We start from the raw sequence: 144,179 nt of genomic DNA on the forward strand, positions 1-144,179 counted from the left end.
ACTCCCTTAACCTCCGATGAAGCGTTTATGTATTAATTTCACATTCAGCAATGGATTCTCTTCATGTTGAAAATTTCTCATTGCTCTTTAAACAACCAGTTCAAGTCTGCTTAAAGGGATAGTTCAACATTTTGGCAAATTGGCCCATTGCCATAATCCCTATAGTCATAGCAGTAGGTTCGTTACCTTTAATTGTCGGTGCAAACTATTTTTAGAACGGCGGAGCAGAGCCGTGAGCTGCTCAGAGCTACGCTACGGAGGCTCATGGGATTTCTTGGTTCAAGTCAAGTTTTCCCAATCAGCAGCAAAAATAGACTATAGGATCTGTAAGACACCACTGGGAGTTAGTCCAAGTAGCGTGTAAGATCAAATTCTGCCAATGTTTACAGTATTACAACTTGGAGCTACAACTTAATATATATTTTTATTCATACAGTACCAGCCAAGGCTTCTCTCATTCAAGGGAATTGGAAGGCTACAGCCACACCAGTATGTTTTAGTTTTAAAATACATCACATTTGCTAAGGCTTTGCCTGTAATCTGCACTTGTTGCTTGCAGATGCTGGCACCATTTCACGTCGTTTATGTGTTGTGACCCCTGTGCACACCACTGATAGAGTGAAAGTGAATCAGTGGACCTTTATTTGAAGTTTATTTTGTTAAATGTCACCTTTGTCCTTTGGTCTCACAGTTTATTGGTTTGGTTGTTTTGGGGTCTTGTGAGTATATCTCTGTTTAGCTGTTGGACTTGTCTAACCTTGGTTCTTGGACCATTTTTGGATCCGATTGTTGGACTTGATTTTAGTTACTTCCTTTTTGAATTCTGTGGCATTTCCTGAGTGTTTATTGTTTCCTTGGACCAAGTGATACCTTTTTAACCTTTTTGGCCATTATTTTGCATGTGCTTTTGCTCCACGGTGCCTTATCTGGATTAAACCACCTTTTACTTGCTCCGCACTTGAGTCAAATCTCTTCCTGGATTTTCAAGCGTTTACCACTCCACTTCCTACCTGGAGTACAGGGCTCCCAGCCTGTGACGTGTCAGTTAAATATGTTTTTACTGCAGCTATAATACTTTTATTTAATGAATTATTCAAAAGTTAAAGTGATAAAATGCTCCTTTAATTGAGCTGCTAGCTGCATCGGCTCTCTTGTGTTTCTTTTTGAGGAGACATCAGTTCCAAGGTGAAACTACACAGTCATGGTGCTGACTGCTTATTTCACTTGTACTATATAAAAAGCATCATGGACGTGGTTAAACACTTGATTTTTCATCACAGTGTAAGTCAAACAAGGACCGGCTCGCCATAAGGATATTGAGTTTGCTGTGTGGCCTTCACTTGAGAACTCTTTATTTATTTATACCAACAACTCGCTCTGAATAACCTGCTTCATCACCTACAGCCTCGTTTGCTCCACACTCACCTGTTTTTCCTCAACAGCCGCGTTCCCAGGTGTCTGACTGTGCACTTCATATCAGGGAAAATGTCTGACCCCTTTTGACAAATACACAAAGAGCATGAAGATTTAAATAGTGTAGTATTCCCGTAAGAACCATCCCCACACCTTCATTAAGTATGCAGTTAGGAAAAAGGAAGAAAAAAACGCAGAAACCGTATGAATATTGAAATGAATAATGTATGGATTTTGCTTTCGGCTACAGCGAGATCTGAGTCGACGAGGCTTGCAAGTTTCAAGGAACTGCAAATGCCAGTTATATTTTCCTTTTTAGTTTAAAATGCACACTTTAACTGTACATTTTCCATATAGGTATAAACCTTTTTAACAACGGATCAAAAAATACCACTCAGGCAAAGACAAAGGCAGCTAAACCGCATTTCTTGATTTTGGGGGTCATGTAAGTAGCGTTTTGTTTTCCTCCAGGCTCTCGAGCCAATAATCAAGGCCTGACACATCAGACACTTACTCAATATTTTGTGCTCCCTCGAGCTTCCTGCACACACACACATACACAGCTGCGTCTCAGCAGTCAATGCAAACCACACACTTCAGGGCATTCATTCGTTTAATCTAATTTCGTCTTTAAGTACAATATATACAGTACATTTGAAATGATACATGTAAAAAAATATATGTCATCTTACAGTACAGTACCATTTAGAGAACGAAGGAAAGTAAAACGGACAACAGGAACAACATCTTAACACACTCGCTCCACTTGACAATATTACAGCACGTGTGAAACTCCGAACCTGTAAGTAAGGTAGTATTGGTAGGCTTCTATGTACGAACCCAAAAGTACGATTTCATTAGCAGAAGCTGAACAATAATTCATAGATCCTGATGTACAAAAGAAGGAGTCGTTTTATCCATTGAAAATGCTTTTTTTTTTGTTTTGTTCATGCACTTTGTACATGCTCCAACTAGAAGACAGCTCACATTTCAAAGAACTCAGGACCCACAGATCATATTCACATTTATAACTTGAACTTCGACCCTCACAAGCCAATAATATTAAACAAACTTTAGACATGTACCAGCCTTACGGTGATCTTTAAATCGTTGCCTCCTCCTCCTTGTGTTTGTTTCCCTCTCAGGGGCCTCTGCATGTCGATGCAGAGGGTTTTTAATTGTAGACAAATGGACAGCGTGGATGGCCGTAGGTAAAATGTAGACGTCAGCCTGTGCACACTGTTCACTCAATGTTGAGAATTTATGCAGCTGTTGTAGTACTTGTTGTTGTTATCCCCAAGATGTAAATCTGTCCATAAATCTGCAGCGTGCAGCTAGTTTTTGGCCGGCGTCTTATTTCAAATAAAGATCAGGCAGCGATTTTCTCCTCCAGAAATATCAGCCCGCCTCGCAAACACACAACAGTTGGCGTGTGGTGTATCAAAAGCCATCCATTACACTTGTAAAACAGCTAACTGCCCTGCGGTGACATCATGTGTTTATAGCTCATAAGCAGGTAATACTGGGGAGGAGGGGGGTGGGGCTGAATTGGCACCATTCATGCATGCGTCATAAAGAATACCACACACGCAGCACAATGCAGAATGTGTTTTCCAAAAGCATCATCCGTTGAAGGCAAAAAAAAAAGAAAAAAAAAAAGATCCCCCTCTCGGAGGAGCTGATCCACGCGGGTCACAGAATCATTCACCAAAATGAAAAGCTGCGTTCCAAGGGAAATGCTGAGGAAAAACAATAAGCCACATTGTGAGGGGTTGGTGGGCTTTCTAATTTCATTTCAGATAGCACGGGGGAGATTTGCTGAGGAAGGATTTCGCGGCGCTGCTACAAGCCAATCTGTGAAAGGTCTCGATCTGTGACACGAGACGAGACCTCGTCGCACGGTAGGGAAAAACAACATGGAACAGGTGGATAGCAACAAAGCTTTACAAAGCCGTCGCCACCGCATGCTTAATGACGACAAACTGTTTCCACCTCTTGTTCCTAAGGAACGTCAGCGTTATGTAAACATTTACCTCTTTATTGCATCATCTGTCGCCGAGGTCTGCTCGCTGACAGATTGTAATTACACAAACGTAACGTGGGGAGGGGGTGAGGGGGGGTGAAAGGTTTATTTTTTTCCCTCAAAGTGGGCGGGGTTTGGCTTGCTCTGAGCGACATAGCAATGGATAGCGTTTATTCCTGCAAATATTAGCCTTTAGCCTGTTAGCCGGCATCAGAGAGCGAGAGTTGAGCATCTGAAGAGGAGAGCCAAAGCACAGTTTCACCCCCCAAGAAAAGGGCAGCGGCATCAGCAGCAGCAGACTGTATGAAACGAGAGCAAAGATCACAAAGAGGCAACCATGTAGGAGCAGAAACATTGGAGTTGTGAGAGTGCAACACTAGGGGAAAGAACGAATTGAGATCCTATAGCTCCAGGGGAGATGTTGTTTTGCTGGTGTAGAGTGTGAGGCAAACACAGACCAATTTACTAGGGGAAAATTGTGCTGTGGTGGAGAGAGGAGAGAGGAAAAAAAAAAGAAGAGAGACCTAAGAGCAGACCTGGCCCCATTCTTCACTGTGCAATCTAATCTCAGCTCTTGGAGAAGATGGGTGAAAACAAACATTGTTCTCCTGTCAGCAGCCTGGACAGAACATACAGTGCTAGTAAAAGAGCTGCAGCCCACTCAAGACGCCCACCTCAGCCACAACGGAGAAGATAATTACACCGGAGAAGGAATATTTTGAAATGGAAAGAAAGTTGGGCGCAACATGACAAAATATCCAAGGCAACAATGTCCTCTAATTATTTCTAAAGGGGGGGGGGGGCGGGAGGGTGATAATTAAGGGGCCACATGGTGGGGACATTCTCTCTGAGGGCTTTAATACCAGTCATGAAAAGTTGCGTTTCGGACACAATAGCTTTAATTGGACGATCATTTCCAGGAGAACTACTTTCCTATAGAAGATTAAGCTACCCTTCCTAACAGCTATCCTTGTCTGTCCCCTCATTAAAGTGTAATTGGCGGTTTGAAATAATTTAATTGAACTGATTCAATTGTACTGAAATGAACTGTAATAAATCAGTGGTAGTAGTAGTTCGCTGTTTCTCTTTCCCCACCTTTCTGAAGAGCCTTCAAAAACATTCAGAAGTAATTGCATCTTCCTCTAATAATGACTTATATGTATAATGTGCCATCAAGTTAGGGCTGGGTGAATGGATTTCATGGTATTGACACTGATGTATTAATACTAATATTTCATGATGTAACAAATTGAGAGTAAAAAAAAAAAAATGAACGTGATGACTTCCCTCTATATAAGACCATCCTTAGGTTTAAATTACATTTCCCTTAGAACCAATGATGATTAATGCCGATTCTTTATGTATTTGTTACTGCCAACAAATTACAAAATACCAAAACCAAAATGTGTCATTGCTTGTGAAGACATCCATCTTTAAAAATAGGTCAACAAATATATAGTTGCTTTTTCTTTCCTTAAACCGCTTTTGCCCAGAACTTTCAGCATTACATTACCAAAGCCTGAGTAAACAGGACCCTTGCTGGGGACTATTTTCAGCGGTGGATTAACACACTATTTCGGTGTTCGAGTGAATATTTACTGCAGCAGGATGTTGTGACTCAAAATAACCTACAGAGTGTGTGTGTGTGTGTGTGGATATTCATAGCAATGAAGGAACATGTCACCCAGTGCAACAGTGGAGCTTTTGACCCAGAGGAATATGATATATATCAGACTTTGGCGACTCGGCAGTACTCGGTGGTGGGATCATGACATTGTTGGAGTTTGGTCTTTTCATAAGATTGGTTGACATTGACAGTAGAGAAGAAAGAAGAAGAAAAAGAAGAAGGCCTTATCCTGGACAGGAAAAGATCACACATCTCACCCAGCCCTATGTTAAGGATATACAGTATATCAAAAACTGGAAATAAATAAGGGCCTGTGGGAAATTGGAAGAAAAACGTACCGTCATGAAAACTCTGAGGTTATTTGAACAGTCCTTAAGGATGACTGGGACGATGCTCCACTTAAGGTTACAACAACTTGCAGGTATAAAAAACTATAGATTGATTTGGCAATCAAAATGAGTATCAATAAATACATACAAAATGAATAAATAAACCCGGAAATACACATATTAACAAATAATATTAATAATAATAATAAAAACTTTTGCGTCTATGACTTACTAAGAGTCTTTGTGTACAGTCCTCATTGGCTGGGAGGTTGTGTAGTCCATAGACTTATACTTCTAATTATGAGCCATTCTTTCTGACTGGCGGTCACCACGATGCGTACGCACTCGATATCAAAGGCAATCTTGTGGTCGACGTCTTGAACCTCAATGTTGCCGTTTTTAAACTCCCCTAACGTGATGTAGGACGAACACTGTTTTCCCTTCTTAGTCCCGACCAGTTTCTCTCCGACCTCCAGAGCTCCGTGGTGAAGAATGTCATTCTGTCGGTCGTCAGAACCAGTAGCAATCTTAATTTTGCTAATTTTGGTCGATTTGTTAAAGACTATGACAAAGAAATCTCCGGTGGCTGGAGGCTTCCCCCAAAAGTACTCGTCCACCGTGCTGTAAGCCTTGGTGGCGTCGTAGTTCTCAAAGACGTTGATGTTCGTGTAAAGGCTCGCCGGAGGGTTGTCGGGAATGTCTATGGAGTCTTCCTCAAAGTCGTCGTCCTTCAGTTTGTTCTCCGCTCCTTTGTACGAGGAGTAGTAGCCCATGTGTTGGAACAGCGAGGGCTTGAAGCGGATCACGTCCTTCTGGGCCAGCAGACCCCTGAAGTGGATGAGGAGCCAGTCACAGGGCATTTCCTGGTAGAACATGAGCAGGAAATGAGCCAGACGTGGCAGGTCTCTGGAGTGGTACAGCTTCCCGATGTAGCCCAGCTTCGAGAACTCCAGCATCACCCAATAGGAGCCCTCTCTGGAGGTGATCACCTTCTTCAGCGCCGTCAAGAAGTTCCTGGAGCAGCGCACGTCGTCCTCCAGCATCATGTAGAAGTGGGACAGGTTGGTGCAGAAGTTGAGGAGGAAAGCATAGTCAACGTTCTGCTTGGAGCGGAAACGGACCCGGTCCTCCGGGTCGTTGTAGTTCCTTTTCAACCCGTCCAGAGATGGGTAATACTCCTCTGGAGCCTGGATCACCAGGAGGCGTCCGGCTATGATGTGGTGAGCAAACTTCCTGGTGATCTCCTGCACCAGGTTCTCACACCAGACCAGGTCAAAGTCTGCCAGGTGGACCACCACCACGATCTCCTTCAGCTCCTCGTAGCTGGACTGATCAAAGATGGATTTGATGGTCTCCAGTAGGTAGTTCCCTCTTTTTCTTTTCACCGACGACAGTCCAATGGTAAGGTACTCTGTAAAGAAATTGTATATCATATTAACACATATGCAATGGAAATTCTCAACATTTCAAAGGTCCAATATCGCGTTTGACGATTTTGTCCTGAATTGGCCATTTTTCAAAAATGTCTCAGTGTTTCAGTGTTTTATTTCGAGATTTGATCCCTTAAAAGTTATATGTTTGTTGAGGAGCCCATTCAAGTACAGTATAGCAGATTTAATTTTAACATTCAGAGAAACCAGCTTTTGACATCACAAAGTGACAGGAAGTCCTGACGGCTGGTTTTAAGGCTCAGTCTCTGAATACAGACTGTGTGAATTTCTCTGTGGACTGAGGCTTTGATCCTTTCACAGCGTTAATGATTAATTAAAAGAACCTAGACCTGCTTTGAAATCAAGAAACACATGTTAATCTCACTTTATATGCTTGTTATATGTTGTACCAATTATAAAACTAAAGATTCAATGATGGATTAAAGACATTTCCTCAAGACTGTTCCCATGATGAAATATAATTACTTTAATCAAACATATTCTGTAATTGGAAAGTGTGAAAGTTCTCAACTTTGGACAAAATAATCTTAACATTTTGGCAAATTGGCCCATTGCCATAATCCCTATAATCATAGCAGTAGGTTCGTTACCTTTAATTGTCGGTGCAAGCTATTTTTAGAACGGTGGAGACAGAATTGTTTTTGAGGCAAATGCAGAGACATGCTTGCTGATAAACTGCCCCCAAAGGGCGAATTTACCTCTAAAACAACTCTGTTGGGTAACGTTCTGTTATTATCTCATAGCGTTGTGAATGTGCAGGTCACAACTTGTCCACCAGAGCGTTTTGGAGTTGTTGGATTGTGTATTTGATGAGTTTGATGAGGGAAACCAAGAAATCCCATTAGCCTCCGTAGCGTAGCTCTGAGCAGCTCGCGGCTCTGCTCCGCCGTTCTAAAAATAGCTTGCGCCAACAATTAAAGGTAACAAACCTATAAGACTATAGGGATTATTGCATAGGCCAATTTGCCAAAATGTTGAACTATCCCTTTAACTTTAAATAGACTCCATGGTCTGTTTTTTTTTTTATCTGCAGCTCTCCTCCCTTACATACAGCTTTCTGTTGGATGCCATGAGTTGTGGTTGAAAGCTCAGGGAGCAGCGAGAAAATACAGTTTTGATTATCATGTCAAACCACTCCTGAGAAATACAAATGATCAATTTATTTTCTTCAATGCATGTGTCTGTCAGAGCTGCAATAGAAACATTTAGTGAATAAAACATGGTGTAGTGGAGAGAGAGAGAGAGAGTTGTGTGTAGTGTTTAATTTTGAAGGAAAAAAAAAGAGGGTCTCTATGGAGCAGTTACATTTTATGGTCGTGCTTTAAATCCCAACATCACACATTTTAAATTTTACTTCTTATTCGTGCTCGTGTGACTTACTGTAACTCCCTGGAGCTCAAGAGAGAGACAGAGAAAAAAAAAATTGTCAATGTAAATTCCTCTTTAAAGAAACACTAAACTTACTCTTGCGGTTCAGCGGGGTTCCAGCGAGATAACGATACGTGACATTAATGGTTCCAGAGAAATTACTGAGGTCTCTGAAGGTGTGAACGTATCGCTCCGAGCTCGGAGGGTGGACTGATGTTTCCCTAAGCTGCCTTTTATCCTCCTCCTGGAAGACAACATGAGAAACACAGCGTTAACGCCACAGAGACGGAGAGAGGGTACAAGCTGTCATAAAAGTCCTCTTGGAAATTTCAATTTCTACTGTGAATAATTCACAAAAATTCCCACTTTTCTTTCCTTGAAGTCGTCATTAAAAACATCTTGTAAAAACGTGACAGTGTGTGTGTTTTGATGAAACCAGACAAAGGGAATCTCAACACCCTCCAGGCGGGTTTACACAGCCGAGTTAAATGGACTTGAGAAGAGCAACCGGAGAGCTGTGCAAATGTGAACTCCCCACACTCAATAATTAAAATAACAAACACAGATAATGTTCTGTGTTCACCAAGTTTTGATGCCGTCATGAATAAGAAATAAATCATCTGGATGATTTCAACTTGGGTCCACGTTATTAAAATTTAAACATGTTTCCTTTTTAAAAAACAAGCAATTATAAAAGGGACAACATGGGCGGAGTGAACAAACACAACAACACATTTGTTTTTTTGTTTTTTAAAAAACACATTTGCACTCATTTGCTTATCAAAATACAGAGTAAGTGCTTCATCTAAATTTCTAATGTTTGTTAATAATAACACTTAAGGATGCGAACACGACACAATCTGCACTGACCAGAACGTAGCCGTCCTCGATGTAGAGGTTGAGGAAGAGGAGGAAGGTGATGAGGAAGCCGAGGAAGGGGATGGTGGAGCGTTTCCTCAGACACCTCATCTTGTCCAGGGATTTCCACAGCAGCCTCATGCTGCTCGCCCTCTCGCTGCCGGGACCTGCACCCAAAGACACAGAGGAAGGAACGTGTGAGAAAGATGGTGTCGGCCTCAAAGTGCTGCGTTCACACACGTGTCATTTTTTTGTCTCTTCATCAGGATTAATTGGAGAGATCACACGACCATGTATGACGTGATTATTGTCTGGTAGGATCATCATTTATCTTCAACAGGTTTCTAATGGAGTGTGATGGAGATAGGGGGGGGGGTAATGAGCCTGGGAGGGAGGTGGAGGATGTGGACCAAATCCACTGATTGGCCAATTGCATGAGAGAAAAAAAACACACCTGAAGGTGCTGCAGGACATTAAGGATATTGATGCGCTCAACAATGGATTACTGATGTGAATCAAATATGTCTCTCTGCTAATAACAATGAAACTATAAATTTGGCGGCTGCTGGATTTGTCCAGTGCCCCCCCCCCTGCTGGTATTTTTAGCCCTCAGGTTGATCGCCAGCATCTCAGTACGCTCCTGTGCTTTGAATAATCACAGAGAGAGAGAGAGCTTCTACGCTCTTATCATCCACCTCACTCCTCTTTGTTGTTATAATGTGACTTTTTTTTCTGTTTGTAGATTAGAGGCCACTCTGACTCAAGGGAAGAGGAGTGAATTACATTTTCAGTTCAGTTCACTTTATTTCAGATTTATGGTCCATAGAAGAAAAAGAAAAGATAAGAGATTTATATAAAAAAAATAGACTCAATTGAGTATATGTGAATATTTACAACCTTTATAATAGTTTGTTGATTAAGTACAATTCAAAAAGTTCCCATTTACAAAGCCAAAGCACTTCAAGTATTAACTGATTGTCACAACTCAGTTAAACTGAATTCTATTAGTATTGAACCAAATCATGATATTTAATATCTCAAGGCTAGATCCTTACACCGTCACAATGAGAAAAGCACTTGGTGATAATGGAGGAGTAAACAAATAACTAAACTTATTAACAGGAAGAAACCTGAAATATTTTCTGTTCAATGGTGACAGAAGCTTGCAGGTGTTGATTGGAAACTGGTTCAATTTGCAGAACTTGAACTTGGAGACCTTTATTTCCACACTCACAAACCACTTTTCAGATCCTTAAAAAAAAAAAAAAAAATCAGTGCCTATATAAACCGATGTGAAGGATAGAGAGAGAACAGTAAAGCTGACATCGTACTTTTATTTTTATTTTTGATCACTTCAAAGCTGCTATACAAGTGCAGACCTCCGGCTAGGCCTCTGTCAAACAACAACAACATTAAAAAAAACATTCAAATTCACACTGAATTATCTGGATCTGAACCAAGAAAACTGAATGTGTCCGTCCCCGGCCCGTACGTGACCCGTCCATCTATCCCTCCCTCTGCCAGGTTCAGAGAAAATTGGCTCGGTCTTGTTTTTTTTTTTTCTCTCCCTAATCCTGCTGACAAATAAACAAACCAACAAACAGACACGGATGGAAATATAACCTCTTTTTGGGTGAAGGTAATAACAGAGGAGGAGAAGCAGACACAGTGACTGGACACAATAAATATGTGTGATCCATTCAAAACCAACAGCAAATATGACCTTTAAGAAAATCATATTCAGTTTTTTTGAGTGTCGGAGATGTGCCGACTGAGCTCTAATATAATGTTATAGACATTTTTTTTCCTAATGTTATAGGGATGAATTGGTAGATGTAGCCACACACACATTCAGCATCAAGACACACACATAGTGAAATCAACCTCCAGATTTGCAGGTCTAACTCGGGTTACGTTAGGATGTCAAAGTGTTAATTACATGTCACTTCCCACTTGCCGTCACGAGCTCAGGACAGAAAGTCACACAGTAAACCCATTCCCATTAATCTTATTAATAAATAAATGGTCTGTTCAGCTGTCCTCCATCCAAGATAAAACAAAAGAAATCACAGAGAGGCTTATTAGCAGCAACAAAAGCTGATGGAGCAGGTTTCACACCAGGATCGACGCCCTCCCCCCTCTTCGCATCTGTACACATCTGTACGACAGTGACTGACTGCAGGAGAAAAAGCCCACAAACAGCCAGCAGCAGCAGCAGCAGCAGCATCCATACAGATGTAACAATGCCATTGGTCTTTTCTTTGGCGGCAATTAGGCATCAGCATGTGCTTTTGTTCCACCGCTGCAAAGCCCCGGAGACGCCTAATAGAATACAAACTACCTCTAAGCTCAGTTCAATGACCACACACACATCGATCACTTGCACCGGGAGTCGGCCTCATCGGGGATTCAGAGTCAATACCTCTTTGTGCACACTTGAAAACTGGAATTAACATATCCATCCACCGTGGCCTTTTCTGTGCAATTTTCAACTCATTGTGGTTTAATGTGGAAGGCAATTATCAGCAATTTTGACATTTTGAGCTGTTTTTCCTCATTTAAACAGTGTAACAAGCCAAACAGGCTAAACGGCCCGGAGTGGATGAACAAATCAGCTTAAAGTTGAGAGATGGTTAATTGTTGCTTGTCAACTGTATGAACTCTACTTTTTTTTTGTATTTAAAGCATCTTGCCACTTCTTTCTGTTTGTGTTGGAGTTTTGGGAAGATGGAGAATCTGCTGCGAAGCTCCCAGTCAGCGTTTTTTTTTTCTTCTGCAGTATGAAAACTTTCAGCCATATCAGCCATCTGTCATATTAGATGCTAAACAAAGTGAGTCCAAGACTAGTGTTTGAGGTGGTAAATGAGACAAGTGGACTGCAGATGGTAGATCATAATGCAAGAGCAACCTCTGCTGAAAAAGATGGAAGTGCAAAAAAAAAACAAGTTGTTGGATTGTGTTTGATGAGGGAAACCAAGAAATCCCATTAGCCTCCGTAGTGTAGCTCTGAGCAGCTCGCGGCTCTGCTCTGCCGTTCTAAAAATAGCTTGCACCGACAATTAAAGGCAACGAACCTACTGCTATGACTATAGCGATTATGGCAATGGGCCAATTTGCCAAAATGTTGAACTATCCCTTTAATATAGACGATTCAATAGGTGCGTTTCCATTACCCCTTGAAATGCGCAAAACCTAAATATCGAAATTAAAAACTGGTAATGGAAACACCTACATTTCGAAAAAACTCTCAAATATCGCAAAAAAGTTTTTGCGCTCTCTTGAGGTGGTTTTTGAGACGTATCGATACAAACGTGTATCGCAAAAGTGTAATGGAAACACTTTTTTCGCTTTTCTACACGTCACCGGCGTCACCGGAGTTGTGTGTGTCCACGCTGTGTTGGTTTATGTAACTTGAGGGGACAAATGAACCACATGTTTACTGTCATGCATTGCTGACCTGGGCATTGTTTCTCAATAAATTAGAAAAACCTTTCCTATCGTTCCCCTTTTCCGTGCATGGTTGAAGGAGACTGGCTCGCATCCACGCTCCCACTCCCTGCTGCGCCGAAATGTCACCTTAAGTCACATAAACCAGTACGGCTGTGTGGACACAAACACCTATATTGTTGTCAGCGCGACAGTGCCTCATCATCGCTGGTGTTTAAAAGGCTCCGTTCTTTCTGCAGTCAGGTTAAAGCGCACATCCGCCGTGTTGGTAAACAAATAGTCCCTCTCTATATCAACGGAGGCAACCGTGCTTGATCAGCTTGGGTTGGAGGTGGTGTGAGTGCGGGCCAGCGGGGGACAGGAGAGGGGGCATTCGGGCTTCAGCACGGTACAACTGGCCCGTGTGAGTGCGCCCTTATTTGTGGCCGCTGCAGCGCCACACAGGCTTTGCCTTTCAGCAATCAAGCGCTGTTTTTGTCTTTGTTAAAAACAATAACAGCAACAGCTGTCGGCAGCTGAGATCGCTGTGCCGTCACCATAGAAACGCAAGACGCATTACGGCTCATTCGCAAAATACCTTTCAATGGAAACACCCGCAAATAGCAATTGCACTTTTTCGAAGTTTCAGAAATATCGCTTTTATTTTGCGAAAATCTGTAATGGAAACGCAGCTAATGACGCGTTTCAGGTGCAGTATTCATCAGTTGTTGTTGTTATGTGATGTTCAGCAGTGTGGCTCAAAGGTGGGACTATGACATCATCGTTTCATAAAAGATGCGTTTTGGTTTTGTACACGAAAACGCTGGGGTGGCGTTTTGAGATTTATTCACTCTGTGACCTGCTTTCAAAAAATACTGCATTAGGGCTGACAAAAAGCCGCTTCCATGTCGTCAAAATGCCAAAACGATTAAAAAAAAAATCTTTTGCGGATACTCCGAAACCTGTGGCGGTCGGAGACCGGCCCTTAAACAGCTCCACTTCCCTTCAAACACTTCAAATAAACATGACTTCTTCCCTTTGTGGCCACAGCAGAGGGCTGATTCTTTTTGTAGAATTTAAAACTATGCAGAAAAGTCTTAGCTAAGCACATGCCCCACATCTTTACTTTATTTTTGCATTAGCTGGGGTCAAGCACAGCTGAGTTGGCTCCTGCAGAGCAACCCAGAAACTTCAGAAAGGTCAAAGAGGCTACAGTGCATCCATCTACATCCAGTCTGTGGGTACAGCACCGGATGATAATGGAGAGACCTTATGGAAAAACATCTCCCAGTAAATTGGCAAGATACTGTATGATGATGATATGACGAACAGAGCGTCACAGTATATTTGCCAGTAATTCCCTGAATCCCATGTATATGCACTAGGCTGGAATAAACTTAATAGTAACTTTAACTTTTTTCTTTTTTTGCAGAAACTACTGCTGAAGCTGAATGTGTCACATTATTCCCCCTGCATGCGCGGCGTGTCTCCCCCGTAAACTGCAGTGTTCTGCTGGAGAAAGCTGAGCGCAGCATGATGATGAGAAGAATCATTAGAGCCACTCCGGAGGAATTGCAGTTGATGGCTACATCGAGCACAAGAGTCCTCCTGACGCCAGTGGCTCAGGTGGAGCTCTTAACTTCGCAGCCCTGCCTCCGCCGCCGTCTCTATTGTAAGAACTCAGCAGCAGCTTTTTTCCCCGTGTGCCCGCCCATAAGCCATGTTGAGACCGCTGACCTACAATTACCTTTTGCCCCGCAATTAAACAACTTTCTCTACTTCGTGTTGTGGGAGATGAAGTTGAACTCACTTCTCTCTTTCTCTCTCTGTCTCAGGTTGGAGTCACGGGTGTCTGCTGCAATGATACGAGACAAAGCGAGGCGCCTCTAGTGTTTCAATAATTCAGGATGGGCTCAGAGCAGGAGAAGAGGAAGAGGCAACAGGGAAACATGCTCGCTTCTGATACCCCAGATTTCACAGCGAAGAAGACGCACAGCAGCTAAAAAATCCCTCTACATAACCAAACCACCATATATTCCTAGATATATCTGATGCTGTGAATGTCCACTGATAAGAGGAAAGCATATGTGCATTGTTGTGCATTTTTTTGGGCATGAATCCAGGGCAGTGAAATGAACCTAAGTGTGTTTTAATGGGTGTGTCATTCTGGCAGTCACACACTCCCTCAGATGTCCCCAGCGCCATTTCAGGACACAGCACACTTCCAGCAGGCCGGGGCTGTTAAATATCCATTATGCACTGCGTGTGTGAACTGGACCAAATAAACCACAACGCCGCCTCTCCACTCGCTGCTTCTTCTTTTTTTTTTTTTCTTTTCTCTCCCCGGCTGCATGTTGTGCACTTAACTCACATCAACCGTCTTGTCCTGAACTCCTTTTGAAAAGCGTGCTCATGGTAAAAAGGTTAAAATCGCGTTAGATTGACAACAAGGAAGCTCGACAGCTACAAAGCTGTGACAAAAGCCGAGTGTGCTTCACCGCGAGGACCTCTCGAATTCAATCAGATTTTCATTGTTGTGGTTTAAACGTCCAATTTTGATCAAGATTTTTCAAGCCTGGCAATTTATTAATTCAATACGCTCTGCTATTTTGCTGTCATTTTCCACCGTTTTCGGCAATCACACCCTCCTAGATGCCATAAATTCCTTTTGATTGTTACCACAGTTGCTCTGTGGAGAGATAATAATAAAAAAACACAGAAAAATCCTCCAAGGAAATTATCACCTGGTTGTGTCACAGCGTGACAAGCTCCTTGGGGTTTGGAAATGGCTTTCAGCTGGAAGCCTTGTGCCCATCAGCTCCTGACGTCACCGCACGCTGAGGGTTATTATCTTGCTGTGCAGGAAGACGACAGCACGAGGGAGTGAAAACGAGAAACAAAGGAATTGGAAGATTACGTGAAGAGCTCTGTGTAAACTAGTCTCAAAATGAAGATGAAAAATTAATGCTCCCAGCGTTACCGCAAAGTGCCTCGTACAATTAAGAGCATCGCATTCAGTGCTCGAGGTGGAGTGAACTCATGTTACAACCGTCACCCAGACCCTGCAGCTGAAAACCTTTTAATACCCTCAAGGCTGCAAATAAAGATTTCTTTGAATATCAATTCATTTTGTGTTTAAAGGTCACATTTTGAATGGAGAGTATGGATTCAGATGGCTTGTGCTCAGTCCAGAGGGAAATACACACGGCCTGCTGGAGTTTAGAAAACTGAGCCTTAAAATGAGCCGTTGTGGCTTTTGCAACTTTGTGATGTCACAAATATGCATCATCACCCCAGCACGGCCCACCTCGATCCATCAATCCAAAGTTTCAGGATATCGTTTCTGTGAGTGCTTTACTTGAAATCTGTTGCACGTTTATCGAATAACTCAGGAAGCAATCAATCAATCAATCAATCAATCCATTTATTCTAACATTTATTTAAACTCGGAAATATATTGAGGAGCAACCTCATTTGCAATATAGCCGAGGCAAAACACAACACATTTGAGGACAAGACACAACACAAAATGTTTGAAGCATACAAGTGTAGCCGATGTTGGTCTGACCTTTGCTAACCGTTTCGCCAAGAGGTCAATGACCACTTGGCAGGTGGATTAGCATGTATTTTATGGGTGAGTGAGTTTAACTTCAGTACCGCTAACCGCCACACGCCGTCACTTCTCCTTACTGGTACCTCGTGACTGTGACTACACCCACGGACCTCTGTTACACAAGCATATCCGAATCAATCAATCAATCAATCAATCAGAAAAGACTGTCTGTCACCTTCTGATTGGCTGACACTGAGCTGTTGTTGCTAGAGGAAATGTAAAACTACACTAAGATTGTTTTTGGTTCTTCTTGAAAACACGAATATAGTTTCAGCACTTCAAATAAAACAGAGGAAAAAAAGTTTCAAATCTGAGACCTTTAATTATTTAGTCTGGGCATACAGTGAAAAATGACCATCACAACTTTACAGCCCCATAGCGGCGCCTTGTTATGTCTGTCCAACAGTGCAAAACCAAACCAAGAGAGTTTTTTGTTTTTTTCGGTCTTATTTTCACAACTCCCTCTGGTTCGATGAATAAATAAACGTCTCATTGTCTCAACTCTGGCTGAGTTACAGTATCTGTGAGGATGTAGGACCTAGTTTTTATACATATGTTCCTTTCTTTCTTTTTTTTTTTTGCAGTATCCCAGCTCCTCTGTGCTGTTCCAGGCAGAAAGCACCTTGGCAAGCTATCTCTGGATTCATCCTCAATGTCGTCCATGCCTCCTCTCTGGCAGCCCATACGAGATGACTGATCCAGGAATTGTCTTCCTTTTCCCCCAGCTACAACCACCCACCCCCCCTCTAATGGTGAAATCTGTCGGAGGCAGACTTGAAATGGAAAACAAGACGCTCCCCAGTGAGGAGAAGGCAATTATGGTCTGGCCTGATGTGCAACCTAATGCCAAGAATTCTATATCACACCAGAACAAAAAAAAAACAAAACAAAAACAAAAGGCCTTCCATTCCCTCTCCATTCGTAATGGCTTGATTGCTGCAGAGTGGAAGCGCTCCTCTAGCATGCCAACAATACCTCCTTTTTTCTGTGTGTGTGTGTGTGTGTGTGTGCGTCGGAGGCTGTGAAAGGGGAGTGAAGAGCATTGTAAATGGGGGGAAAGAAAGAAAAAAAGAGTATAGGATTGAGCAGAGTGGCAGTGACATGCCACAAACATGAGTCAAGCTCCACAGTAATTTCACATCCCATCTTTTCCAAGGTTGTTCCTTTAAAAAAAAAGTTGTTTCCAAAGTGAAACCAAGGTGTCAGGAGTCGGGACGTGTCTGTGTCTCAGGGTCGAAAACAGCTGTAAACCTGCCTCTGAAAAATATCCCAATATTGCTTTAAAATAAATAATATTTTGTGCTCTGTATCGGCATAATGAATTCATTCCTTTGAATGCCAGCAAGGAACTGAGAAAGGCGAGAATAATGAAGATGAGATTTGAAAATAAAATGCTCTCCTCTGGGGAGTTTCAGGTACACACTACACCGAGTCCCCTCCATGTGTTCAGAAATCAAAATAACCTCTTAACAAACACTTCTCTCACCGGCTTGAATCAACTCTCAACTTTCGATTTAGGCCACGCCGGTTTTTAAAATGTGAAGCTGCGTTTCCTGTAATGGGAAAACCTAGATGGAAGTGGGGGGGGACTCATTGTGAATAAGAAAAAGGGAGGAAAAAAAGAAAAAGATTAATAAAATGGGCAGCAGAAAGCAATTCTCCCACATTTCATCTTGTTATCTGTTTTACATTATTTCCCCTGGGTATCCTGCACCTTGCAGATATACAGCTCTGCACAAATAATCAATTAAGCCTGCAGATTTGCGGGGATTCAGCAGTTGCTTTGTGTCAGGCCTTCAGCCATTTTCAATGGATTTTCTTCCTCGATAAAAAGCCGAGAGTAACAGAGGCTTTTGTTGATAACAAAATTGTAGCGCTGGGCGGAATAATAAATCCCTTTATTATGAAATGGCTGTTTTGTTAATAATTCAAATTGGTCAAACAGTTTACTAATTACTACATTCTTACAGGCTGCCAGACAAAGGAATCTGTCATCTACAAAGACTTGGCTACCCTTGTTAGACATCCACGCCCTTTTACAGGAACACGGAAATGATCTTAATTATTGGGATGCAACAGGGAATTGTCAATGAGGGGGGGGGGGGGGGGCGCTATCAATGCACAGTGTGAAAGCTGGCTTACCGGCAGATCCGCCGTGTAATTCCTGTAAACCTGTACCCCCCCACCCCCTCTTCCACCACCCACTATGTGTCATAACAGCCAATCATGCCTGAGGTTGAGGACCTGTCATTTCCACAAAGGTAATCTTCCGCAGGGAGTCATCATGTTATTTGAGGCGACAACACAAACTCTTATTTTGCTGTTTTTCTGATCATAAAACGGTCGCAGACGTGGAGTGTGTGTCTGTGTGTGTTTCTGTGTGCTTAACCAACTCCTGCGTCAAGGACCCAAACAGATGTAGCACCATCGCCGCATCACAACCCCCCCACAACCCCCCCCACACACACACACCCTCCCTCCCTCCTGCGCCTCCCTGCACTGGGCCTGTCACTGCTGTCAGCAGCTTGAGCTCACTCACTCTAATGGTGGGAGGAGGTGTTGTGGGGACGGCGGTGCGGTGGAGGGGAGTGTATATGTGTGTGTGTGTGTGTGTTCTTGTACTTACTACGTTGTGAGGACCGGAAAGAGTTTTTAACCAACAGAGTGAGGACATTTTTGAGAAGTGAGGACATTCTGGCCGGTCCTCACTTTTTCCAAGGTGCTGTTTGAGGGTTAAGACTTTAGGTTATAATTAGGTTTCAGTTAGGTTAAGAGTAATGGTTAAGGTTAGGCATTCGTTTTGGATGGTTAAGGTTAGGATAAGGGGCTATAGGGAATACATTATGTCAATGAGTGTCCTCACAAAGATAGCGTTACAAGGATGTGTGTGTGTGTGTGTGTGTGTGTGTGTGTGTGCTGAATGTGATGCGCTCCCCACGGACACTCTGTCCAATGTGCTGCCCTCCCCACCACCACCACCACCACCAACCGCCACTGTGGCCCCTCCAGGGAGAAACAGGCACTCCAGTGACAACAGCTCGCTGTGGTCCCATAAGGAAACTGGTGCAGGAGACAACCCCCCTCCCTCCTCCCCCACCCTCTCTCGCTCCCCCCTCCCTTTCTTTCTCTCTCTCTCTTGCCGATACAAGAATATTTCCAAAAAGCTGCCAAACAGGCCCCTTCTCTGTTCCGGACCGTCCCGGCGTCATCGCTTTTTATGGGCTCACACGGCGCCTTGTTCTCGTTCCAGGATGTGTTGGAGACATCAACAAAGCGTTTTCAATTCATCAGCATTAAGGCTTGTTTGTTTGTTTTTTGTGTTTTTTTTTTTTTTTTTCTTTCCAAAGCTGCACTGGCACAGGTGGCGCAAGCTACTGGAGTACACTCTCATGAAATATTGAGCACATGCCACCCGTTGATGCTAGCTTCAGAGCAATCAAGCATCAAAACACTCAGAACAAACAGCTCTGGCCCTTTTCTCTCTACTGCGGGATAATCATCCAGATCATCCAGCGCTGGCCCGGCAATTGAAATGTGACGGTAAAGAGCTTCCTCAGATCAGTCCATATTTTCCACCCTATTTGATTTCTACTTATTTTGGCCGGAGAGGAGAAGGTCTCGTATCTATTATAGCCGTGGATGGAGCCGAGGCATCTCCGGACGGCCCATCTTTTAACTGCATGGCTGATATGAAAGGGAAACTGCATTTATCATGAAACACAAACTAAAGTGCAATCAACGCGCTGATGATGCAACGACGTGCACGACCCCACGGTTTCATCAGGGAGAACTGCTGTGGGCTCTCTGCTCTGCGCTGCATGATGCCCTCTCTTTGACAGACAGGGGGACGCGGTTGCTACGGGAGCTTCGTTATCAGGCGGTTTGGTTGTTATAGGATGTTGATGTTTAAGGTCATCAGAGAGAAACATGACAACCTTTTTTTTTTTGCCGTTCGGGAGCGTAATGAGGATGGGGAGGAGGCGTGAGAAATGATTCATATGTGAGCGAGCCTCTCCCAGGCCCTTCTGAGCAGTTAGTACTTTGACCCAGATTAACTCTCTGCCAGAGGTGCACTCGGGAGGGACGGCGATGGAGGACTGCGATACCCCCCCCCCCTCCCACACACACACACACACACACACACATACACACGCCCCTGCTGCTTATTTCCACTAGAAAACACACTCGACAGCAAACCAGTCTCCATATGGTCTTCATATCTTCCTCATCCCCCTGTGTGGAGGCGATGAAGATACAAATTATTACCTACATCTCAGACACAGGATGATTAGTATTTGAATATTGTGAAGTACTCTCCAGGGGCAAAAGATATTCAATTAGTTCTTTGTTATATCACATCCGGCTAATGGACTGTGCGTCTCTCTGACTCGGAGCTCCCCCGACTGCCCTCTGCGCCTGACGTCATGCGTCATAAACATATGCTGCTGCTCCCCAGAGGCCATTTTCTACATTAAAAGCACAGACCCACGTGAATTAGCAGACAACAGCCTGTCATCATGTCTACTCTCTGAAAAGAAGAAGAAAAAAAGCACACAGTGAGTGGACAGAGGCTGCGGGCACGAGAGAGGAAAGAAAGGAAAGCAGAAAAAATAAAAGAGAAAGGGGAAAAAGGCCATTGAAGAAAAAGCCGGAAAGAAATCCCCTTCTCCTTCTCACTCTCTCTCTCTCTGTCTCCATTTGTGAGACAGGAAAAAGGAAGAGGAGTCTTGGCTCTGCCTTAAAAGCACTTAAAAAGCCAAGGTCACCTCCTGGTCAAATCTGTGAAATGAGAAAATGGCTGAAGGGGCAATAGGCCGGTGGCAGATAACATGAGAATGCACTATCTCCTCCCTACACATTTAGTGCAGAGGAGGACGGGGGGGCTTTTTCAAAAGGCTCCGTGTTGAAGTGAGGACTGGAGAACACAATAAGATGGCCCAGTTTCACCCAGTATGACAGCGCATACATTGAAGTGCTCTTAGGGAATGAGCTTTTTGGTCAAGCCGAGCGGACGGCCAAAGAAAGTGACGGCGAGCTTACAGATCTGGGTTCTGCATTTAATCACATAAAAAGTACTCAGGTAGATTTAAAGGTGCAGCGTCCTACTTCTGCTCCAAATCGAGACATTTTCATGCCATTAGGAAAACCGCATCCCAACACACTGCTCCAGTCCCAATGATAGGACGTCAGTTTTTAGCACTATACGGTACAGTATATCCCTACGGTGCAAATCAAGCCGAATGATGAATGAATTGATGTCATCAGGTGGCAGCATTTGGAGGTGGTCCATCCACGCTGAATTATCGCTCACTCTGGGCTCATAGTTTGTTTTTTTTGTGTGTGTGAGATATATCCTTCTATTTAAATGATGGGCTTGCAGCTGTGACCCATAAAATGAGCCCATAACCTATAAGCCCTGCTCACACACACACACATACACACACACAGGAATAGCATCACCTGGGGTCCCACTGTGATTTGTAATAACTGCAGGTGTTGGACGTCTGTCGTGTGATGTGCCAGAGTCTGAGCTCTGCACTCGACCCAGATGTGAGTCAATTACAGCCATCAATCATGACTCTACACTCCCGTTTTCTATAACAGTGAATAACACATTAAAATCTAAACTTATAAAAATGAACCCGTGAACATCAGTGTCATAAGAAAACATTTATTTGATATGTGATTTAATATTTTACTTTGGGGCTGATCAGACATGTTTTGAGTTAATGTTTCGTAACAGTTATAGCCAATGCAACTTCAAGGGGTGATTACATGCTTGCTTGTTTCTTCTTCTAGAGGCCCCAGAAAACTGATTAATGTCACTTTTAATGATATGAATGTCCTAAGGTGAGAGTAGTGCTGTGCAGCAGCAGACCAATAGTTGCATCATTGATTACTGTCTGTGGAGAAGCTGCAGGAATAGTTTGTAGATGATGCTAATCACAGCAATTGTCTCTGATGTGCTGCTGAACCTCCGACCGTTTACTGGAAGGAAACTATTATTTTATTTGGTGTTTTGATAAAATTGTCCAACAGGGGGGAAAAAAAGAGAAGAAAATCTGAGCAAGAATCGTGTTTCTATTTTAAAAAGTAGATTCAATACAGTAACTTATGAGAGTCCTGGAGGCAAAACATTAACTAGAAAGCAAGATAAACCACTCAGCATCACTGAGTTTAAACCTTCGCAGTAGCACTCACAATTTAAATCAAGACATCCGTAATCTTTACAGGATTATACTTCAAAAGCAAAAAACCCCCACAATCCTAGAGATTACACATTATTTCCCTCTCCAATGCTGAAGAAAAGAAGCAACAAGCAGAAATTGAGATGTGCAGCACGATACCTCGGTGGAAAAGCCCATGATGTTGTTTCCTGCCGGCCTCCTCGCCACTCTTGAATAGCGTTGTTCTTCCGGAGGCGTCTCTCTCTCTCTCTCTTTCTCTCTCTGCTGAGACACTCGCTGCCCATCCCGACGCTAAACTGATGGGAGAATATCCTATATCCCTGCATCCTCTGCAATTCCTCTCCCAAGTCTCCAGCATGAATATTTGATGAGAGATGTGTGTGTGGGATGGCCAATCACTAAAAGACATTTATCTCCAATACCCCTGACTGGGCAGCCCTCTCACTGAGCCTCTCCTTTGGTAATCAAAAACAAACGTTTCATGGATGAAAAAGCCCTTTCAGGAGAATCATTGATACCACTATAATGTATGTTTGGAGGATTAGCCCTCTGCTGCACGCTGTGAATGCATTAGGCTTTTAAAAATCTGATACGTGACACCACACTCATTGTCTTTTTGTCTGAATCTTACATTTATTGTATTTCCTTCCGCCACCATCACCAGCAGCAGCAGCAGCAGAATGAAACCGTGCAGCCTGAGTAAGATCTGGCCTGCCTGTGCAGGCTTGTTGTGTCTGGCCTCCCCCGAGTCTCCACATGGTGTACATTAATTAGCTATTCTGGGACTCAAGTCTGTACTTATTCAACCTTAACGACCCTGTTCGTGCCACGGAGACGCTACAGTGTGTTCAGCAAATTTCAGTGGTCATTCTTCAGACCTTGAGGTTTTCCATCATTAGGCTATTATTTTATATAACCTTGAAAAAAACTGATGACAGAAAATGCGCTCTCATGCCCTAAAACCCCCCCAATTCTGATTCCCATTCCCTTTTATTGACGCTGCTACTGATAAATGTCTTCACTGTAGAGAAACCATACAGTAACTCCTCTTATGAAAGTGATAAAAGTGGTTAAAGTCTCCATATTTGATACTTTTCCAATGTTTTATTTAAAGTTTTCATATCCATAAGATTTCAATAGTTTTACATCCCATCTCTCAGCTTCTCTCTGGAGCTCTAACAACAACAGGTCAGTATCAGCCAATCAGAAGAGAGGAGGCCTCTCTGAGCCTCTCTTCTGATTGGATGGCTGTCTTCTGAGTGATACCAATAAAAATACAGCAAATTACACTCAGAGAAACCAAATCCTGTAAAGGTTGGATGGTGGTATTTGTTGTGACATCACAAAGTTACAGAAGTCTAGTGGCTCAGTTTCTATGCTGCTTTTTTATCTTTTTATCCTTTACCTTGAGAGAACGCCACACTGAATTTCATTGTACAGTGTGTATAATGACAATAAAGTTAATTCTAAAGCTGTAAAGGCATTCTCACTTCACACAACATGGGACCTTTAAATGTTGAAAGGTTGTTAGATTTTAGTTCCAGTGACTTTTAAAGGCTAGAGATGTAATCACCTGTCCCTGAGCATTAAAACAGTGAGTAATTATATCAATCAATATCTATATCTATCAACCCCTGCAGATGTATCATGGTCATTTAATGCTACAGGACCAGAGCAGTTAATGTAAGTGCACCTTTAATCTCTATCCCTCGGTGTGAAGCTGCTCAGAAGCAGAAACAGAACCGGGTTGTGGTTCTTGTGGGCCTCAACCTGGTTCCCTGTGTAATGTAATTTGATGCTGATCATTGCATTAGATGTGTAGTTACATAATAACACAAAGCTTTCACTCGGTGTCGTCAGTACATGGGTCTTCTCTGTCACTTCTACTGGAAGCCGTGGTGGCAGTTTATTGCTATAATCAGATAGAACTAAATGAGGCACCAAACCAACTGCAACACAATTACACTTTAATTAACGAGTGTTTTACTGTTCAGTGACATTTATGCTCAGAGCTAAACACTAAGGATGTCTCCACAAAAATGACACTGGCTAATTTCCCAGGTCTGATTCCTTCTTTTTTCGTCCTCCAGGAAATCAATTAGTCTCAGGCTGACGGCAAACGCGTCCTAAAGTCAAGAAAGGCTGCGGCACTCTGAATTATTTTCAAGTGTATCATATTAACACTGACTGTTACATGCTAGCATGTCAGCATGTTAATTAGCCCACTTTACTCACTCGACATGCACTTTAAAAAAAAAAAAAAACATCTACTGACGATTAACCCGGTTCAGGTTAATGAAGGATCTGTCTGTGTAGCACAGCTCAGTGAAATGATGTCTCTTGTTTTTGGATGTGTAGCCACAGGGACTGTTTCTTTTGAATAGCGGTTGTCTGCAATTACTCTTGAGGTGGATCTCTTGTTGTCAGTTTGAGATGCTGACAAAGGATGCCCTTTGCCTTTGAAGTGCTTCATCTTGCCTCAGGTAAAAGAGTCCGTAACTTGGGCAAAAAGGAAAACTTTTTGTTTGGTTCCCAGCCTCGGGCTGGCTTTCAAACCAAGTGAGCTCCTCTGATGTTGAAATATACACATTACACATACAAAATAGTATGTCAAAGAAAAAAAAGGGAGAATCTTCCCTACTCATTTCATTAAAGTGCAACTAGACCACTCTATCAAGAGAGTATGCTGCACATTTCCTCCTGCCTTTTGAAATAGCAAATCAGAATCCAGTAAAAGCTTGTCTGTGTGCATTATTAATACCACTAGAGTGAAAGAGGTAGCCAAGAATATGCCGTGCATCCAGATCTTTACCTGGCAGCATGGGAATCAAAAACACATACATCCTGCTCTTGGTTTTGAGTTTGGATAAAATCTAATGCGTTCCTAATGATAATTATCATTTAGATACATTTCAGATCTGATGCTAATTAGCCACAAATCTTCACTGAAGGTGAGAGACGTGTTTTTTTCAGCAGGTCTCCAAATGTATTCCACAGACGCTGCCGTTTGCTTTCACCTCCAGCGCAGAGGCTCTTGTGTTTATTATTCAGCCTAAGTCTGCACACCAGCCCGGCTCCACCTTTGGCTCATTTCCGAACAATTTTCAAGCTTCCTGTAAAATGAATATGCATTGCCTTTTGCACTGAATCCATTTGCAAGACAGAATGATAATGAAGAGAAAGTGCTTTAAAAAAAAAAAAACCCAATTAATCTCATGTAAAACGGCTGCTCAATGCTTCTAATGAGATGCCATTTTAATAAGCGGGTATGTTGTACAACAAAGCCATTTGGTAAACATTATTGTTTATTTGTTTGATGACATGCAGGCATTGGAACAGATTGGAATTTATGAAAAAAAACAAACATTTTTCAATGTTTGATGTAAAGAAAATGCACCTTCTCCCACTTATCATGTGCAACCGGGTTCTTGTTACACAGTGCACTCACATGTGTTTTGTTTTTCCAGGAGTTTATACAAAGCTGCATTAACATTAAGCAGCTTCTTATTGAAAATAACCTTGAGCACTGAGCAGTCTCAAGTGTCTGGCAATGAATATTACAGTAACTGAAAAGAAAATCAAGTTTGTCTCCATAGGAGGAAGCTGCTCTGAAATTGACACAAATTTAGATGGAAAATATTTATGGGCGGCTCATAAACAGAAGCTCAGTGCAGGCACAACCTAATTTCTTTTTTTTTATTATACGCTGTGAAATACACCTCTCCTGCTCGGACACGTTGAAAGCCGAGAGCAGAGTGTGTCTGTGTGTGTGTGTGTGTGTGTGTGGTCGGACTAAGAGCCAGGCGGTGTCAAAGCCTAAAGTAAAAACTGTTGAGAGATGGATCAAATTCGAGGGGTAATCGGTAGCTTGTAAACAACGCTGCTTTCAGAAGAAAACAAATCTACTTGTTATCGACTCAAAAGGCTGCAGACTGCATCTCTGCCTGCTTGAATGTGTTTACTTATTCATCAAGGTGGAGTGTGTGTGTGGTGGGGGGGCAGCTACTTTCTCAAACTCTGGGTCCCAGCAGTTATCCTCTTCCTGATGTCAGACAAGAGGGGCAGACCTGATTAAAGATGGATGGTGACCAGCGAGTGGAGCTTAAAGTTCTCCAGGCTTTGTGCCGCTCCTGTCAAATATTCATGACCTTCACTCTGTGTGTGTGCAGTCTCTGGCACATGCAAGTTAATGTAGCTATTTCCCAATGATGTGCAGTCTGTATGTGCATCTGTGTTTCGGCTAGTGTAGTATACTATGTATAGGCACTACATCCTCATCTGATATTCAGGTAGAAATGGAGGGTGAGGGGTTGGGGGGGTCGAGGAGGAAGACCCCATGTTGTGTCTGTCCGACCTGCAAACCGCTTGGTATTCAGGAAACTGCTCGCAGGATGAACGGTAATAAGAGTGTCTGCTTGGGGAAACTGCACCGGAATGAATACATGCAATCGAGCGCCATGCAACCACACAAATCACAGGGTTAAATCAGATTTTAAATGGGTTTGTGTTTCCAGCTGGTGTCAGAACCAGCTCCCTGTCGCTGCTTCCTCACAGCAGCTACTGTATAACAATGGGAGACTGACAGAGGTGGTCAGCGCCTGAAACTACACTAAACACGTCCTTGATGTCTTTACATTCTCAGACTCATTCACAATGACCATGCAGTCACTGATAGCTTCTAGCTGAATGGAAGCAGAATGCTTTTATAGAGCTACAGTACACATTGATGTTTTGCATTAACAACTACAAAGGAGCTGTACATGTGCGAAGCTTAGTACGTCTTTATAAAGTGTGTTGTAGGTCGTTTTGTTTAACTTTTTTTTTTTTACATTTTATAATTAAATTTGTTCACCACGCTTTTTCTAAATGAGCCGTCTGCCCTCTTATTGGCCCACACGTTGGGAAGGTTGGGATTTGCATATGTGCAACAGGTCCTCCAGCCTGAATGGTGTTGCCCTGGTTACAGTAATAAACATGTGTTTGATCCTAATTGAAACCTGACTGTGGGTCACGATTAGCTGCCGGCGCAGAATGACCTGTTGTTGTTGAAGTTGTTGTTTTTTTTACAGAGAGATGGGCCTCCATATGCATGGTGTCATTATAACACTCTCCATACATAAAACATTTATGTTCATTTACTTTGCATAAATCAGTTTTTTTTCTTTCTACTAAACTTTATTATTTTTTTCATGTGCTTAGCTGAGCTCTTTTTAAGAACTTCTTTTATTCTACTTTTTTATTCTTCTTTGCTCCTGCTTTTAACTCTATGTTTAATTTTTATGCTGTTTTATGCAGTTCTTTTTAAATGTTCTGTCTTCATGTAAAGCACATTGGGTTGCCTTGGTATGAAATGTGCTATATGAATAAATATGCCTTGCCTTTTATTTTTCCGGCTGCTTTTATCACAGTGAATTGAATCTTCAGTGACTTTCCGTGTTGGCTCCTTTGTAGCCTACTTGTTGAACTTGTGTAAAAGCTGCAGGATGAGCAATGATTGAATAAGTATCACATCTTTACTGTTGATTCTATAACAGACATATATGTGTCATGTTAGAGATTTTTTTTTTCTATTGAGGGCCTCTGTCCCATTCATTTCCACTCTGTGACTGATAGTCATAGAAACAGTGATTTATTCCTGGTCCTTTGCCATCATTGTGGTGTATTTATATTTGGTTTTAAGAGAGTCAAAGTGTTCCAGTCCAGCTAATAAGCCATCAAAGAGAGTCTAAAAATACCCAGTAAGCCTCTTCTCTCTGCGCCATTCACGACTCTAAAGGAAATATGACAAATGGCAGTCAAATCTCACTGTAACCGCTTTAAGTAGCTTCTACTCTGACACTTTATGCATCAACCTGCAGTCAAATGACTTCACTCCACCTCCGTGATCTCCTGACTCTGTGACCGCTTCCCTCTCCCCGACCACCACCACCATTTGTTTTTTTATTGCTGCTGGACCTAACTGCCCTTCACATGAAATATACATCTTTTCAAGATTCAAGAGGAGAAAAAAAAAAAAGTGGTGATTCTGAATGTGTTAGGCATGTCATTGAGCGTCCTTTCGCACTTTCTCCCCCTGCAGTGGTGCCGTGGTGCTCATTTTCTCACCTTGTTTTATTCTCAGCTCAGATTGGAGATGCATGGGCGATTATTGCCTTGTGTTCAGGAAGAGTGACAATGGGCGCTGAGCCATGGTCGGCTCGGTCTCTCCATTGTGTCTCACTGGCTGTGAAACGCAGGCCCCCGCCGTCCCACCCCCAAATGAACAAAAATGAGAGACAGCTCGGGTCGTGATGGATGTTTTCAATGTCCCCATAAGGCACCAATACGTTTTTTGGGGATGATTTATAACAACCTGGCAAAGATATGCAAACAAATTAAGTTTGCACACAATACAGTATAGTGAGAGCGTGGGGATGAAAGAAAATGGAGAACAATGATTTTAACAGTGTACTAAACATTGTCCTTTGCAGTTTCAGTTGACCTGCCAGGGCTGAAATGAGGCTTTACCTTAGTTTTCAAAAAAGCCATTTTCATTATTATGCCCCACTTATCAAACTGGGACAGAGTACCTCTCACACTGTACGGTCACCACTCCTGTGAAATCATAAAGCAGAAAATCACCATCCATCTGACATTTTTCGCTGGGGAAATAGTGGTGATAACTCCTGACTGAGTTGGCATTTGGAAGTTGGACGTTTGCGCCTCAGGGACAGGACAGGAGTTGTGGGTTGAGAGTCGAGAGGGAGCAAGGGAACAAGTTTTTTTTTTCTTTTTTTCCCTCTCCTCTTGTGGAGAGGATCCGCTTTATCAGTCACAGCTGCTGCGAGGCTGGCCCTGGTGGGCACAGACGTTTGGTATATAACTCCCCACCACCACCAGCCTTACATTTCACTCTACACACTGCACGGCATGGAGTGTCTCAAAATAGAAGACAATAATATGCATGGTGAGCTCTTCAAGGAGGAAAATGAAATACACCATATGGGGGCTGGGGCATGCAAAAATATTGAAACATTGCATTAGACACAGTCGTCTGATGCTGCTGATTCTCGACTCTGACAACCGCAGAGAAACGATTCCTTTGATTGCATCAGGTCTGGGTGTGCACATTAAGGGGCTGACCAAAGGTTTGATGCCGATACAGTATCTACTGATTTTAATCGAGAAAACCAATTATCTATATATCTGGAACCGATATGCTGACACAAACCTGAGGCTACACAAAGTCTTAGATGTCCAGGTGTTGCTATGAATCTGTCAACATCCAAAAACATTCAGTATTGGAGCTGATATTGAAACCCTGACTTCAATAACAATCTGTAACAACACTTTTTAAATGACAATTTAACCAAATGCAATTAAATTACAAACTTGGTATTCAATGCCAAGAGATTTTATGATCTTCCATATTATCAAACCAATATGTTTGGTCTTTAAAGGTATCAGAGTTCATTCCCTGTCATAGCCCTGCCTGTTTATGTCAATGACAGCACAACATTTCACAATCTTCAACAATTTTTATTAAAAGCTGAACACAAAGGGGGATTTATTAGAAGACTGTTGTATCAGACTGAGCGTATATTATCATGGAAACCGACTGCCTGGAAAGTAGTGGCTGCTTTCTCCTTTCACATGGCAACAATGTAAATGAACTGAAATACCAATGGTGGCCTGAAGATATTCTTTAATCTAATATTTAATTTATCATATTAATAATTCATTATATACATATTAATATTATTATCAGCCTATGATATATTTAGACCTTCCTCTTCCTCTTAAAAAAAAACCTATAACTTTTACTCCAAGTCCTATTGTATTTTTTTTTATTATCTTAGTATAGTTTTTTCTTTTTTTGTAGCTCTCTCTAAACCCAGTAAATGATGGTTTTCATGGTAAATGCACTTCACCCATTCACACACACACACACACACACACACACACACACACACACACACACACACACACACACACACACACACACACACATTCATACAGCACTTCATTCATCACAGAAACTAATTACCCACTGTACATTTAAGCTTACAGTAGTTCAGCTCAAACACTCATTGCTTTCTGCTCCTTTCAAACACTTTCCTGCTAATTAAACAGTTGTTTTCCAAGCTATTCAGATCTGCTAGCTACTTTAGCTCAGTTATTGATGGCTCCTCTCTCTCCTGCTCTTAGTTGCTCAGTGTGTGTTGGAGCAACAAATTAACTTGTTCACAAGGCTGTGGTGCTTTTTTGTAACTTCAGTCTGGCAGATTGTTAATGTTTATTGCAACTTGCAATATCTTCTGTCTTAACCTTAAACACACAGCTCAGCTAACCGCCTCGCCCCGTAGCTGCTCCCCCGTCTGTTTTTCCACAGCAGCCTTCAGTGTTCAAAGGTTATTACTCAAGATGTTTAGCCAATGAGAGCATGCTGTTTGAAAGATCTGGCCCCAGGTGACTGCAAATTGGGAATTCATTCATTTCTTCTGCTTTTAAAAAACAAAAGGCAACAACAATTCTGAATATCAGATCTGATTACATACACAGCTCTGTGAGGGATTAGACTCGATGACAGAAAATGATGCATCTTTTAGATCCCTCCATAATAAAACTATAAAATACAACTCATTTTTATTTCCCCAGACACACATCTGAATTTTCACAGCTTTAAAATAAATGCAATTCTTGTAAGAATCGCTCAGTCAATCAGCCTGATGTTCATCTGGTGATTTGAAAAGTGGGGGGAAGAAAATGTCTTGAAATAAATAACGACATAAAAAAGTGGGCTTCAGCGGATCAGTAGATGCAAGATTAAAACAGCAGCGCTGACGTTAAATGTGTTTGATGAGAAACGTAAAAAGGCCCGCTTGTTTGTTTTACCTCTAATCGATGGTAATTAAACAGAAATACAGTCTGTCACAGATATCTATTAACCATAATCCACTGCAGTGTAACGACTACGAATGAGATTCATTGGTCAAAGAACTAAAACCTGAACAGGGGTTGTAAATGTTGCCGTTTCATAAATTATCAGCAGAAACAGAAATAAGATGGATGTTAACACTCATACTTTTCTGTGTGTAACACTGTCTAATTGTGTTTCTTTGCCTTGTTGTTAGAAAATGGAGCAGATTGGCTTTACCAACATATGGACTGGGATCTCCTGAGAGGCTGCACTGCAGACCTGAGAGGTTGTGAGGCAATTAAATGAAAGACAGGGAGAGAAAAAAATCCTCTTTGGCTGTAAGTTAACCCAGAGACTAATGATACGAGACTGATGATATGTCACGAAGAGACTTTGGTTCAAAAGCTAGAATAAAGGGTGAACGTTTCCTTGTTAGTGACACATACGATATATATCACATTTTCTCTCTTATTACAAAAATAATAAGTTAAAGGACAAATATGTTACACATTTCCTGTATTCTCCTTCTAAAATAAGAAATATACAGTATTGCTTTTAAAAACAACAAACCATCAATTTAGTTTAACTTTAACACAGAAACAAAATCCAGCAGGGTTACATGATGGGAAAAGGTGGGCGGGGCTTAGGGCATGGCTTCGTTGTGACATCACAAAGTTACAGAAAGTCCCAACTGCTCGTTTTAAGGCTCAATTTTCTGATTTACAGGCCGTGTGTGTGTGTGTTTGAGCCTTTTGATACTTTCACAGTATTAATGTTTTAGAATGAGACATGGGAAATCTCACCTTTAATACACAATACCAATTTACATTGGTATTAACTAGGAGTGTCCCATTCCTTTCAGCCTAACCTCTGTGCTATTTATAGTCACAATCAAATAAATGTCATTCCACACTTGGATAACTGAATTATTTAGTCATGTTCTCCTTGACATCTTGTGTAATTCATTCTCTCTCTATTTTGTGCACCCTCTCCCCACAGACGTTGAATTAGATTAACATCTGAGCTTTGGGTAGTCTAAAGAAATGGACATTGATCCACTTAACCCTGTCCACAGTCCCCCTCCCACCGCCGCCACGACCCCTCCATTACCCGGCTCCCTCTCCCCTCCTCTGGATCGTCTCCTCCCTGTAAATTATCACGAACCGAACCTTGTGTTTGATGTGACTGAGGCTTGTCTCCACAAGAGAAATTAGCCGGCATACATCACAACCTCGGCGCACAGGCAGAAAAACAAGACAAGTGTTTTCCTTGGTGATATGTAGAAATTATAGTCTTGTCAACAGAAAGGCAGACTGTTCAATTAGTCGCCGAGCTCCCTCCTGCAGGCGAGCTGCACAGCAATGATCCAATCAGGAGGGGAGCTGGCTGGTTAATATGGCTCGTCACGTCTGAGCTCCCTTATCTCTGGGTAATGCCGCTCAATGCCAAAGGGGCCTCGCAGCCAACTCATTCCAATTGATTTAGTGAGCACTGAGAACCTGCCCTCTTTTACGAAAGGGAATACCGACCTGGTTGAAGCACTTGATGGCAGGGAGGTGGCTTTTATCCAGCCCACATGCTTTAAACTGCCGGCATCGCTTTGAGACACTAACCGCTGACATTTAACAAAGACAACAATGTGACCTCCGGGGCTCCATTCAGAGCAGAAAGGTCAAAAGCTGGACTTGGGCTCCCACAAGCTGGGAGAGAACAGCTCCAACTGCGAGGAGTATTTGTTAAATGTTGATGCTTGTTATGCAATTACAGCCTTTGTTCTCCTACTACCTCTGCAGAGCAGACACATGAGGGGGCGAAGGGGAAGCCAGAGATCAACAGGCGATCTTTTAGATGAAAGGTGGAAATGTAAAAAGCTCATAAATCACGCTGCCCACCCATGCTCTTGAATTCAACCTACAATTATTATGCTTTTAGACAGACCCATTGACATTTACATTTGCTTTTTTTTTCTTCATGACATGTTTACAAAGAGGCCATTTCACTTGAACTGTACCCGTGGCTCCGTCAGCCATGAATAAACCATCCGACGCTATCATGATGAAGTAGTCGGCATCTCCTACTCATCGGTACAAAGGGTCTGATGCTTCTGTCTGTTGAGCCAGTGTCCCGGCATTGACTGCCGGTTGTAATTCTCTCAAGAGATTGGAGCTGACAATCTTCGGCTTGCCAGACACAAAATCCTGTTTATCTGTCAAGACGAGCGGCTGTAGCCCACCAGTCTCTCCCAGCTCTGCCTGTAAGCTCTCTGGGCAGACAAAGTCTTAGACGACATGAAGACAGAAAAGACAGGCCCTGATAGCGAAAAAACGGGGCCGCGCCATCAACACTCCTGACACCGAGAGGTTCGATCAGTTGTGGCTTACTCACGACCGCGGAAGCTCAAACTCAGAAGACGAGATTTGACTTTCATGTTCTTTTTTTGAAAGAAGTGCTTGAGGTTAACTTAGACTTTCTTTGCCTATAATAAATTGAAGCGCTCCCAACTTATCAAACTGCATTCTGAGAAAGTTTTGGGTGGTTTCTCTCTATCTTTGCTAAAAAAAAAATAAAAAAAAAATCAGACAGATTTCTCATCTGCGTTGCCTTATCTGACCCCTGGAGGAGTATACACAGTGTTTAGATGCTGGAGAGAATCAAAGCGTGTTGACGAAAGGTCTTGAGACGTCTTGAGAGATCCGTGTTTTTCTGGCGGAGTGGCTTACACCCGGCTTGTTGGTGTAAGAAGGACTCAAGACAGAGGGATTACAGAACATAAAACATGGCCAAAGAGGACAAATGTGTAACTCGGAGAGAGATGGCAGCTGTGCCACGCTTGTGAGCCAAGGTGCCAGTGGAGAGTGAGAGAGGAGTGTTGATGGGGCTTGCCGGGTGGAAAAAGGAGTGATGTGAGGCTAAGGTCAGGCAGATGGTGGCCGATAATGAGGGTGTAGAGGTGTGTGTGTGGGGTGGGGGGGTGGAGGGGTAGTCGTGCTGTTCTCAGGCTATAGGGCTCGGCAGCAAAAGCCTCTGCACCGAGTCGAGGGGAGTGTGGGAGGTAGAGGGAAGAAGGAAGAACAGGGCCGTGTGATGAGGGGTGAGCCCGGTAGCTCTGCGCCACCTTTAACCTTTAACAAGCTCACCCACCATCCCATGATGTCTGCACTCCAAACGCGCCAGGCCGAGTCAATGTGGAAAATATTTCAGAGCTTTCTCTCTTTTCGGCTCCTCCTTTAGGCTACGCTCACTCCAGGTATCTTTTTTTTTTTTTCCAAAGTCTTGACCTTGCCTTCATTAGTGGGTTGACATTAGTGCATAATTAATGAGAAACAAATGAGCTTATGGTAATAAAGCAGCCAGAACGGTGACAAGGGGAGTGCAATTTTTTTTTTTTTTTTGGTGGGTCTCACTGGCTCGGGGGCAACATTTTCTCTGCCCCTGCCAGATAATTTGGGGACAAATAAATGTGAGTAGGAACCGAAAGCAAAGTGGTGAGAATGGAAGGTGTAGAGATAATGATGGTAGGAACATTAACAGGCGAGAGGAAACGGTCTTTTCCCCCTATAAGAATAATCAAAACACAGTCCCTAGAAGCAGAAGCACCACCGTCTAATCACTGCAGATCCAAAGCCTTTTAGCAAACTAGCCTAGAAAATATGAGCACAGGAAGAAAAAAAAAGAAGAAAAAAAAGGGAAGTCAGAAAATCAAATAAAGCAATGAAAGGATGTGTCCTAATCCAGCTGAGATGTCATAATTTGTGTTGGCAGAAAATGTGTGCCTTAGCAGTTTCACATTGTGTTGACAGCGCTCTATGCTAATTCTTTAAAAAATATGAGCATCAGAAGTTTTTTTTTTTTTTTTCTTTTTACACTCTGATTAGGCTTCATGTTTGAGGAGAGAGGAATCTGTGCTTTATTTTTCGTCTCCTCCTCCTCCCCATCCTCTCTTTCTGCCTCATTTGGTCATGATGACAGTTGACAAGCCCTACTGATTTTTTCATTAACGGCTCGTACCTTCACCAAAGCGTCGGCAGTATACACAGGAAATGAGCGCTCATATCAGTATTCCGGATGACATCTCGCACACAATGCATCTCAAGTAGTCGCCGACTCTTGCCACGTGGTCTCCCAAAGGGGGGTGAGCTATTGATCAGCCTGCATTATCATTATTGATCGACAAGGGAATCAGTGGGGGTGGAAGGGGGATCAAAACCAGCCACTACTTAACTTTATCTCTCTATAGTGAAAATCCAAGTTCCCCTTACTTTTGCGAGCGACGCCGCGAGCTGCCAAAGTCCATGATTATTAAGATTTGATATTTTCATCATCTGAGGCATTTCATCATCTCTTCTATGATCTCGCTGGAGAGTCGTCACATTGCCGTGGAAAAATCTAATTATGCGACTCATCAATACGACGCTTGATTTGGTTTTTCCTCTAGGTTAGTGTAAGGGAAAGTTAACAGGATTGTTGATCTTCATTTATGACAGAGCATCTGATATACAGGCGAGCACCTGGGGCGCCCGAGTCAATACCAGTATCAGTTTAAAACCTTTCATTAAGGTAGGTATAACACTTCACTGGCTACCTTATTTTCTCCTTTATCTTGGGAGGCTGGAAGGAGGAAATAAAGCACAAGCGAAAGCCTGGGCTCCATACAGGATAAAATCTATTCTCTATTATTGCACTGCCTTTGCTTGAGGGCTGTCAAGCTAAAGGTAATGGCATTGGCTTTGATAAATTTATGGCTGAGCTGCTTCATGTTCCATGAAGGATATAACGGGCTGGGAATGGTCCAGATTGTTGGAGTCACAACTAAAATGACAAATGACCCTCCGGTGACAAATCAACAACGTCATTTACGGCGTCATTCAAATGACTAAGTGCGCTCTAATGGCAATCAAGGCAGTATATATTTACACATAGCAGCGTGGACGGACAGGCGGCGTAGGGAGAGCTGTCAAACCTCCAGAAGGACTGTAAAGAATACAGGGGATGGTGGTGTGGGTTCGATGATTTGGGTCACTCCATGCGGGAAGCAACAGGCTGGCGCTATAGACAGGCCATGCCAACAGCTGGTTGACAGAACTAGCAGGTGAGCGGGGTCCTGAGGCCTCGCTGCAGGCGGCATGCGGACCATCTGAGGACGCCGGTCTGAACTCCGTTAATTATAAACCTCCTCCCGACTGCTCCGACACCCCCCCGACGTTTATCCTGCTCGGGCGAAATCCGCTTTTCTTCCATTTGTTCTCTCCTTCTCGCCAAACCCAGACAGTGAGACTGTTCAGTGCCAATTAATCAATACTTGCGGATGTAGCACGTTGGCAGTGTTTCAGCAGAGCTAAGCTAATAGGGCACTAAAATGGCCCCACATTTCCATCTTTTATAGGGCATAAGACCGTCTATTAAAACAGGACATGGCTCCTCTAGGACCTTACTTTTGTCATCACGTACTAAATAATAATTGGTTTACCAAAGGTTAATTGCTGAATAGATACTAGGCCATCGGAATTTAATTGTGCTGTTAAATGCCTCAGTTGTAGCCCGTGCCTTTGTAAGAGCTCGTTTAACTTAGATTGAATAGAAGCGCTGCTTGGTTCCCAGATGATCGCTAAAAGTTGCTAACTGTTGCAAAGAGTCTGTGTGGATTGGACACACTGTGTTTCTTTGGTTAATTCTCCGAAAAAGAGAATTTGAGTTCAGATGGAAACTCTTGAAGCAGAAACTATCTTTCATTTATTAATTAAGGACTTTCCACGATTTTGTTTTTTTTTCTTCTCTCTCTTTTTTTTTTTTTTTTAGCCCTGCAGTCTGAGCCTGAGTCTTTTCATCAAGTCTTAGCATTGGTAGATATACACCAGTCAGCAAGATCAGCTGCGTGTGGGAGCTGACTCTCCCTCAGCAGATAATGGGAACATTAAAATGCCAATCTGGGATTTTGTGAGTACATCAGTTATGCATATTAATTCTTACATTTTCTCAACAGCATAGGTTGGATGGGAGATATAAAAAAAAATATGTTCGCTGCAATCGTGGTTTTAATCCAAAGTGGTTTAATACACATTTACGGCAGCTAAATTTCTCCAATTCTGCCAGCAAGATGCAAATAAATCATCTAATATCTGAGTTGTATTAAAGATAAAGACTTCCAGCTTCCTGTGTCTGTGATTCATGAATCAGTCTAATTCACTTTGGGAGTGAAATATATCCTCCTCTTTCCCTCCACTAGCCTTCTGTTTTGTTGTACTTAGATTAAGTATCAGGTGTTTAACATTGAACCGTGCACAGCAATAAGAAAAAACAAAAAGGTATAGAGATGCAGTTACATATTTAGGTGCACTCGCGATTTGAGAAATATGGTTTGGACTGCTGGGGCAGGGCCAAGGGAACAATTTCAAGGCACATCCTGTCAAGAACACAACCTAATGGAGGCTTTATAAATTATGAGAACAACATCCAGTCCTGCTATCAGCTCAATTCAAAGTGAAGGCTGGCGAGGCAGAGCTGTATCAAATGAACCTGGAGCAGACGTCTCAATGCTGTTTATCAAACATCCCCTGGCAGGTCTGCTGGAATAGCAGACTATCAAGTCAACTAAAGCATAATTACTTTGTTTATGTTCTTCCTCTGCCCTGCCTCCAAGGGCAGATGTGACCCAATTACGACAACTGGGTGACAAGTGATGTGTTGACGTTTTGCTAGTACCTTCCATGCAGCACACCAGCTGAAAGTCTGTTGAGCAGTGTTAATGCATTACTGTAATAATGTTACTTTTCTCAGTAATGAGTAGTGTAATGAATTACTAATGAAAAATTCAGAAATAATATCACAGTTACCCTTCCAAAAACACAACAACCAAGCTATCTTAAAAGATTGACATGTTTTTGTCAAGTCAAATATCACAGCATACAGACAGCTCTATAGCTTGTTTATAGCCTATAATGGTTCATTTCCAGGACAAACAGGTCAGAATTGTTTTTTTTTTCAGGGCTAATGAGTAACAGGGATAATATAACGTAGTGTAACAAATCTCTTTTTCATTGAGCAATAAGTAAAGTAATTACTTTTGAAATGAATAACGAGTAATGAGTAATTTATTACCTTTTTGAGTAACAAGCCCAACGCTGATGTTAGGCCAGCTGACTTCAGCCAAACACTCGAGATGCGATGAGAAATATTGTAACATTAAATATTTTGCATAACATTTTTGAATCAATTGAAAAAAAATAATTTTTTTGTTGTAGTTTTGCACTGTCTAACCTTCATTTTGCTTATTGTATATTGGTATGTGACAAATAAAACTATATTATGTATCATAAAAACATAGAATTGTGTTTTATTACAAAACAATACAAACAAAACCATAAAAATCCCTATAATATTATAAATGCCATATTTTTGGTTCTGCCCAAACCACTTAGCTGGCTAATGTTAACTACTGTAAGAAATGATGAATATAAAATGTTATTGCCAATTTTGTGGAGTCTAGGCCCCAGTGGAGCTCGGCCTAAAGTAGTTATGACAAAACTTATGAGTTCTGTTAACTAATTACAGAACCAGCATATCATCCCATTAGAGCACATTCTCCAACTCCTAATGATTGTAAGTCCAATACTCTGCAGTGCCACAATAAGAAGCAATAAAGGTCTTTGGAGTTGGGTGATGATTCTTTCATTGCCATCACTTGATGAATCAATGGATGCAACAAACACTGATTGATGTTTATTTCAGTAACTAAAGAAATACAGAGAAGAATAATGTCACAAACCACAGGGATTCCAGGTATACAGCAGTGAGGTCTATAGCTGCCGCGATGATGGTAATTTTCTTAATGTTGCAGATGGATTCTGCTCTAAGTGACATGCGTCATGATTTCCCATCTCTGTTGTCTGTGCTGCGTTGCTCGTGGTGTTGCGATGATAAAAGTCATTTCCTCTGTGGTATCTACGCAGCCTGACATACAGGAGCGATACGAGCTGAATTTTTCATTTTGCTATACAGTACATCTCCTTGTGTTACTCTGAAGGTTCCTCCCGTAAAGAAAACCCCCACCCAGGTGCACAGCAAAGGCAACACTTCTGTCTACATACCCTCTAACATGTTTTCCAGGCAAAACATACCCCCCCCGAGGCCAAACACATGATTGGAGCTGGTGAAATTAGATTAACCGTCAACTTCCAACTGTGTTTGTTGTGAGAGATCCTGCTGCCAAACGTTTGACAAGAATGTCACAGGGAAAAAAAAAAATGCCGCCGCTCCAGCAGAGCTGCCAGCCCTGGCATCTGACCCCTCGGCGCGTCCGAGCAGCTACAAGTGCTTTCCATCTCCTCCGACTGCTCAACCTGTCAATCTGCCTATTCAAAGGTTTCCCCTTTCCCCAGGAAAAGCTCATTTTCCCTTCCCCTCGGCCCAGTCAGTAAGTGTCACTTCAGCTTAGACTTCACCGCCTCCCTGCAGCCCCGCACTAAGGCTCCTGTGGAGGGAGTTGTGTCTGCTGTTGTGGACCTGCTGTCCAATTAACACTATGGGGGCCAGGGGATTAAAAAAAACACTTTCCGTTGAGTACAGTTAGCTGTGCCAATGCCTCTGTCCTGTATCAACAACCTGCAGTAAGGCCGACTCCATGTTTAATGTGTATTTTAAGGCAAGACATGAGGTGAGTAGGGATATCACCACAAACCTTCCCTGGCTGGATATCTGCATTAAACACACAGCATGTAGCTGCTGCCACTAGGGGTCTCTCAATCAAAACAATAGAAAGATGAGTTGCTATTTGGTGATGGCGTGAAGTAGCATGGGATCAAGGGATTTGTCGTCCTCACCACCGCCACCACTGCTGTAAACCTTCGATTCCTTCAGTGCCAGTCGTTCAGGGGGCTTTTCTTTTTTTTTTTTTTTTTTACAAGGAGTTGAATTATCCTCAGAGGTCTCCTCCTCCCCAAAACAAACAGACCTGGTGATTATGAAGCTGTTACACATTAAAAGTCAGAGCCTCATCGATGCTGTGTGGCCGACTGGTTCGCTTGGCTTGTTTTTGTGATAACTTACGAACCAGATGTTCTTGGCACATGTATTTGCAGAAAATAAAATCAGCACCTCCCACATCTGTCAGGTTCACGCCACACATCCAGTGTGTTCCTGGACTAGTGTTTACTTGGCTTGTTAACCTTAGATCCAGACGCCTGATGAATAAAACCCCTCAACACAACAAGATGTGGAAGTCTATTGAACCACAGAATCACATATGACAATGATTTACAATTAGCTGAAAACAGTTGTTATAATATAAGTAAAGAGCTCAACAGAATATACGACATATGTCTCATTAGGTTTATGTGGGAAAGTTACATATTGTAGCTTTAAGATAGCATATGTCGACACATTAGATTTTTACAAGGGGATTTTTTGTATCTCCTTTTATCAGTCCTATCAATATGTCTGTCTGCCTCAACTTCCTGCTTTTGCAAATGGCTTCATTCAGCAACACATTGGCCCTCTTGACATATGGTTATATCGCACACACTTTTATTACTGAGAGCCATCTGATTCCACTATTTGGCAGCAGGAAAAATAAAGCAGAAAGCTCAGCATTGAAAAACATACATAGCTTCTCTGTGCAGCAGCAGCAGCAGCAGCAGCAGCAGCTACAAACCACAGGTTTCATTGTGTGTTCTTTTAACTGAATTTTTGTCCCTGAAATGTCCTTATTTCCATTCATACAAAAGACTTTGAAACATGACAGCTATTTTAAAGCAAGAAGTAATATCTTCTCGAGATCAACTGAATGCATGTGCCTGCATTATGTATGATGTATGTGTGAGAAAGAAAAAGAGAGACAGCGGAAAGAGGCGGGAGAGCTCCCTGGCTGAGCTTTTATCATCCTTAAATGTATCAAAATGAGTCTTGGGGAAAAGGAAGCCGTGTGGCTTTTGAAGAATTAATAAGCCTGTCTCATTTGGATGTGTCTAGCGTCTTGGACAGCCTGTGGAAGCCCCAGTTCCACACTTCCCTGACAGTGCCTTTGATGATCACTGATAATGTACAGCGACTCCCAGGGAGCGAGGCATCCAACAATGAGGGTAGAGTCAGTGGAGACCGGCTTCACTGATCCTGACTGAGCTTTATTATCTGGCCTCTCTCCAGCAAAGCAGTGCATTAGATATTCCTGAGACAAAGCATTTGGGACAGAGAGTGTGTCATTGGACCAGATTTTCTCGCCAGGAACGGGGACAATGGACAAAAGGTCACTGGTTTCGTCACCTGTGGGCACAGACTCATCTTTCCCCTCAACTGCTCTGCAATCCAAAAGAAATGTGATATAATTAATGTGGGGGGAGAGAAAAAAATGGGAATTTAATTTTATCACTGGATGATTTGGTGCCTGTGCGATGTATTTAGCATCACAATCTTAATTTGGAGTCTGCTATCTATGTTTCCAAACCACAATTCACATCCAATTTTAGGATTTCCCACCTGTCACATCGTCCCTCTTTACTGTTGCATTACTGTATCACAAGGAAGTGCGAGTGATTAGAGCTATTGTGGTAAAAAATCTGTTGAAACCCGGTGAGTCAGAGACTCAGAAATGGGCTCCATGCAGCAAACAATAATCAGACAGAGGTGATAGAGGCAGGTACATAACTATAAGCCTGCACCAGACTATTATCCATACTTGGATACCCATACCCATAACCTACAGGAAATGGCAAAGAAGGAAAGAGACAGGGGGAAAAAAAGCCTTGGCTGCCTTTGTTGAGGACAATTTAGTGATTATGGGGTTGATGGCGACACTATGCCGTTTGATAGCAGACACATCTGCCCCTTCAAGGGCTATGCTGGCCAGCTCCTGAAAGTGTGCCACATCCTTTCATCCTACGACTGTGGTGTACCAATTACCCATCTTTGTGTCTGGCTACCACTTATTTCCCCCAGACGACAAGGTGGTGTATTAGACTTGTTGAAAGTTGTGATTCCTTTGAACCTTCCAGGATCTAAGTGACATATTTGATATTGGACTAATGGGGTAACTGCATCGCTTCCGTGGGTTTAAATGGGTTTACATGTAACCAGACACTGAATTCAACTGAAGCCTCCTACACGTGACTGTTTGGATATTCAGGTTCATCCACCCACCTCCAATGCACAATGGACGACAACAATGCAATAACAAATGGAGGGACAAAGTATGAGCTGCAATTACTGTAATCAGTTGTGAAGAATCGTTCTTGCAGAAAGAAGTAATGAAACAAACTTAGGCTACTCTCTACTATACCTGCGTTTTCAAGTCCAATCAAAGTAGCTGCAGTTAATTAAGTGATGCAGCCATACTCTTAGCATCATCATTTCTAATTCTGGTGGGGAGATCCTCCGCATACATCTCACTCACTCTCACCTGAAACGTTCTTGTTACATCAAAACTAAAATTTGACAGCGAGCCCTGGGGAGAGCTAGCCCGCGACCCTGTTTTAATACGCCGCCTCGGGCAGTTTCTCTGCTGCAATAACGTGCTCTCGCTCAGTGACACTGCAAACCTGACAACATCATGCAAAAAAAAGAGAGAAAGCAACATGATGCAAGACAGGCAGGCGAACAGAGGCCTTAAGGGACAATCCTCAAGAACGAAAACTTTTTTAATTGTCTGTAAGATAAGCAGCAAACTGCTAGGTAAAGAGATTCCCACTCAGCTCTATTGTAGCCTCTAGATTGGTACACAGGAAGGCTATTGCTAAGTATAATTACATGCCGCCCCACGTCTTGAAAGCCACGGAGGTTGTTAGCAAGTTAACCAAAGTAACATTGGATGATGGGAAATTTCATTCGGGGCCAAGTAAAGCCTGAATGAAACAGAGCCATGAGCAGGATATCGACATTGAGAGTAAAATTAGAATTGATTTGCGGAGAAAAGAGGTGGTTGGCTGGGTGGGTTGGATGGCTGGGTGGGTGGGGGTTGCCGTCTTGCAGAGGCAAGGGGCTCCTGTGAATTCCTAATCCAGCAGTCTTTCAGGAAATCTCTGTGGCAGAACCAGTCTCTCATTACTCTCACAGACAGCCCTGCAATCTGAGGCAGATTGGGAGCTCGACAAGCATCAGGCTGTATTAAGATTCAAGCCTTCCGTGATGTTGGCAGACCACAGGCCTAACGGGATTTTTGTAAACAGGCATCTTGCCAGAGGACATCTGGGTATTGTGCATTTAAAACAGTGAGGGAAAAAAAATCGATTCAATCAACACACCATGAAAATCTGTCCACATGAATGATCAGAGATATTGCTCAGAGCTTTTTTTCTCTCTTTTCATTTTTTCTGCTTTGACAAAATGTTTTCAGAGTGTTTTTTCTGTATGTTTGATTAAAGGAGCCATTTGTAAGTTTCTCTGCTGCCTAACATGGTTTCTTACTGGGAGCAGGTGGTGGTGATTATTGTCTGACAAGAGCTTCAGCCATTATTGTGTTTATAATAATACAAGAGGTCCTGAGCGTTGCTTTGTCTTCAGGGCAGATTGGAGACTGCAAGTGCTAAGGGAGGGGGGGGGGGCAACTGCCATTCCGACATCCCACCAATCCAACATAGGCCTCTACAGTAACTGTCTAAATGGCAACACAAATTTTCTATCAAATGTCCCATCATTCTGACAATTCTTGCCTCATATGGTTGGAATGAAAGTATTTTTTTCTTTTTTTAAACATCCTGCCTTTCCGACAGTTCCTTATTATTCCCCCAAAAGGTTTTGCACTGGTTGGGCTTAGGCAATGATGAAAGGAGTTTTTAGTACAAAGACCATGTAGAGGCTAGACAGGCCAGTTAGATAGAGTTCAGAAGTAGAGAGTCCAGATAAGTAGGAGGGAGTCACCTGTTGAGTAACGCACATTTCCTTATATTGAAAGCCTTGTCGGAATGGCGGGACGATGGCATGTCGGAATAGCGGTATGTCGGAATGGTGGTATGTCTAAATGGTGGTATGTCGGAATGGTGGTATGTCTAAATGGTGGTATGTCGGAGTGGGGGGATGTCGGAATGGTGGGATGTCGGAATGACAGCATGTAACCCACTACAAGCTAAAGGCTAACTGGTTAGCATGTCAACATCATTATAAGAAAAAGTATGTTGGTGCTGTACAGGTGGCTGGTTAACATGTTAACCTCATTCTAAGAAAATACATTATAGAGATAAGAGTTAATGTTGATGTTGCTTTGTTTTCCACCTCTGGAAACAACTGTTGCTGAGTAGAGACAACGTTTAATGCTAAACTCTTAGTGTTTCTTCTACACTTGAGGGTAAACAGATGTTAGTGTTAACATTAGCTTAACAGCAGCATTTAAAAATAATTACAATTACTGCTATTTTGCCTCTGTAACCTCTTCTTTTAGTCTATAACATGTTTAGGTGTTTACTGTAGCGTGTTCCTTGATCATTCCTGGACACTTTATTCCTAAAAAAAAAAGAAAAGAAAAGTTTGCTCTCCAGCTGCAAATTTGAAATGTGAAGCCGACAATGTCGTTACCTCGGCAAAATGAAACAGCCAATTTTTCCCCAACTAACCTATGAGCCGTTTCACTAAAAGAAAATGGAATTGCAGACAATGAGAGCTGTTTTAATGGAAGGGAACAGAGGAGGACAAAGCCTTGAAATTCATTACAACTTTTTTTTCTCCCTGCACTTCCTCTCTATTGCTGCGCATTGGATTAAATGTGGAACATCAAAAGCTTTAATTATCTTAATTACTTCTACATTTGCAAGCAGGAAAGCTCCTTGAAACCAAAGGAAAATGCAACTGCTTCTGTAGCAAAACTACTTGTTAAAATGCACATAATTTGAATGTTATATGAGAACCTTAATTGGTGAATTCATGGTTATCAAGGGGCCTCCTTCATTACAATTCAAGAGGCTCCTTCGTGGTGGCCATATTTTCACATAATGAATGTGATTCCTTTCCTCCCTCAGTGCAATAACTAATTGCACAGACTGGCTGATTACCCCCGCCCCACCCACACAGCCAAAGTTCTTTGTTTACAACTGACAACCTGAATATGAGAAAACTCCCTTCACATGTGACACTGATAAAGTGGGTGTACAATGCTTTACCCCTCATTGATCACTGAATCCCTCCCTAATAAGAATTAATAATGTATGAATTTGATTTCAGTTGTTTTCCCTTCCACTAACTTGACCTGAATGTCCTCAAGAGAGTAAAGCAAAACTAGAACCAGGCTGGGTCGAAACTAATGAAAGCATGTGTTCAGTTAACTTAATAAACTTTTAATCATTTAAACAAAACAAGAAACAAGACCCTAACCTGGTTTACACCCATGAGCACATGCCATTTTCTTTTGGGGTGAGACAGATGGTATGTCCCAATTCTGGGGCTGGATTATTTGGAGGATGTAGCCTACGCAGTCTACAGAGGCTCCGGCTTCAGAGGCACCTGCACATCAACCGTTAAATGGTAAAGTAGATGGTCAATCCTTTGGGAGCATCCAAACGCAATCAACGTCCCAATGTTGGTGGCAGCTAAAGACTGTGCGTGATGTTTTAATTTTTCCTTTCATGTTGCAAGTGGATTTTAAAGTAGTCACGACTGCAGCACTGTGAAGAAACAAACAACTAGCAAATGAAAAAAAAAACTTTTCACTGTCAGCATTGGTGATTGTTATTGACACTATGTCAGCAAATATATATATATCCTGTAAAGGCCAAGTAAGTATAGGAGTTGATAAGAACATAGAAGAATGAGAATAATACTCGGCCGACAAGCAGCGTCTCGGTGCGCTTTCTAGTTCAGGGTTTCAAATCTGTTGTGCCTTTGACTGCAGGCTGCATCTGTGATAATTGTGATATTTTCAGTGGTGAATAAATGAGGACAATATATGTTCCACTTCTGTTCAGGATTTTCTATGTGCAGAGAGCACAGGTCAGCTGTGTGTAGCAGGATGTGTGTATAGAAAGCACACAAAAACACACACACACACACACAAAGGTTCAATCCATTTCAATATATGTGCATAATAATGCGCATTATGCTCAAATGTGGGTAAAGTGACAAAACATATTCACTTGCATAAAGGTGCTTTGTTTTGTGAGATGTCCTACAGGCCACTAATTAGACTAACCCTTAGTTTAAAATTTCACTTGGAGGTCAATCGCTACCTCAGGGTTGTTTCTTTACATTCATTTCACCTTGACATACATTTATTGATAATACTAGAAATATTGATGTTCTGTATACATATATTTCAAGACATCCAAGGACATTTGTTAAATATAAATGTGAAATTTGGTGGTGCATCTGCCTTTTTTCAAATATTAATTTTCATACCTCTTTTATACGAATATAATTTCAGTATAGAAATTGATTTAGAGTGTAGATACTTCAGCTGGCACACCTGAACCTCACCTTAAAGAGCTGTGCACAATTTCATTGGACTACATGATGGAGTTATTTGCATGTATTTACATTTCCATGGACGTTAAGTGCATCCAACTGCTGAAAGATCTCAGAGCAGCGTTAGCGAAGTGCCCTGCCCTCTTGTCTCAGGAGTGCGTTGGATAATGTGGTGGGTCTCACCCTGAGGTGCAGGGGATCTCACTACAGGGCCAGATGACACTCGCGCAGGTCGACTCTTTCGGGCACAAAGCCCAGTTGACTTGTTCAGCAGAGCTAAGCCAGCAGCGACTGCCAGGGGGTTAGAGGTTAGCATAAGCCGCTCTGGGCCACCGCAGCCCACTGACTCTGAACAACAGGGGTTAGCTGTGGGCTGCAGGTCCCCTCTGCAAGTTAAATCACTTGATGCTTGAAGAAAGACACATCAACATCGCAAACATGACAAAGGGATGAGAGCAGAAATAAATAAATAAAAAAATCCAGGAAAAAAAAAGAGTCTGGTTGCAGCATGGGATTTTAGAAATCACAGCTTAAAGGGCAGAATGTATAAAGTGAGATTTCCATGTTCTCTTTCATCATAAAGCAGGCCTGGGCTCTAGAGTATATTATGATTGTGCAAGTACCAAATATGCTGAGTCCAAATGAAAGTAAGCACAACTTGAGCTTTGAAATGAACCATCAGGACTTTTGTAACTTTGTGATGTCACAACAAAGCAGCCACACCTGTTCCAGTGTCTGGTTTCTCTGAGGCTTTTACCTGAAACCTGCTGTACTTCTATTTAACGACTCATAGAACAATCAGCCAATCAAAAGAGAGGAGAGTAGCCTATAATTTATGATTTTTGTTTCTTTAAACCACAAATATCTCTTCGTATGGATAACTGCTTTAAACATAAACAGGAAATGTGGAAAATATGAGACTTTTAAATATACAATTTGACAACATGTGGATTATGATTTGAACATTTAAAAAAAGACTATGTTGCATGGTGGAAACCAGGACCAATGATGTATAAACTATGAAAATCTGCAAACCCAATATGCTACCCTATGATATTACGATGTTATTCCTTATTCCAACACCATGTGAGTTGACCATTAACATACATATGTTCGGCACAGGCAACTGTCATCCTATTACCGCTGCAGCATGCATAGACACGGCCGACGTGCATGTCATTTCCATATCTGTGCAGTGACTGTAAAAATACATTATAAAATCTGGACCAAACACATGTTTGCCGACATATTAATGAAGCCTCCAGCCGGGAGGAAGAGAAAGAGAGAGAGATGCTGCTGCTGCTGCTGTTGCTATACCGATACATCTCTTTAGCCCCGAGCATACTAACAGTAGTGTCAATTTCTTCACTGAGTCCCTCAAGGCTGCAGGCACAAAAGATACTTCAGTTTGAGGAGAGGTGGTGGTGGTGGCGGCAGCAGCGGTGATGGGGGTTGTTGGAGGGCTCCTCCCTCAACGCCGCCTCTCCGCAGGAAAAGATAATTGTCTCCTCCTTACCCAGAGACATGGGTGTATTTCCATGACCTATACCAGGTACTCTCCCCCCCTCCTCCTCCTGCACAGCCTGAGATGTCACAGTGGTTTGCCATAATTACTTTTGCTGATAGAGGTGAAAGAGGACATTTGCATCAGATGAGGCACCCAGCGGTTTCGGGTCTCCCCACTCACCATATGCGGCTTTTAATGTCACCGTAATCTCTAAAGGTTAGCACTGGCAGCTCCACTGTATATCTTCACAACTCGCTGAATCAGTAGTTTGGAAATAGGTTTGACATTGGATTTGTGTAAACGAGAGAACGCGCACACACTCGCAACCTAACCAACCAAACACCTTGGAGGAGAGAGATGTTGTGCATCTTCACTCGGACTGATTTATTTATTTATTTCTCTCTATTTTTTTTTTTTTTGTGTTGCACTTGGGAGCGAGATTGGCAAGGTCAGGCCTCCTCTATTTACAGGCTCTGTGGGCTGCGGAGATAAACATACGAAGCGAGGACTCTTCACACCACTGTTGTCAGGCGAGGTTAATATCTGCCGCTGTCATTTGCCTAAAGATTCATGGGGTTTCCAGCACTGAGTGACACTAAACCTGTCCTCTTGTGAATGTAATACAAAGTTACAAAAATCAGCTTAAACTCTTATTATGATAATTCGAGCTGCGTTGCTAATAATGCTATTGTCTGCATTGACAGTGGAGCTGTGTGGGGTCAGCGCAGCTGCACCATCCAGTTTGACACAAGATGATATTTTCTATTAGAGTAATGAGGAAATGTTCATTTAAATGTATCTGACACAATATGCAAATATGTTTTCATTCACTTGCCATCAAAATCCTGGTGTAATTAACTTTTAATGGCTGTTTAGGTGCTGACAGAACGTGATTCATTTTAGGGAAAAGTTTTGGTCTTCATTAACATTTTCCTTATCTTTGTCACATGACACTTCTGAACCACCGCCTCAGGAAAGATCATGACGAACAATATAATTGAAAACGGCCGTACTTTCCAGACTATAAGCCGCTACTTTTTTCGCCCGCCCCGCTGTCCCAGCTCTCGTCTCTGCACACCGCAACACAAACACGCTCCGTAATCTTTTGTTTATGACGGTTAAGACTACACAAACACACACGCCGTAACATTGTATATGTTATGTAACGTCATCCACCGCTCCATGTATTGAAATGTCACTGGCTTCATTGTAAACAAATGCACATGGGCGAGAGGAGCTTAACCAAAACAGCAGAAAAGCGAGCGGACTTGCATAGTTCCCTACTGTCTTTCTGTGTAAATATCTCATGTTACAACATGAAAACCTGCTGCTTATATTCAAGTGCAGCCTATATACAGTATATCTACAAAATTTATTTTATTTTTAAATTCAGCTGTTGTGGCTTATATTCAGGTAACTTTCTGTTTTAATTTTCTAGTTTATGTCACTCACTCCCTGCCCTCCTGTGTTTCCTGTCTGTGTGATTTCACCCCCTTGAGTATACAGTCTCTATGTGTCTTTCCTCTGTTGTCAGTTTGTCTTTGTATCTTGTGTCAAGCATCCAGACCTTTGTAACTGTGTGTTTTTTCTAGTGTGCCTTCCAGTAAAAGGCTCAAGGTTAGTTTTAGTGTTGTTGCACTTCTGCCTGATCTTTGTGCTGATTCCAGTAAAGACCTTGACACTTCTGGCCGAAGTCTAGAGTCGAGCGTTTGAATCCACCGTTAGTTGCCTGGTCTGACAGCACCATCGCTTAGACTGGCCCGAGAACAAACTACTCAATATTTAATATTTGGTCTAATAATGAAATGCAGTACCAACTCTATAGACGCAATATCACTCTGGTTCAGGAGGTTCAAGCTCATTTAAAATGACACGCACACAATATTTTGCCCACAGTCGCGGTGAAGTACAATGAAACGATGCGTTTGGGCGCCGTAGCTCGTATCAGAAGTAGGAAGAATTTACAAAGCAAAGCACTTAACAAACCTCTGAAGGCTGTAATTTAGATTCGTCCTTGAACCCACTTAACAGTTGTACACTGATGCTGCAGAGGTGTACAGTCAAAAAAAAGCCTGCATCTCTCTCTCTCTGTCTTTTCTTCCTCCCAATCTCCCACTCTCAGAGAAAAACCATTCTGCTTTCCACCGTCTCTAAATCCCACACCTCCCTGAGCATGCACGTCTGTTCATCACACTTTCTCCATTCGCCACTTGTTTTTTTTTTTTTTTTTTCGTTGCTGGGATTTTGGTGACATTTTCAAAGTGCCAGATCCTTGCCTTGAGACAATGTGTGCGTGCCCACACCTCTCCGCCAACCCCCCCCCCCCCCCCCCTTTCTCCAAAAAACACACACACTCATACACACTGGCGGAGAGCAGATACACACACTCCTCGCCTAGAGCCAGGGCCCTCTGTGCTCGTCTACCTCAGAGAAGCTGGAGCTTGGCATAGAAAGGAGGCTCCAGTGGATTCTGTGCTCCGCCTGCCAATGCTGCTCTTTTGATCTGCAGCCAGCTGATGACAGATCTACATTAAGCTCATAGTCTTCTCTCTTTCGCTCCGCTTCTCTCCTCTCCTCTCTCCCTGACACTGGGGCAAAATGTTACTGTAAGTCCACCAGCGATGGTTGGGAATCGACATCCTCGTGGGGTTGGCGCCGTTGAGCCTCCTTCTTCTCCTCCACCAAAACTGAGAGAAATATAGAACGCTGAGTGGGTTTCCAGCGTGCAGAAAAACACCACGTGGGTGGAAGCCAAAGATAGTGCCATACAACTCAGGGGGGGAAGCTTTACACATATCTGATGTGCACATCCAGGTTTCGCAGGAGAAACGCACCCCTAAATAGTCCCAGAAACGGAGTTACTGTGAAACTTTAACAGCATTTAGTGACTAAAAGCTATAATTTTTTTTTTTTGTGTGTGTGTGTGCACTTGACGTGACTTATTTCTATTTCTGCCTTAGGTAGAAATGTTCTAAACTGGTCTTGCACAACCTTGAGGAAAAAGGCTTCTGTTGTTCTTGTGAGGTGAGAAAGTACAGAGTTGTGGTAACATGCCTGGTTGTTCAGATTTTCTGATACGCAACACGAGGCTGCTAGTGGTGCAAAAACACCGATTCATACACAGACTTAGGTGGTTTTCTTTCAGTGCGAGTGTGTGATGCGTGTGCGTGTGTACGTGTGTGGAGGAGTTCGGACAACAGCCTGACACAAAAAAATCTGATGAAATCTGACTGTGGATGGGTACCTTTCACAGACACACGGTACTTTTTTTGTGTATGTGTGGGAATAGAAGTTATTTTGTTTATACATTTTTTTTTAAACTTCATAAATTTTGAATATTTATTGTCACGGTTCAGTGTAAACAGCCGGCATAATGAATGGTCTTTCTAAACGGCAAAACTTCAGAGTGTGCAGGGAGAGGAGAGGCTGTTCATAGACAGTAGAGTTATCAACAGGCCTGAAAATTAAAACCCGACCTGCCGGTGTTGAAGCCCGGACCCGACACGGTCAGACTCACAAGCGTTAATTCTTGGCCCGAACTCAGCCAAAAAAGCTCTGTTGTCGTTGTGTTTGTGAGAGACAGAGATTGGGTCGAGGAGGAACAATGCGCTGCACACAGCTCTACAAGGAAATACGTTTTTACACATTTTCTGTTTGCGTCAGCCAGACAATGTGGTACCGTTTGATTTTACGCAAATTGATACTTGGGATTACTGTGGGAATTTAGTCGGTACCAATAAAATTTGGTAGTCATCCCTACTGATGACGGTATGAGCTGCGCTGCCAAATTTCCAGACACAAGAGAACAAACTATTACAATGCGTATGAGTGGATTGGAGGAAAAAGATTTTGGGGCAATTTCGGGGTATGTACTGTAATGATACGGCTAAACAGAGCTGCCACACACAGAACATGCTGCAGTTATAAGCGAGGCACCCCGCTGTTAGAATTTAAAATGAATCACAATGAAAGCCTCACACAGGCGTAGGGAGTTTTGATGAGTCTTGTTATTCTGTGAATGAGTTTCAGGAGGAAAAAAAAAACAATATGTAAGAATGAGCTCTATCAAGGTAACATCATTTCAAATGATGGGACAAAAAATATGCTGCTAGAATATAACCTTCACTGTGCAGCAGAAAAAAAATAAATAAATAGTCTGATCTGGCTGCATTCACGCTTCCTTCCATCTGACCAGTCCTCTTTAACTTGTGTGCAGAGCAGATGTGCAGGAAGCCGTTACTGGGCCACCTTAACACGCTCGTATTATGGTGCATTTATCCATAGGTGCAGGTGAGAAATGGTGCACTATAGCACAGAGTGATAGCAATTACACATTGGATGCATGGCTAACAGCTGCTGATGAACGAGGAGTGACGGGCAGTGATGGAGCCTCTCCATTAGAAAAACACGGCCAGCTGTTATTTCTAAAGGGGATCATCTGCTTATTACTGCACTATCCGGCAGGAATAGCTCGTTGTGGCGTTACTTTAGCATCGAAAGCAGCGGGGCCGGCTTTGAGAGAAGGAAAGAGAGAGAGAGAGAGGTGCTACTTTGTGTTGATATGTGAAAACAGTCCTTTTCGCTTCAGCCTCTGCTGCTTTCAATCACTTTCTCTCCCAGACACTGTGACTGAGAGCATAATTTTGAGGAGGAAGAGGGAAAAAAAACAACAAAAAAAACCCTGCAGATAGCATACGGTTGGAGCTCGCCGTATTGTTTGTGTTTGTTATTACAGAGCTGTCTTTTGATTCAGTGAGGCAATGCTTTTGTGTGGGCTGTAAATTGTCATTCAGCCTGTCACATTACCATTCAAATGGTCACTGTAGCGCTCCCATGAGGGGGGTCACGGCCCGTCTCAGCGGAGGAGAGAGACTGCTATTGTGCCACCCTCTTAAAGATTATTTACTCTACTTCTGTGTGGACCAGAGAATACAATGGTAGACAAAAGACACACGTGCCTCCATAATATCAGCTGTATTTGTGTGTTTAATCAGGATGCCCACACTTTTCAGTGACAGCAATCGCACCAATTTGCTCCTATCTGTGAAGTGCAGTCTCTATATAGTCGGCTGTATTTATCTATGAAATCATTTTTCAACATGCTTGATTAATTATGACATGACAAATTGATTTGCAAGAACTTTGTCTAATTATATTTACATTATTATTTAAATAAATCTTATTATTACCATCACTATTAATTCTTTTAACCTGATTCACTTTGTTTCTTATGAATTCTTATGAATTCCTTCCAGAATGACAATTTCTAAAATGGCCTGCCTGAGCACCAATAACATGAACAGGAGCCTAAAAAACAGTTTCCTAACTAACAGATGGTGCCTGAACTTCACACAGTTAAATGTATGGTTCAAAGTCAAATTAGCTTTAAAAAGGGTTTATCACACTGCTGCTGCTGCAGAAGTTAAACATTTCATGTGTGTTTTGGTCTTTTTACTTCAAGAACTCAAAGTAAAAGGAGCTCTTAGGATGTATTTAAAGGGGAACTATGCGGCCATGTGCATTTGTTTTCAATCAAGCTGGCGAGAAATCAATCCACAGTGGTGGATAACAGTATTTATTATAAGTTATTTATTGAACCATCACAATTACTCCATAGTTAAGGTAAAAATCTTGCATAGTTCCTCTTTAAACATGCAGTCTAGCTCTCGTTCTCTATATTGATGGTGACTTCTAATTTATTGCTATCCAACTCTGAGCAATGAACCAATACACATTCAAATCATTTGCTACTATAGGCAGAGTTAAACCATGAAATCTGCGTAATCAAAATGGGAATAAAATACAATTTTATGTTGGAAAAATGTTTCCTGGACAATACAATAATTCACATTTTCCACGGCATGGGAAGTGGCCACCTGTTTTCCAGAATGTATGAGAAAATGTGACAAAGGATGGTTTAAAAAAAACCAACTAAACAAAAAGACTGAGCAAATGTAAGAACGAACAAGAGAGTCAGAGTGCATGTGGGCATGAGAGAGCAAGTGGCTGACGGCAACGCGCCGGCTGTGAAAAGGTGCCTCATACCTGACGCACATGCACAACTCAGCCTCTGCATTCAGCGGCTGCACAGCTTGTCAGGAGCTGGCAAATATCATCGCTGCATCTATTGTTAAATATCCAACAAATGTCAGCCTGAGTGCATTTTTCTTTCAAGCCCGCTACGACTGTGGTGCTTCACGGGGAACAGTCATGCTTGTTTAGGTAAATGTCAAAGCAAAAGTGTTGTATGGAAATGACTGACTCCAAACCCATCAACTCATCCTGCTTCTGCTGATATGGTTACGGCTCCTCTGGCTTTGGATCAGACTTATTATGTATTAAGAAAGGGAGCTGCTTCTTCATGGCAAATTTGGGTTTTTACTAAAACTCAAAGGCAGTTTATTTTCTCGCCTACAGCTATTATTTGCACTTCTGATGGGAGTTTCAGGGACGCATTATCAGTTTCTGCGACGAGCATGTGTTCATTTCCTGCCCCTCGCACGACGGCGGGCCTGCGCTGCATGGCGATGTTCTTTTCAAACCCCCGGCTCCTTCAGGCCTCCCCTGATTTGAAATCGAAGCACCACAGCTCTCGCTCCGTGCCATGCTGTCCTGTAGAAGAAACAGCTGTTTGCATGAATCTTTAATGCAACGCCCACACTGGCACGCCGTCGGAGCAGATGAGAATGTGGAGGATCACATCAATGTCCCGATTTAAGCTGTTTAAAGTCCCCGCCATTCAGAATGTCAAACATCTCATTGACTCGAGTGAAACACTTAAAAATGTTATAGGTCAGGAAAACAGAGGCAGCCACAGCAGGTTAGCCTTTCTGAGCTCCTCAATCTACTAGACGACGTGCAGAAGCAGCTTCACTAAACGTAGCAACACTTTTTCATAGGGCTTGACAACAACAGCTGATTTACAGTTCATACATTGAAAGTTAACACCTGTCCTTAGATCACTACACTGGGTTCCTGTGACTCAAAGGTAGACTTACTGTTACTGTTGGTCAACAAAGCACAAAATGATCTTGGACCAAAATATATTCGAGATTTATTAAAGGTGAGTTACAAGTTTAATTCCTCCCGGCCAATAAGTGTCGCACTCACACTCGGGCGCTTTCGCTCCAAACTTCAATTGTAGGCTCCTGGTTGCTATAGGGAGCGGCTAGTAGCTAAAGCTAAGCTAACGCTAACCATATTTAACAAGCAGCAGCTCTGGTGTTGACAGCGGACTGGAAACACATCTGAATTATTTCACACTAACTCACCTGCAGACGAACCCGACAAACCCGCAGCATCACGCCTGCATCGGAAACGTTTCAGTTCCGGCTGACCGTTAGTTAGCATTAGCATTACCATTAGCACAATGCCATTTTCTCCACAGAGCGATCACGATCTGGCCCCCCCTGAGCTCCAAAATGCTGTTGGCGCAGAGATCATTTCATGCCGATGTTGCCAATGTAACCAGTTGTAGGAATATTCCTCAAAATGTATTAAACAATTATTTATATATAGCTACTATAAAAATTAACACTTTTATTCTGCACCCCTCTAGACGTTCTGTGGATGTATTATTTTATCAAGCAGCATGAAGTTATTATGCTCCTTATCGGTGGAACAGTCTCCCTGCACACCGGAGGTCTGGCAAACTGTCAATTTGTTTAGGAATCAGGGTTGAAAATGTTATTATTTGCTACAGACTGAATTCAATATAGCCTATCATTTTAATTATTTCAATCATTCGAATTGCAATTATTGTCTTTTACTGTCTTATTTCCGTACGTTTAACAAGGAAAACCATTTCTTAGCCTAAGTTTTCACACCTTTAACTCTTGATGTTGGTTTTGAATGTATTTCTATGCCTCGGTATAGCACTTTGAATTGCCTGGTGTATGAATTGTGCTATACAAATACATTTGCCTTGCCTGGCCTTATATTAGCAGCCGTGGCTCAAGAGGTGGAACAGATCGACCACTAATAAGAAGGTCTGTAGGAAACTGAGCAGTGTGAATGTGGCTGTGACTTCCATTATGCAGCCCTGCGAGTGGTCGACAAGTGGAAGTCTATAGAAGGCCCCTATAAGTGCAGTCCATTTACCATTAGCACCACTTTATGATTTATTCATGACTCACAAAGGTAGGCTATGTGAAATGTCACCTCCTAAAGCACTCACAACATGTCATCTGAATCCAAACACACATATATACAATGCTTTTAGCCCAGTGCTTCTCAAAGTGGCCAAAAGGGAGAACAACTCCATCCAGTGACAGAGTGTGTGTGTCTCTATTTTGGTCATTGGGTTTCAAACACTTTCCGTGATAAAATATTTAAAAGGAAAAGAAAAAAATCTTATCAGGTGAAGGCCTTCAGACCAAATCTTATCAAACCGAAAGTCTGAGGTCTTTGATGTGAAGAACTTTAAGATCGACTGGTTTTAGTGAAAATCAGATAGAGAAGAATAAAAACAGATCACTGTGAGACCAACCGCTGGTTTCATGACAGCCAATGACAAGAGACATGAGAGGCCTGGCTCGAGATAGAAGTGCAAAAGACGTGAATGTTCAACTAAAATCGACTTGAAATCGCTCAGATAACGTGTATTCAGACCCGATTCATGGGCTGAAACTATATGAGTGTTGCATTTTTCCTTTGGGGTCGTTTGTGTTCACATGAAAACGGTCCAAAGTTGTAAACAAATGCCATGTGTGAACCAACTGTTCTCTAATTGGTCAAAAATCTTACGCGGAAGGAGGAGGAGGAGTTTTCCCAGGAAAAACAAATACAATGGAATAGAAGTCTCAACGGGACTGAAAATTAAAACCTGGACCCGACCCGATCCAAGTCATTAATATATATATTTTCGGCAAAAAGCCCGAGCCAAACCTGGCCAAAAAAAAAACTCGACCTGAGTTATCTTATATATTTTAATCCTATATATTTTAAGGCCCGATCCATTGAGAACCATGCAATATCAGCAGTGTCGCCTGTTGTGTCGGTGTGCACGTTGTCACTGCAAACGAACCGCTCCAGGACTCCAATGGAAGCGAGCCGAGACTGGACCACACCTGGCGATCTCGGCCCGCTTCTTTCATCCCGCATCTGAGCGCCATTACTGTGTTCACATCTGCCCAAAACATACCCATCTTTGAGGTTAAACTCTCCCTGTTTCTTAACAACTGCTCCAAAAGAGCCAGTACACCACCCTAAGATTTAGGAAAAGTTGCAGGAAAAAGAGAAACAACACGGTCGTGATCACAAACACCAGATTTCTGCTCACTCCAAGATGTCAGAGTATTAAATTATTGTCACAAAAACTATTTATTTGTTTTTCCTCCAGAGTTGATTGACAAAGGCGACAATTATCTGTCACTTGTTTTTTGTTTTTTGCTTTCAGCAGCGAGTAAACACTAAGATAAGACATTGGTGGGTTGTTAATTGCAGCAACATAACGGAGGCTCCATGTAGAGCTGCTGTGGCCGTGGCCAATTTCTCCGAGCTGCCCTCTCATATTGAGGTGATGAACCGACTTGAACTGTGCGCTAACCGAGAATCCCAGCGGCTGTGCTGAGCGAGTCAAATGTTACAGCATATTGAAAAAAAAACAAAAAAAAACAGTCGCACGCACACATATACAAACATATACAACCCACACACATCCTGCTGCTCTGCTGTCAGCGTGTGTTGCAGTCTTAATTTACAGGGAAAATCTAGAAGCCCCTGTGGGTTTTGCATCTCACCTAAACAGTATAAGTATTTTTCTTTCTTCTTACCTTGTTCTGGCAGATTATATATATACATATATATTTATATATTATTTGTCTGCAGAAAACACTTCAGTGAAACGCGCTCAAAAAGTAAACACCATAAGCTGGATATGCTGCTCTGGACAGAGGAGCGATGCGGCTGTCAATATGGCTTCAGGTTTTACAATTGTTGTGCTTGGCGACTGCCGTCTGTATCACACAAGTGTGAAAAGCAATAACACCAGCAAAGTGCAACTGCTGGTGGTCAATATTTTCTCTTCCTGATAAACCCTCTGGGCAGGAGCGTTCCTTCATCTAGCCAACACAAACACAGCTTTGCAGTTTCAATCTGTCATAGAGTGTGAATATGGAGCCAGAGAGGAATATATATAAACCCTTGTCTTGCCACTGTGTTCTCAGTTTCACATCTAAATATGAATTAGGAGAGATTCACACTCCTCTTCAGCGTCAACAGGGTTAAAAATAAGAAGTCCCTGCTAAAAGCAAATTAATCTTTGTGGCTTGGCTTAGGTTTGGTTTACCTTTCCTAACGTCACTTCTCAACAGGAGAAGATTTTATGGGAAAGAAGCTGCTCTGAATGTGTAATCCAACACAAAACATGATATTTAGAAGCAAAAACTTAAAAAAAAAAAAAAAAAGAAGAAGAAGAAGAGAGAAAAAAGATTACCTTGTAAAATTCAGATGTGTGTGTGGGAGAGGGTCTGCAGGTCGACCTGGACGGGATACATGAACATGTCTGCCTCAGCTGTATCTAGGAAACCAAGAGACGGCGATGTCAGGGTTATTTCACAGCTGTGAGGCTTTTACAATGATCACACATCATTTACAGCATCTGACCAGACACACACACACACACACACACACACACACAAACACACACACAAACACAAGCATTCTGAGTGATCCACACAGGAGGTTTACAAAGTCGGCACATACGGCTGACTGACTAATCTTATTTTCATCGTCATCGCGATATGACTAAGTTTTGTTTACCGGCGCCGTGCCCTCACACTCAGCACACGGATTTGGCCAATCAGATGGTCAGCCCTGGTCACATGGGGCCATGCATATATATACAGTATATACCATCCCAGCCACACAACCCCCACCCAGCTCCCCTCAGGTTAATTGGTGCTCATTTAGTAGCAAGAGGAGTAGGAGAGGGTTAAATTCATGTTCTGTTATAAATAAGTGGTTAGTCATGTGTAATTAGTTCAATAAAAGTATGTTAAAAATTTAATTTTCATGTTTTAATTCAGTTGGAATAGGCTGTTCAGTGTCGCTGGTACCTATTAAAGCAGAAAGACACAGGTTGTATCTGGCACACCTAAAGATTTGCGTATTAATCGCAATATTGAGCAGTGTTATTGCACATTTTGCTCATATCGTCGTGCGGGCCTATTGGCACACATGCGTTACAAACTATGCACATTATGTAATCTAAATGTAATTGAGGATGAACTGCATTTTGTGTTTCATTGTCTGTTATATGACGAAGCCAGGCAGTTTTTGTTTCAGAAAATGCAAAATGTGAAGCCTGAGATGTTTTGGGCTGATGATGAGTTAAAGTTGTAATGGTTCTTCAGAAAAGAAGTCTTTACTATAGCTACTTTAATAAAAAAAAGTGCCTGGACACTAAGAAAAAGTGAATTATTTATATGAATTCCATGTGGTTTCGGTTTTGTCTGTACTCTGATGATTTTGTTTGGTGTCTAAATATGAAATGTGTCTTGTAAGCCCTTATAGGCTGGGCGCCTTAATTGGTGCATGACACTTAAATAAATATAAATTCACCCCCCCCCCCCCCACACACACACACATCAACAGATGCACACATGGACATTAACACACAGGTAAACAAGCCTATACAATTCCCACAGCAGCTGTAGATTCAGCAGACTCTTCCACTCAGTTGCTCATTTTTTTAAAGATGAATCTCCAGAGCCCACCCCCAGCTCCCCCACTGCACTTTCCCCGGAACGTCCAGGAACGTTAACTCTGTCGTCTCCGTCTCTCTCTCTCTTCTCCCCCCTATCACGCTGACGGCTTTCGAAGTGACGGGCTCGGCCGGCGCTCCCACACCGAGGCGGGGTAATTGGCTAGAGATGATGGGCCATAAACATACATCACAGGGGCGGCGAAGCAGCGAGCGGATAGGTAACCAAGGCTCTCCTCACACGTGGCGTGTGTGGCTCTTGTTTGCACCCATCATTGTCGCTCCTTCCCCTTGATATTCATGCTATTCGAACACGTGGAGCGGCCCACTGTTATTACAACAGCAGAGAGAGAGAGTGGAGCTCCGGCGGCGCTGCCTCCATTCAATCCATCACCCTAAAACCAAGACGCGCTTGCATATTCAACACAGACCTTTTTTTTTTAATTTCCTTGGCATCATGACCATAACCCAGAGGATGCTCCCTCCTGCCATTATCATCCAGTAATATATAATAGGCACTAGCCATTCAGAATGCATCATCACCATAACGGATAGGATGCCCTCTTTCTCACCATTACTACCAAGCCCACAGTGGTGGATAATAGGCTATCCGTTCCCGCGGTGCTATCGCCACGGTGCAGACTTTTGCTTCCATTACCATAACACTTCTGTCATAATAAGCAGGGAGAGCCTTCCAGTCATGACCACGGCTCTGCGAGAGGAGGTCAGTCGTGTCAGACTGTTTGCTCACACGCTGGTAATTGGGAGAAATAAGGCTGGGTTAGAGGAAGTACAGCGCCGGAGCTTCCCCCCACTCTTTCTTCTCAGTGGTTTTGCAGTACGAGGCAACGTTTCTTCTTTTCCTTCTTCGTCTTCTTCGTCTTCTGCTGCTGCTCTGATCCAGTGGTGCTGCTGAGCCATTTGACATGCCTCAAAAAAAAAAAAAAATGGAAAGGAAGGCAAAGACATAATAAGTGATATGGGAAACGGTGCCAATTAATTTGGCTCAAACAACTGCAGCTGTGTTGCAGCGGCTCATGATGACGCTCTATCATGACGGATATTTCCTCAGATACAGTACAGACCCCTCCTCTCTCTCTGCATCCTCTAATACCGTGACATGGGATGAGGATTTCATCAATAAAATCCACTTCATTCATCTAATCCTCTTTCTTTTTCTGGGTTTTCCAGATTTAGTTTGACAGGTCTTGCATGGTCACTTTTCTTGTCTTTTCTTTTTTTCCTCCTGCCAACCTAAAGACCCCTTCACTCTCTCAGCAGACTGGAACTTCAAGGGGAAGAGTAAAACCGATGGCAGGGAAGGAGTGGGTGGGTGGGAGGGAAGGAGGGACAAGTGGGTGGTGGTGGTGGTGGTGGTGGTGGGGGTTTCCAGGCAATGCGCTCATTATTCAGGAAGACACTCGAGGCCACAGGAAATAGCACACTTCATTTTTCTTGTCAAACTCCGGCTGACTTAATGGCGTGTTCACAGCGAGTGGTGAGACAAAGGGACGGCGCGGCCCGGGCCGAGACGTGGAGGGAGTGCCGATCAAGACGGAGGCCGTCGACCGCTGAGGCAGCCAACCCCCCCCCCAACACACACACACACACACACACCACACACACCCACCAACTCAAAAGGAAGACCACCTGAGCTGCTGAAGCTGCTGAATGCGTTTGAGTGGGGCAAATAATAAATACGTCCCATCTTTCAGGGTGGGAGACAGCGAGGATTGTTACGCGCCGGCATTTCAAAGAGGAAAATGAAATATGGTCTCAATTATACTCAAACTGTAGCGCGAGCACAGATGTTCCCATTGTTTCCTCCCATTCCACGTCCTCCTAAACCTTCCCTCATTACTGCCTTCATTACCGGTGCCATCGATACGGCGTGTGGCTGCCAGAAAGCCGGGATGTATCCACAACTCATCATCAAAACACCAATTAATCATCCGGCCCCCGGTTTATTACACAACACACACCTTCCGTTGACTCTCGAACACGACGACACTTTTTTTTTTTCTTCCCCCCGCTTTCTACTTCATTTATCCACCGGCAGAGAGGCTGCGGTGACCGAGGCTACGGCGAGCTGTGGGCCATGCAAAGCAATCTCCTCCTGCTCTATATATCCACTGGACTGGAACTGTGTTTTGATCAGAGAGATGATGGGGCAGGTGTTCTGGTATGGCTTCGTGTCAGTAAGAAACCTCATTCCACTGCACCCACCCCCCCTCCCCCCCATCTCCAGGCATGGCGACGGGCTGCGGTGTCACACGGCCTCCTTTGTTCGACTCCTAATTGGGGTAATTTATTGTCCTAACAGGCAGAGCAGCTGTGGCTTTACTGCGTAGCAACAATTAAATCCAGATGCTGGAATGAAAAGATGGGGGCTGAACGTGACTTGGGGACCAATCACTAAATATTAACTCAGATCTCGGAGAGGAGAGAGGAGATATGACAAGCTGTGATGAGAGATTCTCCTCAACGCATCGCTTTCCCGCTGATATATTGAAAATATGCAAGTTTTTGATGAGGATTCATGAAAAACAGTCATAACCAGATCTCAGACAGACGTTATGCATCATTTCTAATAATGGATGCAATTACCTACCAGATTAAACACTGAAGGAAAGATCTGTGGGGGGAACACCTGACAGCCTGGTGCCGGTGATGAAATTCACAGCCACAGACTCCTGGACTATGAATCTTGTTCCAGTTTCATAGGTTTTTTTTTTTCCCCCTCAACAAAATGGCTCTGACAGATCAGGAGGATCAGGTGAATATGAGCAGAAGATCTGGGGAATATGGAGAGAAAATGGAAAAAAAAAAAAATGAGGCCGTGTGGAAGATTTCTCCAGGGCAGGGCTCGCCCCGCCGTACTGCGCTTGGCCCGCCTGCCTCTTCAGTCCGGGCTCTTTAGACGAAGAGCCCCGGGGACAGACACAAATGTGAGTAACACAGAGGATTGAGGCGGCTCCGAGGTCACCGCCCTACGAGCTGCAGCTCGCAGACACACACACACACACACAGCCAGCGACTCCTCTGGCTCTGAATTCAATGAGACAACCCGTTTATTTTTTCGTTTCATTAGTCTTCTCTGTGAAGTTTTAATGAAGTGTTTGCCACTGTTTATTCTAAACGGAAGTTGTTTGTAAATGTAATGTGCGCGCACCGTGACAACATAAACATCTCAATGACATATATTGCTGTCTCTCTTCTTTTTCTCCCCCCCTCCCCATACTATGATGTGCAGCTTTGAATGTGGTGTCTATTTCATTTTAATTCACTAAGTGCTGTTAATGTGCAGCGGCTGAAAGCGCAGTAGTGAATACTAAAAGAGGACAGTTGACAGGGAGGCTGCTGCTCGAGGACAGAAATGAAAAGAATACCCTGAAAAAAAAGTGGTGAAAGACAGTGAATTAAATGACAAAGTTGGTGAGGTGGTGATAATGTTTTCTATTGTGTTGTTATAAAAACTAAATTAGCCAGTAAGGCCAGAGGTCAGAATCAGAAAGACTTCATCAATCCCCTGTGGAAAATTGGAAATTGTCACATTATATTACTAATAATATACCCTCTGATATACCCGGTCCATAATAAACAATATAAACACTTGATGTATGGTGGTATGGATCTGGTGAACTTGACGGAGACAGACTTTTCAGCAGCTTTTATGTAGCGGCATGTGCATCCTAAAATAACAACAACAATTTCCTGCCCTTCTCTGTCACATGACACTAGATCAACCAATAACAGGCCAGGAGGACCTAAGCTCAGGTAGGACAATTCCATACGTTGTGCTTACCGTATTGTAAGGTAAAAACATAATTATATAAAGTTATTAGCTGCTTCATTAAATGTTTTAATCATCAATATTATGAACACTGTCTACGACTTCATTCTAAAAACTGACTGAAGCAAAGTTCCTTATTTGTGTCAGAGTGAAGAACAACACTACATCATCTTGTTTACTTGTCATTTTGGTTTTGCTCTTTTACTGCCTTTACTCACTGATCTGTTCTCACTCACTGAGTAGATGTAGAGTTTATTATGTACACCAAGGTCTCCTACTGAACTGAAGCTTCGGTGACGTCTGAAATGCAAACATAGACATGAATCATTCCATAAATACTGCACATATTTGTGCATACATAAAAAATACAGTAACAGAAACCATCTACTCGCTCAGAGGGATTTCTGCAGCCAGATGATGATGAAGAGTGAATAAGTAATACAAATCAATCTAACTTATTCTAGCTGCTTAAATCTTCACCTTATGTCACAACTTCCTGTATCCTGTTGTTTCAGATTAAAAGCCCCTCTAACCATACCAGAAAATAAAATATTCCACTATTTACAAATATTAGCGTTATTAAGGCAGGTTTTGCAATCAACTACTGTATACAATAAGTAATATTTGAACCCCACTTGATGTCGAAAACTACCATTAAAAAGATAAATAGTCCTATTGGAGACGTGTGTAGTGCCACATTATGTAATAACGCTGCATGTAATAATGTAATACATTTCCACCTCATAATGTAATAACGCCTAACCCTAACTCTAATAAACATGTCTATGTAATAAACACTGCTGAATTTTGTAATAAACTGTTACACAATGCACCAAATTATTACATTTTCGCATTTTGTAATAACCGACGCAATATGTAACAACTTATTACAAAATGCCACAAAGTTGCCGCAAGACTTTTATTCAAAAAAATGTGGCAGATTATTACAAACTGCTGTGTTATTTCATAATGAGGTGGAAATGTATGACATCATAACATGATGCGGCATTATAACATAATGTGGTGCGACAGATGAGTTTTCCAGATAATGGATTTACCCTGTTTGCACATGTGACGCTGTGAATTCAAGGTGCAAACAGAGAAAGTGGAGCTAGACAACAACAATTCAAGAGAGAGTGTGGAGTATTATAGAATCATGACACTGTATACACCACAAGTGCTTATATGATACATTACCTGCCTCCACTCGGCTGACACGCGCTATTTATACAGTGTATTGAGGAGGTGAAGAAAGGTTGTGTGATGAGAGTTTGACACGACAGCAATGGGATCGTATTCACACTTGGCAGCGGTGAAGCACGCGGCGCCTTGCCTGAGCGACCTCCTCCTCCTCAGCAGATGAAAAATGGAGGAAGTTCATGGACTTGTACGTCTCTGTAGCGCCGTCCTCTATTAGGATTCACTCTCCTCTGAATCCCATTACTTCCCCTCGCCGTCGCGCACCTGGCTTCAAACTCGACTCGAGACAATATAAAATACCTGTTTGCTGTAGCCTTGACAACAGTGGTTCTTCCTCCCGTCTCCTGCTGAACCCCACCCCCTCCCCTCCTTCCCTCCCCCTCTTCCTCTTCTTCTTCCTCCTTCTCTCTCGGAAGGAGTTGAAACTGTTCGAGAGCAAAGTGCCGTAAGCGGTCCGACTGGATGGCAGGAAACCTTGGTGCTTCACGAGGATAAAGAGCTCTGACCCAATTAGCCGCCTTTGTTAAATAAAACTCCACTGGCCCTCATTTAAACCGCCTCATACCACCACCATCCCTCCTCTTCCTCCCCTGCTTGTGTTTTTACAGTACAAAGTGATTACAGATTTAATTAGCTGAGGACCTTGCTTCAGGGAGATTCCTAAATCCATATTGATATTTCTGTAGAGTTTGGAGATGCAGGCCTCGGCTCCGTGATAATGACTTATGAGAGAAGGCTGCAGAAAAAAAAAAACATAATGAAAAGATGATTTGCAACTTTTTTTTTTCACCCCCACCACCACCACTCCTGTTTGCTTTTCCTCCCGAGGATAATCATTCGGTTGCGGGGTGATGCAGAGAATTATGCAGCGAGCAAGGCGCTGATCAATGCCGTCTCACAGCAAGAGCCTTGGATTTAAACTGGCCTGCTGTCAAGAAAGCTGCTTTTTCTTTTGGCTTTGACATGTGAGGAGGTCCTGCTACTTAGCTGCTAAGATAAATTAACTGTGCTCATACTTTATTTATCCTTTTATTTCACCGGACCACATGGTGAGAATGGAGTTGAAGTTAAACTGTGTGGTAAGCACTAAGCAGTAATTTGTTTCTTGCATAAATGAGCAAAAACTGTCATAATCACATGTCAGCAGATTGTAATTCAAGAAGAAACAAGACGTCTGCACTTGAATATGTTTTCAGATTTAAGAACATCTAGACGGTGTCGGGAAACTTTAGCCAACCACGCGTATCTTGGCTGCTCTTCAGAGACAGATATGTCTGCACTTCCCTTTAAGTGGGTGTCTGACCTTGAAGAACATGGTCTGCTTCTTGACTTCATCTAACTAATCTAAATGTATTGTAGTGCAGTGTGGCCTCCTGTGAACCAGCTGCAGGACTTCCGCCCACCTAAGCTTTAAAGCTCAAAGTTCAAAGTTATCTTTATTGTCCCAGTTGGGAAATTGATTTGCAGCCAGGATGTCCAAAATACATAAAAACATACAATACCAATAAATACACATAAAACACACACACAGAGCAATCATAGCAATGTATGTTATTGTGTTTACATGTACACACAAGTATTATGGTTAAGAAACTACAACAGCTGGTAATATTTGGTTAAAGTTGCATGTTAATGTTCATCATTCATGTCTGGTTTGGACATGCTATAATGTCAAATTATCCATGGAAGTGAACTTTCCTAAGATTGTGAGATCATGATCTTTGTTCATTCAGAAAAGGAGAACAGATATTGTTTCATAATTGAATGCATTACACTTATGTAGTTTTAGGTCCTGCTTTTGTTCATTGGTTTTTCTTAAGGATTGTAGCAACCAGCTAAAGACAACATGATTTACTGACTGCTCTGCTCTGCACAGAGGAGGAGGAGGAGGAGGAGGAGGAGGAGGAGGAGGAGGAGGAGGAGGAGGAGGTGTGGAGCAGGAGAGTGGAGATCATTTCTGAAGTGTGGATTATTGAAGACTGAACTATTGGACTATTGATATGGAACACTACTGTATCCCCACTGCCTCTACTGAAGTTCCTTTAAGTTATTGATTAATTGAAATGTGCATGTACTGATTTCTTTGTGAGAAAAGACATGAAATACTAAAGAAACAAATGTATTACACTAATAGTGATCTGTTTAGCTTCTATCTTTTGAGTGACATAGAGTAGCAGGATTAACATCTAAGAATAGTCAGACCCTAATTAATTTGTCTGTCTGGCACCCAATAATATTTTAAGATATTGATATTGTCTTGAATCACGCTACAGGACACTTGACTGTTATTGCAGTGCACAGTTTCCATGAAGTTTGTCCCAAATACTGTTCTGGTCCAGTGTCAGAGGGGTCAAGGAGTTTTTTTTCCTAGAGCCACCATTATGAATCAATATTCAAAAAATCAACTGGGAGAAATCCACAGTCCAGGACACAGAAGTTTTTTCTTTTTTCTTTTTGTGGAAAGTCAGACTTTTAACTCTTGTTGATTCGGTTATTCTTCTTATAATAACATTCTCTTAAAAGAAAAATCATGGCAGGAACACGAAGTCCAGCTGACTTCTCCGAGGGACGCCGAAAGACATCCCGGTGAAATCATAGGGAGTCACGTACAGCACCCAAGGTTGAACTTTCCATTAATTTCAAATTCAGATTGCGAGTGTTCCCATTACGCCGGGGCAAGAGGAACCTTAAAGAGCAGACTGTAAAGTACCATTTTCAGCAGCCTTCAACAGAACAGTGATAAAAGCTCAAATGAATGAAAGCTTTTCAGCCATTATGTGCCCGTGGTTATGAATTGTTTCAATTTTTTTTTTTACATTACATGCTCTTAGGTATAAAAAATGTAAAAAAGCAGGGTGCTGTGGTTTTCTTTTCATCACGACTGTACTGAGCATACAGTGTGGGGCTGAACAGAGCAGCTGAGGGGCGGAAGGGAGGGAGGAGGATGGAGCTGTGAGGTAACGTACTGGATGGAGCCAGAGAGGAAATGAAAATGAGGGTGGAGAGTATGGAGGTGTCACAGCAGCTCGTCAAACTCCCGGCACGTACTATGAATATTTTATTACTGACACACAGCAGCTTCCCGACCCAAACTCAACAACTCTGGAGACAGGAGACCAAAAAAACTAGATAGATAGATAGATAGATAGATAGATAGATAGATAGATAGATAGATAGATAGATAGATAGATAGATAGATAGATAGATAGATAGATAGATAGATAGATAGATAGATAGATAGATAGATAGATAGATAGATAGATAGATAGATAGATAGACAGACTGCAAAAATTCTAAATCTTACCAAGAATATTTGTCTTATTTCTAGTCAAAATGGCATTTCTAGTCAAAATAAATGTAATTATACTTAACATAAGACCCATCACATTTCCAAAAGTAGCTTGTTTTTAGACACTTTTCAATTTTTTCAAGCAAATTTTCCACTTTACATAAACAAGTAGAAAAATCTGACAGTGGAGCAAGTTTTTCTTTCTTATTACAAGCACAAAAAACTTGCTTTCACTGGCAGATTTTTCTACTTATTTCAAGTGAAAATGTGTTTGAAACAAGTGGAAATGATCTAAAAACAAGGTAATTTTTAGGTGATGAGTCTTATTTTAAGTGGAAAGAGATTAGTTTGACTAAAATTGAGACATTTTGACAAGAAATGAGACAAATATCCTTGGAAAGATTTTGAGTTTTTGCAGTGTAGATAGATAGATAGATAGATAGATAGATAGATAGATAGATAGATAGATAGATAGATAGATAGATAGATAGATAGATAGATAGATAGATAGATAGATAGATAGATAGATAGATAGATAGATAGACTACACCCCACCCCACCCCCACCTCTCCAACTCCCACCTCCAGGTTCACAGCACATGGATACCTGTCTCTGTCTCAGCCCTTCATCTCCCAGCCCTAAATTTCACAAGGCACGGCTGACAGGCGGAGATCTCCACAGCTGACAGCGCTGCCTCTCAGCACCACCGGCTTCTGTCTGAGAGCTCACCCACATCACACCAGCAGGTAATGCCCAGGAGCGACTGCTCTTACACAGGCAACACGCACCTGCCCATGCAAATTAGCTGAACCTTATACGAGCCCCCCACACTTTGAGAGAGGGCCGGATACAAAACGTTTGCACTTTACATAGGTGGGTGGGTTTGTGGGTTTTTTTCTATTTAGTGCAACAGTTATTTTATTATAAATAAAGAAGATCATTCTGTACCTTCGACCCAGAACAAGATATATTTGTGTCTGTAAAAACAAAAGAATAATTCACTTTGTCTCCTTTCTCGAGCTTCTCTCTGGAGCTCTAGTAACGAAAGGTAAGTGAGCCAATCAGAGGAGAGAAGGCTCTGGGTCTCTCTTCTGATTGGCACTGCAAAAACTCAAATATCTTACCAATAATATTTGTCCTATTTCTAGTCAAAACAAATCTCATTATACTTAAAATAAGACTCATCACATTAAAAAGTAGCTTGTTTTTAAGACACTTTTTACTTCTTTCAAACATATTTTCACTTGAAATAAGAAGAAAAATCTGATAGTGGAGCAAGTTTTTCTTTCTTATTACAAGCACAAAAACCCTGCTTTCACTGGCAGATTTTTCTACTTATTTCAAGTGAAATCTTTTTTGAAACAAGTGAAAATTATCTAAAAACAAGTTAATTTTTAGGTGATGAGTCTTATTTTAAGTGGAAAGAGATTAGTTTTGACTAGAAATTAGACATTTTGACGAGAAATAAGACAAATATTCTTGGAAATATTTTGTTAGTTTTTGCAGTGTATGAGTGAGTGATTTAATTCAAAATAATATGGAGCAGAGTTCAGATGAAGCCAGACTCCCTGAGGTTGGACGGTGGGACCAGGTGGGCTGCTTCGTTGTGACATCACAAAGTTACAGAAATCCTGACGGCTCATTTTAAAGCTCGGTTTCTTCACACAGGCTGTGTGCATTATACCCTCTGTGAAATGAAGCTTTGATACTTTTTCAGAGTATTAATGAAGAGCCTAGACCTATTTTATAATCTAAATTTTAATTACCACCTCACGGTTGCCTGCCTCCGTCACACAGACTAGTTACAGATCACAACCCTCTTTATACAGAATCTGAAAATATTATGTGAGACCATTTATGTGAGATTTTGCCATCATTTTTGTATGGCGAAAAGAATTACTGCAGGACCTTCACCTTTGACTTTTGACCTAATCAATTCATCCATGTGTCCCAGTTGGAAACTTTTGCCACATGTAAATGCAATATCTTCAAATCCAAATGAATGTTTCTGGCAATTTTGAACACTTTACAAATCTGCTGTGTGCATATAAAGACGGATGGACAAGCCCAAAAACAGAATGTTTCTTTATGGTCAAAAGACATAAACAGACATGACAGCTACACTCTTCATAATATGGGGCCTTTAAATCATTCTGGGTTAAGCCTAAACGTCTGTGTTGATTTTCATAGGGATCCATCCAATAGTGTTTGAGATATTTCAGTCTGGATCAGAGACCGACAAACCCAGCAGACTAACATCATCCCCAGAGCTGGACCACTAGTCATCACCTCCTCTAAACTTTTTGTTGTGTACAGCTTTGTAAACGCTCGCCAGACAATGTGTTGGTCATCTGCCAAAGCTGCTGCTGCTGCTGCTGCTGCTGCTGCTGGAGTAGACAAAGTTATCCATCACACACGGAAAACTGCCCCATTTGACTGGGAGCTCGTGCTGATTCCCTATTCAGCTACCACACACACACACACACTGCACACACAATGTACACGGGTCCAAACCTCAATCTGCCTCCACCCTCCCCAACAACCGCTGAGCTAATCGCGCCGCAGTAATCGGATAACTCCACCTCTCCGGAGAGAATCAATCACAAAGCTAATACTGTACCTATTCACATGTTTAACTTTTCAAGCAGCAAACTAAAAAAAAAGAGACTTAACATTTTTTTTTACTTCTTTGAACAGACTGTGTCGGCATCACAAACACATTTTCAGAAACACGCCTCTGCTTCCCTCTGTTGTGAATGTGACGCTCCGATCACCACAGATTAACAGTTCATTTCTACCTTCAGACGGAGGAGCTCTGGGAATCCAATTTTCCTCTTGGGGAACTTTATTAATTCTAATTTTAAGACATATAATGAACTCTATATGTTCTCTTTGTCACCTCCAACCCTGCTGTGCTATAAAAACACGAGTCCTCGCCGTGCAGTCGAGTGTCAGAGCCATGTGTTGCAGCAAATATATGGTTTCATTTTGGCGGCATCGCGTTAAGCGCTGCATTGTGATTTAAAGATTACCATGTTGCGCTGATCAATACGTGCTACATGGGATGAGCTGAGGTTTTAGAGGGGGAGGGGGGTGGAGGGACGGAGGAGGAAGCACTAAAGCGGTAAATCTGACCAGAAGCACTTACTTCCACCACGTGTCCTATGGGCCATTATTGGTGGGTGTGCTCACACATCAAAGTGGCAGGGGTCTTCCAGGCTAAAAAGGAATAAGAAACAAAGGACCATTAAATCACAGCGAGAGTCTGTGCTTCGAGCAACACGCATGTGAACACACACACACACACACATACACACACACTTAAACACTGCAGTGGAAGGACTGACTGTGAAGAGAGTTTAGGACCCAAGGAGAGAGACGGAGAGAGGAGAGAGGAGAGAAAGGGAGCGCGACATTGATTTTTCCCCCCCTCTGAAGTGCCAGTTCATCATTCTGTGAGACACACTCTATCGATCCCACGCCTTTAGTTTGTTTGTAATTTTGGGGGCTCAAAACCGTTCACAAAGATAGATCCTCGTGCCTCCGAGATGAAGAATGGAGGGATCAAAGGATGTGTGGAGATGACCTCATTTTGCTAGGTGCTCCTATAAGTCAGTTGGTTTTTGTGGCCTTGTTTTAAAAAGGCAGCTTTGGCGCATGGGGATCAGCTGAGTGTTTATTATAACAATACAAAGAAAAGACGGCGTCTTGCCGCGAGTTACCTTTTCCTGCTCTTCAAAAACAATCTCAGCACGGTTCAGTCTCCTGCCTGCCTGCCTCTCTCCCTCTTCAGCGTCCTCTGGAACAAATCCTGATCCCAGACCAGCTGGGTTAGTCAACACCAGGGTGCTGCGTGCAGTTTACTAAAAGCACATTACATAACTTTTGGACACTGAAGTTCATCCTTTAAGCAATTACCTCCTGCTGTCATTTGGAGCCACAGCCGACGTGCTGAGATGCCAAATGCAGTTTTCACTCAAAGTCTCTAATACCCCCTCAAAAAGACCGTTACTGAGTCGTGTCTTGTTATTGGACTTTTTCAAGCAAATAATCTGTGGTGAAAGATGCATCTGGGAAAATCCAAAGAAAAAACAAAAGCTTCCTCAACAACCTGAAAGTCTGCCTCAGATTCTGCTTGTTGTATCTGCAACCTCTTTTTTTTTTTTTCAGCTTTGCACTGCAAGTGGAACTATATAAGATATTTTACCTTACCTCTTTGTACTGTATATGTCTTTATATATGTATATGCCTATATATCAGAGCGATAAAGATTAGTGATAATATATCAGAATAAATCCAGCTAGATAAACTTATTGTATAGATTATAATGACAAGGAAGCTTGATAGCTAATTTATGAATACGGGGTGGGAGTAAATAATTTTTACTTCTTCCCACTCCTTTTCGGATATGAAAAAAAAAAAAAATCTAATTATCTTCATTTTCATTTATTTCATTTTTTCATGTGTTGTCTTTGTAAAGTATTTATTTGTTATGTCTGTCCATTACTGTATCATTTCTTATTTCTTAACATGTCCGAAATAAACTGAAACTAACTAACTAAATAACTAACTAATCAATTAAACAGCTTCGGAGTAATTGTGAAGGTTAAATAAAATGTTACGGGGACAATGGAGGCTCTCTGTCTTCCACCTAGCGTCTCTTTGCCAAAAAAAACAACCTTGCTCTTGGCGGCGCCACACACCATAATCTGTAATCACTTGTTTATGACAGATAAGACTACACAAATATACACAATGTAAAACGTATATGATGTATAATGTTATCCACCACTCCATGGATTGTCTTCTCGCCAGCTTCGTTAAAAACAAATGCAAATGACCAGCAAAAAAGCGATCAGACTTGCATAGTTCCCCTTTAAAGCAGCATCATACTCATATTTCCCATGGTTCACACTTTTAAAGTCAGTATGGTGGGTAAGTTCTAACAGGTGAAATCAATATACGAGTGACCGGACTGACCCACAAGCAGTAATATCCGGGCTGCCAGACACTGACAGTCCCACATTTAGCTCTAGTGTCCAAATAGAGAATCCCAGACAGAAAAATGAAACCTCAGGCCCAGCATATACCCAGGTCCTCAGCCCAAGTCCAGCCAATATACTTCCATATCTTGGCCTCAGTCCGACTGTCACAGGGCTTTCTGTGTGTGCACCAGAATTGGTCGAGATGTGAAAATAGCATCTTGCAATCATGCAGAATGTGGGCAAAAGGAAATATGGATCTGGATCCTCTGTTTTCTGTCCTTTAACCCCCTCTTTTTTTGTTTTTTGACTTGTTCATCCAGTTTTTTTTTCATATTGTTGTCATATTGACAGGTCTCACTAAGGAAATATCTACTCTACATTACAAGTTACAGACTTGACACTTTCCCTGCTGCTGTAGAGGAACTATTTCAGGAGATGGATCTACGTTTCGTATGTCATGGTAAGGACAAACGATGTATATAGTCGTTGAAGATTGTTAGGATTGTTGGAAGGATTCAATATAAAAACTCTCCTGTACTGAGTATTTCAGTGCCAACACGATGTTGGTAGGTTGGTACGTTGGAGCAAATTCACCGCAACCCATTTTCCACTGTGACCTCCACAGCTCCGAGGAAAAATTCAAAGCCTGAGAGACAACCGCCCACACGCAGTCTTACCTTAACATCTCATCTGCACTGAACCGTCCCCCCACTCCCCACTCCCACTCCCCCTCATATCCACAGCAACGAGCTGCTATAACCTCAGAAAACCTCCATACGTGCCAAGAGAATACTTGAAGGTCATCGTACGTCAACACACCACACCGTGACTCCAGGAAAATGTCCTTTAACCGAGGTTCAATGAGAAAAAAAAACTACAGTAAAACAAACAAAGTGAAATCTACTCACTCACACTCACCACATATTTTTAAAGTGGTCCAAAATTAACAATTACTCTCACATCCTCATTTACTCTCTACATACTTTTCATGTTCAAAATCAAGCTGAGTTTTTGTGGTGACTTTGGTAATTAATTTGTAATCACCATGCCAACACACGCCCACTCTTTCCCACTTTCCTAGAGCTTAACTTCCTCCGGAGGAAAATAAAACAGGCTACATCAAACAGACCAGATCGCATTTGTTGAAGGAGAGACTTCAACATGATTTTTTTGATCACAACCTTGAATGTTTCCTTTAAAGAATCAAAAGCCCAGTTAAAAAAAACAGATATTAATATCTACTGTATCTCAGGTGATCTCATGTGGTCAGTGCTCTAACCCTTCCTTCAGGACACACCTGAGATCTGACCGACTGCTCTACTGACATCCAGTTTTCTCATGAACCGGGAATATTCTATCATTTAACACCAGTATTTGTCTGCACACTGATCAGTGTTTGTTAATAATCAAGTGTATGCATGTAAGCAAATAGCAGCACCCACACATTTTCCATGTGAACACAGTGTCAAATGTCTCCTGTATAAAAGGTGACTGTATCAGTGCTTCCTTTTTCAAGTTATTCAACAGATACTTTTATTAATGGTACAAAACTGAACGGGGAATATTGTGCTTTTATTCAACTGTTTATCATCTTAAAGGGACAACGAGGAGTTTTGGAAAGCAAGGTGTTTTCATACTACATTTACCATGAGCCTCCGCACGCACAGTGAAATTCTTGGACCGGCGCAAGACGGACGTCTTGCCAAGAATGTTTTCATTCATCAAGAATGAAAGTCAGAGGTTCGAAGACGTTCAGATACCGCTGTAGTTCCGACCATAAACGGCGATTCGCGGCGTTATTATCATGACCCGCCGAGCAGCGTCCGCGAAACCGAAAGTAAGGAAACGCTGGTCGGCTCGCCCAGCATTTCCACCACTAATTATAATAACAAAATAACAATAGAGACAAAACGATATATTTATCGAAAATGGAGCCATTAACAAGTGTGGGTAGCGTAGATTCATCCACATTAATGTGACACTTTTTTTATAACCAAATACTCCTCATTGTCCCTTTAAAGCTCCAGTTGGTAAGTTGACGAAAGTGAAAGTAAACTCCTCGACTTGGTCGGAAATTTCAAGACAATACACCGTCAGGTCCCTTTATGAATCTCTGCCAAGCGCCCCACGCACACACACAGGCACACACACACACAAATTAGCCAGAAACGCACCCACAGAAGACGTACCGTATCCATAGCAACCAAGACTCACACGGGGGGGGGGGGGGTTGACAGAAGTGAAAAGAGAAGGTGTATCGTCTTGAAATGTCCAACCAAGTCGTGGACTTTACTTTCACTTTCGTCAGCTTACTACGACATGTAGGAGCGGCGATTGGCTGCTCCTCCTGCTCCCTCCACCTGACTGGCGGAAAATTGTCGGTCGCGGTGGATTCTGGCAAATACGATTACAGGCTGTAGGTGGAGCCAGAGGAGTTGGATTTTGTCCTAAATTACCCATTTAATGTCCGACTATCAGAATATAGTGACAGTTCCAGCAAATATGACTGAAAAATTGTTACCAACTGAAGCTTTAAGTGGGGAAAAATAAACTATCAACACCAGATTCTGTTCCTATAAGCTCTTATTGTGGTTTTCTACCACAGACATCACAGCAGTTGATTTCATCTGTATCTACACACATTCGGCTGGAGAAGGTTGACTGATCAATCATGTTGCGTCGGGATCGGTCGCGCCATGAGCCTGCGGATTCCTGTGACTTAGTGACACATGTTTTGAGAGCTACTGTTCAAACAGAAGAAAAAACAAATCCATCTGCTTTCTAGTGAGCGGCATTTTCATTATCTGCTCTGGCTTTGTTTTCTCCATCCGACACATAGGTTAAGACTGAGTCAACATATCCTCACAAAGTCTGAGCTGCTGTCTTTTTTCTTTTTTTTCCCCCATTGCCTCGATCTCTCCCTAAAGCCCCAAAGATTCTGTTAAAATGGACTCATCAGAAAATCCAAGTTATATTAGTACATAAAAAGATTAACTGTCAAAGTTACAATTGTTCAGGGACCCGAGTTGCAGAGATCGCCCGTGAACTGAGAGCCCGATTCCTACAGATGCTCCTGCCATATTTTGTGGCCACAGGCAGTCTATCTGGGGTGCTTCTTCATTTCCTTACTCCCCAGGTTTTTAAAATGTCATTTATGTCTAATGGCCGTGCTCATTAGCTGCATCTGAAAAACACACTCTGGTCATTACCAGCTACATTTGCAGTCAGGCTTCATGCCGAATTTCTCTTGTTTGAGTCATCTGTCACAGCCCAGTTCCCTGGCAGTTGGCTCCACAAATGACGCAAAGCGCAAAATCTTCTAATTATCTCCAAGTATCTCTATCTGCCTACATTGCTAGCGAATGTGTTTTGACAAGGCTGCTTTATCAGTGTAGCGAGAAGCTCCGTCTGAAACAACATCCATCATGTTGCGGCTGCCAAGGCCACATGGGGCGACCGTGCAGGCAGCGGTGCGCTAAGGATTGCACTTTACCTTGGCGTGATCCTCTTGTGTACGGGCAAAGTGGGGGGAAGCAAAGGTTGTGCAGAACCAGGACTGCTATTGGAGACAGCTCACTCACTATTTACTTGAACCACTGTCACATATGTGGACATTTTTACAGGGACTCTTTGGTATGTTGGAAGAAGAAACCCCTTCAGAATCGAGAAGATCAAAAGTTCAAGTTGAGGAACCAATAGATCATTGTCACGTCTGCTCGGAAGCAGAAGAACAGCCGGCTATTTCTACCCTAATACTGCAAAAAATAAATAACAGCTTTGGAATCCGTGTGGCACACTTTTTTTCTAGATCTGCATATTTCTTTAGAGGAGTGTTGTGTGGGTGTGCAGCAGCTTGTCCAAGTAAGAAATAGAGAGCGAGAGGGAGAGTGGGTGGGGGAGAATGCTGGCTATCCTTTGTCAACTGCTCAGTGCCATTTAATGGCCTGTAAACCCCTTTGCTGGAGAAAGAACAGGCAATTAGCATACTGAGTGGATTACAAGATTGCTCTGACTCCTGGATTAATGTGTGCACTTAATCTTCTCTTTGCTAAGCGATTCTTGGATATACAGCTGTTCAAGGGGAACAAATTTCCCCCACCCTCCAAAACATGACAGGAAAAGGGATATACATATACCAGGGATGGCATCAAGTTTTTAGTATCAACTATTAGTTATATTGTCCTTTAATGAGCTGCTCCTGTGCTCAGTTTGGGGTTTATGTCACATCGGAGGGTTAAAAAAAAAGTCCCACCTACTGTATGTGTTCCCATCAGGTGGGCTACCAAACTTCTCTAAATATGATCCAATAACACCACTCGTGTTGACTGATCTTAGAGGGTGTGATATGTTGTTTTTAGACGTGTGACTGATCAAATATTCTGTGATTTTCACTGTAAGTGTTTTGTTTTTTAGTTTTTGTAGTTTTTAGATATTAAACCTGAGTCATTGGAGTGATCCTGAAACAGATTTAGACAGTTACCTCGATGATAGACCAAAGACCACGGTTTTAAAGATTCTAACAATGATGTAAACCTGCTAACCAGATGCTAATCAGCTCGTAAGGAAAAGATTCATTTGATGCAAGTCTGTCTCTCTGAAACGTTTCTTTCTCAGCCTTTGAAGCAGACTTGAAAACCATTGGAAACCTTTAACTTTTGGCTTGTATGATTGATCACTGCTTTTACCCCATTGTTTACTCAAAACCTAAACTTGGATTGGAGAACAATGTATAATGAAACGTTTGCAGAAATTGTTGTCGAACAATACTTTTCTAATGTTTTTTTAGGTGGTCTTTTAGGTCTTAGTGGTCTCGAAGGTAAAAAAACAAGCTCTTACTCTTCAAATGGAGGAGGTGGACTTTTCTTTTATCTTCTCTGCCCCTTCAAGAGGCTACAAACACCACTGTGTACCAGTGGGCGCTTTAGCCACCCATCAACTTACTTACAACCATCTATTTTGTGTCCTTGAGCCCAAAAGTCAAACATTTGCTGAGCCCCTGACGTACAACTATGCCCACACAGCACCCCACCTCCTTGATTGCTATCCTGCGACTCTCCGTGCTCTATATGATAAACTCGGGGCCGCACTCCGTATCTCCACCAACTCGCGGCTTCTCCCGCTATCTCTGCCATCGTTCCTGAATCGCTATACCCATTCGCTGGCTTTTGATATGATCTTTAATCCGCGGCTCCCCCAACTCACCTCACCTTCGAATCTTTCACCCGGAGTGTCAGCCCAGAAATGAAAAGAGCTGATAACTTTGCATGTCTATTGCTAAGAGCCAAGGCAGCGGTGGTGGAAAAAAAACGTCGACCTCAGCTAAATGCAGCCCACATTCAGGGACGCGTTCAAAACGTAGAAGTGCGCACCCTGTGGCAGATAAAATAGTGTCAAACTCGCTCACATCAGGCATTCGCCGCAGAAACTCTTTAACACTTCCAAATGCTGACGTTTACTTCTAATATCTTGCAGGTGGTACCCATATGCCAATGAACCATCATGTTGTAAACAATTTTCAAAAACAGCTTAGGACAGCTTGTTCTCCTCACAGAATCTGGGTGAAAATGGGCTCAGGAATGCATCGCTCCCCTCTTTTTTTAAATATCAACACAGATTACCATCTCACGCAGCAACACTCTGCTTCCATCCTCACGGATAAAAAGCCTTTTCAGGATACACTCCTTTAAAAAAGAGGAGGAAAAAAAAAGAATAAGAGCTGATTCACTTGATTTTGTCAAAAAGAAACAGATGGTTGAGGCAATTCCTCCGTTGTCCATCGAGATGAGTGCTCACTATTCCCACAGCTATAGGCCAGCCTGCCTGAGTTAAACTGGGGCTTTTGCCGTATATCAAGCTTCACTCCTGAGTCATTTGTGGCGGCTAAAAGCTGCAGAAACAGAGCGAGTGCAGGAACGGGGCAGGCAGGGAAAGCCTGGATCCCTGGACACATTAAGAATGCGTTTTCTGCTTGGAAATCGATAATGTCTCTTTGCCTTGAAGATCGCCAGGAATGCCATCGCTTTTAATTTATTCATCCATTCTTCTCAATGAACTCACTGTGGTTGATCCAGTGTTTTCCATCCCATCAGCGCTCCATCTTCCCTCCCCCCTTGGTTAAACCTCCTGGGAGGTTCTTTTAACGTGTTAAGGTCTCTCCTGCTGCTTTAACAACAGCATTTGTGTGAAATAAGTGTAGAGAGCGCAGCCCCGCAGCCTGAGACCCGGGAGCTGTCCGTGTTGCGTTGCATCAGCGGCAATGAGCTTAGACATGTTTATTTTTTCCTCATCAGGCCATGATTTGATATGCAGCACTGTGTGATTATTTTCTCCACACACCACACACACATATGCAGACACACCGGGCTGAGATGAGGAATCATATCAAACCACCCCTGCCCTCTTACTTCCTGTCACATCTACCTCCCAGGATGCCCCGCAGGGTTCAAAGCACCACCTACCGCACATCAGAGACTCGCTGCGTTACTATTCACTTCCTTTAATTATCAACAGTCGTCACGGACCGAGGGAGCGTACAGGTTCTCAGACAGCTGCCACCAGTCCCTGCATTTTTTTTTTTTTTTTTCCAAAGAGTGAATGGAGGACATGAAACATCTTCAGACATCACAGACGGCAGCGAACCCCCAACTGTGGGGTAAGCAGTCAAAAAAATTACAGACTGCAGAAGTAACCTTTGGGAATAAATGCTTGTTGCCAGATGTAATTTTCAAGAATTGGCTGCCTGTCTAATACAGCTTCTTTGGTCTGAGTCATATATTGGAAAGATCGCTCTAGCTCTATCTACTTGAACAGTTAAAGACCCCCCTCCAAAATAAAAGTTTTATATCGTGTTTACAAATCCATACAGTATTTCTTATATAATTCAAGACGTATCACGTTTCTTTCCAACTTGAAATTGCAGCAAATCAATGACAGTCTCATAAAAAATAGATTCAGACAGCCAGTGTTTCATACGCCGCTATTACCTAAGGAGCTAAACCCGTCAATTTGCAGGAATGGCAGCTGGAAAAATACACCAATACCTTGTCAGGACAGAGAGTGAGAGTTGTCAGTTTCAAGCAAACAAACATAAATAAAAAATGCTTATCCTCCTATGTTTCCCCAACTAACCATCTTGATCGCAATGCACACAACCCATAGTCATAAAATGAGTCTTAAAGTGAGCTGTTGGAATAACTGTAACTTCGTGATGTCACAAAAAAAGCAGCCATGCTTCAAGCCCCGCCCACTGTTTTTATTTTATTTTATTTATTTTTTTATAAAGCCACACTTTACATGAAAAGTATTGGACCTTTAATTTTCTCATCAATTTGATGTGACTTTCAGGATTTTTTAAATAACTTGATACATTACTTCAACCTTTTTGTGAGAGGGTGTAAACATGCTGGTACACAGTGAGCCTAAAGAATCATGTAAGAGTGTGGGTGCACCCTCGAATCACTTCTGCTGAGTGCAACAATAAAACATAGCTCAATGTGAAGCCCTCACTCAGCAACTTTAATGCTGGCACCGCGAACAAAGGGGTCAGAGCTTACAGTAATTTTTGTTCTCTGCACATCAATATACGGTGCTTCACTGGGGGCAATGAGAACCTGTCCGGACTTATAAAAGAGGATCTGTCCGTGTGAGGCGAGCGAGCGAGCGAGCGTGCTTGTCTGTGCACATCAGGCACCTTTCGACCCTTCCCAACAATGCAGGGCATGATACAGAGAGGCCTTAACGGTTCAATTCCTTCTTCCCTCACAAAAACCACTGAAGTCAGCTCCGGTTCATTACAGCTAATGCACCATCTGCCTCCCGGGGCGTCGACTCATTAAGTATGGCCAAGATAAATAACATATCTCACGTCTGCAGCGCTGAGCCGGTTGGTGGACAGTATGTTCGACATGATGACAAAATGCCTTGACATCCCAGAGAAGCTTGTCACAGTCCAAAACAAAATTCAACCAATCAGGAAAGAGGTTTCTCTTGTGTTAAAATGACAAAATTGAGAGATCTTGTAAAATCAAGTCAAGCCAAAAACTACAATCACATTTCAACATGCACATTATTGGATGTTTGTTTGGGAACAACTTGATCAGCCGACTTTTAATACAGTGTTTTCCCATAAAATGGTCTATATACTAATAACCCAATATCGGGCATCCAGAGAGCCTGAGGTAACACACTTACCACCTTCATAAACTTGCCAGTAATGCAAAGTAATCTCCTTTGTTTGTCTATTTCCTCAGACAATTAACTTCTCCATTACTGTCACCATGTATTACAAGCACATATGTGTGTGGGAGTGTACTGTAAATGTGTGAGTACAAATTCAACATAAACAACGACTCACAGGCTGTACTTTCGCATCACAACACCACACACTGTACGCTGTTCACTGTAAGATAAGCGGTGAAAGTGCTTTTGTCATAATTTAATTCTTAAAAAATACGATGGTTAAAAAAAAGCAGGCGCGGTTAATCATATTCCTCGACGCTGGCTCGTCTCTGTCGAAATGAGTGGATAAATAATTCAACAAGAACTGCCAGAGAAAACACATTAGTTTTAAATATACATTGGACTGCAGTGTTCTGGTTCTTCTGAAAGACGATAAATAAACATCTTTTAAGTTCAGTCCCTCAGCACAACCACTGTGGAGCAGAGGAACGCCTCTTTCATCTGCTTTTCAGGCTTGTGCAGGTGCTACTGCATGGCTGCAACTTTGTTTGCTCAACCGGCCTAGTCATTTGTTTAGTTTCTTTCAAAAACTATACTTTTTCAGAATGGGTCTGTGGTTATAATAAATCATGCAATTAGTCCATGTTTAAAGGATGTTGGCATGAACAGCTGTTACCTGTCCTGACTTCAGCCTTCACTGCATTTAGAGGTCAAGATACAGTACGTCCTCCAAGCAGGACTACTTCTTCAGACTTGAATGGAGCTAGCTGGTTAGCATGTTAACTTTAGTACAAAAAAGAAAAGAAGGTTTCTTTCACTCTTCAGTGCTGCACACAGCTCTTGGTGAGGCAAGGAATAAAAGTTTGATGGTGAATATTTCTTCTATACCGTTGGCTATGAAGCAAAACTTACAAATACCTCCTTTAATTTATTTATTTTTTAGCCACTGTGGAGGTAATTCAATTGCAAGAGACGAGTGATGCAACACAAGTTGTTTTCTCACTTGTAGAACAAAGGTTACAACGCGACAAAGAGCTTCTACTTTGTTCCGTCACATAAAAGCTGCAGGGATAAACTTAACATCCCCGAGCTGAGCGAACCGTGTTCATATACACACACCACATAAACGTGCAGAGATCCCGAGAGGTCCTTTTAGAGCAAGATGTTAGACATGATGCTGCAAGACTAAAACATTGGTGCAACATGTGAACAAGAGGTGAGCAGTGATAACCCTCAGGTGCCTGGAAGCTGAAGGATTTCCAGCTGCTAACTACAGACGGACTAGAGGGGATTTTATTTTCAAAGTGCCCTTACTGCTCAAATTCACAGTCTAGAATATATTTAACTTTTGCTACAAGTAGCGTTGTGTTTAGTGTGTTAAAAAAAATAATCAATTTTTAAAGCCCACTCATACAGCACTCAAACTTTTAGTAAGTGGACGCTCTCTGGTTGCATTAAGTTCTTCAGGAGCCTGGCTGTTCAACTTTAATCAGAACTACTGCAAGTGTTTTCCTATATAGTAATGAATGGGAAACACATTTCTGTGGAGTGCTCTCACTATTTAAACTGATAGACTGCTGTGTCAGGATGACCATAGCAGCTCCACCACTGACATGTTAGCAGTGCCTGGCTCCACCTAACTTTAGGCTAATCCAAAAATGCACTATGGAATACGTATGTGAGGTAAGACATTTTGAATACCAGCTTAAAAACACAAACTATAACTTAAAGTGACCAAATACCAAGCTATGCAGAACTGTAACCCTCAATAGAATCTAAAAGGGTGGGTCATAAAAAAATTCAGGTGCCTCCATTGGTGATTTGAGGAACTGCAGGTTTGGCAGCTCATCTTTCAACCCAAGAGATTGACAGTTTCTTAAAGGAGACATATTATGCCCCTTTCCCACAAATTAAAATAGTTCCAAGGTGTCTTCAAGACATGTCTCTGACATGCTTCGGTCAAAATACCAAAAGGATCAAACATCACAGCTCTTTTCATCCGCGCAAAATAGCTCTGTTCACAACGGCTGGTTTCAGTGCCTGTCCCTTTAAATGCTCACCCTGCCCCACCCCCTTTACCGGTACCGGTACTCACAGGTAGGGTTGGTATAATGCAAATTCGAAAACTAATGACATTATGTAATGACTTATGAGGGAACAGCTTGGAAAACCACATGGATTTCAACCTAGGGAGCCTGCAAATGACAGATTCTTTTTTTTGTCGATTCTCACATTTTGGGAGCTGGAAGGCAAGCCAAACACCCAAATATCAAGAGCCTTCAAGCCTTCAAGAGCCTTCAAAAAGTTATATTTCCATAATATGTTCCCTTTAAGGTAAAACCTTAACACCAAATGTACCCTGCACTTGATTTCTGAATTCAAAACTACAAGCAAAAAAAAGTTTTTGTCAAATTTAGTCCAAACAGAGTGCCCAATAGATGTTTAAGTTCTTTTGAGCAAAGCAGTTAAGGCAGATAATCTGTTGCTGGATGCCCTGCAGCCTGCCAGAGAAATTAGTTTTCAGACAAACTTCGCCAGTTAAATTCAGGGAGGAAAATTGCCTTCTATAATACACAAGAAAACTGTCGAGCCTCAGCATAAAACGGATGGGGAGTCCTTATTGTACTGAAAGGCTTGTCAGTCTATGGCGGTGCACTGTGCTGAGTTTCTATGTGCTCCATAGTACAGTGTAAAATCTAATTAATCAGTCAAAGTCAAAGCCACTTACAGCCCTGCACATTTCCAGCCAAAAAACAACAAAAAAAACAATGTTAATTCACTTCCACTGAGTTTTCTAAATCGCACAAAACATATAGGACAAGGGCAAATTCATGCAAAATGCAAACAATTTCGCACAAGAGGTCTACGATTCCTTTAGCCCCCATGACAAAGCTCTCATGTTTTCACACTGGAATCACATGTCACAACACACCCAAGACATTAGTGGATTCTGCTGAGCAGCTGTCAAAATGCTTCTTCTCTGCACTTTTCTCCGAGGCGTTTACTCTCTGCGGTGCCAAGGAGAACGCTGTGAGCTGAAAAGAGCTCCCTGGAGTTATACCCCCCCCTACCACTCCCACCCCCACAACCAACACCACTGGACACATTTTTTTTTTTTTTTTTTGCAGATGGACACATACTGTGCAGTCTCCTCGTGAAAACACCACAGGCTACATTTTTGGGGAAGGCACACAGTAGAGGCAGGAGGCTTTACTGAAGGGCTCAAACAGGCAAAGGCTGCTGAAGTCAGCTCCTGGCACGATAAGACAAAGCTGACAAGTCGTTATACACAGGGCTCTCACTGCCCATACCCTGCCACTATCTCTCCATATCTGCCTTTGTCTTGGGTGCTTTCATTCCTCAGTGACACAGCGGGCCGTATTTTATAGCTGTTTGCTTATGTAATGCCCTGGTGCAAAGACGGGGATTTCATGATGATTCCTTTATAGACTTATATACTTTTCTAGGGCTGGTCCCTGAAGGAAAATAGCCAACTTTTTTTCTTTTTTGGATGATGATGATGTGCCAACTTAATGTGTTATTGATTTATGATATAAGAAGTTGCGTGCTACTGTACCATCCTCCGGCGGCTTAGCTGCGACTTTCAAAACGCACTGTGCAACCGTGATGACCCTTTGGCCCTGCAACAGCTCCAGAGCTGGATGACCCTAATTACAGCGTTGGCTTTGCTGCCAAACCATCTCATTGGAAACCAGTCACAGCTCTGGCGACCCCGGCATACGAGCTGTTCCCAGTGGAAAGCAATTTAATGCTTGGCTGCTCAAAGAACAAAATATATGCAGCCCAAGAAATCCCTTAGATAAATTAGAGCAGGGCAAGCGGACTCTGAGAGAGCCTTATCTAAGGCCTGATGAGCCACCTGTCACTTCAGAGGTGACATGAAACCAGAATGTGGCAGGAAGCAGGTGAAGTCTGTCTCCAAGCAGCAGGTAGGGCGTCCTGTGGAGGGACACTATACACACCTGCAGACCACAGGTGCTACTGACACCCTCTTTGATCATTTGGGCAAGAAAATTCCCCCAATCCTATTCTGCTCTAAACAAACTACCATTCCTCCAGTGGCAATGTTTTATCTGAGAACACAAATGTTTGAGAATATAATATTTGATGAGCTCTATGTGTCCGTCGTGACTGCAGGAGCCAGACCTGAGCTGACCTCACCTGGTCCGGCCGTGGTGTCCAACCTAATGACTTCCAGCCAGTCTCTTTCTCTCTGTTTGGTTTGTCTTCAGATTCATTTCCATTTTAGTCGGGTAAAATACAAACAAACATTTTTTTTTTTTTTTTGTATTACTCATGCGTGACCTTCACTCCCTTGTCCAGTTGTTGTCAGAAAACAGAACAAGTATGAAAGACTGATTGAAACGCAGAAGACAAGTTAACGAGCAGCCATTACCACCAGGCCTTTTCCAAGATACAATCCTCTACTATAGCTGCAAAATCAACAGACACACACACCTCACATTGATGTCTATGGGACATAGAGAGGTGTAGCTGCAAAGGGAAAGCACGACTTCAGGAGGCAATAAAGTGGTCCAAAAAGATGCTTGTTTGAAAAAATAAATTAATTTAAAAAAAAATTGCTAACGGGGTCTGAAAAGTTCATTAATCCATAAAGTTCTGAGCCTGTTTTGGGCTGTTAATTGATTTTGCCTTTATATACCACATAAAAAAAGTTTACCCCTACCCATGTTTGGTATCTATTTTTTTCAGTACAACTTTAACATGAGTAGTATCAGCTGATTCTATCAGTTTTGCAAAATGACAAATATATAAAAACAAATACAACGCTTGCCCATCCCATCCTGCTTTTACACACAGATAAATGTTTTTTGTATGAAATTAAAACTATCATATCTTTGGTTTTACAAACAAAAACAGCGCTTTCACAGTGCTTTGAAAAGGTCACGTGTTTGGATCACACTGGGGTGATCATAGACCCTGGAGGGTTAATCTAATGTCAAAGGTGTCAAACTCATTTTGAGAAAGCTACAACTAAACTAGCCATACAGTGGTGTGACACTATGGTTCATGTTCAGGTTCAGGTTACTTTATTGATACCTCAGGGGGTAAACTAGTTCTATAACACAATTGGTCACCGATGTCCATGTCTATGAGGCTGGCCCCTGTCTAGACAAGAAGGATACATCTACATTGCCTCCAACAGCCCTTCTGCTGTCTATGTGTTGTTAATGCAGGTTCTCTACTAGTGATTTGTGGGGAAGCGCTAACAGAAAAATGTCCTTTTGAAGTACACCGCACAAGATGGTTGAGGAGCAAATCAGCCCGGGTTGAGAGGTTCTGGGCTGGAGCTGGGACCATGATGACCTTTAGATTGAAACAATGTCCTGGGGAGTCAAACCCATTAAGCACAGTAACTGTACTGGAGTGAGCCCCTGCACTGAGAATCCATCTCCCTAGATTAGCCGACAGCAAACAGGCCACCGACCGGAGTCTGCCTCGGTGGAGTGACGCCTGCGATGCCTCGAAGCAGCCTAGACAATGTAATCCCATTTGCCCTCCAAGGACTGGAGTTGTGCCTCCTTGGACTGCTTTTAAAACTCAAAAGTACACATGAAGAACACACACACACACACACATCTCCCCACCAGGCAATGGTGCAAAGACGCCATGGAGGAAATGGGAAAACACAAGACTGCACAAACAGTCACACAGCAGAAGGCTTTTTGCTCTTTATGCTGTGAACTAACGGCTGACATGTTGCTTTCATATCTGATTTGCAGATGAAGGCTTGAATAAATAAGAACCATTTTATAGTCATGACTGAAGTGGGTCCCTCTACAAGGACATCTGTCGGCTATAAATGACTATGATGTGAATCATGTGGAAAAGCAGTTACATAAAATGTCCGTACAGAAATATGAGAAAAAAAATGTTAAAGCAAACACAACACGGGCAAGGCTACAGGAATATTGACATGGATGAAAAATATATCTAATGTTGGATGTTGGGCTCAGACATACGAGAGAGTACAGGGCCAGCCCAAAAAAAAAAAAATCCGGCACAAGGAAAAAAAAAAAAAGTTAGGCACAAGAAAAAAAAAAGATCAGGCACAAGAAAAAAAAAAAAAAGTCAGGCAGGTTAATGGAGGTTAACGTTAGTTAGCTAGTTGGCTACTAGCGCTAAACATTAGCTCATACTCCTTCGTAGAATACACACTGCGCTACCTTGGGTGCAAAAACCACTATTCGATTTTGTAAATATATTGCTCCAATTAAGCCATCTCACACAAGTTTTAGAAGACTGGAGCTCATAAACAGACATTGCCCCTTCTGCCAAACTCTGCAGCGCTATATAAGTGAACAATAAAGCTGATTGGCTGGCCCTAATACTCCTTCATACAGACAAGACACGATGACAATGACTGTCAAAATAAGGTACTTTGTTATACTTGCCCTTTTACTTCCCATTTTCAGATCAGCAGATAAATAAAAATCTGTTCCTGTACCTTCTTGTATTCCTTTTGAACATAATCATAGCGTTGTTCTTTAAGCTTCTACGAGCTTAAGCTTCTACCAACTAGGATATCAGTGCTGCAAGATGTCTCTTTTGTGTCCTGATAAAGTGTTTGCTGCAGTGAGAAGAAGACATCGTTCACTGCAGTTTACAGTAAAGAAGGAGGGATTAACACAGCTCCATCTCCTCCACCGACAGGAAGAGAAACAAACGATGTCAGAGAAGAAACACCTGAGTCAGAGATGTCTGGTTGTTCTGTCCATTACAAGACATTAAAGACACTTGACTGTTGGTCAGCGCCAAGAATTCAGTGGTATAATGAGCAATAAATACGCCAGGGTTGGACGCTATGAAGGTTATCATTTCACATTATAATAATCAATACCAACTCAAAGATGATTGAACTCTGGCTGTGAGTTAGGTAACTCGCATGTAATTTTGAAGGTATAGTGCTTTTACTTTGTGTATTTTGGATTAGGGTTGTCATGAGTACCAGTACTTCAGTAGCAAGTTGATGCCAACACGCAGAAAAAATATGTTGATACCTGCTTTTTTTTTTATATCATGAGTCCTACACGATATACAAATTTACCCTCAGCGGAACTGAGGTGGGCAGTATAAGTACGCGAGTCCCAACCAAACAGGTGGTCTTGGTGCGGCTACAGTCGAACTCTAGTGCGGTAAGTTTGATTGAGTCATGGAAACAATACATGACGTACCGTGCGTCAGTTGCCATGGAAACGTGACACTCTGTCAGCGAACGTGAAGTGTACAAGTTGAAAAATGAATCAGGTGCACACCATTATGTGTGAAAACAGTCTAAAAGGGAATTAACGAGAACAACCGTTCTCTTGTTTAACTACTTTAAGAAGACTGTCATGACTTTCTGTTTGTGCTGAGCCATATTCACTGTTTCATATTGCTGCCTGTTCACCTGATGAAAGTGCCTGAGAGTGTTCCTCTGTACTTCGTTGGCCGTTGGGGTCCTCTCCTATGCCTCTAGAGGTGTGCATAAGTTTAAATTTTGTGCAATTTGATAAGTTGTTTAAACTCAGTGGAGCTTAAAGGGATAGTTCAGGTTAGGGGGCAAATTGGCCCATTGCCATAATCCCTATAATCATAGCAGTTCGTTACCTTTAATTGTCGGTGCAAGCTGTTTTAGAGTGGGGGAGCAGAGCTGTGAGCTGCTCAGAGCTACGCTACGGAGGCTCATGGGATTTGTTGGTTTCCCTCATCAAACTCATCAAATACACAATCCAACAACTCCAAAACGCTCTGGTGGACAAGTTGTGACCTGCACATTCACCACGCTATGAGATAATAACAGAACGTTACTAGACAGAGTTGTTTTAGAGGTAAATAAATTGTACTGAAATTTGGGTATGGTGATGAGCCTATTTTAGATATTAGACCTGTTTTTTCACTGGCTGTTTATTCTGGTGGTTCTGATTTTGCTCTCACTTGTTTAAATTTGGCAGTGATTTTGATGTCCACCCTCCTGTAAGAGCCAATAAACCGAACCGAAATCAAAGCCCGATTGAAGGCTGTGTTGTTTGAGATCATTTGAAACAGCTGCATGCATTTGACAGTGAAAGAATTCATCAGTGAAACCCAGCAGAGAGTTTCTTCTCCGCCCCAAAGTAATCGCACCGGCTGCAGCTCCTGCGTCTCCCCTTTGATGGCAGCGCTGGTGTCTGTAAAAGATACTAAGCAATACCCTCTGCCTCTGTTTGTTGTTGAGCAGTCGCGGCCCAGGTTTGTCTCTAAGTGCTGAGTATATTTACCCTCTATCCAGTGCCATGCTTTGTTGCACTCTGTGAAACAAGGTAGAATTCAATTACATGGTGGCCAAAGCCCTGACAAGAGCTCACTCTTGTTTCAATCACCCCCACAGGTGGAAGTGTGGATGAGGAGAAGTGGCGCTCCAGTCGCCACAGTGTGGACCACGAGAGGGCAATGAGGCGTGAGGAGGCACTCAGACAGCGGTGGTCAGCGGCACGGAGAGATGAGCCGGAGCAGAAGTCCTGTTCAAGAGCGTCCACCTATAAGTCAGTTGAAAGGAACTTTTATTTTGAAAATCTGGAGTCATAAAAGACGTGATGAGGCCCGGTGAGGGAGCGGTTGGCGGCGACTGAAAGGGAAAAATGAGTTGGAGCAATCTGCGTGTTTTGTTTTCTGTACAAAACTAAATATGATGTTTAAATGGTCTGCTGCACAAAAACCGAGTGAAAACAACATCTGTTCCTCAGCCTCTGTTCCAAGGTTTAATGATTTTTCATTTCTATTGCCTTGTTTGTTTGTTTTTTCTTGTCTTTTTCAAAAAAAAAAAAAAGAAAAGAGAAGAAAGAAAGAAAGAAAGAAGAAGAAAATGCTACAGTGCTTCCGGGAACTGTGAGTCACAGGATGTGTGCGCCACAGCCATCATCACAGTGATGGCCCTCCCCTCTCCAAGGACCCCGCTCATGCCCAGAGCAAATGAACAGAGTCTGATAAAACAAACACCATCAATCATCGTGATTGTCACACTTTTCATTGAGTTCATAATCTCCCTGTGAAAATGCGCGCGGACCGGCGGCTGCGGAGACAATTTAAAGCAGTAATCAACCATGTTATGAGTCCACATTGATAATTAATGGGTGAGGAGGGTGGAAGGAGGGTGTCGCGGGAGCCGTGTAAAAAAAAAAAAAAACCTTCTATGTATTTCACCTTATTCCTCTCAATAATGTGATATGTTTGTCTGTTGTCCTCGGGGCCGGACTGTCTTCAGTGATTGAATGCTGCCTTGTCCTGGGGGAGGCCAGATCATTTAACTGCTATTCTCTTCGGTCCCTATGGGAACTCTTATTTTGTGCGCGTGTATCTGTGTGTGTGTTTGTGTGTGTGTTCTGTCTGCCTCATTGTGTATACAGCTCGTAAATGATATTTATGGGTAAAGCCTACAGAGGGATGTTGTGATGATAACACAAACATACCACAGGCTGCATGGTGACAGCGAGAAATATGGCGAGGAATTAAATCAAGATTGCGGTGTTAAAAGGGTCATGTCTGCACAGGAGCTGAAGAGAAACTACACATCACCAGACCAACACCTTGGCCTTAACGCAACACAACCTACCTGTTTACAACTCATTACTAGACACCGACACCTGCAACTGTAACTATGATCAATATTGTGCGAGACACTATGTAATACACAGAAGAGCTAATTAGTGACGGTTCATCTTTCTCAGTCTGGTGTCAACGTACAGAAACACACATTTAAGTTGTGTAGTTTCTAGTTATTATGTTTATGAAAGACAGTGTTTTGTTGCATTACATTACTGGAGGTCATTTAGTCGATTAACAACAAACACTGTTGTATTAAATCTGTTCCAGACATGGTGCGAGTAATCCAGAGACTAAATGAATCCTTTTGTTCGTTATTTTATACATATTTTAAAGGGATAGTTCAACATTTTGGCAAATTGGCCCATTGCCATAATCCCTATAGTTTTAGGAGTAGGTTTGTTACCTTTAATTGTCTGTGCAAGCTATTTTTAGAACGGCAGAGCAGAGTCGTGAGCTGCTCAGAGCTACGCTACGGAGGCTCATGGGATTTCTTGGTTTCCCTCATCAAACTCATCTAATACACAATCCAACAACTCCAAAACGCTCTGGTGGACAAGTTGTGACCTGCACATTCACCACGCTATGAGATAATAACAGAACGTTACCAGACAGAGTTGTTTTAGAGGTAAATTCATGCAAAACCGCTGATGCACGTTGCCTTCAGGGGCAGTTTTTCAGCAAGCAGTCTCTGTATTTACCTCTAAAACAACTCTGTCTGGTAACATTCTGTTATTATCTCATAGCGTGGTGAATGTGCAGGTCACAACTTGTCCACCAGAGTGCTTTGGAGTTGTTGGATTGTGTATTTGATGAGTTTGATGAGGGAAACCAAGAAATCCCACGAGCCTCCGTAGCGTAGCTCTGAGCAGCTCACGGCTCTGCTCTGCCGTTCTAAAAATAGCTTGCACCGACAATTAAAGGTAACAAACCTACTGCTATGACTATGGGGACTATGGCAATGGGCCAATTTGCCAAAATGTTGAACTATCCCTTTAAGCTTTGTTTTGAGCTAACAGGAATCTGGTTTTGTACTGAGCTAACAGGTGTGTGACCAGGTGGTTAGCAAGTGGGAGGCTTAAGTTAACTGATGAAGAGCAGGTTAAATAGGTTAATAAATTTATTGTTGTCTATTTAGTTTTTTCAACATTATACACCATCTTTGTGGATTTCAACATAACAGTAGTACCAGATATATGACTTAAAATCACATTACATCATTAAAACACACCAAATGTTCAAATGTCAAAAACCAGTGAATTATGAAATACAAGTGCAACTTGAAATGTGGCCTCAGGCTCTGTCTGATACGTGTCGGTTACTTTAGATAATAGAGATTTATTGCTACTAGAAATAATCAATAATGGCAACCCCGTACTGTAGCCATGTATAGGAGAGACTGTCAACATGGAAGAGCTAAGAGAATTAAAACTAGCTCAGACGTTGTGGACCACACAGCATTCAAGCTGCAACACATGCATGAACAATGATCACATGTTGTGATCGTTCATATAACAGCAGTGACTGTTGCGAGTGTTGAGCCTTTAGGATGACACCGACTTATGTAACTTTTGCAGTCCATTACACACACATCTCCCTCCATGAAAACCTGGAAACTGAATTTTCAGCTCATCCAGCCTGAACAGATACAACAGGATTTCTGACTCACATGTTTTTTTTGTTTTTTTTTCCCTTTTGGACGGGCTTCAACCAACAGTTTTGGACATGAGCATTTCTCCCTGGATAAAAACACAACCAAGACTACACAATATGTGATGTCATCAGAGAGCACTGCAGCCTACAGCTCTACCATTGACTCCAGATTGGAGACCAAGCTTTTTTTGTTTGAGCTTTTAATCCCGAACGATGTGGGTATTTTTTTTGCTTTTTTTTTTCATTTTGCAAAAGGTTTTAAACTAAAAAAAAAAAAGACAAAAACTATCTGGGGTGTTATCAGAAAGCTATCTGAATGCAGGCAGCACCATCCAAAAAGCAGCCGTCTGCACCTAGCGAGCAGGCTCCATATCAATTCCTGCTTTGTTACCATAGAAAACCCATCCAAAATGTGGCACATTGACCTGAGGTGGAATTGAAAATACCAGTGGTGTAATCTGAAAACGCTTTGTGCATTGCCCTTGCCATTTTAGTTTTTCATAATGATTGCTGCATTCAGACTCAGCCCCCCCCCCCCCAAACCCCCAACCCAACCCCTCTTTAAAATCTTTTCATTCACCGTGGAGCTCTCTCAGGGAGCTCGCCTCCAATAATTCAATGGCAAATGCATTCTTGTTTTAGCACATAAACCAAACACCAACACCAACATCGTCCCCTGCACATTATGGACACACATCTCTACCCCCCCCCCTCTTCCAATCTCTTTCCTCCCCTTTTCTTTCTATTCATCTATCGGTGCTTGGCTCTGGTCACTGCATATCAGGTCTGGCCACAGGCTAATCGGGCGTCCCACAGGCTCAGCAGGACTCGAGCAATCTGAGGGCAGCGCATTACCCTAGACATACTTTAGTGTGGCACAGCAGCCTGAATGCCATGTCCGCAGAGAGAGAGAGAGAAAGAGAGAGGGAGAGAGAAACCACTGGCGTTTGGCCCATCGTCTGCTTTCAGCAGGTTTTTGGCTCTGTGAAATCATTTTGCACCACTAATGACGTCCTCTCACATGCCGCAATCCATCCAAGATCTTTTGGATAGCCATGGGGAGCGTGCACGGGTAGAGGTCATAAATAACGTGTATGTGCATGGCTGCTAAAAAAAATAAATAAAAAATATGTCCGTAATTTCCTTCTGGAGATGTGGTAAAGATTCCAGCGAGAGGCTTTATAGGTAACGCTTTCCATTCCGACATGAGTTTGCACTAAAAACACAAACGTGTAGAACCAGGACTGCATTAAAGTTTGATGAACTAGGTCATGAAATATGAAAACCCTGATAAAGTGGATGTTAATAGGTTGCCTATGGGTGGACCAAGTCTGTAAGTGAGGTGAAGCTCCCTCCTGCAGGAATGACTTATTAAAAACACAAGTGCTATGAGTGTGTGTGTGTATGTGCGTGCGTGCGTGCATGTGTGTGTGAAAATGCTGAAGCTGCTCATAATGACACAAAGCTGGATCTTTACAGTTTGCACTGTGCAACAGATGGATTATTAAACATTTACACTGCAATGAATAGTCATTATCCACTTACCTAATACACAGAATGTTTTTTAATTAAAGACTTTATATTCAATAAAAGTGCTCCAGATTCACATTACACTGCTCAAGAATGATGTCAAAGACACAAAGGCAATAACACACTATTATAATTGTGTGTTCACTTCTAAAATATCATCAATATATAACATGAAGGATCTTCTTGAAGTGTTTCCCTCTGGGTGCATCTGCTGTAAAATAAACTCAGATCATATTAAACGTCGAGTTCCTACCTTGAGCTCTGAAAGCTGTTGTTCACTCTCAGTAAGTATTTGTGTCAGGGACGTAATGAAGAATACATAAATATACAACACTCCTGCTAATGCCTTTCTCTTTTTGTTTTTTTTCTTAGCTGGACTAAAATGAATGTTTGAATATGAGCGGTTGGTTGATATGATGCTAATACGTGATCAAAGATGAAGCATAAATATTGTATCTGCTTATTTTATCTTAAATTAACCTTGAATAAAACAGGACAAGACATCTTGTTGGCCCCGTTGCAGCAAAAGTGTAATAACTAACCAACAGTGTTAACGCAGTAACACGTTATTTATTTTGATTAACATAAGTAATGTAATGTTAATGAGAGTAATGTAATGACTTTCTAAAATAGTAATTAGATTATTGTTACAAGCCCATAGGTAACTTACCAATGCCAGTCTCTTTGCTCCTCTCTCGTCCTGGGATACACGGTGTCAGCTCCACCTGACCTGCTAGAGGTTGGTTTTATTTTGGTTTGTTTGTATTTTTGAGGGAATGGAGTAACTAGTGAGGTAACTAGTAAAGTCACTAATTACTAATAATCAGTAATCAGTCATTTAATTACTTTTCCAGAGTAACTTGCCCACTAACCAAAGAATCACTGTAAGGTCCAGCATCATAGAGCTGCCATACACTCACTTACACTACACACGTGACCCCAGGATGTGAGCCAGATCCAATAAATGTTAATATTTCCATGCGTCGTCCCATCAGTCGAACCCACAGATTCAGAGCAGGTCAACTAACCTACAGTATAAGCACTCAGAGGACACGTTCATGGACACGAGGGGAGATCATGCAACCTCCACAAGAGGAAGAACCACCACCGCCCAGTGAGCCAGGTTCAATTGTCAATTTCACCTCTGATGCCCATACTTTAGTTCTTTTAGTTTTGTTTTTTTTTGCAAGGAAGCACGACATTTGTAATCCTGTTAGAAGCTTATGTTCCCACCATTTCAAGAAATCAATTCTGTTATTCTAGCACCAACATCTTTTTTTTCCCAACAACACTTAAACTGATTTAATCAATAGTCTTACGGCCACTTGAACAAGGAATTAAAATCTAATAGCATTAGCGTCAGTCTGACTACAAAATAAAAAATAAAAAAATAAATAAAATGCGTTGTTCTGAGTAATATTCTAACCCAATTTGAGTGTGGAGATGGTGAGAGATGAATAACATGTTTGTGATGCTCTTTTGAGAGTGACAAGAGAAAGGCGGAACTTGAAAAGAGGCTGGGAGTGCTAATGAGCCTTATTTTAAGAACACAACGCCGCCATGAATATTTAACAGCTTGTCTCCTTTATGATCCACCAAAATATAAAGTCGGATGAATTCACCGCGGCGCTGACTGAAAAATGCTCCGTGCCAAAAAGGGGGTGGGGGGGGGGGGCTGCCTTTCCCAGGATGTACGGCACTCTGCACAATATTATTCTGTACAGTCGTTACAGTCGCTATAGAACAAAACCTCTACATTAATATTGCAAGATAAGAGTGATTTTCAACATAACCGCATACACACATACATACTCTGACATGCTGAGTGACTCATGCTGCACGTTAGTAGGAGTCAATGAGCTCCTTTATGGACAATGACACTTCATTCATTCATGAATAACAACGGTGACTCGTATATATATTTCCTGTATGTCTAAAAAGAAGGGCAACTTTCAAGGTAGTCCAAAAGAGATCCTGCTCAAGTGCCCATGGACTCACTTTGTTGCTAGGCAACAGCAAGGGCACCGATACCCCCCCTTTTTTTTTTCCAGGAGAACAACTTCACTGTCCAAAATAAATAAAGATAGAAGGAACACACCGTGAACCTCTTGAGCGGGGTTAAGTCGCTGGGAATAACACTCGGCAAACATCAAGTGGCGCGGCGGCAAAAGGCCACGGAGTTGTTTATGTTTGGTAATTAGACTCTTTGCTCTCAGGACACCCGAGGAAAAATGTTCGACATAGCTGCAACTCTCCAAAAAGGTTTACACAGGGGAGGGTACTGTAGGCTGGATCCAGCTTTGATGATACTTACTCAAGACAAGATTGAGAATAGGTTGGTAAAAGCTTTGTATGTGTGTGTGTGTGTGTGTGTCTGTGAATGGGAATTGTTTTTTTTCTGAAATAATTACACGTCATATTTTTAGAAATGCATGGAGGTGCTTTGTCCTTCGTTTTCATAAAGAAACACCCTCAGATCAAAAGGCTACTGGGCTACTAACAAAAGTAACTAGGACTCCTTATCAAAGAAGCCTGGCTTTATCTCATTAAAGCAGACACGAACGGGGGGGAGGGAGGGAAAAGCTCCAGCTCCTCCAAAGGGAAATGAAACAGTTTTGCCTGTATTTGCTTTGTTACTTAGCTGGAACAGCTCAAATTAATTACTCTCATCTTCCTCACTCTATTCATTATTCTAGCTGTAAACACATTAGTCAAATGAAATGTCGACGAGCACACCTGGCTTTTCTTATCGTTGGCGGTGCGCTTGCTGCGGACGCCAGGGTGGGTTTTCTGGCTTTCCGACGTGCTGCAAGCAGAGTATTAAAGAAACCCAGTGCCATTTATGGGATATGGTACCTGCCACCTCTTCTGCCGATAGCTGCCTCCCAGGAAGCCTTAATGTATGAGATTTGTCAGTGTCAATTTCCCAGCTAATCTCTCTGGTCCACCTCGCCGCCGCCTCTGCCTCTGCTGCTGCTCGGCATTCATTCTCGCTGCTCTGTCTCTATACCTGCTCACACCGGCCCACGTAGCCAACACAAAGGCAGCGGGAGGCCGAGGGAGGCAGAGAGAGACAGAAAACACATCCGTGGAGGCCGGCGCTGCAGTGTGACCCGCACTTGTACAAACCAGAGGAGTTGATACGCGTCCAAAGAAAACTCTGACTTCGTTAGTCTGAGCTTTTTAACTCATTACATAACCCTGAATATAAAAATCAGCTTTGACAAGTCAGATAACAAGTAACAGCTCCGACTGATACACAGATTTTACTTTTAAAAATACTAAATTTAACTATGTTCTCCAGAAAAACAAGCCTCATGTTTGTTTATGACGTGAAGCAACTTGAGTGTGACACATTTCTAACTGAAGAACATCCAGATTGTTTGTTTGAAAGTAGCAGGTTTGTTTTTTTACAGAAGACACTGCACAAACACGCACACGTCCAGTTCACTGGGAAATAACAAGCCAGATTAGCTGAAAATATATTCTGCATGTCCTCTGAAATAATAACTAACATAACTTATATGTATATATGAATATATAACGGCCTATTTTCGTGGCCTAAAAGAGGTTTTACCTAAAAAAAAATACACAGTTCCATTGTTCGCTATAATATAATTTTTTCCAGCCCCTCAAAGTGCAGGAAAAACGCAGTTTACTAACCAACTGTTGATCGGCGGGCGCTAACCCTGGGCAGAGGGATACGTGAGGTCCAAATAAAAACTGTGTTTTTCCTGCACTTTGAAGGGCTGGAAAAAATTATATTATAGCGAACAATGGAACTGTGTATTTTTTTTCAGGTAAAACCTCTTTTAGGCCGTGAAAATAGGCTTATAGGTTTCTTTGGGTCCATTCACAACACTGTATGTTGTAAATCTCTGGGCAGGGCTATGGGCTGGCGTTGCTAACGGGAGGAGTGCAGAGAGTCTTCTACTGCAATTAAAGTACTTAGGGGCTATTTGGAGATCATACAACCCCACTTTTAAAAAATGCTACTGTCCCTTTAAGTTACATGTTTTGCAGGTAGATAATAATAATAATTCATTTAATTTGTATAGCGCTTTTCAATAACCCAAAGACGCTTACAGAGAAAAAGGAAAGGTTAGTGACAGACAAAGGGGACAAGCAGACAATACAAACAGGTACAACAACGGTTACAGGGGATGCGGAGGGTTGGGAGGAGAGTATGGAGGGAAAAGGGGTGAGGTGAGGTGGTTAGGGATAGGGGAGGTTGTAGGCTTGTGAGAAGATGGATGGAAAGTGACAGATAGATACACTGCAGCTCGGCCCCAACACCAGGCTGCTGCAGTTCACCCGGTTCAGTCACAGTGACGCTCACACACTGGCTTAAACACAAATGAAATGATAAACTGCTGATCAATAGAGAGAAAATGGCCTTTTTGTTAGAAATGTACGACTTGTGAATCGCTGGCGTTCATTGTTATGTTAACGGTGTCATGACTCAAGAAGAGAAGCAGCATTTTTTCCATCACCAGAACCAGAATCTGGCAGAGAGAGAGGTGTAATTTGCCTTAAGTTCTGCAGTGAGCAAAATACAAATTTAGGCTACATCTCTGCTCATTACTGTTCTGTACTCTGGCACAGTGGAAAGCCTCTTGGCCAATAACATTACAACATCACTTAATTAAAATAATTCTGCACAAACCCAAATGAAGACTTTGACTTGCATTAGTTTCAGACATCAGAGGATGACATTCAAACTTTAGCAATGTGAAATGAAAAAGTTGGAACATCCTCTGCACTGCGGCTGTTTCTGATTCAGGGTTATTTTCAGACAGGAAGTTTTTGCTTCATTTTTTTTTTTTTGCATGTTTAGTGTTGATCACAGACTCTCGTGTTTGGTTTGTTTCCTGCTGTGTTGTGTCCTATCAGAGGAGGCCAAGAACCTGCTTTTGTTGCTTCACTTTGACAGGAAGTCGTGTTCGACTTGTGGGAACTCTCGTATTTAAATATGAAAAAAATCAACAATGATCGTTTCTGCACTTGAAACTTCCACAAACAAGTTCTTCAGTCAGCACTTTGATGTGGCGTTTTTTTTTCTGTCAATATAAAGGACACAATGTTTTTGTTTGCAGACTTCTGACGGTGCATTTAATGATTTATCAAACTGCGGGACATATGGAATAGTGAGTTTCCATCTGTGGTGGCACAGCCAATTCCAATGTTTCAGCTATCAAACAGGGAGTCGCTCTGACTCGACCGCAAATTCTGCAAACTCGCCCAAACTTTATCCATCTGAGGATTAGAGTCCTGCTGTACCGTCTCATATGCATTTGTATTCATGGCGCTCCCTTGTGACAACAGGAAATATCATAATTAAAATAGGTCGACCAAAGCCATCTAAAAATAAATGAGACTTTAATCTCATCTGAGATGGAGTTTTGGTGTATTCACCTCTGACTTCCAAGAGCCGTGACCAACCAACATAGATGATCAAAATGCAGCTGTACACAGCTGGACAGACCTCAGACCAATCAGAGCAACAATCCAGATGAGATGATGTATGAAGAGCGATGAAAATGTTTCAATAGATGTGGTTGTTGTAGTTTTGCATGAGCGATAGCGTCAAAGGATTTCTGCAGGTTTTGCAAAGACAATATTCAACAATGATGGTTTACGACAGCTGCTCTTTGGTGGCCTCCATGTTGAATATAAACAAATCTACTAGATGTTGCTTTTGTGTCATTATAGGGTGGAGTCTGTCTATGTAAAAAAAGAAAAAAAACCTGTTTGTGATTGGTTCTCAAGTTTTCAGAGAGTCTCAGGTTATTTGGAAGTTCTTCTGATCCGCAAAGCGAAATCGTCTGGGTTCACTCACGCTACAACTTTTTTTCGGAAGAGTGTGTAAATCATGTGTTTGTGCTGGTTTGGTGACTTTTGTAAAGAAAACATTGTTGTAACTCAAACATGTATTCAACCTCAAATTTTACCTGTTTAAAGGGGAACTATGCAAGTCCAGGTGCCTTTTTTCTCTCGCTGTTTTGGTTGCTTTTTTTCTCTACAGAGCTCCTCCTACAGTGCAAATTTTCACTATCGTAAAAACTGGGTAGTGGGTAATGTTAACAAGAGATTACGGTTTTACTAGGCTGTTTGTGTCGTAGTGTCGTAAAGCAGTCCATGTTTCTCGCAAGGCAAGATCATGGACACCGGGTCGGAGGCTCTGATCTTACAAAGTTGGTTTTTGGCCAAGAGATGCTAGGTGGAAGACAGAGAGCCTCCATTCTCCCCGTAACCATCACAATTACTCCAAAGCTGTTTAATTAAGGTCAAAATCTTGCATAGTTCCTCTTTAAAGATGGTCCCACACTGAATTGAAGATACCTGCCTAGTAACAAGACATCATAGTCATAGCAACACCTACTACTGTAAACACAGGAAGTAACGCTCGAGTGACAAGTGTCCATATGAAAGTGTCTTGTCTGCACTTCACATGCATGTTTGTCGCATATTGTCTCGTTCCTCACACTAGACATTCATAGTCTCCGATTCATAGTCTGTGTGTGTGTGTGTGTGTGTGTGTGTGTTGTATTCTCTCTCTCTCTCACCTTGTCGTTAATAATTTATCTGGCTGCATTCCATCAAGATGTGTAGGGTGTTCGGCTTCCTCTGCCCAGGCTCACTGCAGTATGTCAGCTGCAACAACACAAAAGAAGACAGCAAGTCAGAAAACATGAAAAATTCAACAATGATCCAATAAAACATGTTGATATGTTGCTATTACATTAACAGTTTTTTACGAGAGTCTCCACGTTACAGCTTTAAACCCACTGTAGTACAAACCTCTGCTATAATTAAATACTGCTCTGCTGTTTTTGGCAATTAGTGGACTTTTATTGTGATGAACTTATTAATACTGTGTGACAACTAAGTTTCCAATGAAACCGTTATTAAAACCTGTAAAATGAGTCATTGAAGACCTTGTGAGTGGGTTTCGTCTTGTGCAGGAGAAGAGCAGTGGGTTTTCCTGAATTGGGAATTTACTTCCTTATTACAAATAAAGATGTTGGAATCATTTGTGACATTGTGATGAGTACAGATACAGGATAAATAATGTGTTTGATAGCGCGATGTCAGTGAAATGACTTCACCGTGGCTTTTCCATTAACCACCTGACATTTTTTTTTTACACCTGCAGGATTCAAAGGATAAAAGACGGTGCTCCACTCTGCTCTCTATAGCTCATGTCTTTTTTCACTGCCTGTTTGAATGTCAGGGGTCACGCTTTACAATAAAATACGGCGCCACGTCTGAGCTTGATTGCCTTACGCCGCGTGCTGAAATGAGACTTTGATGGCCGTTTTTTCCTTATCTTCATATGGGTTATTAAAGCCCAGCGCTGTGCATAATATCTGACCTGTCAATCTGATTCCTTCAAGCTGAGGACAAATTATGATTAAAGCAACTTCCATTCATCAGCCACTCATCACAAATGTACAGTAATGTCCTTTTAGAGACGCACGGCTGTAATGTGTCCAAAAATATCTAAAAATCCTTGAAGATAAGTGACTTCTGGCAGCCCTGTTCTGTGCTGTAATTTTTTTAAATCTCACTCTGTATGGCACATTGATTTATTCCCCACTAAGCATTAAACCATCAATTCGCCGCATGTGACATTATGGCTCGTTCGAGGCTGTCTGGGGAGAAATTATCATGCTCGATGATGTCGATGAGTTAAACCCATAGAACAGATGCACGCCTGATGTTGAATTCAAAGCACAATGAAACATTTTTGCTTCAAAAGTGTGGCGGATTCTCTCCGGAGATGAGCTAAAAGTGCGGAGACGCGTGCTGCAGAAATCCTGGAAGCCCTCTATAATCTGCGGGAATCAATTAAGGAGGGATTTTTAATTATATATTGTCCAAGCTGTGCAGATGATCATTATGCGTGACTGAAAAATCTCCAGCATTCAAGTGACATAAGTGGTCCTGAAGAAGAAAAAAAAGAAGAAACCTATTCATTATCTCATGTTTAACGTGTTTTCAATTCAATTGAATGGTTTAAAAAAAAGAAACTCTTCCAGTTGGTCTTTCAGACTTCACTGCGTAAACTCAAATATATCAGCTGCTTCTCTTGGCTCCAGAAAAGTTAATTTCATTTTGTCAATTTCTCACCCAGTAATATGTAAAACAGCCAAAAGAGAAGTTTTTTTTCTTTCTTTCTTTCTTTATTCCTGCTTTTTAAAAAGTCAAATATAAAATGTGGAACAGGTTCGAGCACAAATTTGCATTTCAGAGAGTGATTATTAAAAATGATGGATCTCCAAGTGCATATGTTACACCATTATGTTTTCCCTCATTGTTAAGATGGCCATAAACCCGCTGCAGCTTTATGCCGTACATTACCACATAATAATGCCACTAAACGTCTGCAACGTGGGATTTATCATTTCTAATCAGCTAAACAACGACAATAAAGTCCCGTCCAGAAAAAAGAAACTATAGTGAACAACAGGACTGGAGCAAGCAGCAAACAAACTGTGGCTGTTTCTTGGTGCAACAGCGTCACAGTGACAGTGACAGCGGAAACCGTTGTAGCAACACAACTTTCAGCATAATGACTCTGAGGAAACAACATGAAAAACTTAAAACGCGTGAAAAGCCACAAACTGCAGACAAAACACTCGGATCACTTCAGCCGACCGCAGCCCAGGTCGTGTTCACGCTGTGTATGAATTAACATTTAGCTCAGAAAAGGTCAATTTTGTGTTGCTTCTTTTTCAAGCTGCAGCGTGTGTTTTCTTTTTCCCTCTTCCCATAAGAAGATGTGTTTAACACCCACGAAGGTGTGTGGGGAAACATTTGATTGAAACTTCTTTCAGGGCGCTTTATTTCTTTGCTGACAATACGTTACACATGCATATGACAATTCCATACATAGCTAACAGACTGTAAACCTGTCAGGTATTAGCATGATAAAGGAGACGGGTGTGTGTGTGTGGAGGGGGCATTAACGCGGCACGCTTGGCTCTCATGCCTAATTCCTGCTCGGCCTAAAATGGGAGAAAATATTATCAGTGTTGTCGTAAACACAAGTACAAATCCCTGCTGTTATGGCAGTCACACTGAGAGACTTGTGATGTTTCGCAGTCATTTCCATTCCACAGCCACAGCATTTGCATTTGTTTGATTTCCAGCAGCAGTGTGCAGTTGCCTCTTTGTGCAACAATAGAGACACAAATAAATTAAGATCCATCCTTCCTGGCAGAGATTATTTATCTCCCTCCTCAAGCTCAGTCTGAACTTCGAAAAACACAGCGTCAAGTTATTCACTGCTATTCCCCAAACCCGTCGCCCACTGCTTCTACAGTAGCTACAGCCCACAGTCTGCAGCCTGGCTTGCTTAATATCAGATTCAAACAACAAGTTCATTTTGGCTGAATTCAGATGCCAGGTGAGTCTTGTGCTGATGCACGTCGATAGCCACACCCTAACAACACGAGAGGAACACAACTCTTAAAGGAGAATTATACAAGTCTTTTCTGCTGTTTTGCTAACCCTCCTCCCCTTCTGGTCATGTGCATTTGTTTTCAACGAAGCCTGCGAGACACAATCCATGGAGCGGTGGATAACGTTATATATCATATAAGCGTTGCAATGTGCATATTTGTGTAGTCTTATCTGTCATAAACCAGAGATTATGGGTTACGGGGCGTGTTTGTGTCGTGTTGCTGCCACGACAAGATCTGGGAGACTCTGGTCTTGCAAGGTTGGGCCTCCATTCTCCCTGTAACAAGTCATTTAAAGCAGAAGTAAGCAGAATGTTTAACAGTTTCTGTATCCTGGGGGATACAGACATTTGGCAGGCTGTGGGGGGGAGGGGCATTAAGTATCTGAACTTAATATCATGAGAAAGTCTTAAGGGGGGATGGGTCAAGTACCCAGGTCATGTGACTTTATGGCAGCATTCAAAACTAAATTGATACTTTTATGTCAAACTCCAAAATGGCCAACTACGTGGACAGAGACACTAGGCATAAGTAAAGTGTTTTGGTTTTTCTTGTTAATTACATTATGGGGGGATTTGTTTTTGAAATGATTGCTCTTTAAGGATAATTTTATGTATTCTTGTTGAAAAATAATGAATACCATTAACACAACTTTGATAAACAGGCATTGAATGTCTGTATCCTGGGGGATACGTTGTCCAGATAGGGGTATATAAACTGGCATAATCACTCTCAGATATACTTATGTTTGGAAGCCTAAACTCTACAGATAATCAATAATATAAAGGTGTTAAAGGTTGAAAATGGAATATTACTAGAATACCACCATCTATTGATCAAGACAGGCAACAAATAATTAGAAAAGGGCGCGAACGACAGTAAAAGAGGGAGGATGTTCAGGTCATGATTAGAGTAGTATAGTGAATTCTTATGTAAAAGATCCAGTGATAGATACAGCATCTGTCTGCAACAAAACATGATGTGTTGTTGAGCGGTGTTTAGCTCAGTGTTGAGGCTATAGTCCTAATTGCAGGCGACCCTGGTTTGAATCCCGCACCAAGTGGTCCTATCCTCCACACATACACTTGCACACACACAGAGCCACAGAGACTGGCTAATTAATTGCTTATAATATGTTTTAAAAGTTCATAAATGAAATATTTGATAAATTGGTAAATGGCAAATTTATACCCTAAATGGGCAATGTATCTTGGGAGATACAAACTCTAAAATGAAAAATAAAGGTCATATTTTGAAAAAAATCATAAAATTGTGTTATTCTACCCCAGAAACATTAGAATATAACATTTTTTTATTTTTCCAAAATTTTTATATATGCTTGCCCATTTAAGGGTTAATATGAGTCTTAAATAGTTCTATCTTCCGACAGCAATCACTTATATGGAGTGTTTGGTCTGAAACACGGGTCTGTCAGTCACTCTGCTCTGCTGTAAGCCGAGGAGAAAACTTTCCTTGTATCCTACAACCTTTATCCAATGAGGAGAGAGAACGGCATAAAGGGGCGGTCCTCTCTGTGTGTTCGGGCCAAGGTATGCCCCTGAATGTGGTGACGTAGGGACGAGGGCGGGGACTGCTAACTTCATCTGCTGACAGGAAGTTAGCCAAAACGACCGGATCGCTTACTTCTGCTTTAACCATCACAATTACTCTGAAGCTGTTTAATGAAGGTAAAAGTCTTGCATAGCTCCTCTTTAAAGGGCAACTGAAATGTACACGTTTTATAAAGGTCCATAGATTTGGAATGAGGTTGACAGAACTATAAAAGAGTCAGCATCTCTGTCTATTTTTTTAAAGACAAGAGCAGTTGTTTAATCCTAAACTCCTCATACAGCTGAGGGTTCATACTGTATTATGAAAATTTTCACTTGAATGTATGCATCCTTGACTCCTTTGTGCTTATATATTCTTGTTCTTTTTGTGCTCTTAAGGCCCTTACATACCAGGGATGTGATGCATAAAAGACACTTAAATGGATTTGCTAGCAAATATTTCTCATCAAAACCATTCATACCAGCGCCGATGCAAAATACGACAATTATAAACCAAAGTTCTGCTTCTTTCCCTCCACATCGTGCGTTACAACACACACCTACTCATTGATAATCCCTGACGTATTCAGCGGTGTGTTTACGTTACCTGCTGTTCCACTGTCTTGTTACCTCTACTACCTCCAACTCAGCAGCTCACTGTCTGATCACTATCTTGACTGGCGAGGCTTCACCACACTTTGTCCTTCATTTTGTTGTCTTCGTAATGTTTGTGTCCCTTGTCAAACAAGACAGGGTGGTGAGGGTGAGAGACACAGGTTGTTGACATCGTTGTCATGGTGTTGTGACGTACCTCCTTACCATGCAACATGATTGGTTGATGCATTTAGTTGCTGTGCAAAAGCTAAGAAAAATCAACCTCACTCCCAAAAAAATCAGTCGCATATCTGCAGAGTAACATTGTGAAAGGATCATGATGAAAACCAAACCAAAAAATATTGACATATGAATTACCTGCATGAAAAATATGTTGGTGTGTAGGTGTAGCCGATGTTATCTGGCCCTCTGCGTTGTGTTTGGTGTGGACTACGGGCGACGATGTAAACTGTTTTGCCAAGAGGTCAATGACCGCTTGGCAGTCTGGTTTGCACGTCCTTTAGATGTGAGTGAGTGCACCGCGGACCTTCTGTTACATAAGGAAGGGCCTTTAGTATCTATATATTAGGTTAGAATAAGGTAGAAATAGGATATTGTCTTCATAATTTATGCATAGGGTTGGGGGTAAGGGAGTCCCATTTTACAAAAATGTTTCTTGCTGGAGATCATGAATTGTATTTTAAGTTATTTGTAACTGAATTGAACTGATACCAGTGGAACCAGTCGGCGCAGTCGTCACCATCAAGTGTGGAGTCTGGTGTGCAATCAGTGACAGACAGTCGGTGGCAGGATGAGGACATGCCATTTCATTCTCATCATCAGCCTCTTGAAAGAGACAAACATTATATAATTAGGATGATTAAGATGAGCAGAGGCTAAAGGCCAACAGTGTTAACATAACTGGAGATAATAAAGGGATTAGGGGTGATTCACTTAGAGAAGCTAATGACATTTTAAAACAGAAGACAGGAATTCATTAGCAAATGTGAGTGACAGCTGGATATCGCCGGGTGATGGATAAATTAACTAAACAACGGGTGGAGTTGAGATAACAGCAGAAAAGTCACTTATGGTGTCGGAGTCAGGTGCGGCGGTGGAGAAAGAAAAAGAGAAAGAAAGAAAGAAAGAAAGAAAAGCACCTTTAGGAAAAGAGAGAGCAGATCTGCAGCCAGCAGATGAGCACTGACCCAATCTGACCCACTTCTCCCTGATTTATGGTTTATGGTCCCTCAGCAGACACAGCTTTGTTCTGGGGGGTCATAAATCTCCCGCACCTCAGAGCCGATCAGCTGACCCTCCAATCCTGGCAGCCAGCCCCCCCCCTCTCTTCTCTTCAGCACAGAGTCCCGTCCGCCCCGGCTGCTGCCGAGCTCGCAACACACAAAGCAGAAATCACCCGAGCCGCGAGCACGGGGGCAGTTAATCACCGTGGGCAGACAATGGTATGAAATAGAGCCAAGCGGTGTGTGTGTGAGGGGGGTGGGGGGGCTCGGGCAGGCGATTCATTGCAATTGCGAAAAGCGCTCAAACGGGACAGCTGAGGTTTACCTGCTCGGTAACCTCTGCTCCCGGCGCTGGGAGTTGTTTTCCTAAAAAGTGAAATGAAGTTCTCACTGTGTGAAATAAGCCGATGGGAGTAGGAGTCGGAGTAGTGGGGGGGAGATAAGAGCTGCGAAGGAAGTGGGAACACCTCGCTGGAGCGCAAAAAATGACACAACGACATGGTTTAGTATTTATGCCTGCTGCCATTTTTCCTTTAAAGGGGCTATACAACATGTCAGACTAATGATGAGACACACTGATTGGTGTGAGGAACAGAGCGGCGGCTGGTGAGGCTGAAAGAAGTTGGAACATCAAAGAGGTAAACAGAGCAGACTGCAGCCGGGTGCTCAGCAGGTTAACCGCTGCAGGATGATGGGAGAGCAGCGTGCGCCTCAAACCACTTAGTTTGGTCGTGGATCAGACGCTGCTGCAACATGTTCTCACAAAAGAGCAGAGGTGGAAGAAGAGGACAGCACGCGATAGGGACAGGTAGAGGGGAGGAGGAGAGGAGGAGAGGAGGAGAGAAGCAGCATGCTGCCGGAGAGAGAGGAGTCAGATATTTTTTCTCCAGGAAGAGGAAGAAGAAAACAAAAAAATCCACACACGGAGAAGCAGCGTGCAGCGAGAACGAATGGAGGTGCTGGGATGTGGAGGCAGAAAGCGTCACCTCGCTCAGCAGCAGCAGCAGCAGCAGCAGCAGCAGCAACACTGTCGTGAGGAGGGAGAGGAGAGAGAAAAAAAAAAAAAAAACAGAAATCAGCACACTCACCTGCCTGGAGCACGTAAACGCATCTCTGAGCTCAGTCCTTTCACCGTGCGGCGCGCATCGTGAGGCAGCTCTGCCGCCGCTCGGCCGGATCCACCGGACTAAATGATCTCCATGACTCATGCAGGAGCAGATAATTGGCTCTCAGAAAAGTGGGATAAACAGTCATTGTAAAGGCAGTGAGTAGCCTGGTGATGACAGTGTGTGCGCGTCTGTGTGTGTGTGTGTGTGTGTCTTCCCACTCCCGCGCATGGATGTTGTTCCTCCTCTCTCTCTCTGTCTCTCTCTCTCCTCGTCCTTTTCACTCTTTCTCGTTCTTTCGCCCACTCTCTTAAGAGCACACACACACACACACACACACACACACACACACACACACACACACACACACACACACACACACCCTCTTAAAAAATAAAAACCCAACACACCCCTCTGTGCCTCCTAATGCACAACTCTCTCAGTTGCTGGAAACCTCGCTTTCTCATTGGTGCCTTCCAGCCTGCTCTCCTCCACTTTACAGTTTTTCGTATCTTAAAGGAGCAACGCACACACACACACACACACACACACACACACACACACACACACACACACACACACACACACCGCAGACACACACAACTTCCTGCAGCTCACAAAGTGTATCATGACGAAAGGTGTTGGGCAAAACTAATTACGTTTTAGGGTCGCAGCAGTGGGACAGACTTCCATAATTCATGAGCTCAGTTTAAGGGGCCGATGGCAGATGTGGACCTGGAGAAACAGAAGCTGCAGAATTAGATTCTCCTGCCGCTGTGCGTGTGTCTACACCGGTGTGTCCGGGGGGGGAAACATGGTATAACATGGTATTAAGTGACTGTGATGCACTGCACGTGTTTGTCTGTCTGATACGACGACATCAACAGGTGGGTGGACTCAAACAGGTCTTGATGCCCGATTCCTATTTGTTGCCAGTTCCCAATTTTCTTGACAGTCTGTTTCCATGTTCTGTTAGAAATTACCCATATCTGATAAATGCATTAGGGAGACACCAATCCACTTTTTTCAGTCCTGATCCGATACCCGGGCTTAGCATATCAGCCGATACCCGATACCGATCCGATGCCAGTGTTGAATAAATAAAACTGTTCACCAGGGTGCCCCAGTGAGTTTGAATTGTTCTTCTAAGCACCCCGGCAGGCTAACACCCTTTTACATCTGTGACTCAAGTATCTACAGCACCCGTAGAGGCTCAACATAAAGGAAAGCAACGAGGGAGCAGATGTGTGGGATATATTCTGATATTCACTACTGCAAAAGGCAATTATTAATAACACTATAGCAAGAGGCACACATATGCATGACATCAACACCATTAGTGCAGATTTTTAAACCCATCTGCAAAATGTTCACAAATACAGAGAGAGTGAGAGAGCGTCGGCATGGTCCGCTAAAATAAAACAAAACAACTCAGAATTGAAGTGAATAGATCGGCTCATGGATCGGCCTCATTTATCCGATATCCGATCCAGCTAATCAGTCAATGTCGGAGCCGATATCCGATCCTAATATCTGATCGGTGCATCCCTACTATGCATGTATACACCTTGAACAGATGCAGTGTGGCGATGCCCTGGTTAACAGACACGTAGCAGACAAACATTCACTGTCATTAAGAGTCGGGACGATGAACGTGTGTCTTTACCTCGTGTAGTGTGACATAAACGAACATCAGCAACCTGGTGTCTGTGACGCTTCACGACCACGACACAGAAAGTCTGGCATGTCCGAATGTTTTCTACATTTTTCACCCAGTGTGACATATCCTTCGACGTGCAACAGCGAGCATCACACACACTGCCTCTGTAGCCATGATCCACAACCACTTGTTCTGTTCCCCGACGACCTCTGAACACACGATGACTAGTCATATGACTATAATGTAGAGTAAAAAACACAGAATACACCAACATTGCCAAAATGACGTTGGTTATTGTCGTAAATTTCAGTATTGTAAATTTTCGGTTTATTGCCCAGGCCTACTATTATGAACGACAAAAAAAAATAGTGTAGTGTTACCACGGCACACAGTGGAAGAGGAAATAAGCCGGTGAGCTACGCAGGTAAACAACACGGACGCTGACAAAATGGACATAATATGTCGAGTGATTTTTTTTCTAAGGCAATTTTATAGGTGCACAGGATATTGGTTAAATTTTAAGGCAGAGGAGAAAGAAGAGAGGTCTTATTAAGGCCTGGGTGTATGCAGCCAAACGTGTGAGCATGGGACTTATTATTAATATCATTGATTATGTATGACTGCCAGGAAATATCCAATCTGTCTGTTTAGATTCCAGACGTTTTGGCAGATATCTGATTCCTATCCAGTTTATTTCCACAAATGAAGAAGGCCTTAGTGTTTTTTTTTAATCTGACCCCTGCTCTTCTCTACCATAAGCCACAAATTCCTGAACGTTACACCCCCCAAAAACACTAAAAGTATTCCAGTGTTGGTGACTGACGTCCCACAACACACAACACCAGTCATTCTCTCAACCTCAGCTCAGAGAGTTGAGAGCGCGGCGCACGGAGCAGAGCCTCACCGCAGGCACGCAGCACGATTCATAATAAATGAGACAAAAGTGCTAAAACATATTCAAACTGTTTCCAATGTGAGCGGTTCAAATGTAACATCTTCTCATGGAGCTCGACGCATCATGACTCCTGCTGCTTCTGGCTGCACATCATCTCACTGAGAATTATTATGAGCCAGAGTTTGTTCGATAGGGAGACATATTTACATTTCTGTGCAGCTGGTGCAGAGTCGCTGTGCACACCCTTAAGTGCAAGTACCACTATTAGAGCTGGGTATCAATTACAAAATGATAATTACTGGTATTTACCATTTACTGCCATATGCAATCATAAGTATGTGCATTAAATGATGCTTAACGATTAGGATTCTTGGGTTCCGATGGTAAGCACTTGGATTTCTGTCCTACATTTCACTGGACAAAGACATTTCGAGACACTTTCCACCACACCTGCACCTCAGACATTGGGATGAGGGAATATCTGCAGGGAGAGAGCGACTCAGGGCCATCACACACTGTCTATGTATATGTGTATACTGTCTGAGCACCTGTGCTGCCTGAATATCCGGTGATAAATTAGTGGCGACAATGAGCCGCTCCAGTCGCAGGTGCATCAACTGTGCTGTTTGAATTTCCTTCCCAAGGCGCCTCGCACAAAATGCTGACTTCTGGAGTTTGCACTTTTGTCAATCCGACTTTTCAGTGAGTAAAAAATTTAAAAAGGCTCGTTGGGAACTGTTAACGGTGGGACAGTGGAGGAGTAAATATCGGCTCAGGCGGCCTCATCCTGGGCCGTTTATTGGTAATCCTGGTGACTCCATCAGAGGAACAATTGGAGGCAATTATTCATGAAGGTTTCATTGTTTACTGGAGTCTATTAAGAGTTTGATGTACTGCTTTTGTACAACGCTCTGCTCCTCTACGTTCAGCACCTGCAAACTCTGCTGGGACTCGTATACAATTCATGTGATCAGATTATTGGGACAGAAACCTTTCTGGACGGCCGTAACTACTAAATCGGATCTGGTAAAGCTACCGTTTGAAGACAAAAGCACGGATATAACTTTTAAATTGTTGACTTCTCTCCAGTTCCCAAAGAGCAGCTTGAAGAAATCAAACTCCTTTGTGAAAATAGAGAAATAAATAAATAAATGAATCAAGCAGGCAGGCAGGCAGGCAGTCTCAGTCGCCTTCAGGTCCTCATCTGTAATGTCAACCTTCGCGCACCTCCTCTTGGTGATCAAAGCTGCCTCGTACTTTCATCAACAGCTGGTGTGAATATAAAAAAAGGGAATAGCAATATGGCATGGTTATGCAACCTATTTCAACCAGCCCTCCACCCCATTCTCCAAACAAGCACAGCTTGCCTTTAGTCTTCATTTCACTGTCGTTGATGCATATTTCATAAGGGAATTCACTCTTCCTTTGATTCTTTGGCACTTTGGTGCTGCTGTCTAGCAATCCATTAGCACCCATTATCATCTCTACAGCCCTAATTACAGACAACAAGAAGACTCTTACAACTCTAATGTACTGGATGTAATGGCCCGGCCCTCCTACCATATAGAATTTTTCTCAGGTGTAAAAAAAAAAGTACAATTAAGAGTCTGAGCGAGCAAGCGATTAATCCTTTAGCCTATAAATGTCAGAAGATGGTGGAAAATGCCACAATGCCCATTGTGATGTCAGGATATCGGCTGTTTTGTCTGACCTACAGAGCCGAGCTCCAAACCTGTTCATGCTCCTCTTCACAAAAAAAAAAAAAAAAGAACCCTGGCCTTGAATTTCTGCTGTGCAACAATACAGCTTCTTGAATATGACAGTGGGGGAAAAAAAAGAACGCTGAAGAAAAACATCTCTAATTTTCTCACCCCAGGTTCCTGCAGCATCTTCCCATTCACACTGACTTTAGCTTTATGTACCAAGATTTGTGGCATTCTCCTCTGAATCTTCTGTCTCCACGCCAATACAATGGAGATGAAAGGAATTTCATTGCTGCTCTTCAAAACTAATAAAAAAAGAGAGAAAAAAAATGACATTTTAAAAACCGACTGTCAAACACTTTTATAACCACTACTGCGGTTCCAAATGAAAGCTGTCACCGTCGTCTCCATTGTGTTGGGCTGGATGTAGAAACCTCAGAGGCCTGTTTCTAAAAAACCTCAGCACATGCGCAACAAAAAAACCCCCCAAAAAACAATCTGCACCATGATTGGTAGAAAATAGGGCTGTCACTTTTTATTCGATATTCGAATATTCGTTCAAACGTGGGGTGAAAAGTTCATATTTGAGTGGTAATGACCTGCTTGAAATGTACGCCGGGGACACACCGGACAGGGAAGCGCCATGAATAGCCGAAAAGCGCCAAGAAGCGGAGCCAGTTTCCTTTCGGCACCCATATTAACCGCTGGTGTCGTGTCGCGGCGTGCACCTCCGCGACCAGCTCGCGCCCTGCAGCATTCGTTTCGGCGTCTGGTCTATTTTGTGCACAAGCCGCGAGTGATCGCGTCAAGTTGGGCAGGTCAAACATGAAACGAGAGAATCCAGTCAATTTTCAAAATTAAAACAATTTTCAAAATAAAACACAGCGATTATGTGTGGCGGTGGTGGCGGTGGGGGGATGGGGAGGCTGGGTATTTGAATTTATCCGAACGAATTACGGGTCATTTGATATTCGTTCGAACCTAATTTTTCTAAAAAGTGACAGCCCTGGTAGAAAACTGTATTTTCGGCAAACTGCCCCTTTAACTCAGAGAGTTATTGGGTCACGTTATTGATTTATTAATGTATTCCATGCAGCGTGATAAAACCTTAAGATCTGAGGTGTGTTTTTTTGGAGGGGGGCTGTGAGCTCGGCACTTGGCTGTTCCCATCGTGGCTCCTAATGGGCAGAAAGTCACATTATACTAAATGGACAGAGGAGGGGGGGAGGAGGGACGGAGGACGAGGAAGCCGAAGCACACTTCTGAGAGTGCAAGATCATTTCCACTTCAAAACACAAGGAGACCTAATGTTGCTATATGAGCAACTTCTTCCCCGTAATGGACGGCAGGTTTTGCTAAGCAGACTGTTCTTGTTTGAACCCAGTCCTTCTCTCCTTCCTCCTCTTCACTGTGATGTGTAAAGCGTCGAGCAGCTGTCACCTGTTTCCACCTGAGCCGTCTTCTAATGAGAGGTGGGGAAAGTCACATTCAACATTTTCAGCGTATTTTACTCGATATACATCATTTAAACTTGAGGTACTTGTACATGAGTATTTGCATTTGCAGCTTTACGAATGACTTTTTCCATTACTGGTAGATCTGCCAACCAGTGGGCATACGTTGACACTGTCTGACTGGTAGTCAACAAGCAAAAACTGTTTCATTAAGAAGAATAGAAGATTGTTGCATCTGAGTACATAATGTATATATCTATAACTGTAGCCTATATCTATATTTCTGTATGATACTACCAACCAAAAAACAGATGATTATGCTTACACATTTACAATCATGTTACTGCTGATCACTAAAACATTGAGAAAACATTGGCTGGTAAGTCTTTACTTTTTAATTATTCATCTATTTGTTGCTTTTACAGATGAATGCAGGACTTTTCACATGAAATAACTAATAACTTCAGTTATCTGATTACTTAATGAATGGGAAAACTGTAGTTTAAATCACTGGATGACTAAAAAGAAAGCAACTCACCAGCAGATGAATGAACTCTAAGTAGTTTACAAACTGTACAGAAAACCCAACCAGGCTTTTTCAGTTACAGGTAAAATATTCATGAATGATCGATTTTTTTAAAACTCAACTACAAATTTACATTTTAGGTACTGTTACAATTTGAAAAAAAAAAAAAGTATGTATAAAAAAGCCTCTTGGTGTCTGTGAGGAACATCAGGACTGTGAGGAACAAGCTGATGATAAAATAGACTCTGACACTAGTTTTTCAATCCAAAAGAACTGTGAATGTGTGAAATAACTTTTTTCTTCCTCTAGTCAGCAAAACTTGTAAAAAAAGAAAAAAAAAATTCTCCTTTTAAACCCTGTTGGGTTCAGTGCAGCAGAGTTCAAGTCTTTTGTGAGACATTTTCAGAAAGTGCTTCACCTTCGTAAAACCTCAGCTAAGGGCATCAAGACTTGTTACATCTAGGGCGCTGCTGTTTAGTCGTTTGTTTTACAGCCTAATTGGGATCACTTTGTCTCAAAACTGCAATTTCTTTTAAATCCTTCAGTCAATCAGCCAAGGTAAAACCACTCTAAAGTGGCAAAACAGTGACCTAAACTCATTATGACAACAACTCTTTGTATGTTGTTGCCTTATTTATTTATTTTCCTCCTGCCATGGTGTAGATGAACCATTGTACCAATGTCCTAGTGTTCTCTATGACAGCTGCGAAAATAAAAAACAAAATAAACCTCCACAACACACACACACACACACACACACACACACACACACACACACACACACACACACACACACACACACACACATACACACACACACACACACGACTTACATGTCTAAGCTCCTCTCTTTGAGTGTTTCCTACAAAGAACTGTCCTCTAATGTCACTTTTGTGAACCCCTCTCAAACGAAATGAAAATGGGGAGTCAAATCAAACATTGGGGCTAAAAGGGAATTATTGTCACATCGACTGATGATGACAGGAAGCAGAACTGCAGCTAATTAATGGGCAAAAACGACTATGTACGGGTGGTACAAGTAAATACTTCACCACACTATGGTACAGCTATAGCACTTTATGGTGGCAGCACCTGAGAGAGATGTTTTTCATTTGACAAAAAGAAGCAAATGTATAAAATGTCTGCACACCAGCAGGGAAGATCTTTCCCTGAATGAATTTCAGTCTAAACTTAAAGACCCACTCCCGTGAAAATCGTGTTTTCTGAGCTTTTCACATGTTCCTGTGGCATTTTTCTTGTGTTAGAGCACTTATCAGCAGAGAAGGAAGTGCAAAATTGCATTTCAGAGTTTTTCTGCCTTCAAACTGCTGTGAACCAATGGCAGACGCGAACTGGCAGTTTCAGGAAGACTGGAGTTGAGGGTGTCACAGCTCCAGGGGAGGGCACTAGTGCTACAAGCTCCCGCCCCGCTCTGCATCTGGCTCAGAGGTGAAAGCCTTCACAGCTCGGTGTAGCTGTCTAGGTATAATAGGTATAGCTCACCTGGTAGAGCAGCTTGCACTGTGAGCAAGGACTATGTTCCAGTCTGGGATCGAATCCCAGTGTGGAGTTTTACGCTAAACGCGCTGAATCTGTAATTGTACAATGTCCAGCTGTCAGCAAGCGGGGGGTGGGGTGCGAGGAGGTGGCTGGGCGGGTGCAGAGCAGCGCAGTCTCCGCCCACCCCCCAGAGGTGCATTGCTAATGTGCATGGCTAATGAGCTGGTTTTAAAATGGCCGAAAAGGGTCGCGGGAGTGGGACTTTAAGGTCAATGAAAGCACAAACCTGCCTGACACCAAGAGGAGAAGAATATCAGCAGAGATTGGGGGGTCAGCTTTGAATACTTGACTTTTCAACACCCTGCTCTGATTTCATCTCTGTCTGGACCATAATTGCGCTGAGGTTTGATCCCTAGCTCTACAGTAGTAATTTCACATCACAACACTGATGGAGAAACCACAACGTACAGCGCCCCGGACGGTGCTGACATGACATGTACTATGTGCTGTGATGTTTATTGCATAAGAATTTAATTACGGCGCCAAATGATGATTGTAAACAAGGAGATGTGAGAGGATGCGCATGACACACGCGTGTTTACATCTCAGGCTGATGCCCACAGCTCTCAGTGGATGGATCATTTCATATCACATCATGACTCACTCTGCTTCAGTCAATATTAGTTTTCTATTTTACAAGTGTGATGATTTAAATGTGGTTATTAAACTTCGAAATGTTCCTCACTGTATGTGGTATTTACTTCATGACAATGCATTTTCTAAGTTGTATTTTGTACATTGTTATGAGACAAATGGAGCTTTGAACAGCTGTTTAGTGGCATCTAACATAAAATACAATATGTGTTTTTTTAAGCAAAAAATACAAGAATATAATTGTATTATAAATACCCAATTCTCTTAAAAAAAGATAATAAGAGAGAGATAAGAGTTGATGGTTTTGTCTTTCCTCATTTTTACCTTTTTATGAACGAGCTGTCCATCATTTAAAAGTCCCCCCACCATGCTACATTAAGTGTAGAAAGCCTCATCATCAGTTTAATATATTACAAAGAACAGGAGCAACTTTTCAGTCTAGAGACTGTGAGTTAAAGCTCCTTGCTGTCCATCAGCAGCAGAATGAATACATCTGCCGGTGCTGTACACACAGTTGACTGCAGCATATACTGTATGTCACGTACAGTTACGCACCTTCAATTGTGAAACGCTTAAGTGGAAATGGATGTTAAATTGGAGGAAAATGGACCTACAGCAGAATCTATAAATTTAATTAGCTTCAGCTGAGGAGAAGAGGATAAAAAAAAAAAAAAAAAGAAAAAGTTCAGGTCACGAGAATAACTCCACAAACTTCAACAACAGATGCTGCCAGTCAAGGTAAACTCAATTAAAACACGATAGGTGCTTCACGCCAAACTGATTCTGTGGAGCTGTAGTTGGAGGAAACCTTATGTTGAGCATATGGGGCTGAATATGATACACCCAGAGCTGCGAGACCCCTCCCCTTCTCCGCTCTTAATAAACATGATATTCAAGCTTTTGCTCATGCTGCTCACTGAACCAGCTAAGCACTTGACAGCAACATCAATGCATCTTTGACTGTATGAATATACAGTCTGGATTCATGCCTGGAGTGTTTTCAGCTCTCTTTTTTTCCCCGGCTAATCTTGGCATCGCTGCTAAGCATGCTGTAAGTACGGTCCATTCTTTCAGTCATTCAGCCAAGGCAGGAAGTCAGTCACTAACTCGAGTCATTCACCCACCGCTGGCATTAAGATTTCTCTTCACAGCGGCTGAACATAGATCCCGAGCTCAGATCCACTATCGCCGGAGCGGGGGCCTTCATTCTCCCGACGCTCACGCCTCACATACTTCGTTCTTCGTGTCGCGGCGAAAGCTCAATAGATCCCAGCTGCCCGAGATGCTCATGACCCGCACCACCTCAGATAATCAACATGGTAACACACTGGGGGGAGGAGGACGGGGGAAAGAGCACGGTCAAGAGGCAGACCAACACTTATTTGTGGCATTTGTCTAACCTTTCACGGAGAAATCAAGTGAGTGGCCGCCCAGACTACCTGAGTGGATGATGTTGCAATCATCAGTGTCTCCAGGCAAGTTGGAAGCATCTCTCACTGCGAGCTAGGTAATTCAAGTGGAATCCTAATTTTGGGGGCAGATATCACCTTCAGCATTTATATATGCAGCTAATATCATAAAGTTAATAACTGTGCCTGGATGGAGTCAGTGTGAACTTATGAAGCCCTGCTAATGAGTAGAGATGGATAATTCAGAGTAAACTAGAAGAACAGAAGAATAATGAAGACTCTGAGATGTGATTAGTGTGTCTGCTGCAGAAATCACTCTAACAGGGGTCTTCAACGTTCTTCAGGCCAAGGACCCCCAAACTGATGGTAACATGGAGCAGGGACCCCTACTATATTGTATAAAATGTTTTATATTAAACTGGACCTAGTGCCACATATAAACATACCTTGTTATTGTTCATGCAATATAAAGCTATTAAAACAATACACAGGTTCATATATTCATGTTTTTTCTATACGTGTACAGGTAGGGTGGCCATGCCACTGCCATTAAAAAACATACTTTGTTAAAGGGATATTCAACATAATCCCTACAGTCATAGCAGTAGGTTCGTTACCTTTAATTGTCGGTGCAAGCTATTTTTAGAACGGCGGAGCAGAGCCGTGAGCTGCTCAGAGCTACGCTACAGAGGCTCATGGGATTTCTTGGTTTCCCTCATCAAACTCATCAAATACACAATCCAACAACTCCACAACGCTCTGGTGGACAAGTTGTGACCTGCACATTCACCACGCTATGAGATAATAACAGAACGTTACCAGACAGAGTTGTTTTCGAGGTAAATTCATGCAAAACCGCTGATGCACGTTCCTGTCAGGAGCAGGTTTTCATCAAGCAGTCTCTGCATTTACCTCTAAAACAACTCTGTCTTGTAACGTCCCGTTATTATCTCATAGCGTGGTGAATGTGCAGGTCACAACTTGTCCACCAGAGAGTTTTGGAGTTGTTGGATTGTGTATTTGATGAGTTTGATGAGGGAAACCAAGAAATCCCATGAGCCTCCGTAGCGTAGCTCTGAGCAGCAGAGCGACAAATAAAGATAACGAACCTACTGCTATGACTATAGGGATTATGGCAATGGGCCAATTTGCCAAAATATTGAACTATCCCTTTAACTGATACCAATGCTGATATCTGTCAACTGCATGAAACATAAATGCGTAAACTAAAACATATAAAACATTGCAGCACCTCCGCTGACCCCCTGTTGAAGATCTCTGCTCTATAACAAGGATAAAAAAAAAGGTCTTCTTCCTGGGATAGACATTTCCATCTTGTCTACATAAACTGTCTGTGCTAAGTGTGGCGAGGCAACAGAAATAAGCCTGCATGTAATTCCATTCAAAAAAGTCTGAAGGATTAGAGCTTTTTAGGTTTATGTTCTGCCTGAGCACACAGGGTCAATGGGAGCATCTCCTGCCTTTAAAAGGAAAATGACTTGTACAGTTATGAATGGATGTGGAAATATGACTCATTTGATTTAAGAGTCTAGTCACTATTTAGCCGAGGAAGACAGCAGCACGCAGGTTACAAACCTACTGCTGCTTCATAACATCCACCACTGGAATCTAGTACCAGGAGAGCAAAGTGTAAACGCTCCATGTCAGACTGTGCACTCGCTGCACTTCACCGTCTCAGACGACTTCAACATCTTCATGCAACTAGTCTGCAACTTGCAGAACTGAATCTCTTCTCTGAAGTCTGGATTGTATTTGTGAAGATATGTAAATCTAATTTATTCACAAGCGTTATTAAATAGACAAGAGTCAGTTAAATATAGCCAGGTTATTTGCTAAGCCGCACAGATCAAGATGTCACAACAATAGAAGTGGAAGTCATGTATGAAATGAAAACATAGTTTATCCATTTGAACTTGTATCTTTCTCACTATGAAAACAACCCTTCTGACAAAGGGATATAAACTGTTGCCCATTAAGTCGGAATATATATTTTTTTATCTCCTCTCATGAGATGACTATGACAATGTGATTTATTCTTGATAGATAAAGTGTAAACCTTCTCAAAACTCTATTGATCAATCTCTTCTAAAACTGTGAAAATTAAACTACAATTAACCTTTATAAGAGGAATAAAAAAGAGCAATGTGTCTGAATACAAAATTATTCCAACTTTATGTAAGTATATGATCAAAATCGCAATATAGGCTGAGTAAAATATCAAAAACCAGCATGCACTGTTAGCATCATTAGCATTGGGGTGCTACAAAGATGACCCTTAAGAAACATGTTTGTTTGCCACAAGAACTCCACAAAAATCACATCATCAACATTTTAAGAGTTGTTTTCAGAGTAAAATATGAAATTGAATCTTGTAAACACAACATCTGTCTGAAATATCCCACAATTATTGTTAACATTGATAATATTTTGGGACATCATGCAGCCCTAGTGCTGACCATGCTGCAGATGGGAAGCCAGTGAGGGATCATTTCTGGGGTTTTTTAAAGCTCAAAGAGACTTCAGCGCTCACTGAAGCCACTAATCCAGTTTGGTGGATAAACAAAACTTGTCTCAACTAGGTCTGAACATTATGCAGTAATAAATAAAATAAAATCATCATGTGATTATTTTGGAAGACATTATGATTGACATGTGAGTCATGATTTCAGTTGGAACAACCATTTTTACATTTCATTTTCACAGATAAAATATAAAAACAATGATGATGTGATTTTTTTTTTTTGCTTGTACCAAACAAACAAACAAACCAACATGTTCCTTCGCATCTGGAGAATATGATTTGTAGCCCAAGGGCGACTCTGTAGCAACACAATGCGTCATTTATAGTACAGCTGTGACACATTTTTTTTTCTTTACCTTTAAAGCAACTGAAACTATTTAATGTATGAACACATCGCAGCTATTGATAGAAAAAAAAATCCCCTAACAAATACTGCTGCCAATCCTGCAAGTGATTTACCAAACAAAGAGCTGACCACTGGTGTTTATTCTGAGAAAATATATTTTCCTGGAAACGACTGACTGGACTGTAGCACGGAGACATGTGATGACAGGATGCTTGTGCCTATTCCTGTGATGAATTGCAATATTACACATCGTGTAGTCATGAATCTCTTTAAGTCAAACCGTGCAGATCAGAGGAAGCCGGCAGCAGCAGCATCCACTGTTTTTAATGACACTGATGGGGTGATTCACTTTCCTTTCTATTTCTATTTCCTGTTGTGGGGCTCAAACCCATTATTTTTTTGTACAAAATATAATGTTCCCACTAAAATAATAAAAAAATAAAAAGTAACATCATCAGCACAACTGTGAGTTTTTTTCCCCCCCACAGCACCGACTCACGTACGTCTTTTCAATCTGTCAGTGGAAATAAATTCATTCCAATTAACAGTGGTTTCACAGAGTGCTCTGGTAACAAGCTGGGGCTCATAGTGGGAGACTCGCCCCTCGGTGACCCCTAATGAGCCAGCAGCCTCCTGCCAGAGGAAGCCCGGGCTGCTGCTATACTTGTAATGAGCTGCTGTTTTGCTACAGGCCCTTCACATGAGCCATGGAGCTGTCATTCGCACCGCAGGACACGAGAGAGAGAGAGAGAGACACACACACACACGGCTCCGGCAAGATGATGCAATTCTACGCCGACTTTTTTAAGGACAATGCGCGCCTTCGGTGATGCGTTACTGTTACAGTTTTAGCCTTCATGAAGAGAACTCATGTCACACATCCTCATATATTTCTCTCTCTTATTGCTGCATGAGATCTCTATTCGGGAAAGAAGAAGCTGCACTGAGTCAGAGAGGAGCTGAAAGCTGCTGTTGCTGCTGCTGCTGCTGCTGCTGCTGCTTACAAGTGTTGCTCTTTTCTTTTACTGCACTTGTGATGTTCAGAGCACTGGGGGTCACTCAGCAGAACACAGAGGAAAAATGTGATATTTTTTGCAGCTAATTAAAGGATATGTTCCCATAACCTATCAAATGTTTCTTAAGTTGAACAGAAACTTTTCTTGCTTTGCCTTTAAAACATGAAAAATATATTTTAAATGCCTGATTTTGTTAAGCCAACAATCAGTTTTGGGTTCATAACAAAGGGAAGCGGCAAATTCTCCTTATATTTACATTTTCTTTGCATGGTCTAGTTAGTCCATTAACTTTTAGTTCCTGCACCTCTACAATAAAAACATAAGCCATGTTGTTTTGCCTATGAGGTGTGGGTATAGTATCTTGTCTGTAGTCTTCACATGGCTCCATCATATTGGCTGTGATCCATTAGGCATATGTCTCGTTTAGATAAACAATGCCTCCTGCTGTTTTTGCCTCTTCACTGAATCTATAATGTGTTTTAAAGACGCTGCTGGTGAGAGATCTTTCCACCAACGCTTTCATTCTGCCTGGTTGCAGGGGTTGCACAGAAAATTGGATGCATTGCTCGAGTCTGACTTATTGCATTTGTGATGTTATCAGACACGCAGCCCCACATGCTGTGACGCCTGAGCGCTGAGGGAGGGAGGCTGGAATGTGCAGAAAGTTATGACAGCAGCGGCTGCACGTCGCTGACACACCGCAGAGCCACATTTAGAGGAGGGAAGACGAAGAGGAAGAAAGAAAAAAAAAACAAGACAGTTGTTGCTACAGTTATCAGTCTGACCACGTGGCTAAGGCTTTACCTGTGAGTCCTTCAGGCAACCATCACATCAACTCGTTGGCAAATCAGCCACACAAGCACACACACACACAACACACTGGCACTCACCTCCACATCAGCAGATGCAGCTCGGGTCCAAAACACTGGGAGGTGGGGGTGCGTGGAGAAGTGGACTTCTCTCCTTCTCTCTCTTTCTCTCTCTCCTTCTGGTCTTCCGACCGTTAGATGGACTCGGACTCCGGCTCCCGACGCGCTTCACGATCCCGACCGACAGCCTCGGCAGGCGGGCAGCACCGCTGGAAATTTCTGCAGCGGCACCTCCGCGCTATGTCTTTACTCTCTCTCTCTCTCTGCCTCTCTGCCTCTCTCCCTCTCTCTCTCTGTCTCTCTCTCTCCTTCCCTCCCTCCCTCGCGCGTGTTGCTTTGTTCTTCGCCTTCAGCTCTCACAGAAGACAAACTCTGAGGATTTCATTGGGCATTTTTGGAGCTGTCCAAATTGCTGCCACACATCCCCCACGGTACCGTGACTCTTGATGCCGCCGCGGCGCTCTCTCCTCTCCTCTCCTCTCCTCTCCTCCTCTTTGCTCCTCCCGGCAGCAGGCAGCAGGCGGACAGGAGGGCGGTGCGACTGGATTCGTGCGCTCCAGCAGCGGTGCATGCGTGGCACGGTCGGTCAGATCCCTGGATTCACCTGTCATCACAAGACAAAGTGCATCCTATTTAAAATACAGTGGGAGATGAGACTGGCTCAAAGGCTGTAACCCTCGCACCCAGGGGCGGTCTGAAGATTTTAGGGTGGGTGGGGGGGAGGGTGGGGGGTGGCACATCTTCTGCAGGAGGGGAGGTGAATATTAGTCCAGGGCCCCTTGTCTGAGAGGAGATTAAGAGTAAAAAAATAAAAAAGCAATTAGTTTGGAAAGCCTGTAGATGTTTTAGGATGCTCAGGGTTAGGGGGGTGGAAGTCTCTGATGAATTTTTATAGTTAGAGAATAGCTTTTCAAACTTTTTTGTCAAAAATCAATCCAGGCTTAATGGAGGCTTCGTCCCATGGGTGGTGATGCAAAAGGGCGTTTGTTGCTTTCGTCGAACGGGAAATAGAGAAATTGAACCGACCTTCATCCTGACGGGGGAGAAAACTCGTTGAGAACCTGGAGCCACACCCTCAGCTGCTTTAGTCGTTTCTGTCTTTGTTTCAGTCTGTGGGAAAGGAGATGAGATGGTTCTGCATGGTAGATAAGAAACAAAATAACAAAAGGAGATATAAAATCAATGATACTCTTCACTTATATTCACCTGTTTTCAATCTTGTGCTACTTTATGTTCCACTAAATTCCAGTGTCAAGCGCTAATCATTTTATTGTGCACATTTGTAAGATGTTACACAAAATCCTGGGTATGTTACCCCCAATTCCCACCTACTCCGACTCTGTTGCGGTTTAGCTCCAACTGACAGATCAAACCCTCGCCCACTGCATGAGTAACCAGCACCTCCAATCCGTCTCCGGAGCCCAGAGCAGCTGGAGACCTGATATCATGGAGGAACTCCAAACTATTGTGATAACAGCCGTGTATAAAGTGAGATTAAAAGGTCACTTTGCCGCTCTCAGGTTGATTTGCTGTTCAACATTACACCGTTACACCGTGAGACTAATGTTAAAAAGTCATGATTTATGAATGAAAAAGGATATCCAAGGCACTCTAGTGTCAGTCACCCTGATGAAGGCAGTCCATGCCACAACGCGTAGGTGTGTTTTTTGTTTTTTTTTAACTTTGCTATTAACCCTATAGCAAAGACTTTTTAATTGACACTCGAGTGCCTTGGATATCCTTTTACATTCTACAATATGCTCTTTTTCCAATGGGCACCTAGTATTTTTTTACTCTATTCTCTAATGCGCTCCACTATATTGTTTTTTCCAGTGATGATTTATGATCGGAAGTTTGTCCTTTGTTGTGTTTTATTTTGAAATTTACCAGATACTCCGCTAATCGACATGGAATGGATTGATACGGGATGGCTGCGTGATCCAGCAAAAATAAACCTGCTGTGAAATTTCTGTTGGACTGCCACAGCTAAGACAGATGGGAGACACATTGGAGATGGACCATAGCGCACGCTGTGGATTTGCTATTGACTTGAATGGGAGCGAACAGCTCTGACATTCGCAACGAAGTCGGCATGGAGTGTAGACAGAGTATGTGGAGATTTGGGGTTACAGGACATGATGCAAAGAACAATCAACTCTGCCTTGATTTAAATATTGATCCAATAATGCATATAATGCACATTGAAGGGGTAATTAAAGGAGTTTTTATGCAAATGTTATTTCTAAGGGTCCCATGCTTAACACTTTTCTAGTGTTTTATTTGATGTGACATTCATATAGGAAGATATGTTTATCTTCTCTCTCTCTCAGGCTCCTCTCTGGAGCTCTACAACAGGTCAGTGTCAGCCAATCAGAGGAGAGACTAGGAGCCTCCTGTGTACAACACGCTCATGCACATTTACGTACATATATAAGCACATACTATGATGCCTAATGTGTGTAGTCATAGAATCGAGCCTCCAGAAACATGAGCTGTTAGAGAGTACACTCAAAACATTAATCAGCGGAGAAAGATACAGAAAGAAAAAATATCAGTGTCTGTTTCACCAGCATCCATGGTGGGCCTATTAAGACAAGCTTATTGGAAAATATCAGTGAAAAATGACTTCACACCAATGAGCACAGTCACAGAGAGGGGGAGAGAGAGAGTGAACAGAGCTGTGAACACCAGCTCATGCTTCAGTTGAGGTCATATTTGGGCTAAGCTGTTTATATGCATATTCATATCCTAATCACAAATACCCCAGCATACATAATTAAGCTGAATACTTTGGATATTATTATTGAAGGAGAACTTAGTGTGACCACAAAAAATAACATTAAGTGGGATATCTTAGGTAATGTGAGCCTATAATCATGATGGGAACTTGCACCAGATGGGAAATGGGTGTTTTCATATCCCCAATGGAAATGCTATGAGCCTCCTGATGTTTATGTGCATAAAAAATATACCATCATTATAACTGTTAGCAGTGCATCATTGTTGAGGTAAGCATTTATTTTGGGGGCACACTGACATACTGTAACAGAAAGCAACCCAGGCACAGGTTTGTCACTATAATGTAGTTTCAGGACGATGTGGAGAAGTTGTGGAGGTTTGAAGAAATGATGGTTTGGTTTGATAAGAGTACAGCCTTAATATTTAGACTTTTGGAGACAGTTCATTCATATATTCATAATCCTGCTCTCTCCCAGTGGAGCTCTGGTGGGAAGATGGCGTACATTTACTCTAAAATTGCACTTCAGTACTACAGTTTGGGGAAAAACACTCTTGAGCAAGTCTATTTTCATTTCGCTATAGACTATATAATTTTTACCCCGTCGTATATCAGCGGGGGATCGGGCACTTTTATATGCATCTGTTGACTGCAGTTTCTAGTTGTAAAGGGAAGGTTTAGGATAAGATGAGATAAGATGGACTTTACTGATCCAACGCAACGAAATGAAAGTGTCACAGTGGGAAAGATGAAGCACAAAGCAGACACATTAGAGAAGGAAAACTAGTGTATAAAAGCATCCATTACATGAAGCATGGAATAGAAAGAAGTGTTTTTTTTTACACCATACATATAATGTGCGAGTGTATTTTATTGTTCATATGTAAAATATATGACGTGATACATCTCCTCACAGGCAAATCAATAATCAAACACTCTTAATTTGCATTATTCAAATATAAATCCATTCAATTCATTGGGAAATATCCTCACACTTTAAGAAGGCTTTAAGGACAAGACACATGCAACCTAACACGCAACATTGTTATGTTATTGTTGTGGGTATGTGTTCATAACAGCCTCGTCATTACTTTTGTCTTCTGGGGGGTAGACAGCGTCGTCTACCTGTTATAAGGTGTTAGTGGTTCGATCCCTGGTGGTAACTCCTCTAGTCAAAACGGAGTGGTCGATAAGACTAGAAAATGTTCTGTTTTTGGTCTCTACCAACTCTTGAAAGGATTTTTTTTTTCTACTTTTCAGCTACATATTGTAGTTATGGATCATTTTTTATATAAAAATACAGTTCATGGGTCAATGATGTGATGCAACCCAATGTCCGGAGGTGTATTTTATATAGACTGAAAACCATTCTTGACTCAAATGTGGAATAAATGTAATTCAGTTGTGCAATGCAGCGCTATGTTTCTTAATATTGTTCTTAATTTGTCACAAATTAATTTTAAAAAAACAAGCAAAATTCAAATAATATAATGTGTTAAAATATAGAAATACCTACAGCAAAAAAAATCATTTCAATTTAATGTTTTTAAAGAAAGCATGTTTTTTACATTTAATCCACTGTAGGTGGATAAAATATTCAATATCATTTGTTTGTGGTTATACCATTTGACATTCAGTCTGACCCTTGTTTAAAAAAGGTTCAAATATCATTTCAAATGACATAAAACCAACATGAATAAAAATTGTACAAACCTAATTTTTTAAAACAACCTTTTAAGATATCTATGTTCATCTTCTGTTCATCTTGCCAATCCTTATTTGTCACTTATAGCTTTTTCAAAAAAATGAATTACGACTGGGAAATAGCTTCTGATTAGCTTTTGGACAGTGTGTAATAATAGGAGACCTATGCATGAACTCTGTGCAGTATAACTGTTATAATTGCACAGTCTGCAACATCTTTGTTTGGTGAACAATGTTATGTAAATCAAGGTATATGGAGAGAAAAAAAAGAAAGATGAAGGGATCAGCAGATATCATTAGCAATCAACAGTTATATACGTGTCCAGCTGTCCACTGAACCTCCAGAGAACCAAAGCAGACAGTGTTTTCCTGAGGTGTTTAAAACCTGGGATCCCGCTTCAGCTTTGTGTGTGAATTCTCTCAGGTCAGAGGAGAGCTGAGGGGATGGAGAGGGCTTAGGGTGTAAGTCAGAGTGACAATTAGTGGAATGACACATCTTGACACGTCAGAACCTCCAAACAGCCGCTGATGAATCATAGGAGCCCGTCCAGAAATAGCCACCCGAGCCTCAGCAACAGAAACCTCACAGCACCCTCACACCAGCGTCTACGCCACATTTCAGCAAAGCAAACCTGGACCAGGATCCTCGGTTCGTCTGCGCTGCCTACACAGTGGGTGTACGCAGTTGTTGCTCAAAAAGAGTTCATTCTCCACACCTCTGTGGGAAGAGCTCGCCCCCCCAAGGCTGCTGGTTAGTTAGACCCTTCCTGAGGTCATCCAAGTGAAAATGACTCGCAGTATTGGGTGTAGACTGTTAATGCAGGCTCCAAGGGTGCCAGATATTAAAAAGGTGCCCCCTACCAGAGAAAACAAAAGCACGAGAAAGCAAAAATGAGAAACTCAATTTTTAAATAAAAAAAAAAAAGAGAAAAGCTTTATACTTTCAGTACCACCATCTGATCTCACCCTGTTTAAACCAGATTCAGATGGGCAGATAATTTATAATTCATAAGAATTGCAAACTGCCTGGGCCTGCAGCCAGCTCTGCGTGCATTAAAGCCTATAAGAAAATACTTGATACATTGCATTAATGTTTCCTTTCCAGAATATTCATTATATACAGTATGTTGTTTTCTTAAATCTTATAGCCTCAGCGTTCAGACGTGAGGAAAGCTTGCAGGTTTCAGAGGACATACTTTGTGAAAAACCATTTTGAAATATCATGAGCCCCTCTAAGAAGCTCTCTTCTTGCTCTTGAAAATAGCATTTAAAAAGTATGTCATGCTAATATTTACATGAAAACCCAAACATGAGGTCGTAAATGTCAAGATATCCTGCTCTCAAGCAGAGGCTCCTCGGACACCAACCCCCCCGAGGGGCGACAAGATGATTAACAAGGAGGAAAAGAAGAAGGAAAAATAACTCAGCTGTACATGTTTCATGTTTATATTTAATGTTTATTTTATTGTAGCAGGATTATCTGATCTTAGCCTACAGTAGATCATCATTTCAGATGAATTAATGAATAATTATAATTTGCTCTTGGCACATTTATTATTTTGTTGTTGATGATGACTGTTGCTGGAGCTGCTGGTTAGTGTTAGTGTTATTCCCTCTGCTGTGCTCCACATTTATTATGTAAGAGGCTGCTGTAAGGATCAGCAACAGGTTTGTGTGAATGCATAAAATACAAGGCAGATCCCCTGGGCAGCCGTCACACTGCCAGCAAGCCACTGTGTTTAGACTGCTGGAAGTAAACAAGGAGTGATGTTTAGATTATTTTAAGACTGTAACTGTACTGATATGTCCTTTTTTTATTCAAAATACTGTGTTGAAGGGAAGCCCTCTATAAGATCTGAGGGCAAAATGTGAAGCCCTCTAGGTTTGGAATCAAAACGATGAATTTTTTAGAGTTTAAGCACGGGAAAAGAATTTTTATGATAATATTTACTCTGTCTTTTAAAGTCAGATTTTCCTCTCAAGTACCACTCATCTATAAAACATGTACTTAACTTTTCATTGTGGTAAAATAAACTGATGTCAAATCTTAAACTAAATCAAATCTAGTAACCACACGGTGACTTGGGAAAATATTTTGACCCTCTGACTTTACTGTGTAACTTTAAAGGGGGGGAAATAGTACTAGAAACACTTAATAATCCACAATGATACTGTGAAAACATTTATTTTAAGAAGTTTTATTTAAAAAAAGAAGAAGTAAGAACTGAATAAGATGAAATACTCCCATTAACAAAAACATGACCCTGTGGTATTCCAGTTTTGGTTAGGTTCATCTTGTCTGCATTAATTATTCCAAAAAGAGTCAATAGAAAGAAGCATACCTGTTCCTGAACTTCAGACTGCATGTCAAGACAAAGAACTGTGGAGAAGAAGAGATTAGTATCAGTATGAAGCCATTAAAGCTGTGTTTCCAGCAGCCTTATGGCCCTTTTCCACTGGTGCTACTCAGCTCAACTCAACTCGTTGTCTTTTGCTTTTCCACAGGAGATAGTACCTGGTACCAGGTACTTTTTTTGGTATTGACTCAGACGAGGTTCACGGGAGCCGGGGAACGTTACGTCAACCAACTGTCGGCTGCTATTTTAAAGGGACAACAAGGAGTTGTCTGTATTGTATTGTATTTGGTCATAAAAAAGTATCATATTAATGTGGATGAATCTACGTTACCCACTTGTTAACTGGTCCATTTTCAATAAATATATCGTTTCGTCTTTATAGTTATTTTGTTATTATTTGGTCGGCTTGCCCGCTGCCCGGCTGCATGGAAATAACGCCGTCAAATCGGAACTACGACGGTATCTGATCGTCTTCGAACCTCCGACTTTCATTCTTGATCAATGAAAACATTCTTGCCAAATGTTTTAGCTTTCGTCCGTCTTGTGCCGTCCAAGAATTTCACGGTGTGCGCTCATGGGAAATTTGCTTTCCAAAACTCCATGTTGCCCCTTTAAAAAAACACACCGACAACAGCGCCCACTGATCTGTACTGCGACTGTTGTTATTCTTTAATGCGAGTTAAATGGCTGCTGTTCACAAAACCACTCAGTGGTCAGCCGACGAGGTGCAGACGAGTGGGCTTGGCTGATGAGGATCGAAAAAATAGAGCTAGACAGAGCAGCCGTGCTATGACGACCCCGCCCACGTTGAGGAGAGACTGATGAAGTACTCGATTATAACGGAAAATGACCTAAACCGAGTGCAGTCGAGTCGAGTCAAGCAGAGGTGTAACTGTGTAGTCTGTACAGCAGCACATGTTGGTAGTAGTATGATGTTAGTGGCATCATGATGTGTGACGGCAGCAGCGACAAGGAGACTGGTCAGACTTGATGGTGGGATGAATGTTGTCAAACAAAGAGAGCTTCTTGAAGAAGCCTGAAGAGACTCGACAGGACCCGAAACACACAAGTGAGACAACACAAGTCTCGAGAGTGTGTCCTTGATGACGCAACCAAAGCCCAGACTTAAATCCCATTGAACATCTGTTGGAGAGACATGAAGATGGCAGCTTATAGACACTTCCCATTCAATCTGACAGTGCTTGACAGGATCTGCCAGGAATAATAGGATAAACTGTCCAAATCCAGCTGCGTAACACTTGTAGAAGACTTGAAGCCGTAACTGCTGCCAGAGGGGCTTCTGGATTAAGTGTCTGAATTCTTTTGTAAATGAGAGATTTGGGTATTTTGACGTTTAGTAAACATGTTTTTGATTTTGTCCTCATGGGTTGTGGGATGGCAATGGCGCAAATGTGAATAAATCAATTGATGCTAATTTATTTTCCACAGCTAAAGGGATTTATGTTTACTTCTAGTGATAGATCCGTTTTTTCTAGACTATTAATTTCTGTGAACTCACACCACCTTTGACGCTGCAGCATCGGGGATCAAAACCATCTTTCTCTTAGATAGACATGAATCATTGGCGGGCAGTTAGATATAAATTACATGGATGCATATATCCAGCACTAGACATCACACACACAGTCAGTAGCTTATTTGCTATGCAGTGTGCAGACAACACAAATCGGACTCATCCAGCATCATTTCACATCATCAGCTTTTACGCGTCCTCAGAGACACATGTTTGGTATTGATCACAGCTTTCCTGATGGAGAACTCGTAGATAAACGGGATGGATCTCTGAACATTTACACAGCTGAACAATTGAAGACTTACTGCTCCATGCTTGAGCAGCCTGTCGATTCATGTGTCTGACAGAAGAATGGGATGGGATCCATCTTAGGCGTGCAGCTGTGTGCGTTTTTTTTTTTTTTTTTAAACAAAAAAAAAACAACCTTCTGGGTGGATTTCCAGCTCACAGAGTTTGGCTTGGAAAGTTTTTGTTCGATCAGCATCTTGTTCACATCTGGCAAAAGGTGAGAGTGACAGATTTCCAATGGTGAATTAAAAACAGTCCCCAGGAGCTGTTTTTAAACCTGAGCTAGCATGTTGCTTGTTGGATCAATGCTAATAGAGGATCAATAATTAGACTGTTAACAGAGACAGAAAAAATTATAGTAAAATCACTAAAACCATAGCCATATTTGAGTATTAGGTATGGGAATGCCTGTGACTCTCTTCACAACAAGGATATAGGGGAGAGCCGCGTCGAAAGTAAGGCGGGACGAAAGCAACAAAGTGAGCATCAGTGGTTTGAGGGACACCAGCAGCGCTCCTGTGATCCTGTTGTTTGTAATCAATCGTTCTAAAAATGAAATTTTATGTATTTTTAAATAAGATAAAGGTCACAATATGTTTGTAATCACATATCAACTCTCATCCCCGCTGTAGCCTACTCTTCAAAGTCAAATTACACTTACAAAATAACACCTGGTACAGATAGAGAAAACATGTGAGACACATGTGACATTTTAAAGAAAGCGTTACAGAGAGAAACATTTTTTTTTTTTGTAGAAAACTAAAAAAACTTCTGCTTCTAAAGGTCTAGAAAGGTTTTTGAAAAGCTATTTGGTTAGATGGCTGACAAAAGGTTTGTGGTAACCACATTTTATTCGACAACATAAAATATATCTGTAAATACCTACCTCAGTTCTGATTTCTTTAAGCTTTTATGTCTCCTAAAAAAAGCCCAGTTGCTTGCAAATGGCGAAATATTGTAGAGGACGTTTAACTGCACCACATAAAACATGAAAGATCTAGTACTTATGTTTTTTGCAAGCTTCTTTTTTCTTTTGTAATAGGAAATACTTTTGTAGAAGATGTAGGAGGTAAATCTAAAAACGAGTTGGAAGCTTAACAGTGTTGACCTTACATAATCATAAACCTGACAATACAATTTATTGAATAAACAGCCGGCCCTACACAGGTAATGACATTTCTACATATCCCCTGAACAGCACACACCTAAAGCAAACAATAGCACAAATCACCACACAGTAAGTAACAATTTCCACTGTGTTTACATAAGGTGAACACACAATACTCATTCACTACCCCACAAATCCAAACAATCAGTCTGCTTAACAGTTATTGGTCCCCAAATTGAGAGTACTACCTCTTGTTTTGTTGAGGATCTCTACGCTGGTTCCTCAGACATTCTCCCAGTCAAGTCCTCTCATTCTCCAGGGAGGGACAGCAGAGGAAGGTCCGTGTAAAGAGGTTCGTATCCGCCGCCATTTTTTTTTTTTTCATTTTTGCCACCATTCACCGTTCGGGGGAGGGGCGTATGTGAGTCGCACCAGGTCGGAACGCACGTAATTAAAGGGCCAGTTTGCCACAACTTAAAAGGATAGTTCAACATTTTGGCAAATTCGGTTATTGTAATCCCTATAATGAAAGTGGGTCATTTGTGAAGATTATCAAACTAAATATGTATTAGTTTCTGAAAACTAGTGTGAAAAAGCTTTTGTTTAGAGAGGGAGATGCTAACATGTGAGTTAGCTTACAAAATAAATGTTTACTGTGGCTCTATAATGCACCTCTGACATTGTTGCTTATTTTATTTGTCTGGTTTTGACAATGTGGCCTAACCATGTAACAACACTAATAAGACAGTTTCTGAAGGAATGAGACAAGAGGCAGTGTGTCATTTCATTTGCTGAAAGACTAATCAGTAAATACTGTTGCTGTTGTGCGAGCTAATGCTGTTTGAATTCAGTGTCATTGAATCACACTCATTCAGACTGTGTCATTCAGTTGGCTGAACATTTCTATTCAAAGATTGTTTTTGTTAGAATTAGAACAATTAGAAAAACGGGGGGGAAATGGTGTTGTGTTTCCATTATCTATTATCAGAACCATGACGACAAAGATTGTACACTATTGAAGAAGGAGAGCTCTTTTTTAAAATCTCAGATTACAACATTTTCCCTAAACCTAACTGAGCTCTGACTGTAACTAATGGCCTACCATAGATGAGTAGGAACACCACTCCAGGTAGAGTGCACGTGTTTCAGTTTCAATTTCAATTCCTTTTATTTGATAAAGAGGGACAATGTACATTGATAAACATTTTAAAGATAAAATGCAAATGTACTCAATTCTAGCTAAAAAAGCTAATTTCCATTGACAGTCCCCCTATACTGAAATAGAAACAAGCAGGTTAAAGAAAACACAAGTAGCCTATAAGTACAGTATCTAAAAACGTGGGGCATGTACCCCCTTTTTTGTTTAGAAAGAAAAAACTAAGAAAGTAATACAATCATAATACATAGGTAAGACAAAAACTGTACAACATAGATTTATATTTATAACTGTGACAACTGAGGTCCGGTACACCTGTACACCTGTCACCGTGGTGTAACTATTTCAGGAGACACTCCTATGCATCATATTATAAAGTGGGATAGAAAAAAAAAACCCTGTATGGTTGGAGGACTGGTTGTCTTGGGAGAATATAGTGGAAACATATCAACACGGTGAGAGGCACAGGAGTCTCATGTGTAATGTGAGCTACTGTACTGTAGCCTACTGTGCATATTCTGCAGTCAGCGCTCCGTTACAGAACTGGCAAATAAATGAGCACTGTCTGTTTCATCCACATTATCTTCTTTCAGAGCAGATTAGACCAGATCCCTTACAATAGTTTGAATTTATGACTTTGGTCTTTGTGCAAAATATTCAAGGTTTTTGGTCATTTTTCAGCCCAGGGAGTAAATGTGGCTACTCCCTCTTGTAGTACAGCACTAAATTGATTTCCCGGACTCAGACATTATTGGACTACCGAAGAGGAAATGGGGCCTACTGGTAATTAAAAAGTGATTTTTTTTTTTCAAAGGAATCTTCACCCTCATTAAAATCTCACAGGGCAGGTAAGAGGGGGGTATTATCTAAAAGGACAGCCAGGTGGTTCACACCATCCCACTGAAATGCTGAACAGAAATTCAAGCTTTTCACAATACAGGAAGCAAGTCCCTTTTCTCACAGTATCATTTATGCATTGAATGATATCTAGTAATTGGTGCGAACATCTTGGTTCACATTGTGTTTTCGGCAGGAAACGAGAGCAGCCGAGCTCCCCGCTGAATATCTTCTTCCAAGCTTTCTGCAGGCAGGATGTAAAGAAATCTTGTGAAGAGGTTAAGCCATTGTTAATTCCACAATGCTTAATCGTTCTCCTAAAATAACAGGGAAACAGCCATCCTGGAACAGTCGCCAATGGAAAGATTAACTGGATTAGCACCAGATGATGCGGTCGAGCAGCGATTGCTGTGGGTCTGAATCGCGTCAGTGTGGAAACTGTTTAGATCTGGCGTTTGTTAAAAAATGCAAATCTCTCCTTATGTTAGAACATGGATGTAAACAATGTCAGTGACAGCATGACAAGGGCATTTTACAGCCACATAAAAACAAACCAATTTGTGATTATTTTTGGACGCATCTGATGCACGAAGCAGATACTTTGCATGGATACCACGCCTGAGGAAGGGCTTCATCTTTCTACTTTTTTTCCCTTTCAGCTTAGTTCCCAACCTTGATAGAGGAGAGGGAATCAAAATAATAGATTCTGTGGGGATATGGCTGGATTTTTTTTTGAAGCACACTGTAAATCTTTGCTAGGAAAGCCACTGTGGGCTTGTTATGGTCGCTCCTTATGAATAACTGTGGAGGTCCTGCAGCCTTAATAACCTCACTAACTCAGCATCCTCTCCTACTGTCTGTAAGTCTGGCCATCTCCATACAGAGGGACACAAAGCAACCATACCCCGGGGTGTCCATGAATAGGGATGTTTATAACAGTGTGAGACAATTTGTCACTCCATAGCGCAACCTGTGTCCTGCAGGAAGCCAAATAATGATTTTAACTGCCCGTCTAAAAGATTGATCTCCCTAATCCTCCCCACCTTTCTTCCAACTGAAAGGTGCAGACTAATTTACAACGGGGCCGACGATGGGCATGCTACGCTTGTGAATGAATGATCTGGCCTCTAGCAAAAAAGAGGTAATTTCCTCTTAATGTAGTGCCGTAAACATTTATCATCATGCTGAGCTGACAGCGCATCGACACAGTGAGGACGCTGCAAGTGCTTCGCTTTAATCTGTGGAGATTTTTACCTCTGATTAGCAATGCGGCCTACAATCACCACCCACCATGCTTGGTTAATTTTACCACCACCTGCAGCAGTAACTGTTGGTTTGGGAGCTGCTATAAATAAATATAAATCCTTAGGCACTGCGAGAGGACAACTTCAGATAAACATCAGTTACTGCCACCGGGGGATAGAGGGAATATTAAAATTTGCCAGTTGATACAATGACAGGGAGGAAGAAGAGACGCGCACATACCGAAGAGTTGAGCGAGGCTTGATGCAAGACTATCGAATTAGAAAATGTAATTATGTTGACAACCGGGCTTTTGTTGACACTTTTGGACGTGTAATATTCCAGTGACTTGGCAAAGCCAGGGCTGTTCATTAAGCTCAGGGATAAATAATGTAGATTCACATTAACTTGCTCACAGGCCTTTGCACATGAATTTGTAATGCGCTTGTAACAAAGAAAATGCTTTTAACAATTGTGAGCTGGCAGAGTGAGTGAGACAGAGACAAAGCAGAGGGAAGGGAAAAGGGACAGCCGGAAAGGTCTTAACACTACGTAGAACACAGTGGAGCTGATGATATATCATGCATACGTTGGCATGAAGGTTGCTAACTGGTGTAGACTATTAATAAATCATATTTCTATCTGCACATATCTGTACCGTGGTAATGTATGGAGCTGCTGCTTGCCTAATGCCGTATTAATTCATGTTTGGCTATTGCAAGGATGGAAAAACTAGCTGACAGAGAGACAGTCCTCCTGCTTAATGTGCTAGCGAACAACTGCCTGCATATACATCAACATGGCACAGAGCAGCATTAGCATTGATCTGGAGTCATGTTTCTGTCCAGTGTTTGCTTTTGACTCCTGGTTTGGATACAGATATGTGGCCCTTCAGCTGCTGCTCTCTAGCTACGTCTGTTTGACATGTCAGCAGGTAGCAGGTAGCAGGTAGGTTTCTGCCCTAGTCAAATTAAACTTCTGTCTTCACATCTGGGCAGTATCACTGACAGTATTTTCAGAGTATGCAAGCAGCATCTTAGTTTGAAACCATGCATTTACTGGGCTAAAACAAAACTAGTATGTTTCCCAAGTCTGGTCTTCATGATTTTACTGTCTGGTTCACGGTTTAGTGAAGACTACAGCTGGATGCAGTTTTGATCTAACAGATAGTATGTACCGATTAAATGCAAAAATCATAAGCTTAATGAGTTTATTTATGTATTTGTTTATTTGAATAGGACTGTGCATAATAATAGACGTTCAATACAAGATGGCTGTAAATACACTGGATTTGGCACAACTGCTAGTTTCCATCCGTAGTACCAGTCTCCAGACATAAAATAAAACTTAAATATCACAGGTATACAAACAGTACAATATCACATGCAAATTGCAGTAGAATAAAACAGTGCTATTTATATATACTGTATATTGGTCATTGAGACAAGTAGACATCATAAAATGTCACGTTTGTATCTTAGAAATACTAAATGCACCCGAGCAATACACTGCATCAATAACAGTGACCTTATAAAAGGCTGTGATATTGACCACGCATGAGTGACCATAATGAAATACTGTTATTAGTAAAACTGTTATTGGTAAGCCAAAATAAGTGCAATTTTATTAACCCAACATAATTCGAAGAATTAAAAAGAATGCTGTGTAGGAGCATTGACATCAGTGGTGTGTGGTGACTTTTACAGATTGGTGAGTGGAAGCTGAAGAGCTAAACTCCATCCCATATTGCCCCCCCGCCATCCCCTCCCCCACAAACCACAATGTCAGTGTGCAATTCAGCTGTTTACTACACCGATGAGAAAAATGGACCTACCTAAAACATACCTTCTCATGACAGCAGCAACAGAAAATCTCTCATAAATTCAGAGACTGCCCTGTCTCGTGGTTTTGTACCATCCATCCTTCCTGCACTCTGCCTGGATGTGTTCACCTTTCTGCACTCCATCCCGGCTGGAGATGACTATTCCTTTGACAGGAAACATCTGATGTACACTACAGACCAAAACAAAAAAAAAACTTGTATTGTCATCTTAAAAAATCTTTACCATTAACTGACAATGACACGCTCCAGTGACGAAGCAGGAATCCTGTCTTTTTACCTCAGTTTTCATTTTTTTCCCCGTTAAATTTCTTAAACTTGCTGCAGATTTTTACACAAAGCGCCCTACAACATGACAGAGAAGGAAACAATATTGATATGGCCATTTAAAAACTCGGGTGTTGTTACAGGGTTAAAGGGATAGTTCAACATTTTGGCAAATTGGCTCATTGCCATAATCCCTACAGTCATAGCAGTAGGTTCGTTACCTTTATTTGTTGGTGCAAGCTATTTTTAGAACGGCGGAGCAGAGCTGTGAGCTGCTCAGAGCTACACTATGGAGGCTAATGGGATTTCTTGGTTTCCCTAATCAAACTCATCAAATACACAATCCAACAACTCCACAGCGCTCTGGTGGACAAGTTGTGACCTGCACATTCACCACGCTATGAGATAATAACAGAACGTTACGAGACAGAGTTGTTTTAGAGGTAAATTCATGTAAAACCGCTGATGCGCGTTGCCTTCAGGGCCAGTTTTTCCAGCAAGCAGTCTCTGAATTTGCCTCTAAAACAACTCTGTCTGGTAACGTTCTGATATTATCTCATAGTGTGGTGAATGTGCAGGTCACAACTTGTCCACCAGAGCGTTTTGGAGTTGTTGGATTGTGTATTTGATGAGTTTGATGAGGGAAACCAAGAAATCCCTTTAGCCTCCGTAGTGTAGCTCTGAGCAGCTCACGGCTCTGCTCCGCTGTTCTAAAAATAGCTTGCACCGACAAATAAAGGTAATGAACCTACTGCTATGACTATAGAGATTATGGCAATGGGCCAATTTGCCAAAATGTTGAACAGATTTTTACACAAAGCGCCCTACAACATGTCAGGGAAGGAAACAATATTGATATGGCCATTTAAAAGCCAGAACAAATTTGCAAGGCTGGGGTGTTGTTACAAGGTTAAAGCAGAAGTAAGCGATATTTTTGTGTTAATATAAGTCTTAAATAGTTATATCTTCCGACAGCAATCACTTACATAGAGTGTTTGGACCGAAACACGGGTCTGTCAGTCACTCTGCTCTGCTCTGAGCCGAGGAGAAAACTTTTCTCGTATCCTACAAGTTTTATCCAATGAGGAGAGAGAACGGCATGAAGGGCTGTGTGTGCAGCCAAGTCGCTACAAAGTCGTAAGTCGTGACTTGAAGCTGTAATTTACAGTTTCAAAAGCCTGCCTGGAACGCAGCATTAGCCAAAACGACCGGATCGCTTACTTCTGCTTTAACTATGACTCCTCATCACAGCACGTGTTGAGGAGGGTGATTACTATGACAACTTAAACCCATTCGAGATGATAAATCACACTGTAATCTGCCTGTTTACTTGCTTTTGTTACCTCTCAACACTCAGGAAGAAAAAGGCTGTGTTTAAATAGTAATGTGTATCAAAAATGCAGGCAGCGTTACAGCTGATCTCAGAGGAGGTGGGAGCAGAGTCAAGGGCGGCTTGACGAGTACTTATCTGCAGCTATAGCCAGTCACCTATCCTGGGTTTAAGTAGTACAATCAGTACTGTGAGAGAAAATGTTGGATGAATGCATCTATTACTTGATGTCACTTGCACAATCCTCTGCAGGGTTTTCTCCCCCCTCTCACTTTAATGCCAAGCAGTCATCAAGAGAGCCAACAAAAGACCTGCATTTGTGCTTCCCTCGTGGTTGTTGACAAGCTTGAAGCATATTTAATCCAGTGTCACACGCAGATCAATATGTACTCAAAGTGTTGACGCTTGTCCACCGGGGGTGACACGGTGTAAGTCGTGCATTTGCATTACGGCCGTGGCAGACTACCTGCGCCAGTGTTCAGAGTTCACTGCCTGAGCTTGGGCTGGATCAATCTTTGCTCTGTCAATCACAATAAGACTCAAATGAGCAATTTTAAGCCGAGTGCACCGGCTGACCTGATGGATGACGCCGAGGTATCATTATCGTCTAAGCCTTCTTTATCTTTCAGCGGGGATACCTGATGCAGTTGACACCTGCAATTAACTTGTCTTTCTTGTTAAAGCCAACCCAGCTTTTACTGGAAGAGACTATTTGGCTGCGGTTTAACAGTCTCTATAAATCTGGATTTCAATAAACTGCAAAAGCTATCATAACTGTAATTAGGCTCTAAATCTTCAGGGATCTAAAGAAAGACAGCAAATGAGGGAATAATTAAAACCAAAGTTTTTCCTTTTTTTTTTTTTTACTATAATAACTAACCAGTATTATTCACACTACAGTGCTCATTGAATAAATCTTTCTTTTACCTACAGGTGATATGTGGTACCCTTTTGTGATTCTAGGATGTATACTGAATGGTTTATCTGACTATTAGCAGAGCTCAGCTGCTACCAGACAGTACAGTCCCTGAGGTTTTGATAAGAAACAGTCATTACACCCTCCACAGTTACTAGCCTGCGTGCAAAACTACAGAATCTGCAATTTCCAAAAGCCGGGCAGCTTCCACAGCAAAATTAGTTGACAGGAAATAAGTCTCCAGTACCAATAAGAACTCCAGTACCTATTTATTACTTGAGGTGGGAAGTGCTCAGGATATGAAGGACAGTGCCTTTAAGTCATGACTTGAGAGATTAGAAGGATATAGTGACAGGGATAATGATGACGATGGTAATGATGATGGGGGTGATAATTAAGATGATAATGATAATGGTCACAAGGAGGATGACCTTCATACACATCTGTTCAGTGTGATGCATGACCTTTTCACAGATTTGTCTATCAAACTGCACCAGAATTACCTGGGAGCAGTTCAAGAGTCGTCTGCTAAAGGCTAATAACACACTCGTACTGCGATAACAAAGCTAATCGTTGTTGCTAAACGCTTGTAGTAAAACCAAACTGTAAGTGAGAAATACGCTGAAATCCACGGGTTGGTGTGTTATTATGCTTAGGGAATAAAGACATGATAATCTGCCAATCTGATTTCATGTGATCCTGTTCTTTGAATAACAATACCTCATGTATGTTTCCACTATAGGATGGTGACTTAGCTGTACTGTAAAGCTTTGTGTAGGCTTATATAGACGCTTCTTTGTTATTGTCACTTTGTTTTGTTGAACCTTTTTCATTTGATAACCACTGTACACTGGAATGTCTTACAACATGTATGTTTTTTGATGATTTATATGTATTGTAAAGATTTAATGTAAGTTTTTGTTGACTTGTCTTGTCTTATTCATATCATGATTGTAAATGTATGTTTTAAAGGTCCAGTGTGTAATATGGGGGTAAAGTCGTGATATCTAGCGTTCAGATTATAGTTTGCAGTGCTCATCACTCACTTGCACTCACCCCTCCTGTCAACAAAGTGACGGTGGCCTCCGAGGAAAAAACAAACTGGTTTACCACAACTGGGTCAACTGGGAGTATTACAAGAGCATGGAGCGATGAGGTGAAGATCTAAACCATTTTACAATATGTCTGCTGTTCCTCCTCCTCCTTCTTTCTGTGAAACTCACGGAACATGCTCTCGCTGGATTTTCCCATTCGGGTTGCCGTACAAGATGGAGACACTCTCTGAAGCAAGACCCTTGCTACAAAAACCAAACAAATTTTATTTTAGCGATTATACACTTAAACAAATGGGTAACATATTCAGATTTTGTCAATAAACCTTGACAATTAGCACACTGGACCTTTAAATGTACTATGTTTAAATGTGGACCCCAGTATGACTAGCAGTGCTTAAGAGCACAGCTGATAAGGATCCCCACAAATAAACATAAACATAATGTTGTTGGCTGTTGCTCTATGGAGAAAGAGTGAGCTGTTATCTGTTAGCTGTTAGCAGTTATATCAGCTCTCTTCCTCTGGTTGGTACTCTTGTTAGTGTTAGAGCCTCTGTATAAGTTGTTTTTTTCCCCAAGGAGAAAAAACTCTCAGTGCTACCAAAAAAAAAAAGATTTGAATTTCAAAAAATAATTGAGGCAGCAATTCAGAAATGGGTATGTAAGAAGCTGTTAGGAGATGAGTGAAGAGATGAGTGAAGGCAACAGCAGCAGAACATTAAATGTTTCATTTTCCACCAGTAATCATTTACAGAGTCTAAGAAGAATTTAGCAAAGATGTAGAGAATGTGTAAAAAATGTAAATGTGCTCATCATACATGCAGTATGATGCAGTCGTCTACCAGGTTTTGGATCAAACCGGGTTTGATCTTGTTTTCCTCACTCCACTGCCTGTCCTCCATTCCCGTCGGTTAGCCGTGATGGTAATGCACCGTCTGCAACAAACCATTGTAAATTAAATGAAGTAATTAACGTAATTGCCAGAAATCTATGTTGCTATTAAGTTGCCACTCTGTAAGAGTAATGATTTGCATCTTATCCACTTAATTGATTGGCCAGTACATCACAAACACAGAGGCGCTCTCATCTTATCTCCTCCTTGAACAGTTTCTTTCTCATCACTTTAAGCAGCACAACATCACAACACTGTTTCATTTTAAGATGCCTTTTTGCGCTCTCTCCTTTGTGCACCCGTCCCACTAAGGTAATGTTAACAATGAAGGATGATAAAAACCTTCTTCAAAGTCCAACCCTCTCAAAACATTAGATAACCATGTTATTCAAATGTCATATCATTCTGCAGTATTTCAAAGAAAAGCTGAAGCATTTCTCCTCTTTGTGTCTTGTATGAAGGGCCTAATATCTCCTTCTGGATCTTATCTGGATCTCTCAATGGGTTCTAGTCCAGTCGTGCTGCTTTCATCTCTGCAGAAAAAGACTCTATCTGAAAGTTGAAAAGCAAAAGCAGGTTGTCTCGTTGCTGCCGGCTGAGAAAATGTCAGCAACAGTGTTCTTTTGTTTTTTGTTTTTTTTTCTGCTTTACCATTAATGATGCAGATAAATCTGAGCTCCTCATGCAGTCAGCTGGGAGTCTGCATGTCTCTTTGTGACAATTATACATGTCTGCTGACAACATTTTAGTTGTGGATTCACAGCTGACAAAGCGCTTTTGTTCTGTTTTCACCGTGACGTCAATGTTAATTTACGAGTCCTATACGTTGAGCGGCTCCTTTACCTTCCTGCCTTCACTGGTGTTTGATTGCTGTACAACTCTTATTCTAAAGGAAATACCCTTTCGTCTCCCGGTGATTTGTATTGTGTACTGCTGCTGTCATGCTATTCCCTCCTCTTGCTCCATAGCTCTGCCAGAAGTTATTTGGAAATTTCCTGTAGAAGTGAATCGATTTGGTTTTTATTCTTTGCAAATAGTTTGAGGAACTGAACTCTCCCTTCACATCTGTCTGTTTCCATACCACCACATCAGTTCCAGGTCTTCTTCTTTGCATTTACTGTGTATTTATCAACAGCCTTTACTCATGGCCTTGGCCCCTGTGGATGAAAACAGTTTTTATCCTTTTTTAAAATTTGTTGTGGAAGGATATAAAGCAAGGCATATCATGATAAACGTTTCACACTGGCAATGACAGTGTTATATTAAACTAATGAACCGATCCTGTCACAAGGGGCAGCGCTGAATAAACCTGAAACACTGCCAGTGGAGTGAGAGAGTTTACTGGTGGACCTGATCCAGGAAGTAAGAGACACTTTTTTCCACTTCTTCTTTGGGAAAACTTTGGGAAATTTAGTTGCATGTCTATAGAGGGCAATGTTTAAATTAAAGGAATAGTTCACCAAAAAAAGAAATTTATGCTGATGAATACTCCTGAGTAGTTTTTTATTCCTCAAAGTGCATCTGGAGACCCGGGAGGCCGGTTCGTAGTCCAACGACACAAAAACATCCATAAAACTACACAAAAACCCTCTAATATTCCTCCTTACTGCTCGTCCACTGCAATCCAAGTGTCCTGAAGGGATATAGTCCAGAGTTTACTCGAAATGACGTCATTTAGGACATTTTTACAGCCTAAACAGTCCTGTATTGAATTTGCCTGGGGCACGTTCTCGCGTTCATGCAATGCACGCGGACGTGACCGGACTTGCCTAAATGACGTTGGTTCTAGTAAACTCTGGACTATATCCCTTCAGAACACTTGGATTGCAGTGGACGAGCAGTAAGGAGGAATATTAAATGGTTTTTGTGTAGTTTTATGGACGTTTTTGTCCATAAAATATAAAGTTTTCGTTGGACTACGAACCCCCCTCCCGGGTCTCCAGATGCACTTTGAGGAATAAAAAACTACTCCGGAGTATCCATCAGCATGAGGGTGAGTCAATAATGACTGAATTTCATTTTTTGGTGAATTATTCCTTTAAACAATTCAAGCTCAAGGTCAGATATGTGAGCTGTAAAAGTGCTTTGAGAAGGTCTCAACTGGAGTGGAAATGTCAACGGACACTTGAAGATGTTCAGCTGAGTTCACCTCTGAGCCCCAAGCTGCCACAACCAGCAAGGATAAACTAGTCTTTTTAAGATTTTGCAGCAGAACCGCAGTCAGACTGATTTCTCAATTCCTTTTGACAACACCTTGCTGCGAAACGGACCACAAGACTTTAACAGATGCCTCTGGCCCTGTTTTGTCCACCTTGATGCTCTTCATGCTGCTCACTTTCTGAAGGGGGAAAAGAAAACCTTCTTGTGAACAAAGC

At 42.0% G+C, this 144,179-nt stretch overlaps 1 protein-coding gene across 2 annotated transcripts; it reads right to left on the reverse strand.

Moving 5' to 3' along the window:
* Positions 1 to 2,012: 2,012 nt before the first annotated feature.
* Positions 2,013 to 108,141, reverse strand: mgat4c (mgat4 family member C). 2 transcript variants are annotated; one of them, XM_085780127.1, is made up of 7 exons: positions 107,953 to 108,141; positions 100,576 to 100,663; positions 71,209 to 71,279; positions 58,510 to 58,593; positions 9,082 to 9,236; positions 8,308 to 8,455; positions 2,013 to 6,803 (listed from the first exon to the last, which is right to left on the reverse strand). In XM_085780127.1, the coding sequence occupies exons 5-7, from the start codon at positions 9,208 to 9,210 to the stop codon at positions 5,647 to 5,649; spliced, it is 1,434 nt and encodes a 477-aa protein (XP_085636253.1). In that variant the 5' UTR covers positions 9,211 to 9,236; positions 58,510 to 58,593; positions 71,209 to 71,279; positions 100,576 to 100,663; positions 107,953 to 108,141; the 3' UTR covers positions 2,013 to 5,646. The 2 variants fall into 2 exon arrangements, with proteins under 2 accessions (XP_085636253.1, XP_085636254.1); XM_085780128.1 differs by lacking the exon at positions 71,209 to 71,279.
* Between the last annotated feature and the right edge of the window lie 36,038 nt (positions 108,142 to 144,179).

The sequence above is a fragment of the Trachurus japonicus genome, chromosome 6 (assembly GCF_045865225.1).
Source record: "Trachurus japonicus isolate A0001 chromosome 6, Traja_1.0".
Lineage (NCBI taxonomy): Eukaryota > Metazoa > Chordata > Actinopteri > Carangiformes > Carangidae > Trachurus > Trachurus japonicus.

What these genes read in the sequence shown, in the direction of transcription:
- mgat4c (XM_085780128.1), bottom strand. Translation starts at nt 9,210, where the DNA reads ATGAGGCTGCTGTGGAAATCCCTGGACAAGATGAGGTGTCTGAGGAAA. An exon ending in TCGAGGACGGCTACGTTCTG is followed by an intron (nt 8,456 to 9,081) that starts GTCAGTGCAGAT and finishes GTTGTCTTCCAG; the next exon opens with GAGGAGGATAAAAGGCAGCT. An exon ending in AACCCCGCTGAACCGCAAGA is followed by an intron (nt 6,804 to 8,307) that starts GTAAGTTTAGTG and finishes ATTTCTTTACAG; the next exon opens with AGTACCTTACCATTGGACTG.